At 47.3% G+C, this 121896-nt stretch overlaps 3 protein-coding genes across 3 annotated transcripts; all 3 read right to left on the bottom strand.

The window, feature by feature from the left end:
* Positions 1 to 405: 405 nt before the first annotated feature.
* On the bottom strand, positions 406 to 26264 carry DYNC1LI2 (dynein cytoplasmic 1 light intermediate chain 2). Its single transcript, XM_064723185.1, has 13 exons — positions 26130 to 26264; positions 25417 to 25490; positions 24896 to 25012; positions 18923 to 19153; positions 13435 to 13601; positions 12419 to 12512; positions 11687 to 11822; positions 11259 to 11370; positions 10527 to 10586; positions 9763 to 9804; positions 9232 to 9349; positions 8151 to 8267; positions 406 to 3403 (listed from the first exon to the last, which is right to left on the bottom strand). Exons 1-13 carry the CDS (start codon positions 26222 to 26224, stop codon positions 3297 to 3299), a joined length of 1470 nt encoding a protein of 489 aa, XP_064579255.1. The 5' UTR covers positions 26225 to 26264; the 3' UTR covers positions 406 to 3296.
* Positions 26265 to 28501: 2237 nt separating this feature from the next.
* Positions 28502 to 48981, bottom strand: TERB1 (telomere repeat binding bouquet formation protein 1). The gene is made up of 15 exons (XM_064722961.1): positions 48970 to 48981; positions 46656 to 46842; positions 43875 to 44003; positions 43320 to 43451; positions 42825 to 42885; positions 42616 to 42731; positions 42331 to 42453; positions 41649 to 41801; positions 34119 to 34211; positions 32529 to 32699; positions 31401 to 31481; positions 30336 to 30452; positions 29836 to 29948; positions 29101 to 29310; positions 28502 to 28813 (listed from the first exon to the last, which is right to left on the bottom strand). Exons 1-15 carry the CDS (start codon positions 48979 to 48981, stop codon positions 28784 to 28786), a joined length of 1728 nt encoding a protein of 575 aa, XP_064579031.1. The 3' UTR covers positions 28502 to 28783.
* A 238-nt stretch (positions 48982 to 49219) lies between these two features.
* Positions 49220 to 113341, bottom strand: LOC135452647 (hydrocephalus-inducing protein-like). The gene is made up of 64 exons (XM_064722959.1): positions 113273 to 113341; positions 111360 to 111494; positions 109719 to 109918; positions 106115 to 106233; positions 104662 to 104866; positions 101678 to 101864; positions 100573 to 100672; positions 99308 to 99426; positions 97955 to 98178; positions 95982 to 96049; positions 93924 to 94156; positions 93010 to 93110; positions 91576 to 91711; positions 90962 to 91126; positions 89924 to 90076; positions 87976 to 88214; positions 87134 to 87386; positions 86364 to 86507; positions 84959 to 85099; positions 84141 to 84457; positions 82413 to 82578; positions 81834 to 81917; positions 80933 to 81142; positions 79945 to 80073; positions 77295 to 77472; positions 76612 to 76805; positions 75712 to 75845; positions 74622 to 74758; positions 73861 to 73982; positions 73591 to 73773; positions 73070 to 73222; positions 71776 to 72012; positions 71412 to 71523; positions 70787 to 70954; positions 70311 to 70463; positions 69089 to 69213; positions 68512 to 68640; positions 68006 to 68210; positions 67434 to 67518; positions 65838 to 66495; positions 65265 to 65345; positions 64580 to 64776; positions 64240 to 64422; positions 63900 to 64019; positions 62507 to 62666; positions 62230 to 62402; positions 61875 to 62073; positions 61082 to 61181; positions 60442 to 60541; positions 59801 to 59969; positions 59352 to 59590; positions 58962 to 59034; positions 58140 to 58344; positions 57519 to 57745; positions 56782 to 56933; positions 55624 to 55816; positions 54961 to 55069; positions 54165 to 54413; positions 53678 to 53820; positions 53103 to 53324; positions 51786 to 51946; positions 51185 to 51276; positions 50251 to 50602; positions 49220 to 49488 (listed from the first exon to the last, which is right to left on the bottom strand). Exons 1-64 carry the CDS (start codon positions 113339 to 113341, stop codon positions 49350 to 49352), a joined length of 10908 nt encoding a protein of 3635 aa, XP_064579029.1. The 3' UTR covers positions 49220 to 49349.
* Positions 113342 to 121896: the final 8555 nt, after the last annotated feature.

Below are 121896 nucleotides of genomic sequence, written 5' to 3'. Positions count from 1 at the left end.
TTGACTATTGGCAGAGAAGAGGGATTTTCAACACTCCAGCAATTCACTCCTTAAACTTCCCACAGCCTGGATTTGAATCCTGCTAATTCAGGATCAGTGCTGTGCTTGGGAACAGTGTTCCACAAAATACATCTGAAGCTGCTGAAGCACACAGCTGTCTCCCCAGCCCAATGAAATACATTCTTTTGGACCAAAGCAGTTTGCTGTGAGCTGTCCCAAGCACAGCCCTGCTCCACTGGCACAGGACACAGCTCCCAGCTGCAGAGGACTGCACTGGCAGCTGTCACTGACCCAGGGACACAGCTCCCAGCCAACCTGCTCCTCCTCTCACAGAGCTCACCCACACCCTGCTCCCACACAAACAGTGCCAGGAGGGCATCTCCCAGACAAAAGCACAGCAGAAAGCAGTCTGGATTCATGTTTATTGAAGCCAGTAATTCAAGACGTCCTCATTTTGCCAGCACTAGAAAGCAAGGTTCCACATGACTGCATACTGCACCTGGTTAAAGCCATACAAGTGGACTAAGGTTTGTTTCATACATTTGCAGTCCTAATTGTAAGTTGGAAGAAAAACCAATAAACTTAGTATACAGGACAGTGAACTTTCATTTACAGCATGTATATTGTTAAGTTCACGATGTACAGAGCAGTCACTTTCAACGTAGTTAAATTAAATAAAATACGAAATTCTGTTCAGTTTAAACAGTTTGTTTTTTTTTTTTTAATGCCAATAAAAAAAAGTGCAAACTTAAAATCAAGCAGCATAACCACAGCATTTTTATGGAGGGCCAATCTTTAAAGTTTTCTATTTGCTTCAAGTTGAATGCTTTCATTTTTTGTTTTCTTAGTTTAAACATGAACAGTAGATGCAGTCACTATAATGCATATAAATATAGGCATATAATAGTTTAAACAGTCTACCATACAAGTGTATCTGCAAATAAAATGAAGTTTCACTTGAAAATGTAAAGGCTGTTTGCATTTGGCCTTTGGTTCCAATGCTTGAAGACACCAGAATAACAACTGTGCAGCTCACCAAAGCCAGCAGACTTTGGCACCCACAGGATGCTACATTACTTACACCTCTCTTCAGTAAACTAGGAGCATTCACTTGCAATTAGAAACTGGAAATCTGTCCCTGTTTTGTCTTTCTTCAAAGCTGGTAAGTTATGACACAGTAACAGTTTTAATCAGTTTTAGTATACTCAACATTTTTATACAGATGGAAAATACTTCCCATTGTAAGTTTTAGCCATATTGCTAGAAAAGTGCTTATCAGGTTAGATGACAAAAAAAGGCAGCTTCAGACTGAGGTTTTCAAACCATGCCATTACAATCACACACTTTAGTTTTCCTGTCCAGTTTTTGATGGTTTAGTCTCCAATCTCACTTCTCAGTGTCAGAAGGACAGTGTGTAATTACCTCTGGTGTGGTAACTTGCAACTGGCACCCATTACACCAGAAAGTGCATCCACGTCACCATCAGCCAGCCACAGTCTTAGTCTAACTGTTATCTAGACAACTGTATAACTTCAGGTCATACCATTTCTTAAAAAAGTAAAAAAAAAAAAACAAAAACAAAAACAAAACAAAAATCGAGTATTTTCAACAAAAAAACTGGCACAAGTAACATACTCATGATAATGTTTGTCAAAGAGGCAAGTAAATACTCTTAGCTTTCTAGATGTCTAGACAGACTCACACGAACAGCTTCTTGCTGTAACATAGGAGTTGAGGTTAACACCCAGCACTGTGTTAGTGGTCAGTCTAATTCTGTATCTTAAAGTAACAATATATATTAGGGAAGTTATATCCAGACATCAGATTTAGTACAACAAGTTCATATTAATAAAAAGTAAACTCTGTATAATTCAAATTGTGGTTTTTCCCTTCAGCATTAAGAGCACAGAATATGCTTGGTATTTTTAATTTCTGGTAGTGTGTCCATGTAAAACAAGCATACTGTGTATAAAATCAAAGTGCCATTTCAGTAACCACTGCAGCTGTGTTCGTTTGTACAGAATGAGGGTTTATGTGACCATGGACAGGGCTCCCTTAGAGCAACGGGGACAACCACAACCCATCTTTTCAAATGAAATGCTACATGAAAGAAAACACAAAACAACTTCTTCAGGATGTCCATCGTGTACACATTCATACTTTTTAGGTTACCTTCAGAATTGGAGTTGGCTGCACCTGCAGCAGATGTGGTTGGAACTAGGGCCTTGAAAGTTTTTTTTAAAAACCTCCATAGGTGTAAGGCAGGAATCCATTTTAGCTTGGTAGCTAATATTTAGTTACAAAAAAGTAAGAAAGAAAAATACTGAGAGTGTTCTGTAGCACATTTCATTATGGGAAAATGATCCGTCACCCACCATTCTTCATAGGCCAGCCTCTTGGCATAAAAAAGGCAGAAGCTATCAGAAAACAGGATTTAAAATTAAATACAAATTGCCAAACTACTGTTTTTCAAATAAAACCAAACAGTGACTGTTTGTACTACAGTGCACAATAAGTTCAAGCACCTTCTAAAGACACATCACATACTGTGCCAGGCACTTGGAGCTAAACAAGTTTAGTTTCTCCCTTTGTCAGCTACACCAGAAAGGGCATCCACACTCTTAAGACTTCTTTAAAAACTAAAACAAGATTTATAACAAGAATAAATTCCCATGGTTCTTAGTGTTTGGCCTGGAATTCTCCAATGTAAAGTAGTCTTTTAAAAACAGTGACTATTTACCCCCTGTGAAACACAGGATTTGACAACATTGCTCCTCTCCAGTCAATCCAACATTCTGGTTTCTCGCTGTCCCAAATCCGTTTCCCCTTTTAGGGCTCCATTCCCCACCTTGGCTTCTTTCCCCCAGTTAATGCTGTTCCACCACCACCACTCCAAGAATATAATGCATTGCAAACATACAAGCAGCCAATTCCAGAAACTCTGAAAGAGGGTTTCAGTTCTCTTCCTTGCCTCGTGTGCAGTCAGTAGTACTTTTAAGAGAATTCTCCATTTTGCTTCTCTGTGTTCTTCACAACAGGAAATGCAGCTGCACCTGCTTTACCTCCAAACCAAAAGAATTGCCCTATATAAACTCTAAATGGTTATCTTATACAGAGGGATTTTATATGCAAACTTCCTGAATGTGCACTTTTTACTGGGACAAGGCAATGATGTAGTAAGCTCATTTCCCCTGCCCCGAGAAAACTGATAGCATCTGCCATAGCAGAAAATTCCTGGTCTTATCAGATCACTATACATAGTTATTTGGTCATTTACATCTGCATTGTTCTGCCCATCAAGCCTCGTTCTCTGTTGGAGGAGAGTTTGTTGTTACCATGGGGTCAGGCTTGCGAGTGATCCTGTCCAGCTCCTCCTGAGCATTTGCCAAAACTGTCTTTTGTCCTGGAGAGAGAAAGAACACAAAGCAATTGAGTTTCAATGAAATGTTTTAACCAAGAAGCACAAGTGGTCAATAAATCACCTTTAGATGGCAATATATTATTTATTTCTCATTATTTTGCCACTTTCCCAAGGCCACAGAGCCTGGCACAATGCAGGGTATTTTTTGTGTTAAGACTGATACTCCAGTTTGATTCACTTTAAAGAGATGAAAAGCTGAACTACACAGCAGGAAAAAGCACAACGCTACCAGTGATATGTTTATAGCAACTAACATTTAAAAATAACTATATTATTTCTTCCATAAAAATCAACCATACACAATTCTACTATTGGCATTGATAGCAAGGACTGTATTTAAACCCAACTTTTAATCACAAGGTATGTAGGACACTTGCTAAAAAAGAAATGCCATTTATTTGGTTGCACTTGTACTGCATTTGAATATGAAATAAGTAACAGGAAGAACTCTGATATCTGCAGCCAACGCTTCCCTTCAAAAGGGGACAGGAATTGCATGCTCATGTAATATCTCCAAGCAGGCATTTCAAAGCACTTCTTCAATTGGAACCAGACACACTGAAGTATTTCATGGGAAGGCATATCTTACATTTCTATATTAGACTCAAAACTTTTTAACAATTCCCTAATTGAACCATCAGCTTACTTCAGTGTTCCTGAAAATTATAAACCCACAGACAAATTCATCACCAAAATTGGAACAATATATCCTAATGCATGGAGCATACAACCATTTAAGATTAAAAAGCTATATTTTTAGACAAAAAGTAGATTATATAACCATGTACAGCTCCCTTACATAGCCAAGGAATTTAACAAGCATCTGTTTTCCAGCTCAAATGTGTGTGAAATATTAGGTGGATTTTTTCCAGGGTACATGCTGAAAACATTAAGAAGGCAAGATTTGACTGGTAGAGATTCAAGTGTTTTTTTTCCAAAGTACAAAGACATAACCAAGTTAAAAGGTTACCTTTAATCACTAGAAAGGTTTTATAAGCCACAGCACTCTACACAGTATCTACTCAAAGTAGGAGTATTTGAGCAAAATTTAGGAGTTAGTACATTAATTAATGCACTGTAACAGAACTTAAAATACAAAACACTTCATGTGTAGACTAATGGCACCTGGGAGTCTAAAAAGCCTAAACCCTAAAACAATAAAGCCACACAAAATCCTCACTTAAACAAGAGCAGATCTAAACAAAAGCCACGACTTTGTTTTTTATACTGGACAAACTGGCTCCTTAGGGCTCCAGCATAACCCCAAGCAGTGTCCTGCAAATACCTCATGTGGACAGGAAAAACTCCCAATGCACAGGAACATACTCCCCTTTCCTACCACAGGGAGCTCCTTCCAAAGGAGGAGAAATACAGGGAGCAGTTTTTAAGAAAATAAGAGTTTCCCCTCAACGATGAATGAGAGTGACACTTGCTTTCAGTTTCCCTATAAATTTCATGGAGTGATGGCCTCATTCAAGGAGATGTGTTCTGGACAATTAAATGCCCCCAGTTCTGTACAATTCCCCTTGCTAGAACAGAGTGAGAGCAGGGAACCTGAGTTCTTTATCCTCTGTACAAGAATAGAGAGGGAAGGCAGCCTTAGAATTTGCAAGAATCTTCTTGTGAATATAAATGAAGTAACTGTGTGGCTATAGAAGTTCACATGTAGAAAAATAAACCACCACAGAAATAACCAATTGAAGTTTTTTGAAATATCACAATCTAGGCATCAAAGAGAGTCCAGAAACAAAGGCAAACAAGCAGCATGGCACAGCAGGAAAAATGGACATGACACTGCCCAGAAGAGAGATTTTTCTCAGGTAAGAACTGTCACAGTAGAAACCAATCCATCAATGAGGCTGACCAGTATTGTTGAGACCCACATTGTCACTCATGCTGGGACAGAATCTCAACATTTCAACCCCAAGCTATTCCTAGCTATGAGAGAAACAGATGGTCTCTTTAAAGCTAAATATTTTTGTCATCAACCTTCTGAAAACGTCAGGCTCTTTAAACAGTTTCGACGTTTGAAATGCTTACAAAGATAATTTTAGCACATTTACTCGCACAGAGGATGCTGCTGGAAATAATGCTTTCCCCAAGATGTTCTGATGTTCTGCTCACCTCTTCCACAAAGGAACAGGTCACCTCTTCTGCTCTCACCAGCACCAGGTACCTCAGAAACCCAACAAGAGGGAGCATGAGGAGCCCTTCCCTTCTCAGCACAGATTAATATTTCACTGGTTCACACAAAGTGTGAGCACAGCAGGTGACAGGAACAGGCACCTTCTCCTGGGAGTGAAAGCCAACTGCTCTGTTCCCAAAGTCAGGAAAGGAAAAGCTCAATGTAGCCAAGAAAAGCCAGCCTTGAGATCAATCAGGAAAAGCACTTCCACCCAAGAAAGAACTGCTGCAGCAGGCACTGCAGCGAGGGAGATCTGCAGAGCTCAGTACAATGTCCTGATACTGATATCCTGACATCCTGATCATTGTGTTCAGGACAAGAATAAGCCAATGATGGGAACTAATGAAGAAACTAGTGGGAAAAACAGAGCTCACCTCTAGCAGGAGACCAGAACTTTTCTACTTTAGTCTATCAAAATCAAAGTTAAGGAAGGATGTATGATTGCTCTGTTTACATGTTTCAGGACAGAAATTATCTATTCCAATTAGAAGTTAATGCTGGCACAAGGAAAAAAAAAACAAACAAAATAAAAACTTGTTATCTTTGAAAGTCCTGGAAGGCATAGAGTGTTCTAGAAGACTCACAGAGTACAGCCCATTACAGACTAGTTGAGCAGTTTTCCCAGAAAATGCAGTTATGTTTTAGGTGCTTAGAATGGCCTATAAGCCCAACAACCAACAGGGTCTGTCCTGACAGGTTCTACCAAGCCACCCACATTTCTGTGAAAGGATAACAGGTCCTGTGCAGAAGGGAGAAGTGGTTGATATCACATCTCCTTCACAGAAATAAACTTTTAAAAAAAAAGCCTTGATATTTCAGAGAAAATTTATGGATTTTAATTCATAAAATTACACATTAATTATCCATAGCACTGGTCAGTACTTTTATTCAGCAATCTACTGTGTCTGGTGTTGAAGAGAGAAGATATGTAGGAAAGTGTGCCTGAAGAGACAACAATCGATTTGGAAAGTCAGGATTGGGGAAAAAGATATTTTCATAAATTACCAAAGCAATGCATGATGATAGAATGGAAAGCAATGATTAAGCAAACACACAAGCTTTTGAGACACTGAATTTGCTACAGACTAGAAACCCTCCTTCCAGGAGGCATAGAATGTATTGAACTGGCTGAATTGTTCTGGCAGCCCACACACAAGTCACAGGCAAAGGGAGCAGCTTTCAAACCCAAACACTGCTGCAAACACAAACACAACTGACTTTGCTTCAGGTAGAAATCATGGATGAAATAACACCTAAAAATAATTCCAGTTCTATTTCTACAAAATTTATTTTGACTTTGTGAGTAAAACATGAGGATGCATTTGATGAAGCATGGGGACATCTTTCAGTGTTTAACTGAAGAGGGCATTCTGGATTATGAAAGAATTAGTTCAGCGTTTTTATAACATGGAATCAATATTATTATGGAAATAATATTTAATACAAATCCCTTTTCTTATCTTCATCATAATTAAATTTAATAAAGACAAAATTACAGGATTCATCATGCTGAAACAAAACCCACAAAAATCACACCTGACTTGCTCTAAGTCCAATCTTAGGCATTTTTGAACTTTTAGAACACGAAATGTCATATATATTAATCTTCCCAGTTATAAAGAAATTTTAAAATACCCAAACTCCAACTGCCTTGGCTGTCTGACTGACAGAACCATCAGTGTGGCTGGGAGCACATATTTCTCATTTCCAGTTCAGAAAGCCTTATCTTCCCCTCTCAGCTGTGGTTTGAGGAACTGTGGGTTTGGCATCACCATTAACACCCAAAAGATTGCACAAGCTTGGGATCTATCCCAAGGAAGGAGTGCATCTATCAATAATTTAATAGTAAAGGAATTCTGGAAGGAAAGCTCCTGAACATTCAGTGTGATGGGAATACCAGTATTGAACAGAAACAGTCAAAGAATCAAAAAAGTAAATTCCATCTGTCAGGTGGACAATGTATTTTGCACCACCAAGGTCTGGGTAGGTACCAACCACTCTGACAGGTTTCTTTCATTTTCACTGAACTGCTGCATTATTTATCAGCAAGGCTCTCCCACAGTGCAGTCACAGCACACACACAGAAGGCACCCATTTGTCAGTGTTACCAGCTGTGCTGGATTGCAATAAAATTCTAAATAATTAATGAGTGAACAACTTCAAGCTGTCACAAGCAGTGATTCATTCCAGCTTGAACTCTGGGGAGATTTCAATAGTTTCACTGCTAACTCCAGCCCAAACCCAAAGAACTGCATCTCCTTTGCGACAGCGAAGCATCAAGAAAAGAAAGGAAGGAATTCTGAAGTTGAAAAATAAATCAGCACTTCCAGTATAGGATCAAGACTCAAATGTCAGTGAAATCCCAGCAGTGCAACTTCACTAAAAATTAACAGAATTTTACAGAAACCCTGGAGTTGTGATGTTTAGTTTAGTTCTTTTAAAAACATTTTGTACTGTCATCTGTCAAGGTCTGTCACTTTCCTGACCAGTGTCAGAGACACACACAGGGACCAAGGAGCCAAATAAACTATTAAAAACAATTACCTGATTTCTTGGCTGTGCTTTGCACTCCTCCAGCACCAGGACTTCCAGGAGAGCCAGTCTTTTTGCTCAGGAGACTGTTAAAGAAACTAGCCAAGACACCTTCACTTGCAGCATTATCTAAAGACAAAAAGCAAATATCAATTACACACAACACCGAGAGCTGGTAAATTATAACCTATTTTCACATAGATACAAATCTCTTGCCAATCAAGCAAATGAACCTCAGCTCTGAGAAAATCTGTCCTTTGTTCAGTTTGAATACCCAAGTCCTTTGCATAGGTAGAGATGGCTGAATGCACATTCTTGATTTTCTGGAATGATGGGGGGTATAATGAAATTTTAATCTAAATATTTGTACATTTTAAAGCTTTTAATAAATGTAAAAGCCAAGAGCAAGATTATTAAGTACAGACATGAAATTCACAGACTAATAAGCCCATTAACAACTTGCACAGATGTTCTAGTACAGCCTTTCATGCCACACTGTTTTAACAAATCAAAACTTGGCAATTCAGCAATGAGACAGGATCCAGAAGGGCATTTCACCCCCTGGAAGTGAGGCATGGCCCTACAGTGCACAACAAAAAACATCACTGGCCCTGCAGACCTTCTGAATGCCCAGAGGGTAAAGAAGCCCCTCAACAGCACGGAGCTGCGTGTCAGGGAAAGATCTCATCTCCAGGTGACTCCATCTGCCACAGCAAATGGCACTGACAAATGACCCAATGGAACAGGGTTTGCTCTGGAGTCCAGAATAAGTGATATGAAGTATAAAACTGGTCATAGTTTAGAGCAGTCTCCACCCTAATAATCCACCTGATTCATAATAAATGTGTCGAGGCAATTTAAGGAAATTAGGATGCACTCGACCTCTGTCTGACTGCTTGGCACTAACAGAACTCTAGTCCAAGTCACACAAATGACCAGAAAAGAAAAAAACAATCCAAAGTTATGTCATAAATGCATTTCTGTTATTAAACTAGCTATACAATTAGTGAATAAGTACCTAAATTTTTTTACAGAAGAGGATTCACGTTAAGGGAAATAACACATGATAGAACAGTAAAATGCTCATTCATACTTTTAATATTTGGATCTGGTTTCTTAACTGATGTGATTGGTGAGGCACTGGGTACATTGGTGGGACCAGCTCTGCCTTGAGTCCTTGGGGATCCTGCCGGGCCTCTTGCAGGAGATTCCTTAAAAAGTCCAAATCACACACATCAGAAAAGAATTTTAAAGTATTAGTTACATTAAGCAAGCTTAACATCACAGACTTTTTCAGCCTTTCTACTGACAATGTAGTGATGCACACTGGAGAAAGAAAACAAACAAGCACCCAAGACATCAGTTATTTTGGGAATGTGCCACTACTACAGGAAAGGCTGAATCATGGCAGGAAATGTTCAGTTCAATAATCCAATGTTTCCACAGTGAATTCATAAGCAACATTTTAAAATATTGCCTCATTATTTATTTCCTTTCTGCAGTTTGCAGAGATTATGTAGGTTACATTTAAATACAAAAAATGGATCTCTGCAGGTTAGAATCATTCTCTTTTTCCCTCCAAGGAAACAAAACACCTCCTACTCTTTTCCTTGGATCTACTTACTGATGCTCTTGTAGGCGTTGCTGGCTGTTTGGCAAGGAATGACTGCAAAAACAACACATTAGCACATTAAATAGATTTCAAAGAATACAGAGGAATAAAATACAGTGAAGCTGAGTAACCATAAGTTTACTTGATCTCTTTCCTGATATTTCCAGGATTCCTCTTTGATATTTCCATATTTCCCCACTGTGCCTCTAGAGGACTGACTGCAAGGAGTAAATAAGCTTTGGGCCTTTGTTTCACACAGCCAGCCTGAACTCAAAGCCAAAATCACAGACACCCCAGTCTGTAACCTCCAGGACATTTATAATCCTGGATAGGGACTTATTGCTATATTTTTTAAACTATAGAGTAATAAAGAAAATAGCAAGTTACAGCATAGCCAAATTTGACACAATAAAGTCTTTCAAACCTCTGGCTGTAAGGAAACTGCAATGCTCAGATGTTAGATTTTAAAAGTATTTCACAGATCAATACAACTGTGTGGTGAAATACAAAGTCTCTTCTTCCTCTTCTCCTTTGACATGTACATTCTTTCTGTTTTCAGCATATCTTCCCTTCAACTTGCCAAGTTAAGTGACCACATTTCCTACTTGCATTTGTTAGAATAAAGTCTTACTTCACAATTACATCTGAATTTGCAAAGCTGAGAAACAGCTACCTGGTGATTTAAATGAGGAATGAAAAACCAAAGGCAGTAACAAGGGAGAAATTAAAGTGAAACCTTACATAGGAAGGACTTATTTTCATTCTTCCATTCTTACCTGCTGCTTCATAAGAAATACTTGCTCATCTTCTGCTGCCAGCTCTTTATCATGGACTAACTGTTGAACAAAACATTTTGTTGTTATAAGTAAAAACTGAAATTACTGTAACTGGTTTTTGTGCTTTGGTGATCAAAAGGGAAGAGAGAGGCAAATCTTTAAGACTACTGTTCACTTTTTTTTAAACTGCTCTTCCACATTTAAAATAATAGTACCATTAAAGAAGTTGCCATTAAAAAATACTGTAAAATAAAAAATATTGGAGTAGATGAACAGTGATGCCAGAACTGTCCTACAGAGATGAGCACTTTTTAAGTTTGGATACTGATCTCATCTGCATCTCTTCAATGAGCTGACATGATCTTGCTTTGCCTTTGCATGGCAACCTCAAAGCCATGTGAGTACAAATGGAAATGTCCTGCAAGAGAATTCTCCATTTTCTGGGTGTGCTTCTGCCCCGTGCATGCAAAAATGGTAAATGTAAAAACAGCTATTCCTGGACTGCCTTTCATTCAATAAGGTGAATGGCTTCTGGGTTTGCTTGCTGTATTTTAAATAACTAGTAAATGAAAGCCAGACATTTCACATAATTAGATTAAAAAAAAAGAGTTACATTTATGTCGTGGTTTCACAATTTATATTTGGAGTTCTTCAATATTAATAGTCCTTAGCAGCCATTCGAGCAAACTCTACTTATTTGTTGGGATACAGAAAGATATGACCCCTTTTTACCTTTCTTACAGGAGGCTTTACAATGAAGTCCTCATATGCATCTTCTGGTTTTACTGTTGTGAAGTTTTCATGTAAAATGGCAATTTTCTTCTCATTGTCCCAACCAGCAGGTCTGTAAAGAGAATAAGAATTTACCTTTTCTGCAACTTCTACAGAGAACATTTATTTACTGCCCTCTACTTAAACAAGGCAATTTTCTTACAGATCAGCTGTATTACTCAGCTGAATTCCAAGGATCCAAAAACAGGAATAGTATAGTCTGAGTCAAGTAATATGCACTAAGTCGCTGTTTAAATTTGGGATTCCACAAGACTTGCATGCTAAGTTTTTGAACAACATACCATTTAATTTACTTTCATATCCATGTTACATGCAGTGCAGTGCTAAATAAACCCCCCTGGCACAATGCTGCTTGTCCAGTGACTCACATAAAAACTGCATCCTTCTCTACCACTAAGGCAGGCGTGGTAAACTGGAAACCGTAGGTTTTATGTACAATGTACTTATACAACAGGTCAAGGTTCTTCTCCTCCTTAACTGATGTATAAATCAAGGCAGCCCCATCTGGGCTTCTGGTTAAGGAAAATTAGGTAATATACAGTTTCTAAATCACAACAAGAATTTCAAAACAGGAATGAATAGATTTATAGCTACTAACTAGGCAAAACTAGAGACTTTTAGTATACAGGAATGAAGGGGATATAACAGGGCAAGGCTTGTGGCACTTTTCAGTAACATATACAGAAATTATCCATCCTCCCATGGAAACTGCATCTTGCTTCACTTGGAAAAAGTCAAAAGCTTAATATACACATGAGATCTCAGGCTTACATGGAAATTGCAATTTCTGAGGGGAAAACCAAGAAAAAACACTTCACAAAATGTAAGGCAAACCCTTTGTAAAAGAACAAAAGGCCAAAGTCCCATGCACAACTTAAAAACTATAAAGTATTTTATACATCTGCCAACATTTTCAAAAAAACAAACTATATACATTACCTAAGGTTAGGTATGTGTAGCATATACCCTAACCAATAACTAAATACCAATAGCAATCTTGCAGAGCAATTTCTTGGACGAATGTTCTGTGCAATTCAACATGAAAACATCTCTTGTTGCCTGCAGATTAGAGGCAATCTCCTCAGCACAGAAAAGGATACACTGTAAGCAGAATCTGCGGATGTGTGACTGAATGAAGTCAAAGTGTTCTTCCCTGTAGTCGTGCTCCTTCTCCAGGACACTCACTGCATCACACTGGCAGAGGCAGGAAAACAAAGCAGAAAAACTCAGGCATTTAACCCCAGCACACCTTCCTTAATCTCACACACTCCCATCACATTTACTTTGAGCCTCTGGTTCTAAAATAGCACTGATAAATCAAACACTAAAGTAATTAACATATAATTGATAAAGTTATTACTATTTCATTGTCCTGGGTTGACATTATGATGTTTGTATCCCCATTCCTCTGTTCTGTGCCTTTAAGACCGGCTCTGAAGAGTGGAAGTTTTGTTTGGGTTTCTCTTATCAGGGACACAGAGAGAGCGTACATCGGGCTGTTTTTTCTCTCTTCTTGCTTAGCTTGCTGCTTGGCTGGCTTGCTTTTCTGCTCTTGCTTCTGCTCTGCTTTGCCTCTGCTTATTAGTTAGTTTAGCTAAACAGTCCACATTGCTTCCTGGACTGTTTCTCCTCTCCTGTTCCTGTGACCATCTCGAACCTGCTCCGGACTGGGACCCGGGAACACCAAGGGTTCGGCTGCAGCGGCTGGCCCAGCGCCGGAGGGACTGAGAACAGAGCAACCACCCCCGAAAGAGACTTTCTGATTTTGCCATCTTTCTCAGAGCGGTGTCATCGGGTATTGTTCATTTTGTGTGCTGGGGGGTGCTGTGTCTGTCAAATAAACAGGTTCTTTCCACCTCTCTCCGAGGAATTCTTCCCGAACCGGTTGGGGGGAGGGGCCGTGTGGGTTTTGCTTTCTGGAGGGGCCCTCCTTTGCAGATTCTTTAACAAATTTGCCCTAAACCAGTACATTCATCCAAATAAAAATTGATGTCAATGGCAGAAGCTCACTTGTAGAACAAATCCTCCACGGTTAATCCAGAATTCCTTCTGCCTGTCTGCAGAAAGCATGCCTTTCACAGAGGAGCAGTGAAAGCCAAGAGAAGCAGAGCCTCACCTTAGTGCACACCACGAGCACGGGAATGCCCAGGTTGTGAGTCAGCACGTTGTCTCCCAGGGGAAGGGACACGTGCTCGTCCTCCTGGCCAGACGAGGGGCCTCTCCTCTGTGGTGATCCTTGGTAACCTTCTTCAGGTTCTACATACTCCTGAAACTCCTTGATAACTATTAAAAGAGAGAGATTCTTAGGCTGCAACAAAGGAACTAGCTCTTTTTAAACCACAATTAATCTACAACTAACTAGAAATCTCAAGGGGTTTTTTAAATTTTTATACTACATGAGAACTGAATGCAAGTTCAGCCTTGTTGCCCTTTCCAACAGCACAATACTCCTTCACCAAAACTTACAGGAAGCTAGATCAAGTAGGATCTGGAGTCATTATGAATAATCACAATTATTTGCAAAAATGCATATTCCTGAACATTTCATTATAGGGCAGTTGACAACAGGAAACAAATGTGGTTTTATAGCAACACAGCCTATACCCTGCAATTTATACCTATTGTGGAAGAAAGCATGGTGAAAATATAAATGTACATAGAAAACACCGACCTGAAACAGCCACTTTTCCTTACAAACAATTACTTCAGTTCCTATTACTCTACATTTCTGTTGCAGGCATCCAGTGCTAGAAATATAAAACCTATCTGCATAAACACAGACTCAAGAGCATCTGCAGACTACCTGAAGAGACTCAGCTGCATTCTGGAAAACTACAGTGGGGCCTAGAGGAAACTCGATGCTTTTTATGTATTAGTAGCTTGATTTTATTGCAACAGTATTTATGGCAATAGTATTAAGGTCATTTTGGAAATGCTCTGTGAACTCACACGTGCCTTATCAAATATGGGCTGCAATCTACACTTGAATGTATTTTATTCAAGACCAAAGCCACAGACCAGCTAAATCTGTGTGCTGGATGTGGCTGCTCCAGGCACTCACTGTCCCGAGGCCCTGGGCTCTCCCCCTCCTCACTCAGCCATAAGGAACCCTCAGGAAAGAGCCAAGCAAACTCCATGATCTGCTCCCACAAGGGCTCCATTTCAGAAACAGTGGGAGCAGAGTGACTGCAGGGGCAGTCAGGAAAACTCCTTAGAAAAGCCACCAATCTCCAGCCCAGCCACACAGGGAGGCTGCTCAGAGCACCCCCTGTACCAGGGAAGGAACTGCAATGAGCCTCCTGAGCTTTAGGAAGTGGTAAAACCTCAGGGAAGCTTCTTATACAAGCCCTGCAAAAAGAAGTCATGGTACCTTTCCAAACAGGAACCTTTTCTGCAATGGCATGGGTGAGTGGAAGGAAGAACAAATCAGAAAACTCTTCTGTTTAAAGCTGCACAATCTACAATGCTTAGCTGAAATATAAAATTGTGTGATTCTTGTGGAAGAAAAGTCCATTCCAGAGAAAAGCCTAAAAACTCCAAACTAAATATAGACCATAAGACTTCCAATCACCAATTCAATATATGCCAGGGTGCAAGGAAACACAAACAAATGAAAATGAAATGCGGTTCCTTTTAACATGGGGAGACAGTGCCTTCTTGTGGAGGAGAAACAGCAGTGCTCCAAAGGATGCTGTCTTCAGGACTGCTTCTTAGTCAAAAATTCCATCACACATTCTGCACATTCCACATGTTTATTATCTCACCAGAAGAGAAGCATTTAAAAACAAAGGGAGTTTTTTGAAGTGCCACTTTCCTTTATTAGCTTTCCCATTACTATTTATTTTTGAGGCCAAGTGTATTAGAGCAGTTCAGATGAGTCTCTCTGACTTAAACAGAAAAGACTATTTGACACTACAGCTCTCAATTTACCACAGCATTATAATCAGACAGTATTCCTTTCCTGGGTTTTGTTCATATCAAAGCAAAATAATCTCTTCTTTACTAAGCATAAACCCCTTCATATTTGGGGAAAAAAGAACTCTCCTAAAAAGAGAAACAGTCAACAACATGAGAAAACACAAGATGCTGTAAAAATTTTAGAAATGTAAGTAAGAGCAAATGCAACATCTTTTGTTTTTCCTTTTTTTCTAATGAGCTATGAATATTAGCTCCTCCCCATAGTTCTAACAGAGGAATCCTCTTCTATATAGTATGGAAAACAACTATTTTCTTTATTAAGAAATAGTGAAAATTACTTTAGTTTAAGGTTTTTCAACAGAAAATACCCCCAAGATGATGCACATAAAATAGGAAGCCAGAAAAACAACAGTTCCTCTGGAAATCTGTAAAATTCTGCCACCCATCACTAAGGTGGAGTACTCAGAATGGCCTGTTTTGTTAATAAAATTCTCACCAGGTGATGATGTGCCATTGAAATCCCACCTCCACTACAGAGTGCTCATTTATGTACCAAACTTGTGGCTCTTTGGAGTTTGGCATTGACACAACAAATGAAAGCAAGGTTCCAGCAAACTTTTGTTGCTGATTTTCACACAAGGCACTGCAAGGTAGCTCCACCAAAAAGTGCTGCATCACCCAGGACATGCATTGACTAGAAGCACCACTGAGACAGCAATCCACAATTATTAGCTTTGGTTGTTCCAGCAACAGTAATCTGCTCAGTGCTCTTAAACTGCAATGTGGAAATGCAGGCAAACACTGCAACTTAATGGATAAATCCCAAAGGCCCTGAACGGCAAAATGAGAAAAAGGAAGAATGTTTTTCTGAGAAAATCATTCCATATTTACACTCTTCAAAGTTTCACAATCACTTTTAGCTTTTTTTGTGCTCTATCTTTACTGATCATTAAAAATTTTAGTCTTGTGAAAAAAAATTCTCGACAAAAGATACCGGGATAAACTATTCTTTAAAAATCTTTTAGCTTAAGAAATCTTTCAGCTCTATGTCAAATCAGAAAAGCAAAAAGGTAGACAATCTAAAACTAATTCAGCTTGAATGGGACAGTACACAATTTGCAAAAACATGTTATTTTGTTTCAATTCTTTAGCTTCAAACAACCCAGAAGTCATTGGTGTAATTGCCATTTTACCAGTACACCTCCTTTCTGCAGTTCTTGATTGCTGACAGCCACCTTAGCTGCTCTGCTGTCTTAAAAAGGGAGGCAACATCCCTGAAATAATTACTCAAAGAATGAATTATCAGAATTGAGCCTGAATTAAATGGACATAGCTGACATTATGTACCTGAGTCCACCTTAGCCAAGGTATTGGCAAGGAGTAGAAGGAGCTCAGAGATGGAGTGAGTGCAGGCAGGCAATGCTCTGGGTGCATTCCTTGGCCTCCATGTGTGTCCTGCTGCCCACTCTGGAAGCTCTTTAACTCCAAAGGGAAGCTTCTCACGAGTCAGAATGTCAACCAGCAAACACAGGAGCAAGGGCTGGGTGCAGAAAGGCCTCCCAGCAGAGACAAGCACCAAAGCCCAACTGCACTGCCAAGGGTGAGCTAACAAAGGCATCTCTGCAAACTCTGAGGACCTGAGCAATGCAGAAGGAACAGCCTGGCAGCACTTGCAGCCAGTGGGGCAGGAGTGGGCAGTGTTTCCCCAGGGTTCCTGGTGCTGAGTGTGACAGCCAGGGAAAGCTCTGGGGACATTCAGCTGGGGATGGAGGAGCAGGAGTAAGGGAATCCTCTGCCAGAGAAGTCAGGGGGTCTTATGCTGCAGGGGGCTTAAATTTAGCACATCCCATCACTCTGCACTCCATTTCTATGTTTCAACTGCCCTCATGTCAACTTCATTATCCTGGTTTTCACATATTTGAGCTGTTGCAAGCCAGTGACTTCATTTTCTACGTGGCAGCCTACCCCAGGAGGCACAGGCAGCAGGATTTCAGCAAGGAGAGCTTTGCTGTGCAGCTTCAGGAGGGGCAGCAGTGCCAAGGCAGTCACCAGGCACGTGTGCAGTACCCTGGCACAGTTACCAGGGCCTTTCCTCAGGAGGGGCTGCTGAGAGAATTACAGGACATGGTGGCCAAGGTTCTGAGCACAGAGCTGGCCCCAGGGACAGTCTACCAGAAGCCAGAGATGTGTCCAGGTGACACAAGGGTCCAGCACAAGGCCTGAGAACAGGAGATGGAAATTTGAAGCCACCAAGGCCCTGTGTGGCACAGCTGAGCCAGGGGATGGCACTGGAGCCAGGCAAGGGGGAACTCAGCCCCTCTCCCATCTCCTCTTCCCTTGGCTCCAGCAGAGCTCAGAACAAACCAGGAGTTTCTAGGACACTTTAGAATTCTCTATCTAACATACCACTATTAGAAAGCCTTCTAAGTTCCTCAGACAGGGCACTCAAGCTGTGCCATAGCTCCTTCACAGAGTGCACTCTGAAGGGAAGGCTGAAAAGCTTCTCTTTCCAAAAGGAAAATTTAAGTGCACAAACTCGCCCTTTATTTGGATTGCCATAACATTTGTAGTGTCTCACAAACGTGCAAATTGGGTTGGATTTTGATACTAGAACTGCCTTTCCATTTCCCATTCCAAAAATCTCTGACACTTTTTTTTCCCCTAAAACCTCTCATATTTTATTTCTTGCTTAAATGTAACCTGATGATCAAACCTGGGTAGTTTCAATCATGAAGTCCAAACTGCAGCTGGTATGCTGTAGGCACAAGGCTTCTGGGAACACAATATTTAACATTCAGAGAGGATTATCAGCTATACAAATACACCTGAGTGGTCACAGGTCACACAGATCACACTGCTCCCTGTGGTAGCTCAGGAGCCTTGCAAGGGTTCCACACTCCAGCAGAGAGAGCCACCAGGAGCAAAAGCAGCAAGCACAAAGGATCAGGCTGAATCTACTTCATCTAAAAGAACTGGAAGTTGCTAAGGTCTTTTCCACTAAAGACATTTATTTTGGAGTAATTCAATATGAAAACAGAAAAAAAAAATCTCAAGAAACATTCAATGCTACTTTAGGAAAGCACTGCAGGATCCAATACTGCAACAATGACTGCCTGCCAGTGCTAGATTCCATCCTGCCATGGATATGCCAGGAAAGAAGGTTAATTTATACAACATTCCTGAAGTCACAGGGTAGGAATGGCTGTAGTGAGACACAATTAGCTGCACCAGGTTCACAGAAACCAGAACCAGTTCTGAGCCACCAGAAGAACAAGGGCAGAGAGACTTTCTGTAAGACAAGCACAGTATGGGAATGGGACGTGGCTGAGATATCACAGCAAAGCAGACAGCTCACTTCGTCACTGAATTTTGTCACCATCTTTTAAAAACTGAATCTGTCATTTTATTGAGTTTTTTTTTTAATTGCCTTTTTTAAAAATTAAATTATCAAAATCTCATTATTGCCCAGGATCTAGACCAATAATTCACCTGATGTTTTGTCAGCACAGCAAAACTGGAAGAGTGGTTTTAAAGCCTAACACAGTATATTGAATTAGTGTTGCAATCACAACTTAGGAGTAATTTTTATCCAACCCATTCTCAAAACACTGGCCCAAAGAAATCCATCAAATGTTGTGAGAGCTAATTAAAAACCAACAGCAATGTATGTATGCACAAAGACTTACACTTCTGCTCCATGTGCCTCATCTCTTCTGGAGGAATTTTCATCTTATCAATGTGTTCTTGCAAGACACTGGCCCATTTCTGTAAAGACTCCATAACAGTCCAAGGTCTAGACATATCTGCAACAAAGACCACGATGGTGTCTTGCAGGGATTCAGCAGAAACAGCAAACTTCAGCAGCCCTTTGTGGTACAAGTCTCCATCCAGGATCCAGACGTTGCAGCGAGTGTGATCTGAAAGGAAAAGGCACAGTTGGAAGGCAGCAGATCCAGGGCTGGGAATGACCAGGTGGGAGCATCAGTGTTCAGCAGAAGGAGCAGACCCAGCTACCAGCACACTCTGCCTGCTTATTTATGACAGGTTGCTGTGTAAATGCCTATGTTAGGCAGAAATGCTTTCATTTCTGGGTTCAGAACATTTTCCTTAAAAAAATAATTTCTGTGCTTGAGCTTTTACTCAGGACAGTTTTTAATTGCTGCACAACATTCCTGCATCAGAAACAAGCCCAGTGAACCCAGAGCACAGGGGATGTGTGTGTAAGGCCCCAGCCCAGCAGGGGATGAACGCTGCCCTTGGTGTCTCCCACACACAAACTGGTTTCACACACTCAAGAAACTTCCCAGCAGAAATAAGCTGCAAACAAGATACCAGCAATAAGCAGCTTAAGTTTCTAGCACAGGAGTGGGAGGAGCAAATAGAGGATGAACTCCCCAGCTCCCCAACAAGGTTGTGCCACCTGCTCTTAACTCACACTGACTTAACACCAGCTCCTTCTGCAGGCTCCTGACCAAATGGGCACTGGGGAAATGAGCTGGTATTGCAGCTTGTGTGTTTCTTCCACAAGTGTTTTTGATAGTGGCAGGATGCTTCCTTGGAATGCAAGGCAGAGTAGAGGGGGATCAGCTGGGTCAGCTGGCATTTTACCCCAAAACTGAGCTCCTGGCAGGAGTATAAGAACTGAAAAAGAAGCTTGCTCCAGAAACGATGTATCAGGTAGCATGAACAACCAACTCTTCCAAATTAAAAAAAAAAAAAGAAAAAAATGAGGGAAGGAAAGAGAGAACATTATCCTCAGAACTTCCTGCTGAAGAGGAACAACTTCATTGTTTCTATCTTCTAGATTCTTCTTAGTACCCCTCCCTAAGTATTCCCCATTTTACTACAGCCATCCAGAGGGATCAGTGAGTCTCTCTTGCACTACATACACAATATGTCACTTCTGAAACACAGAGATCTGCAAACCAGCCACTGCAGAACCCAGATTTTCAAAGCAGCTCCTGAGCTTCATAATTACCCTGCCTCACTGTACTTCTGTGTCCTGAATCTTTCAGCTTCACAAAATAAATCCAGTTACTATGGCTATCAGAACTTTATTCTGGGAAGGAATCCACCCCTCTTGACTGCAGAAAAAGACAAAAGCTGGGTTAAGAAATCTGGAGGAAGAAAAGATGACAGATATATACATCCTACCTGTTTAATCAGGCCTTGGACAAAATTACTGAGCAGCCCAGTTTCAGGCACCTCATCAAGGTGCTGCATGTGGCAGTCTGTGTTTAGCATTTGTTGTAAGTTCTGTTGGGCTGTGCTAAGAAATTCCAACATCAGCCATCACACAAACAGGCAAACAGCCACAATGGGAACTTACAGCTCCTCTCACTGCCAGCTGCACCCCTCCATTCACTCCACAGTGATGGGTAAGCCCTGTGGAGCTCAGAAATGCACAAATGAAATATCTGTGCAGGATTCTCTGCATCCTGGAAACATCCTGTGTACACCCCCAAAGCAGCAGCCTCCCAGTAAATAAAAACCCCGTGAGCTTTCTATGAGCTAACAGTTATTAATAGACAGGGACTGTGTGTATGTACAACTGTCTCCTTGGAGCATGAAGGGAAGTTTTGAAAACCTAATGCAAATCTATCCATACTTTATGCAAGTTTACAGCTTTCTGCAGTGCTGATGGATTCTCCTGTGGGGAATACTCTGCAGAAAAGACTTTCACACCTGGGCAAGTTAGAAAAATTAATAATATCCAAATTCATTGCTTCTAAGTCTTGTTTTAAAGCCAATATCTAAGGTTAAAATTGTTTTGTTTGCTATGCTTCTTTGTTCCCCTTAAGGATTTAATTTTTGCTTAACGTGTGGAATGCAGACTGGAATTAGAATACAGGTGGAACTACCACTCACAGTCAATCTGCTAGGAGGCCTTGCACTCACATTAAAATGTACTCTAGCAAAAAAAAAGTAACATTGTATGTAAAGGAAAGGTTTTGCTCCTTTCTAACAGGACAGAGGAATGTCTTGTGATTCACATTTGCTAAAACATCAAAATACAGCACTGGGTGCTCATAATCTGGCAAGGACCTGGTGGTAAATTCAGCTTTGTCAGCACCACATCAAGCTTGGTCTTAGCCATGAATGTTAACTGGGCCCTTCTCACTGGCCATGACACAACATACAAAAACAGAGCAAACAATTCCCAGGTCCTGTTGGGAAAGCAGGAGCAACTTATCACAGGCTATTACAAAAGCTGCTAAAATCACATCTCTAAATCCTGTCAATATTCCATTGGCCCTTTAGTCCTGAAAAAGATTTTCCAGCTTTGATGAATTTTATTGCACATGGTTGATTCTGTGAACTGCAACTACATCTGCATCTACTCAAAAGATATCAGTGGCAATTACATATCCCTTGCTCAAGCTGTGAAGAGAAGCAAAAAAGGAGAAAACTTTCAAGAAAACTGTTTTAAAAAAAGACTATTTTTCTCATTAGAAACTAGTGCAGCAGCAAGACTTGGCTCAATCTGGAACAACCAGTTCAGCTGGAATATGCATATGATATGGCTGAAGCCAGTCCAAACCTGAGGCAAAACCCAAGACTGCTTTGTTTTGTTACAAGCAAGAATGCAAGCCCAGAATGGCTCCTCTTCCCTGCACACTGGGCACAGCAGCATCTGCAGCCTGGCAGGTGAGAAATGTCCCTGTGGTGCTCCAGCTGACACACAGAGCACAGAGCAGGCCATGCAGTCTGGCTCCCTGCTCTGCTCTACATCCCCACTGCAGCTCTGCCCTGCAGGGGCCTCTGAAAGCTACTCTGGAAACACAGATCCTTTAGGAAAACTGTGCACAGCTTCCCTTCTACCTCCTATGAATTCAGAGTCTCAGCCCTCAAAAGCAGACTAACCAGTAGAGACAAAAACCATCTGTTCATCATAAAGACAGGCAAAAAACTGAAATTTGCCACATTCCCTGAGAAATTCCACTAATGGAGGGCTCTGGGGCCTGAGCTCCAGGATCAGTTAATGTTCAAAGCTGAGGTTGCAGGCAGTGCTATAAATGCTTTCATCCACATGAACCACAGTGCCATGTATGCAGGAGCAGCCATATGCTCTAAGGATAATGCAGCTGGGGATTTAGGAGAATCCTCTCTCTCCCAGGATTGCTTCTCAGGTCTCTCCAAACCTCTTTCTGAGCAAATGCCTTGGCCTAGGCAGCATTTGGGATAGTGATAAAATATAACTTTAAAATGAAAAGGTATCTATCTTTTTAGATACCTCTTTATTTTAAAAGAAAGAGACTTTTCAGACAGAGATTCAGTAGCAGACTTGGAATCTCAGTATCCTGAGCCCTGCATCCTCAGTATCCTCAGTATCCTGGGAAGCAAAGCCCACATGTCACCCTGAGCAGTGCCACCTGGCACAGCTGGAGCAGCTGGACAGAGCACAGTGCCCATGTGCCTCCAGCTGCCAAGAAACCAGCAGGGGACATGGAAATCCACCCAGGCCCTGGGCACCTCTGTGAGCCACAGGGCAGAGATACTTCCTGGACTTTCCTACAAACCAAAAAGAACAATTTAATTGCTGAGCTGATCTTAAGGATGAAAGTAACAGTAAACTAAGATTGCATCCAGCAATCCAGAAATATTCTACTTTAGATGTAGGAGCAGCCAGGTTCAAACATCCCTTGAAGAGGAATGGGGAGGGGAGACCACAGCATAGGAAACAACAAAGATTTTCCCTAAGCTTTCCTAGGGAAAGTGGGAAGTAGATAATGAATGACTCAGCATTATGAGGAAAATATTTCTCCTGGACAGAATAAACTTATCTGAAGTGAAGAAGAATAAGAGAGCAAATAAATCTTCTATCACCTGGGAAAGAAGCTGAGATCATCTCACTCCACTGCAGAGTTTCAGTTACCAGTGTTGACCTGGAACCCCTGGAAATCCTTCTGATCTCATCTTGGCTAGGTTGGAGTCTAACAAAAAGCAGAGACCCTCAGAACCACCCATCTGCTCCTGAGCTCCTGAATGCATACTCTGAGATTCCTTATGGCTCCCGGAACTGTGGGTCAATTATAAAGCCTTTGTTCCCCAATCTGTATATGAGCATACACTCATCTGAAGCACACAGAGTTTAAAAACCAAATCCAAACCTGTCCTAGAGAAGAAAGAGCGTTATCTCTGCCTGCTGGGAGGTCCTGACCCACTTTGCTATTTATTTTGCTTGTGGATGACACTAATGAGACAGAAAGGAAAAAGGCATGTATTATTAGCTCCTAACGCACCCATTAGAGGATGCATGCAGACCTGAATTGGCCAGCTGAGCCTGTAGTCAGTCAAAAAGATCTCTTTTTTCCCTGCTAGTGCTGCCTGAGTTCTTATGACAGGCCTCTCCTAATCACTTCAAATACTTATCACTTTCAGCCACTCAGGAATAGCCCCAAAATACTTCCAGTGTAGGAATACACTTGAGCTTTGATAGATAACACCAGGGAAAATAGCACAGCAAACATTTTTCTGCTTGTAACAGCATCTCCTTTGAAGCTGCAGAGGCCTGATGACACAGGCTGTCCCAGCCCTCCTAATCATAGGGGCTTTTTCCACCCTGAAGTGTTCATGCAGAACTAAAGCAGATTTTGCATGGTGGAAAAGCACTTACAGCCAGAACCTGAAGAAGAACTTAAAATGACAGCCCAAAAGGTTTTTAGGAACTGCAAGGAGGCCCCTGGAAGATATGGCAATGCACTCATCCTTTCATTGTGCCTAACAGTATCCAAAGGGAGCTCCTGCCACGTGAGTGCAGGCCCCATCTCCATAACAACCAGTCACATATGGCACTTAATCACTCCTGCAAGCCTTCAGTGCATCTCCAGTTCCAAAATACCATTACAGGATCTTCCTACTTGTTCCCAGGGACAGGCATGAACCACCACCACTGCTTCCCTCTGCTGAGCTCTGAAGGAAGTCATGAATAGGGAGAATGACATTCCATTCTCCATTTTTAAAGACAATCCAACCCAAGGAGGCCTAGCAGCTTGCCCAAAACGAGATCAGGAGAAGCACATTTAGGAGCAAAGATAAAGAACTCACTCCTCATCTCCTCCTGTCCCCAGCCTCCTCAAAAATATGAGTAATGTGATCACGAGGCCTGCTTTTAAATGGTCCCTTGGCATAATCTCCCTCCATACAGCAGAGAGACAAGAGATCAGCAGCAGCAACCAAAACACAAGGGGCAAAGAGCAAAGAGATCAGCTCCAGCTTGACAAAAGTAAACGCTTATTCTGACTTTAAGTTCTCAGTCAACTCGAGCAAAACATCTGCTAGCTAACCAAAATTCCACACACAGCCCGATGAGAAACACCCTATGCCCAGAAATCCCCGCTGAGCAAGAAGTTCTCAGGGATGTATCCCTCTCCCTCTCTAGTCACACAGTAGCCACAGCAACGCCACAGCAGCTGCTACAAAGTCACCACCAGCCAAGGGATCTCCCCTAGGCCAGCAGGGATCCCCGGAGCTGCCCTGCCCCAGGCAGGCACTGAAAAACCTTTCCCTCCACACAAATGGACACAGCTCCAAAACTCCCAGCACCACCAGCTGAACCAGCCACCGGGGCGTAGCCCAGAACACACTCATCAAAGCACAATTATTAAAACAGCATGGCAGCCACTTCATTAAAGAGATTGCATTTGAAACAAACTTACCATCTCTATCTTCATCGTGAATATTCAAATACAAGTACTCCAGTCCTCTTCCTTTCTTGCCATGCTCTGCTCCCTGTATTTTAGCCATGAGTGTGGTTTTGCCTGAACCGTCATCACCTGCCAGTAAGTTTGTAGAGGAAAAAAAGACACCTTCAGAATTACATTTGACTTCACAGAAAAGATTTTTTCACAACTTGCTTAATTAATGAGAAGCATCCTTGCACACTTCTGAATCACAGTTATCTGCTGTTCTCCTTCAAGTGTTTCAGCTAAATCCAGTGGCATACACCAGAACAATAAGAATGAAGAACCATCTTATTCTCTATTTTTACTTAAAATAGGCTATCTATTTTACAGTGGAAATCAAAGAGAAAGCAGATCCATAAGCACAAGACAAGACCACAAATCAAATTACATAACCCAACTGTAACGACCCCATGTGCCAGTTTGCAATAATCGGTGTTTCAAACACACTTTGTTTCTATAAATAAAAAAAGCAACAAACCAACACCCAAACTTACCAAAAACAAGGATATTCTTGCCCGATGGCAATTTAGATCTGGAGCGTGTGGAGACTTCGCTGAGGATGGAGGACCTGGGGAAGCAGCAGCAGAGCGGCGGCGTTAGCGCGGCCCGGAGCGGTGACAGCACCGTGAGCTCAGCACATCCGCACCCACCGCCGGCACATGCGGGCTGGGCACGGCGGGGCTGTCACAGCCACAGCTGCGCTCTGCAGCACCGCAAGTGTGCCACCTTCCACACAAGAGCTTCTGTGATTTCTAAACCACGGGCAGGGACATTTAAAGTTCTCCTCCCTTGCAAGAGGCCGCAATAGTGCAGAACATTACTTTCCAACTAACTCTCATCGCAATCGATTGCTGTATTCGATATACGGCCTTCTGCCACGATAGGTATTTTTGTAAGCGTTCTTTAGAAATAAAAGCCGAAAACACACGAGATCGCCTTGGCCGGAGGCGGCCCCGCGGACGTCCCGCAGAGCCGCGGTCCCGGGCCCCGCTGCCCCGCTCTGCGTCATCCCCGTACTCCCGTCCCTGCGCCCGCGGCGTTCCCGTCACGCACGCCCGGGCCCCCCGGCGCTGTCCCCGGGCCCCGCCGCCGCCGCCCGCGGGACCCAAGCGCGGCCCCGACCGGCCGAGAGCCCGCGCTCCGCTTCAGCCCAGCGGAGCCCGGGCTCACCCGGCCGTGCAGGCCCCGGGCGGCCGCGGGCGCTCACCAGAGGTTCTGCCCCTCGTCCTCCTCGCCGGGCAGCTCGGCCCCGCCGGGCCCGTCCGGCCCCAGCAGCTTCTTCTCCGCCAGCACCGGCGCCATCTTGGAGCCGCCACAAAGAGTGACTTCACCGGGCCGCGAGGACCCCGCCCCGCCCCGCCCGCCCGCGCGCGCCGCCGGCCCCGCCGGCCCCCGCGCCCCGCGGCCGCCCCGCCGGCCCCGCGCGCGCCGCGCCCGCCCCGCGATCAGGCGGTGCCCGGGCAGCCCCGGCCGCGGCCCGCCCTGCGCGCGCCGTCCTGGGGCCGCCAGCGCCCCCTGCTGCCCGCGGAGCGGCACCGCTCGGGAACCGCTCGGGAACCGCCTCCCGCACCCGGCACCGCTCGGGAACCGCTCGGGAACCGCCTCCCGCACCCGGCCCCGCTTGGGAACCGCTCCAGAACCGCCTCCCGCACCCGGCACCGCTCGGAAACCGCTCCGGAACCGCTCCAGAACCTCCTCCCGCACCCGGCACCGCTCGGGAACCGCTCCGGAACCGCTCCAGAACCTCCTCCCGCACCCCGGCACCTCTCCGGAGCCTCGTCCCGTACCACGACACCGCTCCCCAACCTCCTCCCGCACCCAGCACCGCTCGGGAGCCTCCTCCTGTACCCCGGTACCTTCCCTGGCACTTGCTCAGGTACCTTCTCCTGATCTTCGGTTCCTGCCCTGGCACCTCTCCACAGCCACGGTCCCCACCCCGCCGTGCCCCGCCAGTGCAGCCGCGGTGCCGGCAGTGCCGGGGCAGATCTGGATGTGCACACCGTGTCAATTGTTGCTGATTGATCAAGCTGTAATTACCACCCCATCCTCACACCCCGAACACCCTCTGTTAGACCGACAGAACCAGGAGAGCATGTCAGGGTGTTTACAAACGGACTTTCCTCGATGGTTTGTCAGTCATTCTAGCTTTTCAAAGTGCTGGAATACTGCCCTGGGTGGCCCAATCGGCCTAAAAGTGACATCAACTATTCTCATGCAATTTTGGTTTTGTGGAGCCTGTTACATGTGGATTTCAAAGCACTTGTGCAGGAAAATTAAACTGATCAAAACTGTGCAGTCAGTCCAAAGGAGAGCAAAAGACTGACTTGCACAAATTCACCTCAGGTTTTCGCCTGTTCCTGGTCCATGACTTCCCTTTCAGATCCCACCAGAATGTTCCAGTGATGTGGCTCCAGCCCCTGCCTTCTGAGAGGAGGTGAAGCATGAGCAGCAGCTGTCCAAAAAGACAGCAGGAATTCCTTCCTTGAAAAGCCTCAGAACTTCACAAAGCACTGAACAACTTGAATAACTTTGACCTCAGTCCTGCTCCAAAGAGGAGACCAAAGGCTCCACAGGGCCTTTCCAACCTGAACTTTACCTAAGGTGAGGTAAATGGTCAGTACTGCAACATTCTCACCTTGTGGCAAGTAAAGATTCACACCTTACATATTTTAGCCACTTGAGACATATTTCAGATCTTGACAATGTGGATACTGATACACACTCAGTCAGAGGATGAAGTAACAGATTGTCTGGACTGGGCTGGTGTCCCAGGAAAACAGCTGGAGTGTGTGAGGGACCCCAGTGTCCTCCTGGGGGACACTCTGCCCACAGTTCCACTGATACTCAACCCTGCTATGGCAACAGCTCCACTCAGAGACATCTTTTATACATGTTTCAATATTTTAATAATGAAACCCCCAAACTACAACAGCTGAAAATATTGGAAGGCATATTTATTGCATCATTGGCATCATCTTTATTGCAAGTCTCTCAGGTTTTGGTTACCTTGCCTGTGTTCAAGCATTTAAGCCACATCATAGTGAAAACCTAGGATTAATACAATAACTAAACCTTTTCCATAATAAAATAACTGTTGATTCATCCTTCCTTTATCAGAACAAGTAAAAAATACAACTGAAATACTAAGGCTATCACTGAAAAAGCGAGTTACCAAGGCTTTCAGTAAAGCTTCCCATAAAAAATGTGTAATTAGCAGTGTAATTGGTTCTGCTCACTTATTTGAAAAATACACCAGAAAACTGTCCAATTATAAACAGAAGCCAAATTCTACCAGTACCTGCTCAGTTCAACAGTGAGTACAGAATTTCTGCAGCAGTGAAAGATTTGCCTCCTCTGTGCAGCAGTGTTTAACCACAAATTCAGTGTTTTCTGTCAGACATTTTCCTGCGCATGCAGCATATTCAACACGTGACAAAATATTCCACCTGCTTTAAACATGTCACTAATTAAGAGGAAACAGATTCAGACACAACAACATTAACAGCACTTCCAGACATAAAGTATTCATTTCAGCAATATATCCTTTTCTTACAAATAGCATAGAGCAAGCGACAAAAAGTTAACTCAAAAATTGCACAATCAAATGCTCAAGAAGCTTAAGTTCCAAATTAATGTAATTTTTACCAACAGAGATTTTGTTGTCTAGGATGGCATTACTTAAATAAACTGTCAAGTTATGGTAAATTAAAATTACAATGCATAACAATTCTGTCAGTTGTCACTGAAAAACAGGAGTCCAAGCCAACCTAAATTCTCCAAGGGCTTGAGTTGTTCTGGTAATACCTCAGTGTTACAAAGGCTGTTCTTGAACATTCTGCAACAAAGCACTCGCAGATGATGCTACTGATGTCCTTTGTGGGCTTTTTTCATCTATCAAATGGAGATAAAAGAGAAAATATCAAGATAAATGTTGCCCCAAACCACGGCACAATTACAGACCAGCTATCCATAGACAAAGGCTTGTCACTTAATTGCTCCCATGGTCTCCAAAGCACAGGAGCAATGCTCCCTGTGTGAGGGATGCATGGATTTATCACTGGGAAACTGCTGCACAGGCTCTCACACACCAGCATCACAACACAGGCTGGGCAGAGAGGAGACCAATTTCCTGATAATTGGAAGCATTTGCCATCAGTAGAAAATTCAGTGCTCAGTACCTGCACCTGTAACCTGTAGTATTTCTTGGAAAGGTCAACGCTTGTCCGGCCTTTCTGGAAAGGGTAAGACCACAAAATCAAATTCCAGTGGTTGCCCATTTTTTGGACGCCTTTCAAAAGGCAGTTGATTTCTTCAGTTGTGAAATCTTTCCGGACTCTTCTCTTGTTCAAAGGTCTTGTGTTCATGGCCAGAGAATACATTTTATTGCCCTGCAAATAATTATTTTGGTGTTATTGAGAATGATGTAAATGTACATGCTATTTTGCACGTGGGAGTAACATATTACTGGCAATTCAACATTTAATAGTTGTACAGAAATGGTCCCACTGGCAAGGAAACAATGCTTCTCCAAGGTTTCTTCATTCCCTACTTACTAAAATACAGTTTTTTTCTGTGATCTTCATTTCTGTTGTGCCTACAGAGTTTATTCTTTTAGCAGGTTTATTCCTTTAGGTTTCTGTTACTTCCATACTGTGTAAATCTTCATCAATACAGGAAAAATCAGACCTTCAGATCCACCATTCTGAAAATATGTCAGCTGAAAAATGCTGAACTCAATTCAAGGCTAAATCAGTGTGACTGGAGTAGAATCAACACAGGAATATTATTTTAATAAGGTTCATTTTGCTACTAGGCTACTGTTAAAGGTGACTAAAAAAGAAACTACGCAATTCCTACTTTTATTTGGCCATTTATAAACATGTCAGTGCATGATTAGGCTGTGCATAACTAACCTCATCTTTGTCAAGTGAATGTGTGCAATTTTCTTTTAAATGCTGACATTTCTGGCTGCACATCTCTTTGACTCTCTGTCTCTTCTGGTTAGCATCCTGGGATTTCTGTAAAGCTACAAAATTGTGAACAAGGAGGCCACTTAGTCACGTTAAGCTAACTAAAATCTACTGAAAAACTGGATATAAAACTGTAAAGGAGCATTTATTCTAATTAATCTGAATATGTAAACGTTGCTTTGTTAATACTATCTCATTCTCCTTAGATCTTTTTCTCATAATCCACATTAAGACATAGGAACTATTGATGAACCAGAAGCAAATAATAATGTTATTGATGTTCAAGTTGATTTCTGTGAGAGAAAGTGTAACAGTTTATTTAAATTCATAGCCATTTCTCTCCAATAGCAAGGACAGGTACTTCTCTCAATGCCCTGACTTAAACCCAAATACTGATCTTTCAGATGTGCATATCAGAGAATTCGCTTTCTGATAATACTCACAGTTTTCATAAGCAGGTGTCAAGTTATAGTTGCTAGTCCACCTAGTAGTATTTCTACTATATTCATCTCTCTTTGAAGTATTAGATTTGTCTTTTCTATTTGGAGTCAAAAGAATGCCTTAAAAAAATAAACAACAAAACATTACACACCTTTATGAGAAAAAACCCAAATCATAAAACAGAGGTTATGTTTTAGGAATTAAAATTTAAGCAAGAGTTATTTTTTGAGCCATACCACTAATCTGGTCTTGGAAGAAAGACTGGAAAATTCAGTTTACTTCAGCTTACAGGAAATGTGTACTTGCTAAAGATAATATACTGTTCTAATGGGCTTTTAAGATGAAATACAGTTGCTTTGGTTGGTTTTTTTATATTTTAAAATTCCTTTGTGGTTTTCGTAAGACCAATTACTCAATTACTGAATCTGATGGGGAAAAATAGAAACAAATTTTCAAATCAACCTACTAGCTTTTACTGGGCATAAATTAAATAAAATAACCATGTGAACAAGGCTTTTGAAAATAAGAGTACTAAAAATAATTTTTTGGTGGGAATTTCAAAATTCAAACTTCGATTCTCATTTCAAAGAATTCATTCTAAAGGATTCCCCTTGTAGCTGAGTATCACAAGCCCCAAGTCCTTAGCAGAGCTGCCAGCAGGAACAGGAATGAATCTAGTGGAATAACATGTTTGGAACTGCATAAGGAGTGGTGCTGAATCCAGGTTCAGGCAGCTAAGCTCTGCTCTGAGCCTGACAAAACCTGTCCATTTTAGAAAACAATGCCACAAGAAACTGAGGAATAGCAAATGCCATGGAAGTAACCCTGACAGGATTCAAAACAGGATCAATACAGCAAGCGCCACATAACTTTGCAGGGAAATAATGTGCATTCACAATTTCATTATTATAGAGTATGCATTTTCTGGCTTAATAATATACAGATTGTTCTCAGAATCTAGAGGGAAAAAAAAAATTTTCTATTCACAGTCTCCCATGATAAAGTTCTGCAAAAGAATTAATAGACAATAAGGGCTTTTCACACCAGTTTCTGAACCAAGCCCTTACTTTGGAAACGATCCTTCTTGCTCCTAAAAGTTGATATTTCTTTATGCAGCCTGTCTTTCTCCACTGAGGCCGGCAGCATTTCTGGAAAATATAAGATGAACACCAGTACAAATGCCAATAAGTAATAACTGTTTAATTTTCAGAATTCATTCTTTAAAGCAGAAAAAATATAGGATGTGCTACTATTTAATTCATTAAGATCTCTAAGTATCCTAGACTCATAAGTGCATCAGGAATGGTGTGGCCAGCAGGAGCAGGGAGATCATCCTTCCCTGTGCTCAGCACTGCTGAGGCCACACCTCCAGTGCTGTGTCCAGTCTGGCCCCTCAGGCTGGGAAGGACCTTGGGACACTCGAGAGCATCCAGAGGGGGCAACGAGGCTGGAGAGGGGCTGGGAACACAAACCCTGTGAGGAACCCCTGAGGGAGCTGGGGGTGCTCAGCCTGGAGAAAAGGAGACTCAGGGGTGCCTGTATCACTCTCTACAGATCCCTGAAAGGATAGTTGTGGTCAGGTTGGGTTGGTCTCTGCTCCCAGGCAACAGCTGACCAAACCAGAGGACACGGTCTCAAGCTGCACCAAGGGAAATTTAGGTTGGATATTAAGGAAAGTTTTTCACAGAATGAATGATAAAGTTCTGGAATGGTCTACCTGGGGAGGTGGTGAGTCACCATCCCTGGATGCATTTAAAACAAGGCTGGATGTGGCACTCAGTGCCAGGGTTTAGTTGAGGTGTTGGGGCATGGGTTGGACTCGATGACCTTAAAGATCTCTTCCAACCCAGTGATTCTGTGAATATTGAATGAAATTACTTTGGTGTGATGTCATACATTTACTCACACATATTTCAACTTAACACATTCCTTTCTCTTAGGACTTGACTAATTCTGGCAAATGTGAGAGTCTTATGAAAGCCTATAATGAGCATCTGTCACCATGGCAAGAAACACACAAAGTCCTTCTAAACAGGAGTGGCCAGTTCTGATCTCATTTAGTACAAATCACAGTAAATCAAATTCAATGAGTGAGTTTCAAACAGCAAGACAATCAGAAGTAAATAAACAAAAGTTCAGAATTGTAAATGCCATTCTAAAGCAATGGTTCCAAGTACTGAACATAAACTCCATACTCTGGTGAGCTGCAGATCTGTTGCTGTTACCAGCAGCCACCCTGCGGAGCTCCCCTCGGTATCTTTCTTCAGCCTCCAGGATAACTCTGTGGTGCTCACACCTATGCAGGCATCTCTGCAACATCTTGGTGAAGGTTTTGCTGTTCAAGGACAGTCCTCCTGCTGTACAACCTGGGAAAAACAGGATATTGCAGAAATAGCAATCACGGCTTCGAAAGGAGCCCCCACAAAGTTCAGGGTTTTATTTTGCTCACTAGGATCAATTTGACTTCAGGTTTTCCATACTCATGGCACTTTTATGTGCCTTCTTGAAATACTTTGTATTTGTTCTCTTAAAAAAAAAATTGTTTTCAACATTTTATGGGACTAAGTTTTACTGCACTTCCACTCCAGAAGTACTGAGTGGGGCACAGATCCTCTACAGAACTACAAATATTGGTGGGATGGGAAGACACAGGCCTCAGTTCCATTTGCACATTTATCCAGGAGCCAAAATATATATATTATGTGCCATATATTTTTTTAAACTTTGTGTTGTAACAGGCATGAATGGTCTCACAGGAAGCCTTGCTGTTCATTTTTGAGGACATTCCCTAGGGTAATTTATGTTTTAAGATATCATGGATGCCCTCATACATCAGCTGAAGGAGAACTTGTGTGAGGAATCACAGGAAGGGCACAAGTCCATATCTGTAACATTGTGCCCTAAGATAAAGCAGTTCTAAAGCTCAGCTTGAATTTAGTTTGACAACTCGGATAAAAACAATGTTCAAACGTGAGTTATGGGCTGCTTTAGGGGTTCTTTTGTTTTCTGTGGGTTTTTGTTCTGTTGAGGGTTTTTAAATAAAGGAACATTGGCTTGATTACAAAATCCACTCACAAATCCAGAGTACCACCAGCATTCTCATGACCTACTGATGGAGCAGGCTGAGGAATCAGAGCCTGGGGTAACAGAGGGCTGTAGCTGTGGATTACCATGAAACTGCAGTGGGGGAGAGAGAGGGGCTGCAGAACACTGAGGAGGTTTAGCAGGCAAAGAAATGAGGGAAATGAGCAGGGCTACGCATTCTTCCTCCCTCTCTGAAGGCACAGAAAGGAGGAAAACACTGCTCAAGTATTCTTCTAATTAATTACAGCTACTCTATGTTCTGTTTGTCAGCAAACCCACATTATTACATGGACCAAAACTGCAATTTGTCAGTTTCATTTCAATATTTATCTTTTATATTGGAGGTAGAAAAAAGGAAGGGAAAGGGAAAGGGAAAGGGGAAGGGGAAAGGGGAAAGGGGAAAGGGGAAAGGGAAAGGGAAAGGGAAAGGGAAAGGGAAAGGGGAAGGGGAAGGGGAAGGGGGAGGGAGGGAGGGAAAGGGAAAGGGAAAGGGGAAGGGAAAGGGGAAAGGGAAGGGGAAAGGGAAGGGGAAGGGGAAGGGGAAGGGGAAGGGGAAGGGAAGGGCTTTGTTATTACGTAACAGGTAATAGAAAAGATGTGTTACAATCTCTGTCAAGACAATCCACTTACTGCACTGCTGTAAGTGGCTTGTTTAAGGCTTTTTATGTACACTGGAAAGAAAGATCTAAGATAATACTTACCTAAACACCTTAAATCTGGAATTTTATGGGATGAAGATATAGCTGAAGTACTTTTGACTCTCTCAGTTTTCTCTGAGCAGAATGAATGTTGACCTAAATGAGGGAGGAAAAAAGTCACTAAGAAATACAATCCATCTTTTGCCATGCATCAGCATAACTACATCCAACTGCATTTTCTATTTGTAGATTATTAAAGTATAATTAATAGAACAGCAGAAATCCAAATGATATTTCTCAAGTTAAATGCCTCTCATTCACATTTCTGTAATTCCAGAATAACCGTGTTCAATTAAATGTTTTTTCATCACTCTCCCAAAGAATATCACCTCAACTTGTAGGTAGCAAATCAGCCCAGTAAACCCATATTCCTTAACCAAGTGCTATAAACTTTATTTTTGTTTGGAATCAAGTGCTGTAAAATGTAATGTATTGGAATAAAACATATTCTCAGTTTAAACAGGTGTAACCTGGAGATCAGCTGGACACCTGTAAAGCTCCCATTCTGGCAAACTCTAATCTAATGATTAGAGTTAACAATTTTATAAATTAACAGGAAAGTAAACAATGAATAAAGATTTGATTGAACTGATCCCAGTTCTGAAATCAATGTATCAGACCAGGATTAATGCAAATCTGGAAAACTTTTCTCTTAAACACATGTTCATCATGTAGGAACAGCATCAGGCAAAAGTCACTCTCACAGGCAGGTTCTATCCCAGCCTTGCAGGCACAGCACCAAACCTCCATTTTCTGTTAGTGCCTTTCACTGGTCAGTACAGATTAAATACTAAACTTAATCTCTGATACATTCATTTGTACAATTAAAATCAGTTTAAAAAAACAAAGCTAAAATAGGTATTAGAAGAAAAGTAGGATAAATGTTCTCCTGCTAAAATTGTGTACAATATAAAATTCCAACACTATGCAAACCCATTGAAGGATATTACACACAAGGCACCTCTGTCATCTAATGATACATAACAAGTGATAAAAAGCAGTGATAAATGTACACAAAACTAATTAAAATCTCATTAAGAACAAAACCAGCTCAGAAAGGAATATGTGTAGCTATTTGTACCTGATGTGCATGTCTGTTTCATATTTCTAACAGTCTCTGCTGGTTGTTTAAATAACTGTTCACTGGGAAGATCAAAATGTAAACAAATTAAAACCAACAAACCAATAAAAACAATGTACATTTACCTGCAAATGAATACACACATTCCAAGGGCACAACAAAAACCCATATTAACTACATAAAAGAGAAAACTCTAAAAGAATTATTCTAATTATGCCAAGTTACTGGACTTATGGCACCCAGCATGAAATCAGTGCATGTTAAAACCTGTTTCCCAGAGATGTGTGCCTGGCATTCTGTGCAGTCTGTTCAGCAGGGAGTGCAGAGCTGTCACTGGTTTCCTGAGGAATTTGCAATTCAGATTCACATAAAGATTACCAAGTGCACATAAAGCTCTCACAGAGTCTTCAGAATACTGTACCCTTCACCATTTGCAGCACTCTAAAAGGCAATTGGTTTTCTTCTTTTCTTAGATTAATTAACTTCTGTGCAACCAACACACTGCCATGATCCCCTGATGGAGCTTTTTTGTGTCCCTGACTCCCTCTGAAAGCCACAGGAGCAAGAAGCTGGATCCATGGTCACCTTCCAGTAACTCCTGTGTTCACACAAACACCTATTCAAAACCAGATTTTTTTTTAAATTCATATTTTAAGAATTTTGTGCATCAGAGCCCAGAACAACAACTAAAGAAGCTGTGAAATTATGCCAACCAGTAGCAAAGCAAAATTTACCTGAACGTACCATGGAAAATATCCAGGCTCTTGGTGATTTCTGTGCTAGTTGCAAAGTAACAATATAATATCAGGAAACTGCACAGAGCAAGGTGCAGTCAGACACACAAAAAAAGCACAAGAAAAATGTGGAACTCAAAAATCCAAAACAAAACATACCCCCCACCAAAAATGTAGTTTTGCTTATACTTTTCCATTGACTGTCTTGAGGAATATTCCAGATATAAACTCAAGAGAATGGAATCTGTATTTATCATTGCAAGTTAGCTATAAATAATTTTGGGTTTATCAATAGGAAAGATAAACACAAGCAGCAAAAGAAAATTAGCATCTGTGTGAGAGCAGTGAGCAAGAGAACAGTTCCAAATAGGGCTGTTCCACCACTGGAGCAGAAGGGGAGAACAGCAGAGGTGCAGAAATTTTTCCCCCTACTTTGCAGACACTCCAGTTTATTATTTTTCCAAGCAGTTCTCTACCTGTTGTTTCCCTAGAAACCATTGTAGCTTTGTCCAAACCAACAGCTGAAATCTTGATCTGTTACACCAGTGAGAATTTCAGGGCAAAAGCCATGGATGATTTTCAGCACTGTGCTGAAGGCATTCAAATGTGCCCTAAAAGAGGCAACACCAGCACTCAGAGAGCAGCAGCTTCACAATGGCTGTAATCTGTGATCTGTGACCTCAGAAACAATCTCTGCTGGGCCACCAAAGGGCTACATCTTGCACTAGGAAAAACACCCATGGTTAGTTACAGATAATTCAAACACCTGTCAATCTGGAATGACTAAAGAAAAGCAACTTAGTATTTCTGCTTAGGTGTAAAATTCTCACCCTGCCTGAAGACCAGAGCGACTTTTTCCACAAGCAGTTTTCCCATTTATACTGTGACTCTGAGGCACACTGTCTGTTTGCAGCTCAGTGACTGAACATGGAATGTTCCTCTGTTCAGTCTGTCTGGTAGAAGCTGCATCCATAGTGTTCACTGTTTCATTTTTTTGTGCAGCAGAAGTTAGAGATGGAGCAAGAACCTCATTATTCAACTTTGAGGTCAACTGTGGACAACAGACGACTTTCTGTGCTCCTTCTGTGTGCTTCTTTGGATCAACAGGTTTCACTTCATGGGATTTTAATGCTTCAGAATTGGCTACTGAAGATTCATCTACAAATATTTCTCCTTGCACTCTTTCCTGTATTGAAAAGTACTGATTAGTGACTATGTGAGCTCTATAAAAATGTTAAATAAATCCAGTGCCAGGATTAACTAGATAGTCTAACTCTGACAGTTAAGCAAATTCCAGAAAACCCTCTGACTGAGCTGAGAGCCAGCAAGACACCAATGCCACTGAATGTGTTGAGGGGTACTTCCTAAATGCTAATCTCAGGCTGAAGCAAGGAATTTGCTACTAAGGCACTGCTAGAAAGTATGAGCCATCTAAATAACTCATAAACTTGCTGTTCCAAACCCACAGATACATAGCAGCTTTAAAGCACAAGGAGAAAATGAAACATTCTCCTTTATCATCTATCCCACCACAGCCATACAACCCTGAGCATTTCATGCATGCAAATATTAAAATTATATGTCTGAATATTCAGCAATTAAAAATTAATTCAACTTCTTTTTCTATCTCATAGAAAATCTGGGGTTACAATAAGCAAGAGTACTTCATACAATACAGATGCCTCCATTCTCTGGACTCCTGTAACTCAGTCTGATCTACAATACTGATAAAAGCTGCAGGTTGTAGTTTCACACAAATCCAACGTTTTTCCTGGGTTTTTTGCTCATATGGAAATTATCTTAAGGATTTACTTTGGCTTTCTCCTTAAACTCTGGAAAGGTGTGATTAGTTTTATACTATTTTGGTAAATAGGCCAACCTCATCGTGCTGTTCTTCAATTGAGTTTATTCTGTGTAAAATTTCTTTTGCTTTTTTCCAGTAGTCTTGCAGACATCTTTTTCTGACTTGCACATCCAGTTCTTCTGCATTGTTCACATTTAATGAGTTATCATATAATTTCAAAGACAACTGTTCAGCTTTATAAAATATAAAACAAGATTAATATTTAAAATTTTATCAAGTAACATTTTAAAAGTATTTATTATATTTTAGTACGCTGAGGGACAGCCCCAATAATTTAATGCAAAATAACAATTTTTATAAAACTTAAATTTATACATAAATATTAACACACTTGAAATATACACTGCAGTTACAAGAGGTGAACTTGCAATTATAGTTCCTTATAAACTGTTTTCACAATGATGCTGTGAAAAAAAAAAAGCTTTTTCATTGAATTAACTCTGGGTTCTTCACCAGTATGAGTCTCTGCTTTTTTAAATAACAGTTCCATATTAAAGGACACTACAAATCTCCACACCTCCTCAATCTTGCACAAATCTCTCAGTTGAGCTTGCAGCACAGAAACGTAGATACCTGTTTGTTTTTTCCTAATTAGCAACTGCACACCCTCCACGCTCTAGAGATTAGAGGACAAGGTCCCTGTTTCATGGGAGGGATTGTACAGATAAGTAATAAAAAAACTGAGAGGGGGGACCTAAAAATACATCCTGGTTTAGAAAAAAAAGAGAACAAGATTTCTTAATATTAGAAATTAATGTAGACACAGTGATTTTGGGCTTGATTATCTCGTGGTTTATTCTCTCCCTCTAGTGGTACATCCCCTGGAAGAGAGTAAATGACAATGTTCGTATTTTCCACACAATTTATAGATGGGAAAGCTTTAAGAACTGGCCCTACATGGAGAGGTTTCACAAATGCATTTTTGCAACACTGTTGGAATTTTTACTTCTCTTTTTTCTGCCTAAGTCAGTTCTTGATGGCAAAAAAGCAACTTTCTGTGCAGAAAACAAACATCTTTTGGAGTCCACAGAATTACAAAGCTGCTGCAGTTATAATTACTGGGGGAATCAGCAGAACACAGAGATGGAAACAACCACTCTCATTTTTAAAGCAGTAACAGCAAGCTTACTCATTTGTTTGCAGTTCTGCAGCACAAAAGTGGCAGCTTTGATGAGTTCCTCGTCCTGAGATTCTGTCAATACCTGAATCATAAGTGGCAGACCATTGTTCTGAAGCAGCTCACACTGGTTCTCTTCTGGAACAGGACATGGGAAAGGAAAGCTTTGGTTTCAGCCCCACACACCTTAACCTTACAGTAATTTTAGGGGCCAATACTGGCAACTCTCTGCAAGTTTCTGTAGAAAGAGAGATTTGCATCCCAGACCCCAGCCTGCTGCAGGGACAGCAGGAATTAACATCCCACAGGATGATTTGACCAGAACTCAGATTTCTGTAAGAAATCTGAAGGATGACTGAGACAAATTATACCATGGAGTTCCAAGCTCATTTCATTGTGGCCTAAAACATTTCAATAATGACTCCTGTATTTCTTCTCTTCCATTACCTGCTCTTGGAGTAGATATGTGACATTTCTGGGAGGCCTGAGATGAGGAAATATCAAAATCTCAAGGTTTATAATGAGCAAAATCAAATTAGTAGTTTAATCCTGGTCTAGTCAATCTCTTCCTCCTCATTTATTATATAATTAGCTGAATTTTTATTGTGATCTCATTCACATATGTATTCATGTAATTGATAACTTTGCTAAACATAGTTCTTTCTCCTTTAAACTCAATTAAAAAAAGAAATAAAAAAATAACACTTTTATTTTGACAGTGTTGACATTTTAAGAAAAACCTTTTTTCTGTTGAAACAATTGTTCAATAATTTTAAAATAATTTTTCTATTCAAAAGACATTTTCCATTAAGTCTTGTTTCACTAATTCTTAATGAAAAAATGTCTGTTAAAATAAATTTATGACCGATTGAGCTAATTATTGAACCTGCCATTGGCACTCAGAGGATGAAAACCAGCCAGGATTTTTGAACATAAGGCCTTTATCTTGTTTATCTAAACACACATGAGAAAAACCAGAAGTACAAACGAATTTCCCTTTCTCTTTGCTTGCACTACCACAAAACACCAACTGAAGTGCTGTATTTGTACCAGATATGCTTGGACAAGCCCTGAGGAACATGACTAAAACATTTCAGGGCTACCTGCTGCTTCTGTGTCTTGAAACCAATGCACTTCCCTGGCTTTTACAAACAGCACTGGCCTTGTAAGCAGTGGACAGAAGCTGTGTGTGCCAAGGACCAGGAAAAAGAGAGCTCAAGGGAACTCATTTGCTGTGTCTGGATTGTAGTAGCTTCCAGCTCTGGATTAATTATTCCCTGTGACACCTAAGCCCAGCTCTGAATTCTTGCATATTTAGTCTACTTTTTTAAAGCTCCTAAAGACACTTGCTGCTTACAAGCTTTAAAATTTAACGATGGAATAATATAGAAAACTTTTTGTCCAAATACTAACACAGTATTATTTAACAGAACTCTCTCTCGTGTCCCAGCCTTGATGAAGTGACACCACTGGGGGAGTCAGGGGATGAGAATTTAGGAGAAGCTGACAGACAGGAAAATAAAAAAGCAAATCTTACCACAAACTTCAGTACAGTGTCCAATTGCTAGAATAATACTGATTTTTTCTCCTGTGCTCAGTGTCTCATTGGACAGCAGCTTCAGCAGCTGTGACACAGTGTGATACTTTGCCAAGACAACACCCATGGCAGCTGTTTGTTAAATTAATTGGAAGGAAAATAAGCGAGATCATGAGTGTACAGGAATTATCCAAGGATAAAATGCTGGTTTTGAGGGAACTCTACAAACCCCTCAGAGCCTTGGGCCTGCTCAGCCCTGCCCTGCTCCAGCTGGAACAGCTCAGATTGCCCCATGCCTCCTGTGCTGCTCCCAAATGCAGCCCTGCCCGTCCTCCCAGCCTGTGCTCCATGGAGGTGAGGCAGAAGATCCGATGAATGAGGGCTTTGCACTGTGCAACTTTTGCAGATCCCTGCTGAGTTTCTCCTTTATCAGCTCCAGCATGGAGCCAAGAGAGCTGAATAAGACAACAGAGTGTCTGCCATGAAAAGAGCAGGGGGCAAGCCCTTCCTGGCACTGGCAACACCCCTGCTGGTCCGTCCACGCTGAGGCCTGGTGCTGTCACACCCAACTGATCTCAAACTACCCTCACAACCTGTGCAGGATGATGCTTTTAAACTTTTGGGAACTTCCATCTGAAGCTCTCATGGCAGAAGTGGGAGATGCACCCACCATGGCCACAGCACAGGTTGAGCAGCACCACAGGTTTCTGCAAACCTTCTGTGGGAAACACAAAACCTCATCAGGAGAGCAGTACCCAGCCAGCAAACCAGGGCAGAGTGTGCTGTGCAGAAACACCACATTGCTTCAGCTCCACCTCTGAATGACTAAAGCTTCCTTAAGATACACAATTTATTATTCAGGCACAGGCCTACCTCCAGGATCCAAACTGACTGGTCAAATCCAGGCCCAGAGCTCAGCTTTACTTACCCAGCACAGGCTGTAGCATCTTATTTTTGATTTTCAGTTGGGTTTAAATTTCACTGTATTTATTTTAGCAACAATGGGACAGTAATCCACCTCAGATGAACTGAATCACTCCCCACTTACACCTCTGAGTTTTAAAAAACACTGCAACATCCACTGGGATGTGTATAACTTAACTGCCTTTAAGCATTCATTTCTGCAACTCTACCACCAGCACAAGACTTTAAAAATTGCATTTTAAAATTACCATAGATAACAAATGTCTTTCCACTCACAGTTATTGGCAATACAGGCATCCAGAGTCTTTGTTACTATCACGGCGAGTTTCATGCTGGAGTGACTCAAACAAGAATCATGCATAAGCTCAAGGAGAACTTTGGCTAATGTATCCAATCCTCCAATAGAAGCAAAATATTTCTGCACATATGCTTAGTGGAAAAAAGAAAAAATGTGATTTAAGCGACAGAGTTTGCAAATTATTTTAGCATTTCACTGAGTAAGTCCATTAGAGTTTTTCTGTGCACGTGTTAGTTATTACATTTCTTATACAACAGAAGCTGGATATACATAAATCTCAAGAAATGCAGTGACTGCACATAAAATAGTTACAGGAAAACATGACCCTAGTATGTGCACACAAAGGGCAGACATCATGCCCGAGTTCTACCAAGTCATTGTTTTCAGTCATGTAATAAGGACTTTAATTTAGACACACTTCTAATCAGAACAGCTCCAAAGAGTTTTACTGAGCCTAGGAAATGTCACCAGACTGTGGCTATCTGTGGACTTGAGCACAGCACAGCGTAAGTAAAGATGTGGAATACAGTGGTCGAAGTTGGAAGAACAGCAAATGACTTTGTTAGAGATAAATTGACAAGAAAGAAAAAACCATTTAGCTCTCAAATTAAACCTCCTTTTATCAAATGCAAAACTGTGTAAAGCTTGAGCTGCACTTACAGTTATTTGCAACGGTGAGACCAAGAAATGAACAAATGGGACGAACTATCCCAGGCTCTGTGCAAGTCTCCAGCCACTCTTTGGCATGGGGAAAAACCGAACAGCAAATCTTTTGATTATCTTCTGCCAAAGTAAAAACAAATTACCCCAAATCAAAACGCAATCATTGAAATCAAAACGCAATCATTGAAATCAAGTTCAGCTGAACAGTAAAAATGAAACCAAAGTGTTACCGTCTGGAGGATATCTCTGAACTTCTTCCACAATTTTCAGAGCAACACGTACCGTTCTGGGGGTTGTTGACACAGGCACAGAGAGCGCTGCACACTGAGCACCAGAGCTGATAGCAGGCATCAGAGTTTTCATCTGACACATTCTTCTCCGACGTGGAGAGAGTTGTTCTGTTCAAGACAATGCAAGCAAGTCCCAAATAGTCAAGGAAACAGCTGCTAACCAGTCCATTATCTGTCTGTCTGAATTGCAACCCTGTTTACCTGAACAACTGCAGCAGCAGGCTGATGCAGCCTGTGTCTCTGACACAGCTTTGCCCGTTTTCTAGAAGAGAACACACACAAGACTCCAGAGACAAATGCAATTGCAGACAAAATCTTAACAGCAAGTTTAATTTACATACATACATTCCCTTCCCCAAGCACATATCCTCCCCAGAAGGAAATACAAAATCATATCAACATGTTGGTAAATAACCTTTCTATGTCTCTCTCTTTCTAGACACTCTCAGAAACTATGGGTTTCCATTTGCAAACTGTATTTTTAGAACTAAACCACGTTCTGCTGTTTAAGAAAATCCCAGTGAACAATGACATACTTTGACAATTCAGGTTCAGTGACATGCAAACATTCATCTTTTTAAATTAACTTCACCAAAACATTGCTTATTGACTGTGCCAAATTTTGGACTGAAGACTGGCAAATAGAAAAGGAGTGTTGTTGTAACACAGAGAAAAAAAACCCATTTTTTTACTTACTATTATTTGACACCAGAGCTAAGATGACATAAACAGACATTCTTTTCAAGTTCACACCAGAATCCTTTTTAATCAAAAATAAAATGAGGTCTTCAAACAATGCAGAAGTACACAAAGTCTGCTGACAATACACTGGAAACAGAAAGTGAAAACCATTAAGTGCTAAAGTAAGCCACTCATCATCCTAAATTATTAAGTCTCAGTTGGGGAGCAGAGACAGGGCAGGACTAGGAAGTGCCTGAGGCCTTCCCCCTGGCAGTGAGCTCTACACCAAGCTTTGGAACAATGCAGGAGCCACTGAACACTTGCTCTGAGGGAGAGGGGAGTGCAGGTGTCTGGAAACTCAGAGACACTCTGTGTGCACCGGGGAGCAAGGCACTGATCCAACCCAGGCATGGACAGGGCAGCTGGGGCACCCTCACTGTCCCTGCTCCAACTGACAAGCTTCTAGTCCCATTTTGGGAGACCAAAAAGAAATGGAGACAAAGCAGGAGCACAAGTAATGACAGGGGGCCATAGCGCACTCAGAAATACAAACAAGATTATTTTTATTACCATTACTCTCTATAATAATCCCCAGGGTAAATAAAGCTGCTTCCTTTACGATGCAATGAGCACTGGACTTGGCAAGGTCATTTATAAACATCAAACCACCAATTTCTCGCAAGTATTCGCTCGCTTCACCTACAAGAGGAAAAAGGAACAGAAACATTTGCTTTTGTTTCTCTGCAAAATGAAAGGCTTCTAAGGTTCTCCAACACCTCAAGCCTGATGTCCTTTAGACATTTTTACAGTGCCCACCAGTTCTTGGCACATTTGGTGATCATAAATGACTGGTTCTAAGGAAAAGCCTTTCTTACTGTTTTGCTGGCAAATTAAATAGATAGTGATCAAAGCCTGCTTCTGAGACAGAGGGCAGTCCATCTGATATTTAAGGCATTCAAGCAGTAAGTTCAAATCTGTTTTCATATCTAGGAGCAAACACAAAAAACTTCATTAAAATTGTTATATTTTCTAGATATTAATCTAGTCTAACCTGTCCAAAATGTAGTATGTACATTCATTTTAAAAAAGGGGAAAAAGTGAGCCAAAATGGAGCCACACCACTTCTATTCAGCCACAAACAACAAACCTAGAAATATTTCTGTCCATAGTTTGTTATTTGAGCATGATTTCCTTTGCAGAGTAACAGCCTCCTCGTAATATTTCTGGCCTTTAATTACTAGTAATTCTTAGTAAGTCTGATGTAAACAACTAAATATTAAATTCACAACTGCAAGGTGCATTAAGTGTAAATAATACAGAGCCATTAAAGTATTCAGAGGGCAAATAAAATTCAGAGTGCAGTTGAAAATCTCTGGAGTAGCAAGGAAAGAGTCCAAGAGCACAAGGCTGCTGTGTGGTACTGAGTTACAGGAGACAGAAACCACGCAGCACAGCAGCACAGCCCTCAGCCAGGTGCTTGGAGATGTAACACAAAATATTCTCTGGCCTCCTACATACAACCCTGGGTGGGTAAACAGCTTGGAAAATCTGCTTCTTAGTCTTTGGGGTATCATTAAAAGACTTACTTGATCATTATTTCTAGCAGTGACAGAGGGTATTGTTTGCTGTAAACCCTTACAAGGTTTGAAGGTTCTTAAAGAAGTTAAAATACAATAAAAATGTGGATAAATATTAGCAAATTTAAAAAAAAAAAGTGACTTTGTGGTGGTGTGTTTTACTCTGTGTGTAGGTTTGGCACTGGATGTACCCTTTGCATATCCAATACAGTGTCCAAAATTTGGCAACTAGGAAAAAGCATGTTTTCCCAGCTGCTCACCACCCCACAACAGGGCTATCACTAAAGTCTGCTAAAACTTTGTAAAATTGATGCAGATTATAATGATAAATTATATTAGATATCTTACCACACTGACTTATCTGCACCTTTTGAGTGTTCATTTTTGTTTTATCTCTGTTCTTGTTCTACAACAGCAAGGAAAAAGTGTTTTCAGTTCTGTTCAGATTAGCAGTGTTTATAATATATGCAGTATAAATGACATCATTTTTCTAAAATGCACTTTTCCCAATTTTCTGCTTTTACTCTGTCATCTCACACACAGTTTAATGTATTCTTGTATGGCAAAGTTTTCCTTTGGAAACACAATATTTTATAATAGCCCTGCATTTGTAACTACCAGGTTATCACCTTTTGAGAGTGGACAAAGGCTCAAAGCAGAATCATTGTCATCTTAACGAAGACAGCCAGCCCTGCTTTCTCTTGGGAGTTACTGATTGTCCCCATTCCTTGGCTGCTTCCCTTAGAGAGCGAGAATTGAGAGACTTCATCTCCCTGCAGCCTTTCAGAAGTGATAACAGACATGCATGTCATTTTCCTACAAATACAACCCTGGCACAACAAGGAAAAGCCTGCCAGCCTTCCTCACCTCGTTTTGTCCTACTGCCACCACCCTGCCAGCCTAAGAAAAAACAAAACCCACCCAAACCAAAGGAAGGCTGCAAAAATGAGTTCACTCTGGAGCTAATTGCTTTTCAGAAGAGTTTAATTTAATACATGTTTATACAATTATACAATGTAGGAAGCACAAGGGGTTTAAAATTGTATGTATACAAGGACACATCTTGACTTTTTCCTGGATCTTTTTTACTTTTGCAACCTACAGAAGGTACACAAAATAGTGTTTATAAGCCAGCCTACATTAATTAGATGCAAACAGCTCACCTCGGTTGTTGCATCACAGAGCAGGGTGGAAAGACAAGCAAATAAAACAAGATTTATCTCAACAAACAGCTGACAAGTGTTGCATATGAAACTCTTCTCCGTCAGTTATGGCAAATAACCCACTTGTAACATTGCTTCAAACCTCAGAAACCACTCCTGGAGAAGCACAGATCTGCCAATGCGTGTGCTCAGGAGCACTAGAGCACATGGCTGGCACGGTCAGCAGAATGCCAGCCTGGGCAGGATTTATCCTTCGAAACCAGGGACCGAGCCCAGAGGGGACAAGTGCGCCTTGTTGGCGTCCTGTGGAAACCAAAGCCCAGAGCAGCAGCGGAGGCCGTGAGGACGCTGCGCTGTGGAACAGCACTTGGGGCTGTCCTGGCCTATTTCAGCTCCCTCAGATGAGCCCTGCGTGATTTACAGCTCATTATCAGAGCTCCATTCTGAAGTCTTAGCAAGCACTCCAGATCAGCCCAAATATAAAAGCGAAAGAACATAAGAAAGGGGGGAGGGGGATGAAAGGCAACAGTCTAATGATGAAACAGCAGCTGCATTCTTCTGTGGGAAGGTTAGGGAGTCTCGAGGGGGGAAATGGGGTACGGCTCGAGTACCTCTGATCCAGTGGTGCGGGTGGCTCCGGGCAAGCCCCGAGGCGAGGCGGGTGCCCGCTGCCGAGCGCAGCCCGGCTGAGGATGGGATCTGCGGGCTGACGGGTGGGATCGCCGGGCTGAAGGGGAGCGGAGGCCCCGCCGGCCTGAGGGCCGCGATCTCGCGGAGCTGAGCGGTGCGTTTGTGCGGCTGAAGGACAGCGGAGGCCCCGCCGGCCTGAGGGCTGCGATCTCGAGGAGCTGAGGGCACAGCCCGGCCCGGCCCCTCAGGCGCCGCCGCAGCCGCAGCGCCGCCCGAGCGCCTCAGGCGCGGCCGCCCCTGGACTCGGGACAGCCCTGAGCCTTCCCCTCAGGCGGGCGGGAAGCGCTTGGAGTTGTAGAACCGGCAGGGGTGAAAGAGATCTTTAAAACCGTCAGTTCAACGTCAGCCCAGCACTGACACTGCAAACACTAAACCACTAAAGCATTTCCCAGTGTCAGATCCAGAGGCCTCTTTAACAGCTCCAGGGATGGCAACTCCATCCCCTCTCTGGCCAACCTATTCCCAGGCCTGAACACCTGAACAGTGGAAAGTTTTTTCTAAAATCTAACCTGAATTTCCTTTCAATGTGAGGCTACTTCCTCTGGTTCTGAGTGCATAGCTAATATCTGAGTTTATTAGAAATGCATTCTTTTATACACCATTCTGATAGAGGTGGACCTGATAGGTCTTCTAATCAACACCTTGTCAAACCATCTGCTAATTATGAAGACACCCTTTGGTAACCATCTTACGAAAAAACAACTCTTCAAAGCACCAGCTGTAATTGCCTGCAATAATTTCTGAGATGTAAGTCATTAGTTTCAGCTCTACCTTCGCAGATTAGGTAACCCAAGTAATATTCCACTGGGAGAAATTCCTATGTCCTTTCTTGGAGCAGTTCTGATCCATAAGAATGCTAATCTGGTTTCAATCATTAATTTGGTAATATGGTTCTTAAGGATAGCATTCATTCTCTCCACACATCCAGAGCTTTGAGGGTGCCACGGGGTATGGAATTTCCAATTTATGTCTAATACAACACATAGAACGTAAAATTTTTGAAGTAAAGTGTGTTCCCTTACCTGAGTCAATTCTTTCAGTTATTCCATATCTGGGAATGATTTGTTCTAATAGCATCTTAGCCACTTTGGAGGTAGTTGCAGTTGAGATAGCAAAGGCTCCCAGTGGGTGAGGTGATCAACTGTTCCAAGAAGATATTTCCATCTCTGTATTTTGGGGAACTCAGTCTAATCTATTTGCATATTTTGAAAGGGTCTAAAGCCTAGGGCTCTTCCCTCACTAGGGTGTTTTCTCATCACTTATTTATCTTTGAAAAACTTCAACATTGTCCAGTCACTATTTGGCTACTGCAGAGACTTCCTCACAGCAATAAGTTCTTCAGAATTGATCATACAGTGCTTGAGCTCTCCAGTGCATTCCTTGGTGTAGCTTAATTAGAATTACTGTAGCAATTGCTTTATTCACTATTTGCCTCCCTTTCCTGCCAGCTGTGACTGGAACTACACTGTGGTAGTGTGTTGTTAAGTTTCTTGTGTTATTCCCCCAATTTATGTATTGTTCTCCCCTATTATGTGTAAAATGGTTTCGTTCCCCCAGTTTTTCCCGCCACTGCTAGCCTGTCAGCTAAGTTGCTATAGTAACCGCTATTCATAGTTGCCGATATGTAATTGCTCCTCCCCTGGTTTCCCTTATAAGTGAAAGTTGTTTCCTCCCTGTCCAGTCAATCACTCCCTTCCTCCTCCCAGGTTTCGAGAACCTTCTCCTCTCTGGAGATGGTGGTTGGCTGGGGTCCCAGGACACCTCCTTTACCTTTTGATTATTGGTCTCCATGGAGTGTCAGTTCTGTGAAGTTCATCCCCTCACCTTTCCCGATTGGTTCCGCCTGTACCCACCCCCCCCTCCTTTATAATCCTGTTTTCACCCCCTATGAAAAAACTTTTTCCCGGTTGGTTTCCCCGCGTTTGGATCCCGCAACACCTTCAATAAACCGATGTTTAACCCCCGGGAAATGGTCAGCTCCGTTCCTCTCCAATATCAGCGGTGAAAGCCAGTCCGCAGCCAGCACAGCCCGAGGCCATCAGACGCCGAAGGGTGCTGGCCAGGAATTGCAGAGGGGCGTCGGCCTTTCGCCCTCAGCTAGTCGGACTCTAAACTTCGGGCCACATATGCCCTCCTCTGCACTACACCAAAGGGAAAGTGCCTGCAGCCAAAGGAAGGCTGTGCTTGGGTATCTGCTTCTGTTTGTTGTTGCTGCCAGCGCTGCTGTTTGTTTGCCTTGATGTACATACTGGCAAAGAACTTCTCCCATATCTTTGCCTGAAAGCCCCTTAATTTCAAAGTTATAATAATTTGGAGAGGAGGAGGTTACATTCTCCATTCCAGACAGGTCCCACAGACACCTGTCTTTCAAACCAAGACAAGCTGACAGTTAACAATTTATTAACAATTGTTTATTAACAATTAATTGTCGAAAATGAATTATTATCAATTTAATAAACAGTTATGTAGGTGATATGTAGGTTGCCTAGAGGTCTTCACTGGAGCTCGGAAGGGTAGCTGCAGAGGTCTCTGGTGAAGGGTGGGAGACCAGCAGCAGCAGAAGGCACGATGTTGCTGCCTCCTGCAGGAGCTCCAGCTGACACAAATGCTGTCCCTCAGGTGCTGCTTTCCAGAGCACCTGATCCTTGGCTCCCTGGCCTTTCTCCGTCGGCCCTACCAAGAATCTTCTGCTCCAAGGCTTTGCCTTTCACAGTCACCTGCCTCATCTTCTCAGTTGGATTCAGGTTAGAAATTCTAGGAAGAAGGGGACTGGTATTAGCCAGACAAACATTCCCAGCCAGTTGCTCTGCAACTCGCAGAGCAAGTTGCACAGTGTTGCATCCTGTCTGTGCAAGCAGCAAGCAGCAAATGAAACAACTGCACTCGCTGTGTGGAGGCTGCAGAGGTGCAAGGGCAGGACCATGACCACTTAAGTGCCTGGGACCAACTCCAGCACACAGGGTTCCATGCAGAGAAGCAGGCCTTGCTTGTCTCAAAAGGAAGCAGAGCTAGGGACTTGCTGGTTCCTGGATCTCCCAGATTTTGCAGCCTTCCAGCAGCGTGATGTTTCATGCATTGTCTTTTCGCAGTGTCTCCCTCCCAAGGCCAGATGATGATCTTTCTGTGCTCCTGTGGGTGTTTGTGCCGCCTCTCTGGGGCTGCCTGACTCCATGCCCACCTCCCCATCCCAGTCAGAGGGACTGAAGGCCGGGTGTTGGGGGATGAACCAGGCTGTGCTTGGTCGTGCTCAGCATTAGGACAAGAGGCAATGGGCAGAACCTGAACAGGAAATTCCAGCTGAACCTGAGGAAGAACTTCTTTCCTGTGCAGGTGCCAGGTTGCCCGGAGAGGGCGTGGAGTGTCCCTCACTGGAATTATTGCAGAGCCCTCTGGACACAACCCTGTGCCAAGTGGGACCAGATGACCTACTGGGGTCCTTTCCACCCCGTTCCACCCTGTGATCACCCAGTGATACTCATCAGAAACATGAGTTGGCAAGGGCTGGATGTTTCTCACCTGCACAGCAGGGTGGTCTGGAACATCCCCGCGCACTTTGGGGAGAACTGCACTTGAAAGGCCTGCTTCTGGCCAGGAGTGATGATGCCGTGGTAGGGCTTGATGGAGAACAGTGGCAGGTCATAGATGGCATCTGGGAAGATTTCCAGGGCGGAACCAACGCGCTTTGAGTTGCGCAGCTTCTTGGGATGGTCCTGCTGCTCGAACTGCTGCAGCTTGGAATCCTGCAGGTGCTTAGCCAGCCGCTGCAGCAGCCGCAGCTCAAAAGCCTGAGTTTCGTGGTCCTGCTGCCACCCAAAACGATGCAGCAGGTTTCTGCAACGCCTTAAAGTTTCAGAGGAGAGGAAATTACCTGCAGAGAGGAGGAGGACCACCTTTCAAAGACAAAATCCTGTGCTCCCAGCAGCTCTGCCTCCTGCTGCAGGTAGGTAGGAAAGAGCTGGGATGCACTTGGAGCATCTCTGGCCAAGTACTTTTAGCAGGAAATAGAGCGTCTGGGAGCAGGGTCTCTGCCTGCAGCACACACTCCTGTGCCAAAGCAGGAGAGTTGCTTTTAGACAGTGACTTTGCATTTGCCCTGGAGCGAGGAACTGCACACAGACAGTGGCTACAGGTCAGCTCACTTGTAACACCATTGTGTTTCCCAGTCTCAGACTTCTCAGAGTCTGAGATGTCCCTGATGTCCCCCTTCCCAGTCCTGACCCAGCACGTGGCTCTCCCCAGAGGCTGGCTCAGCTCCTTTGCAGACCAGAAGTGGCAGAGCAAGAACAGAAGGGGATGAATGGCAGATAGGGGCAAAAACTCTCCAGCTGCAGCTGGGAAGATGCTGATGAAAGTGGATGAGTGGAGAAGGATGAAAAAGCAATCCATGTTTTGGAGTGAAGTGGCAGGGTCTTCTCCCCAGGCTCTCAGCTACCAAGTGAAATGCCCTTACGTGCCAGAGCAGACCTCATCGCTGCTTCACTATCTCCAGCTTCCTCCCAGGAGTATTCCAGGGATATCTTCCCTGTGTTGTATAGCCTGAAACTGAAAAGCAAGAAGGAGGAATAACAAAAAATTTCCAATAAATATAAAGCAATTAGTACAGTAACATTGTCTGATGGCCTCCTGGTACCACTTTCTGCTGAAGAGCACCTTCTTCCCCAGGCAACCCTGCTGCTCAGACTGCTGTCCTGGGTGGCCCAAAACAGTATTTCCAAGTGTAGATGTTTAAGAGGAAAGGGCCAACATGGTGCCCAGGACATTGAAGCCAAGGGGCTTACTCTGGACTTTAGGTCTTGGTTTGACTGCAAACTTATTCCTGAGCAGCTGAGGACAGGTGACATGCAGTGAGAGCAAACCCATGGCTGCTCTCAGCAGAAAGGTCTGGCAGCCATGAGGCTCTCCTGACCACCATCTCCTGCTTGGCCTCGTGTGCACGAAAAGGGGCCTGTGCTGGTTGGGGCTGGGGCAGAGTTCTGGCACGCAGGCACTGGGCCAGCCCTGGGCAAAAGCAGCTCCCGCTCACAGGGCCCTGCCTGGCCTCCAGCACTCACAAGGCTGTCCTTGTCTGGAAGGGCAAGGTATCCTTGAACTCAACCACAGTTGTGCTCAGTTTGAACTGGGCGTGGGCAACAACAGCACTGAGGTACACCTCAGCCTCCTGGCTGCTCTCCTCCACCACAGTGTGAGCTGGTTCCGGGACTGGCTCAACCACCTGCAAACAGAGGAGGGAGAAATCACTGAGCAGAGCCCAGAAGGTCAGGCTGAGAAGGGAATCTTCTGGCCTCCAAGGTCAGCCTCATAGAAGGACTAGAAAGGACCATTGACTTTTACTTCCCTGGAAGGATGACAAAGTTGGGACTGCCCTGCTACGGTAGTTGTTTCTACCCACATATCCACAGCTGTTCATATCCCCATGGAGACTATAGCTGTGTTCCAGTCCCTGTCCTTCAGCCTTGTAGAGGGACCGGCTTTTTTCCTGTCCCCTGTAAATCCAGCAGGTCTCAAAATTAGGGTTAAGTTCTCCTGCTGGAGCTTTGTGGATGGAGAAGCTCAAGACTGAAGAGTTCTAGAAAGCACCTTTTCCTTCTTGTCTTAGGAGAAAGTGCTCTCCAGATGTCATGTCTGGAGCAACAGCCACACTGCTGGGAGCTGATCATGGGCATTTTGGGATGTGAAAGATCTCACTAGGAAAGTCTCCAACTGCAGATGTTCTGATAGAAAAGAGGATGTTTTTTAGAGGCCTTAAAATGTTCCAGAAACTCAGAAAGAACCTTCACCCAAGATGAGTGTGTTTGGCAATAATGACAATAAAAGCAAGAGTCTCTGGAGATGATCCTTCTCTGGACTCCTCCATAGAGTCAAGCAGTGCCTGGGCTACTTCGTGATGAGACACCCCACACAATACAGAGACTATAACCAAATTCTCTGGTATCCATGCAGACAGAACATGGACTTCACCAGCATATGCAGGAGAAGTGGATTTCTCTCCACTTTAAAAGAAGAGACAGAGTGCAGCAGACTTAACTCCTTGCTTCTGAAAAGGCACCAAATGAGATGTTCTAACACCATAAAATGGGATAAAATCATAAAACATTGTCTCCCATTCAACATGGGCTGCAACACTTGTGCTTGTGGCACAGACTGATGGTTTGTGTGTGCCTAAAGGTCTCTTGTCCAAAGGCTTCCCCCTCTTGTGTGAGTGTATCCAGTCACTGTGCATCCACCTCTCCCCTGGAATGCACTGCTGCTGAGCCTCATGGCTGTGCAGTGTCCAGAGGAAGCAGGAGCTGCACAGCCAGCAGTGATGCTGTTATGCTGATTCTTTTAGTAAAAGCTGGGTTGCCTTTTTTTGCCCTTTTGCTTCTTACCTTCTCTTTTTTAGGCCACCTGGCTGCTGGGTCTTTCCACGTGGTATCCTTCCACGTCACAGTGCGCATTTGGTCGTCCCAGTCTAGAACCTTCCTTCGTGGCAGCTCAAAGTTGATCTTGGTCACCTTACATTTCACAAGGTGCCTTCTGAAGGTGACTGGGACATCTGATCGCAAGATCACTGTGATGCCCTTGGCACAGCCAGGATGGAGGTGTCCCACCTAGGGAGAATCAGGGAGACAGTCAAGACTTCCAAACTGGAAGCACTACCAAGGGCAGGACTGACAGCAAAAGCAACTGATGTGGTGAACAGCTGTGCCAGAAATCTGCACCTCAGAGTGGATTTATGTGAAATTTGACAGACAAAAGTAAGAACAAAATATGCCACCTCCCAAAATACGAAGCCTTGTCTGCAAGGCTGGCAGCCTTGGCCCAGCCAGGCCAGGGACTGCATCTCCTCCAAGGCACTGGAACGGGCTATCAGGGGCACGTGAGGACTCCTTGCCCTGCCTGCTTCTGGGAACACCAGGGCAGGGCCTGAGCAATGGGGAGAGGCAGAGCAGTGCACGCTCACCTTGGGGGAGAACTGGAATGGGGCGTCTGCATCCCACTCAAAGCGCATGGCCTGCGTAAGGGTGCGGTTGGTGATGGTGAAGGTCCTGCGGCAGCGCTTCCCGACAGGACAGTGCCCAAACTCGATGTGGTTCACTCTGACAGCTGTAAAGGAGGAGAGCAAGCCATGTCAGCATGCAGGGAGCTCCACCTGCCCCCCTCAGGTGCACAGACACCTGCACGTTCAATGCTTCCTTGCTCCAAGCCTTCCTCCCTCTGGAGGGAGTTCCCCAGGCAGTTCCCCATCCCAGCACTTCCAGAGAAACACCCTGACACATCCTTAAGCCCAGCGACATGCAGCACAGCACACACTGCTCTGCGTGCATGGCTGTCATCCCACAGGCCACCAAGTCCCGTGGGTGACAGCCCAGGCCTGGCTAGAGGGAGGACACACGTGATCAGACATTGTCCTCCTCCTTGCTCCACCTTAGCAGCCTCTCCTCTCTTACCATCAATGATGTCTTTCCTCAGACTGCTCTTAGCATTCCTCTCCTGGGTGTCTTCCTTTAATCCATCAAGGGTGAATTCATCATTGTGGCCTTCACCCACCAGCTCAACCAGGGTCATGCAGATGTCCCCCACTAACAGAGCAATCTTCCCTTCCACACGTTGAGCCAGAGTGGGTTTGAAAATGACCTTAAACTGTGCCGATTGCCCATGACGCAGAAGGACGAAAGTCTGCTTTGGGGGCTTGGTCTCTGCACAGCAATGAAATCAGAGTTAAGTTATACAGCTGTACAGAGGAAATATTTCCATAGGATAAATGAGGAATAAGAGGTTGAAACCAGCTGCCTTCTAAGCACAGGTTCTACCCACAGTGGTTCCAGACCCTTTTGCTATGTTCACAAGCCTGCCACCTCCAGACACAGCACCACTTAAGCAGCTTAACCTCAGGCTGATGCCCTGGCCTCATTCCACCTTCTTCCAGCCAGCTCCAGCCATATGCAAAGCTCAGCCAAAGAGTGCTTTTGGCTTCTGCTGGCTGCTTGTGTGCTCAAGGGCTGTGTCTGTTCACTGAGGTAGTGACAGTCTCCCACAACTCAACCCACCATGTCTAGAAGAACAGAACAACTTCCTACAACTTCCCAGGAGGAGACCCTGCAAAACGTCCCCAGGAAAAGCCTGGGGGACAGAGAGCCCAAAGAATGAAACCAACATCTGGCTGCTGCTCACAGAAGCCAAGAGCAGGGCTCTTTTTTCGTTTTCCCTCTGTGCATGATCACACTTCATGGTTAATGAATTTACCGTTTCTGACGGAGTCCTCTTCCATATCGCCAGTGAGGACTGTCTTGAATGTGAAGGCCCTGCCTTTCAAGGAGAACACTCCATGCTCATCCTCCAGCTGTAACATAAACTGAGAAAAGAGAAGCCAGAGCACAATGATGCTGGTGTGAGTACAGGGTGGCACAGGGACTGACACCACAGTGCTGCTGGTCCCGTATGGCAGCCCAGCACCTCTCCCACTACAAACAGCACTGAGCACAAAAGTGAAGTCAAACCAGCTGAGAAGAAAGGGCGTTCAGAGGCATCTGGATAGAGCTGACACAGAACCAAACAGGACAGAAAGTAAGGGGCAGAATGTAATTAAACCCCAACTAAGTTTCCCACAAATGTAGTAAACTGGGATCAAATACAATCTAATGGAACTGGGAAACCACACATGTCCATGAGAACAAAAGGTGACCTGAGAGATGGGGGAAAATACTCCACCACCTTTGTTGTGTTCAACTGAAAGAAAAAAGACTGGATGGAAAATTTTCAAAAACTGTCTTTTTGGAGAACAGATGTCAGTCACTTGCTTAAAAAGAATTTCTGACACCTCTTCCCAGGTCTGCCATGTTTTTTGGGACCCTTCCCCTGTGCCACAAGCACTTGTTGCCAAACCTTCCTTGAGCAGGTCCTCCTCACCTTGACAGGTTTGGTGCCACTGTTACGGAGGACCAGGGGGAGCATCTCTGAATGCTCCAGCTGGAGCCTCTTGAAGCGCAGCACGGCCGTTCCCCTCTTGCTGCGAGCATTTGGGCGCACGACTGTCACCGGCAGCTCCTGCCCCTTCCCACTGATGGTGAAGGTCAGGATTTGGGGTTGAACTTCCACAGAGCTGCAGGAGAGGCGCAGAAACAATTTCAGCTGGCAGAAACAATTTCAGCTGGCACTAACCCATTTCTCACCGGGCAAGTGAAGCACCAAGAGCCACCCACAGTGTTTTCCCTGCCTGGTGCTCCTGGTGCTGCTGGGGGGCTCCCACAACACAGCCCCCCACCAGCCTCTTCCCAATCCACTCAGGGCCATTCACTAGAGGAATCTGCTCCAAAGAGCCAGAGCCTTCCACAATAGCAGTTAAAAATAATTTCGCTTAATTGAATCATGCAGTGCAGCAGGTAAATAAGGAGGCGCCAGATGAGATATGGCAAATCCCCTGGCTGCAGTGAGATGAGACTTACGCAACAAGCAAAAGCACAGCACAAAAGCAGTACAAAAGCAACAAGGCAAAAATAAATCATTGTCACAATCAGCAAAGATCGTTCCCAAGAACAGTAAAAGAGCAATTCCTTATTAGCAGTTAGGCTTGTCTTGTTCTGATTCAGCCACTAAATTGCTGAGGAAGGACAGGTCAAAGCCCCAGTTCACAGGTCCCAGGGCAGAGGAACTGTGTTCCTCTTTCATACCAGCTCCAATCACTCACATAAAAAAGCTTAATGAATGCCAGTGAGTCACAGAGGATCACTTACTTGTACAGAAACAAAGAGGAAAATGTGACTACTGACTTACTGGCACAGATACTGCTTCATCTAAAACTTTGTCCATGGAAACGCCCAGGTCAGCTGCAGCACATCTCAGTAACTTCCAATTGACTATCTAGTATTTCCTTGTCTTGATAGTTCTTCATACAGAATAAACTATCAGCCTCATTTTTCTACTCTAAGAGTTACTCCCAGATCATCTCATGCCAAGTACTCTGCCTAAGGCTACTGAAAGCATTAGAGCTAACAAGAGGCCTGTTCCCTCCCAGTGGAGAGGCAGCTGTCAGTGAGGCCTCCCCCAATATTTCATAGGGTCAGTTACCCTTTGGGGATGACAAGGGAAGCCTTGAAGGTGCAGTCGTAGTTCTGCTTGTCTGGCGGGGTGAAGGTCACCGTAGCAATGGCAGAGGATGAGCCACGAATGGACATCTTGATAGGATCCAGATTGAAAATGTTGTTGATAGGGATTTGTTCCTTGGGGGAACCCAGAGAGCAGTGTTAGGAGAAAACACCTTTCAACATGACACAGTTTAGTCATAAATGCATTACTGAGAACAGCCCCAGACGTTGTGTCTTCCTTCCTCCTTCCCTGGGCAGGCTCCCTCCCTCCCAGGGAATGCTGATCTTGTGCTAAAGCACTGTGTGTTTGGAGTGCTGGCAGCTGCCCCAGCCTATATGGGAGGTGGGCACTGCGTGAAAGCCCCTGTAAACAACTTAGAACTGGCCTTCAAAGAGAAGGAAAAGCCAGGGAGCCTGAGGAAATGCTCTGCTTTGAGCCCTGGCATGTCAGCTCATGACAGCCCCTCTCTGCGTGTGCTTCCAGGAGAGGTTCAGAAGGATTCACTTCTCCCACTGAAGACCCAGAGGTGTGAGCCAAAACCTTGCCCGAGACATGCAGAATTCCACACAACTGTTCCCTGGCTCTGCTGCTCTCCCCTGCAGTTTGACCTGCACTGAGCTACACTAGTCTGGGCCACAGGAAGCAATGCATCTGGAGAACAAAAGAGGCTCTCACCCGGCCCTTACAGGGCAACCACCACCTTGGCCTCCTGTTCTTACCTCTCCAGGCAGGATGGAGAGGGCCACGTCACATGGCAGACGGCCTGCATTGCAAATTCTGAAATGAGCTTCTGCCTCCTGCCCAACCAGAACCTTGTTGAAAATGAATCTGTTCTCATCTCTGACGAACAGGCCCATGCCTTCCAGCGACTGCAGCTTGTACTCGAGCTCGGTGCTGCTGCAGATCGGGTAGTCCTTGAAGACTGACGCGACATCCTGAACGAGTGCTGTGGACAGAGCAGAGGGATGAGCACAGAGAAGCCTCCCTGAGCAGAGGGATGAGCACGGAGAGGCCTCCTTATGAATTTGTCTAGACCCTGCTGGCCTCTCAGAAGCCTTGATAAGCCCTTTCTGCCTGGGTGATTGCTAAACCCAGCCTTAGGTGGCTGTGAGGATGGAACTCAGTCAACCTCAGTCTTAGAGAGCATTGGTTTCCTTTTATTCTTCCATGCATCCCTCTCAGCCTGGGAGGGATGAGTGAAGGGGTGGACTTGAAGAGGGCTGGAACCTCTGAGGATTTTAAGGTGGGACACCTGGGCTAGCATGCCTCTCTATCCAAGCAGCAAGTTTAGGTGCTGATCAGCAGCAGGTGTGACCAAGGGCACTGTGGGCAGTAGGTACCTGGGAGGCAGGACTCGACAATCAGGGTGAAGGGAATGCCGAGGGGATTGTCCTTGGGGTCTCTGCCCATGATGTCGATGTAGAGCTGCTGCTCACATGTCCCCTCCTTCCCTGCGAGGCACTCCACTTTGATCACCTGCAGGCCACACGGCCGGATGGAGCCACAGCAGGGGGACACCGTGAACGCGCCAAGATTGAGGTGACTCTGCAGAAAAAGTTCCAGGAGAGGCTGATGGCTGATAGCTGTGCCTTGAGCACCCCAGCAAAGAGTACGTCCTGCCTTAGCCTCCAGCTGGGCCCAAGCACCCAGTCCCAGGGCAGGGAAGGATGACTTCATGGCCCAAAGGCAGCCCCAGGCTGGGAGCAACAAGCCAAGAGGAGCTGCAAGCCTGTCCCAAGTGGCAGAGAGAAAGGAGTTTGAATCTAAAGAATGAAGGTGGTAGCTTTGATCCTTCAACCTCCAGAGGTAACACCAGAGGGCAGAAATAGCTCTGAGAAATGATAGGAGAGAGGTAGGGGACTGGGAAGAACAAAAAGTGATGTTGTCTGAGCTCTGTGGACTGGGAGTTCAGTGGCGGATGGTTTTGCTTCTGAGGTGTTCACAGACCTATGCTGGCTAGCAGCTACCAAACACAGGACCTGCTCCCCTCTGTGACCCCATAACTCCAGGTCAGAGCCAGACTACAGGACTGTCAGTGGGACTGAGCAGATACTGGTCTTGCAGACCACGTCCCACCCTGTGGCAATGAGCCCCAGCCTGGGCACAGCAGCATCTTCTCACATCCCCTGCAGCAGCACTGCTGGGCAGCAGGAGTCACCCACCTGTGTTGAGAAGCTTGATTCCTTTCCTGCCGAGCGCTTTGTAGCTGATGGAATAGATTTCCTTTGCTTTGAACTGAGGGGAGAAAGCAGAGATATCTGTCATGCTGAGCTCCTGTGCCTCAAAGGCCAAAGCTGGCCTTCCTCCTCACAGAGGAAAGCCTTGTGCTCCTTATGGCTCGCAGAGAGCAGCCAGCAGCTCCCGTTGCTGGACTGAGCAGCTCTATCACCAGCTTTGTACTACACATGGGGATCCTGAGGTGTGTTTTTGCTCCCTCTCCCCAAGCCAGGGATGCAAATGGATGATAGCCCAGGTCCCCTGGCTGCCTGCCACATACCAGCCATGGGGCGCTGCCTCCTCAGACAGGAAGGGTGGTGCAAGGCTTCTCATACCTTTTGCTTTCCAACGCACATGCAAGCTGGGGTGTTTGGCGGATGCAGAATTTGAAATCGGCCATGCCTATGTTCTTGAGCACAACACTCCGGGTCTTCCTGGTGCCCACGATCATGGCTCCGAAGTCGGTGGGTGAGGCAGGCACAATGCTGTACTTGCTGTACTCCGCTTCGGCCGACACCCTCACTGGGATGTTGGCAACAGCCGGGCGTCCTCGACCTGGGCTGGCATCTGCCACCTGTGTCCACAGGAAGGGCTTGGTAAACAATAAAGAGGCCAGCCAGATTCTCAGCTCCACTTAAGAAGCCTCGCAAATGGTGTTGAAAGACTTTGTTTGTGTATGTAGGAGAGAGGATTCTCCAGTTAAAGGCCTCCTTCCATTAGACATCTAGCTTGTTTGCACTCCCAAAACACCATGTGATAACACAGCCTGGCCCAGGCAGCTCACCTGGCAGTACAGGATGGGGTTGTTCTTGAGGACCATTTCACTGGTGGGGTGGAAGAGCATCTCAACCTTCTCACCAGGCCGGGAGGCAATCAGCACGCCTGACTGAGGCTCAACAGTGAAGTGGGATGCCAAGTCTTGCATCTTGGGACCTGCACCCTTCAGCGTGAAACTGGGGAGAAAGGGAAGGAATGGAGATCTCTGCAGTTAAAAGTACTGGTGCCACCAGCAGAGCCAGGACTTTGCATAGGACCAGAAAAAAAAGGGAGAGTCCAGCTCTACTCAGGGAATCCTGGATCTTGACAGAGAGCAGACAATCACAAGATTCCTGCAAGAAACCTTGAGACTGAAATTTTTCATTCACTCCTTTACAGAGTCTCAGAAAGAGAAAGGAGGTGACCACCAAAACAAGGCAATGAATCTCAGCATTTCAGTGGCTGAAATTTCTGGGGCTCTCCTTTGGGCTCCAGCTGAGCTGTGAAGAACTGCTGGTTTGTGGCTGAATTCTCTGGTAAAATAATTGAGATCAGAGAGCCCAAGTTTTGTATTTACCATGAGGTAGCCAGCATGGAAGCAGGTTCTAGCCATTGACAGAGGGAGAATGAAGGTCTGGGAAATGCTCACTACCAGGCAGCTGGACTCACCTGTACTCAATGTTGTATACTCCTTTGTTCTGTAGACTCAGGACTTTCTTCACTCTATCCAGGACATTAATGGTTCCAAATTCCAAGCTTCCATCTGCACCTGCAGAAAATCCACAGAGTGAGGACAAACACGGTATTTGTGAGCTGCTGCAGAATACACCAAGTCACAAACAACATGGAGGTCTTGGCACAAAACCCTTTTCAGCAAGATCCCATTCTTGAAAGTCTTTTCCAGCTACTTGTCTGCCCTTTCTCTTCTTACTCAAAATATCTGCAGGCTTAGTAGCTAAAGAGTTAGCCTTCCATTTCCTCGCTCCCAAGCACAAATCCAATTACTTTAAATGCTGTGCTGAGTCTGTGGGCATTGCCAACTGCCTGTTTACATCACTGTTGTTTCAAAGCCCCCAAATCCAATCTGCACATGAAACTGCACACTTCAGTTCAGAGGGGAGAGACTTAAGGCTGTCAGAGTCCTGACAATGCTTTATTCCACGCAGCTTGCAGAGTATGTGCTTTAGGTATCCATGCCTTCCTTGCATGCTGTCCCATCCCATCCCATCCCATCCCAGTGCTTTGGGTGCCCACCTCCCAAGGTAATGCAGTGCACCTGGACTGCTTTGTTTGGGAGGCATCCACTGACCTTCAGGCATGTCAATGCTCAGAGAAACTTCATAGACCTCTGCAGAGATTTTGATGTTTTCAGTCTGAAAATTCCCCAGGATGTTTTCTGTATCTGAAACCTGAGGCAGCAAGAAACAAACACTGTTCAGATTATTCTTTTGGTAGACAGCCTGAAAGTCCTTGTCTCTGCTGGCTGCTTCCCCTATGACCTTCCTGGCTTCACAAGCGTTGGTGGACTCCCAAGCTTTGCTAACCTGTTCCTCTCAGGGGCTGCCCCAGTGGGATTCAGCTGCAGTAAAAAAACCTATCAGCCCAACTCTGCACTCCTGCAGCAGGGAATGCTGCTGCTAAAGCATCCTTGAGAGGCACAGGGTGTAAGAACAACCACAAGAAGTGTGAGGTGTCTCAGAGCAGGTGGCATTGACAACCCTCTCCAATCACCTAGCTCCCTGTCTGAAATGCAGCCCCTAAACCATGGGGAACAAAATCCCAGGGGGAGAGTTTGTTGCACTATGCAAGAGCTTCAAAGTCCAGGAGGAACGTAGAGATCACGCTGCAGTCCGTACCACCAAACAACAACCTTCAACCATTCACAGGGACAGGGTGGTTGTGGTACAGGCTCAGGATGCAGTGTCTGCTTATCTGGGGGGATGTGGATGCACTACATGGTCTGGCAAATGCTGTGCAGAGGCAGAAGTTGGGGACACAGCACCCTTGTCTCTCTCAGGTGCAGTTCTTCCTGACTCTGTCCCTAGGAGCACATGGCTGCTCACTGTGCCCTGCTCTGCCAGGCAGAGCACAGTCCCTCTCACCTCTAGTTCCAGGATCTTCTCAATGCTGCCAATGTGCTCAGCCTTGAAATGCAGCGTCACTTGAAACTCTGAGTGGGGATCAAGGATGCCATTTTCTTGTGACAAGGAGAAGTCCTCAACAAGGCCACCCAGCCCACGGAGCTGCCAGACCATGGGCAGTAGGGTGTTGTTTTTCAGGACCAAGGTCCTGCTGTCAGCCCTGCAGAGACAGGAAGGCACTTGGCATCAGCTGCTGGATGGTCACACCAGCCTCGCCACTGAATGCAACTTGGAGCAGCTCCATCCATGCCCCAGAAACCAGAGTCAAACGTTTTCTCTTTGTCACCAGTCTTAGAGTGCTTGTGAGATGACTGACCTGTGCAGAAGCAGCTTGTCAAAAGACAGCTGCAGGGGGCTGACCTCCAGCTTCATGTCCACCCCATGGCAGCACAGGCTGAAGACCACTGGCTCCGGGTTCTTCCTAATGGTGCAGATGAGCTTGTCTTCCAGGAAGCCAGGGGAGGTGGGGTATGCCCAAATGGTCAGCTCCTGGACACGGCCCCACAGAAGAAATCAAAGGAGCTCTGAGTGTGAGCAGGAGGAGCAGCCCCTGGGCACTTCAGCGGTGCCTGCTCTACCTGCCCTTCTCCTACCTTCCTCTCCTTTGGTTTCAGGGTCATGCGGCGAGGGTCCGCAACGAAGGTCCTTGTTTTCCAATCTTTCTCAAAAGAGAAGTAGACCTCTATGACCATGGGGGAGCTGTTGAAGATGGTTAGCTTCTCTGAGTTGCCGGGACAGTTCTGGACCTCGTACCTGTCCACAAAAGAGGAAAAGGCTGCAGAGGAGACGTTGCCTTTGCCACACACCGAGGAGAGCACCGTGTGCACCCGAGGAAGCAGTGCTGGGAGACCCTGCTCTAACAGACAAGTGAGGGAAATGGATCCCAGTCAGAGGCATGGCAAGGATCCTTGCCGGAGTTTATGCCTAACCCCTGAACTTGGTGCCTCCACCACAGAAGCCTGATGATGCTCAGGCCACTTTGAGAGTTTTTAATACAACATAAATTCAAGCGTGCCTAGAAAAATAACAGTACACCAGGCACATGGGTTCCTTCCCCTTCTTTCTTGGGGTGCCTTCCCTGCAGGGTATGAAGAAAGGCTTTTGGAAAAAGAGTTTAGCTAATCTCTTTCATAAAAGTCATGCAACTGCTTTGGATTTCATGGGTTAGCTCAAAGTCTGAGAAAGAAATATAAAGCATCAGTTCCCAAGAGGAATGCAAAGAGATAACAAATGACCCTTCTCTCGTGTGTGGAAATGACTTTGGAGTGAAAGGGTTAAAGAGGCAAACAGAAATCCCAAACCATCCATCAACCTGGCTAAAGATTGTCTGGTTTTTTAAACTATTTAATTTCATTTCCTTGGGTTGTCAAAACAGACCTAACCCCCCAGAGTTCCTATGGGGACAAGAACTTAAATGCTATTAAAAAAACAAGTGACAGTAAAAGTAGAAATACACAATAGCTTCAATGACCATGTGCTTAGGTAGATTTTATCCAGCAGTGAGCATGCAATGTCATTACAGGAAAATGTAATTCCTGCTGTATGTTCCCCTCAACATCCATTTGCAGGTCAATAATAAAATCTTGTTATAATTACAGATGAATGAAAGTTTTACAAAACCATCTACAGAATAATTGCTTGATCAGGCTACCTGCAGAGCTCAAAGCACTTCAAAAACCACCATAAAGTTCATTTCCTAAGGGCTGAAGCTGAGATGTGGGGGCGGGACAGAAGTTGCCATCTGACACCTTTGGACTGGCGGCAGCACGCGGCTCTGGCCACCAAGGCGGCCACCAAGGCACCCACTGGGTAGGCAGAGCAGCTCCTCCAAGGCTCATTTGCCTCTTATCTGTTCAAGTTCCCATCTGTGGTCCTTCAAGCCCGTGTCTCTCCCAGGACTCTGCCAGGGACTGCCCTGGATTGTGCCATCAGGAGAGCATGTCTCTCCAGGCACGTCCAGAAAAGTACAAGGCAGGGAGAACATACCACTCTCTTGATTTCCCACACAGCAGTGGTCCAAAGTGGAATTGCTTTGTGCTCTCAACATATTCTTTGAAGATGATTTCATCCTCCTCCATGGTCTCCCTCCAGTGTGGAAACACCAGCCTGGGCAGAGAAAGTGGGGAAGGAGGAGCTATGAGATGCTCCAAGTAGGAAATGTCATCAGAAAGCCATAACCCTTCCTGGTGGCTGAGGTACCATCTGCCTTCCCAGCTCCCAGCACAGGAAGAGGGGCTGGGCAGCCTCAGGCAGCACGATCTGCCCAGCCCTGGCTGTGAGTTCAGGGGCAGCTGTGCTGTGGGAGGCTGCCGGGGCCCAGCCTTACCGTGGGTTCTGGATGATGCTGGGGTACAGGCCGGTGACACTGCAGGGCACCTCGTACTGGCGCTTTGACAGCACGATCTCAAACTTCATTGTCTGCTCAAACTTCCCTGGCTTTTTGGTGAAGAAGTTGACCTTCAGTTCCACCTGACCTTGGGCAGGCACTTTCCACCGGTACCGTTTCAGCCTGGCAATTAAAGAGGAGGCTTCAGACACCGCTGAGGAGCAAATGAAGCAAGGAGGGTGCACTCGCCATCCCTCAGCACTGTGGAGCTGGGGACAATGGACTTTGTTTGGCAAGAGGACCAAGAAGCAGAGGCATCACCTCCTCCTTTGTGGCTCACCTGAGGAATGCTGCAGGGGTTGAGGCTCTTTCCAGCACTTTCGAAGGACTTTGGGGTCTTGTTACAGAGGAATCCTGGGAGCTTTCTGTTCTCTGTGTGGAGATCTGTTTCTCCTTTACAGACCTGACACTGCTGACCACTTTACCCCTCTTTGGCTGCCTCTCAGCAAAACTGCCCTTTGCATGTGGGGCCTTGGCCTAAGGGGAGAGAGAAAAGGGAGGGAGAGGTGAGGCCTGAGACATCCCCGTCCTGGAGAGTAAAATGAGGGTTTGTTCACCAATGGAAGACAGAATAAATACATAAGTCCACCTGTCCATGGGCTTGGTTTTCCTTATTGGTGCTTGTTTTGCCTAGGATGCCCCTTCTTATGCAAGACCCTCTCCTCAAAGGAAGTTGATGGTTTTAAGTTATTTTTTTCCTTCTTGTCTTACAGAACTGCTCTGTTTCCAGCAGAGTCCCATCCCTGGCAGAAAGGAGACCTGCAGACATGGGGCCTCCCATCACGTCTTCACAACCTCTCCACAATGATTCCTTTCCATCCAACCTGTCCCCATCCAGCCTGGTCCCTGCCCTGGCACCTTCTTGCCAGCACCACTGGAGCACCCACCAGACTGTCTCCCACGGCAGCACCTCCTGGTGCCACAGTGGTGAAGGGCTCCACACGCTCTGCAGAGCCCAGCCTCACCTCTGGGTACTCCACTATGGAGAGCGCAGCACCAGGGGCAAGGGGAGGGCCGTCAGGATGCAGTCCCAGATGTTTCAGCAGCTAAACAGAAGAGAAAATCCTGTTGATACCTCTGTCACCTTCATCCTCACAACTCCTTCTCTAAAGGCACTCAGCTTTTGGCAATGGGGTTTTTGACTTATAGGAAGTACAAGTGCTTTGCTATGCCCAGTGGGGTGAGCAGGCTCCAGAACAGATGCAAGAGCTACAAGCCGGAGTGGGAGAGAAACCTCTCCTGAGTGACTCAGCTGAAGAAAACCATGGCCATGAGCTGCCCTGTCCTGGGACCGTTTATAATGATTTCTGGGCTGGGAGACTCTGAACAGATGGGATACTTGTACACACAGCACTCCCGCTTCCTGCCCATCTGAGGGATGGTGATAACCTCCCCATTCACATGGATGCTACAGAGGCATTGTGGAACATCATCAGGGGTCTGGACAAGGCTCTGTGACATTACCATCTGGGGGGGACACAATGCTCCAGGGCCCACAACCACGGCAAGCTCAAGATCTGAGCCTTGCAGGGTTTTACCTGTTCCTCCGTTGGCAGCTTCCCATCCATCAGGATCTGCCCAATCATGGCCTTCGGATCTGTGACCTGGATGTCCAAGCACGGCACCCCGACATGCTTGTCTCTGACTGCCCCTTCTGCAACTTTGCTTTGTGTCCTCAGCTGAGATGACTGAAGACTCCTTTGGCCTTCATGTCTTGGTTTAGGCTGCTTCTTCACCTTCTCCTGAGGCTTACTGGTCCTCCAACCTTTGTTTCCAGCTGCAGGCTGGGACTTGTTTCCCTTTTGGATCACGGGTAACTGCACGGTACCCTGAACCCTGTCCCAGTAGGAGAAAACCTGTGCCATGTCCTGCTGTGATGACTCATAGATCTGAAACCTCAGGATCAAGATCTCAGCTGGGTCCTTGGGGACTTTGGTTTTCCCCTTCCCAGAGGCTTTAGTTCCCCTCTTCTGTGGGGCTTTGGTTCCTCTCTTCTGTGGGGCTTTGGGTGCCCCCTTCTCTGGGGCTTTGGTTTCCTTCTTCTCTGGAGCTTTGATTTCCTTTGGTTTTGGAGGCTGCTTCCCGAAGGAGACAACCTTCTTTTCCTTCTTCGGCTTCTCTTCCTCCTTCTGCCTCTCTTTCTCCTCTAAGGCTTTTGCCTCCTCCTCAAGCTTTTGAGCTGACTGCTTCAGCTCCCTTCAGCAAAGAAAATAGAAAACATCACTGAGTCCCCACCAGAAACTTGGGCTCACTTGTCCTGGCTGGCCCTGCACTTCATTCCTTGACCCTGAGGCCATGGCAGAATTCATTTCTGTGGATTTTCCTCAACCCACAGAGGCTGGGAACATCCCAAGTGAGGGCATGGGTGGAAGGGGACCTCCAGGACCAGCCAAAACTAAGCCTTGCCATTGTAAGGCCTCAACTGTACCACCTCCCTCTTAAGGCACAGCCAGACACCTCCAGCCCGGCCAAAGGCTGATCCACCAGCTCTTTGTGCTGATGCCTGAAAAAGCTCTTTGTCTCTTGACTTCCCAGTTTAAAGCAGAGCACAGATTGCTGACATCTGCTTATCTCTCTGACAATTCTCACTCAGCTCATTCAGCACCCCTCAGGGTACAGCCTGCTCCTTAATGAGAATAATCCTATCAGTCAGAAAGCAAAGGCTGCAGGAACTCCTCTCCTGCAAGACAGGCTCTGGTCAGCCAGGTTTCCGGCTGGAACCCAGCTGTGACCAAGCAAACTGTCTGACCAAGTGCTGTCTGCCATGGAAACGATTTGAAGCAGCTTCATCTGTCTCCTCTCCATAAAACCAACTTCAGCCTGGGCTGAAAGGAGTCCTGAGCTTGCTTTAAGCAGCCTCCACACCCAGCTCCACACTTTTCCTGTGTGTCCTGAGCTGGGCTGCCTTGCTGGAGCTGAGCTTCTCCTGTGCTTGCCTCCTGCTGCAGCTGACGGGGAGCCTAAAGGACATGAGCTTTTCTGGGTGCTGTCCCACCATAAGGAGAACCAGGAGCTAAGAGTGTGGCCATCCTTCTGGCCTTTGATATCAAATACTTCTGAGCTCAAAGTCCTTGGAGCAGGGAAACCCTCCAGGGACAAAACTCTGAGCAGTAACCCATGGAAGGCTTACTCACCCCTCCGTCTGTGTTCTCTTCCTTTCCTGTAATGTTTTATCCACTTCTGCTTTCTTCTCCTCAGGGAGGGCATCATACTCATTCACTTGCAAGATGTGCAAGAGAAACAATGAGTGACTGCAAGCAGAGCTGGGTGCTCTATATCAGCTGCAAGGATTCACAGCTTTTCCCCACCCAGCCTATCATCCCAGGAGATATTGGGGAGCTCATATCCCTGCTCCAAACTTCAGACAATCCCCCAAACTATGGCTGAGCAGAGAGTTCCTGGGCTTTGCCTGGCTTAAGTGCACCAAGACTGTGGACAGTTGTTTGTCACTGAGCTACAGCAGCTGGCTCTTGTGCCCAAGATTTAATGTTAGAGATTAACATTAAATCTAACATCTCTAACATCTGAGGTCTTTAAACCTCAGACCTCCTGCAACTCTGAGATGAGTGCTAGTTACACTGAGGCAGAAGGTAAAAAGATTAATAAAAACATTTCTTACAAGCTCTGCTGAAAACCCAGATACACAGGGATAAGGTTGAGGCTCGAGATAAGGTTGAGAGAGAAGATTTGAGAGAAGATATCTCACCTTCCTTCTCTCTTTGAGCTTCCTTCTTCTTTCTTTCAGCTTTGTTCTTGGCTTTCCAAGAAGCATAATCCTGCTGCAGGTTCACCACGTAGATATGATGACAGTTCTTGACAGCTCTGAGTACACAGAGCAAAGAAGATTCCAGGCTGCTTGCAAAGAGGCTCTCCAAGCCATCAAAGACCACTCCCTTGTAGCAGTCTTTTTGCTGCAAATAAAGGAAAGAGTAAGTCAGCCATTGCATGCAGGGGCCTCACAGCTGGACAGTAATCCCAGATGTCCCATGGCACCAGCTATCCTTGTTCCAAGTGCAGTAGCTAAGAGCAGCTGGGACCTGTCCTTAGGCTCTGCCAACTAAGGGCAGCTGCAGCTTCCCCCAGGGTTCCCTGCACACAGTCCAGGATCCTCCAGCAGCAGGTACAGAGCTGCTCCTCCTCCTCCTCTCTGAGTCGTACCTCAGTGCCTTCTCTCCGGAGCAGGAATGTCTCCTTTCCCCCCACCCCACACACCTGCAGCCTCTCACTGAGGATGTCCACCAGCAGCTCCTCGGGCAGCACACAGCTCAAGCAGTTCAGCTCTTCCCCACGACTGCTGCTGATGCTCAGCTGCTGGGGCGCTGGAGCAGTGGAAACTGTGAACTGCAATGGGAACCATTGTAAGGAGAAGAAACCACGGTGGCAAGCCCTGAACAACTCCCACTGCTGGGCTTGGAGCTGGGGTTCCTTACTAATGGAGACTAGAACAGACTAGCAGTGCAGGCTGGGGGCTCCAGGGGATGGTTCTGGAGGGCCCATGCCTTGGCCAGCAGAGACCTGAGCTTGCAAGCCCCAGTGCAGCCTCCCAGCACTTTGCTCACTGCCTGCAGCCACACTAGCCAGGACTGCACTTTGCCAGCAAACCACTGAGAACCAGTGGAGCTGTCTGCCAGAGCACGTTCCCAGCCCAAGTCATGGCACAACGGACCCACGTGCCAGGCCCTGGCTGGCACAGAGCCTCCACTGTAAGCACTCCCTGCTCTTCTCAAAGACAATGTAAAGATCCCAGGCATCAACCAGGGCAGACCATGTTTACCTTGGTGCCCTTTACCTTGGGTTTGTTGGCTGGCTCCTTCTTTTGTGCTGGAAGGTTCGTGCCTTTGGCATACTTCTTGTAGATGTTTTCCTCAGCGGCTTCTTTATTCTTGCTCTGAGCAGTGAGCTGGGGCTTTTTACCTGCCCAGGGGACAGAGTGTTCAGGGGGGCTTTGTAAAGCAAGTAGGCACCTTTGACTGCAATGGGCACAACCTTGGGCCCTGGAAGGAACGTGACACTTGTTCCCCAGTCTGCTGGGCACTGGCAGCACTGTTTCCCAGAAGCAGCTCCTTCCCTGCTTCTCTTACCAGCATGTCATACTTGATTTTAAAGCCAGCACTATGTCCCTCCTAACAACTGTGCATGCAGGTGACGCTGCTCACACAGCAGTTCCCCAGAGGATCAAGCCAAAGATTTGTCCTCCAGGAGCATTGTTTCCACACAATGCACCCATCCTGCATTCTCATGTGGAGACCTGGAGCCTGCCCCACTTGCATCATTTGCCTCCACTGAAGCTAAATCCTCCTTGTGGGAAAAGCCCAGCTGGGACCCAGACTCTTCTTCCTTCCAGCAGCTCCCAACCCAGCCAGGTTCAAAACTGAACAATGCAAAACTTCCCCCTGCACCGAGCCAGGTCTGGCCTCACCCTGCAGAGCTCAGGGCACCAACTGCCCAGGAAGTTTCATAAAAGTCTCCAGTCTCAGAACAGCCCAACGAGCTGTGTAACCTGACAGTGGCCATAGGTAACTCTCTGGAGAAAAGAGCTCATCTGGAGCATGTCTCTCATTGGAAATTCCTCTGGGAGGCTGTCCTTCCCTTCCCCTTGTTTGCGAGGTTACACACATAGTCAGTCCTCTTGTGCCCAATGAGCCACTTCAGAAGGCTTTTTCCTTGTTCAGGTGGGCAGCAGCTCTCCTTGCTGCCCATGAGGAGCAAGCTCAATTCAGCTTTGAGGAAATATAAAATATTTGGGACACAGGCATGCTTCAACACCCCTAGAAAAAATGAACGTGTTCCAAGAATAGCAGAAAAAGGGGCTATAAAAGAACCCCTGACTGAGCCCTTAAAATTGATTTTTTTTTTTTTAAAGAAGCCAGAGATGCACTTCAGCCACGTTCCCTAAGAGACACAAGGACTGAAAAACTGCTGCTCTGAGTAAGCACAAGTGGACAGTCGTGGTGGGTTTCTCAAGCACTGTCTCTAGCATTTTTCCTTACCAGCATCACCTTTGTGTTTACCTTTTTGCTCCATGGCAGCCTGGGTGCAGAGCAGCCGGGCACGGAGCCCCCCTGGGCTCTGGTTGTTGGCCATGGCCTCTTTCACCACGGTGTCGATGGACACGTGAGCAGCGCCGTAATACTGACACAGGCCTGCTGCTATCTCTGTCTTTCCTGAGAGAGAGAGGAGGACTGCTTGGTGACACTGGCACAGGAGGCACTACAGGGACAGGCCCTGGAAAAATCTCCAACAAGATTTAAAGGTTAAAAGGACAGTTAAGGTTAAGATTCAAAGGTTAAAAGGAAAGCAAGTGTGCCTCCAGGGGAGGCCACGGGGGAGGCAGCTGCAGCGTGGGTATGAGCTCTGAATTCCAGAGCCAAGTGGATCATTTCCACCTCCCGTTCAGCTGAGGACTTGCCTTAAGCACCACGGCCCACCAGGATGTGTTCCTCCTGCTTGTCCCTCTGCCTGCAGCCCTGGGCTGCAGCTCACGTACCTGCCCGGGGCGGCCCATGGACGATGACAGCAATCCCTCGGTGGGGCTGCGCCTCGCGCCTCCGTGAGGACAGGGCAGGGCCCGGGTGGCGCAGGACAGCCCGAGAGAAAGGAATCCCAGCCACTTTCGCCACGGACTCAGGATGGAATGTGAGAGCTCTGTGATGTGCTGCAGTGCAAAACCAGGGGGAAAAGTCAGCCTCCTGCCTACCTTTGATCCTCACCATCCTCCCCATCCCCTCAGATCCCAGGAAAGGAGACTTGGTGAAAGCAACATGAGCTTGTTCTTTTGTTGCTAGGAAGGTGCAAATATAAAAGAGACAGTGATATTAGACCTGTCTGAAGAACTCATCCAATCCTAGTCTTTGTGGCTAAGGGACACAAGGGAATATCCTGATTATTTCCCCAGTCTATGGCAGGTGCTTGCTTTGGCTAAACCCAGGATTGGAAGAGGATGCCACAGCCCTTCAGCCAAGAGTTCCTCCAAGCTGGGGAACAGGCAGCTGCTAAAAGCATGGGCTTTCCCTGGAGAGCAAGGTGACAGAGAGTTCAGGGTGTATGGGCTGGACTCTCTGCTGTGACCACAGTCCAAAACAGACACCAACAAACCCTCACTGTTTTCTGACCTGCCACTGCCTTGCCCATGGCCTTGGCCTCAGCCTCAGCCCTGGCCTCGAGCTCTGTCTTCAGCCAGTTCTGTGCTTCATGATCCTCAGACTCCTCTGCCATCCGCAGGATCTGTGCACGTAGGGAAGAGAAACCATCCGCAAGATTCCTTTTCTTGCTTTTCATCACGCAGACTCAACAAACCTATTGTCTGTCTCCTCCCTTCCTCCCAACAACACAAACTATTTAGTTTAGGTCCTCCCACAGCATGTCAGCAGAGCTGGCTTTGCCCTGGGGATTGCCTCCATCTCCCTGGCACAAGCCTGGGAATGCTGGAGTGCTGTGAAGCTCGGGCAGCATGCACATGGGGCCCAGACTTCTCACCTTCTTCTCAAGGTACTGCTCATCAAAATCCAGGGCGTAAAACTCAATGGGGAAGTTGCACGGGTTCTTCACCACCACTGTGGCCTCCACCCCATCACTGTCCACCAGCATCCATCCCATCTCTAGTTCTGGGGGGCTGAACTCCAGCCGTGGCTCCAGACCTTGTCCTGAGAGGTACAGCTTGAAGTGATTGCTGCTCCCAAAAATGTTAAGCTCCAGCTCATTACTGTAAGACCTCTGTAAAGAGAAAAGTGCAGGAAACTCATCCATGAAGTCTCAGATGACAGGACCCCAAATACAATGCTTGCCCCAAGGCTGTGGTGTTATCAGTGTCTCCAAGGTAAATGGAAACCAGATATTTACTTATGCTAGGGACTAGAGCATCTGTAGTAGTCTGGGTCTGAGTAACTGGGATGAATGCTGGTGTGCACTGTAACTGGGTATTTGGGAATCAGATGGATGTACAATGGACTGTCAGACATTTTCACCTAGTCATGCAGGAGTGCAGTGCTCATGGGAAAGGCCCTCAGGGTTACAGTGTCCAGACACAGTCCTGGCACTGCTGCATCAGGCAAACACCAGCTCCAGGACAGGCAAATGAGCTCTTGCTGGCCAGAAATAAGGGTCATCTTCTCTGCTTAGTGTTTGGCTCTGGTCCAAGCCAGACACAAGATGGTTACATTTCTTGAGCAATTAAAAGATCCCTGGGACTGTGTGTGGGCACAGAAGCACTTCTGTCCATGCTGGTTCACACTGTCACTTTCCAAGACCCAGCAGCCACAGGCAAACCACTTTTGGGAATGCTCTATCCTTTAAAAGTTGACTCCCCAGCTGCATGGGAATGTGCAGGCAGGCCAGAGCCCCAGGAACTGCTGGCAGCACCCCACTACAGGTGACTGTCCTGCTGTGCCCAGGAAGGTGGGTGGTGGCTGTTTGGTCTGTCAGTCCTGCGGCAGGATGAGCCATTCCAGGATTATCCTCTGTGAGTGGGCAGCTGCTCTGCACTGAGTGTCACAGCTGCAAATACAGCCAGGCAAGGGGCAGGCTGAGGGGAGTTGGGCACATCCCCCCATGTGCCAAGAGGCAGCCTCAGAGCCCTGGAGCTCTCTGTGCAAGCTCCCTGTGGGCATTTCAAAGCACATCTCACGGGAGTGCTCTGTGGGGTGAACTGAGCCACGCTGAGTACGGGGTTTGCAGAAAGCTCCCTGTGAAGGCAGAGCTCCTAACACACTCTCTGCACCTCATTTCCAGATAGCCCTGACAGGCCTCCTGGGCTGACACCCGCCAATCTCACCTCCTCCTTGGGTGTAAACTTGATTTTCAGATTCTGGCACCTTCCTGGATCAAGGGTTCCTTTGGAGGGCTTCACTTCAAAGGGACAGGGCTCATACTCCAGCGCCTGCTGCTTCTGACGAACGGCTGGTGTCATGTATTTGCAGTGATTGTTCTGGGCACAGAAACCAATAATGTGAGGTCTTCTCATGCTCTGAGACACTGACACGAAGCTGAGAGCACCCACAGCCAGACCAAGTGTGGTCCCCATAGCCTACAGCAGGAGGGAAAACCTCACCCAGGGCAGGCAGATAGGGAACTACTGTCCTCAGAGGAGAAGGAGGAATGGGTGAAGATGGCAGAAAAGCAAAGCATCTGCTAATGGAACAGGTCCAGGCAAACCAGCCTTGATCTAGACCCTCAGAATCTTCCTCAAACATGCTGTAGACCCAAGTGCTCAGGCAGCCACAGGAGCAGAAAGGGCAAGAATCACAAAGAAAACCCAACCAAGGAGTTCCGTGTTCAATGTTGCCTGGGCTTTACCTTCTGAACAGGCTTGATGGACCATTTGCAGGGTACTCGGAACCAGTTGTAGAGGTGGACTGTCTCAACCTTGTACTGCCCAACAACGACAGCAGAGTAGTGCACAATGTTCTTGGAAAGTTCGATTGACAGCTCAGACACAGTGGCATGAAGACGGATGTTATATGTGGGGCCTTTTGCCACCTGCAGAAGGACAGAGAATTCAGCGGAGCATGCAGGTGACATCTGCTGCTGTGCCCAGCCTGCTGCCTGCCCCAAGAGCTGTGGTACCTCTATGGGCAGCACCACATCCACGTCACCCCGTGGCCGCCGGGCACTTTCAAAGCGCACGTCAAATGTCTTGATGTAGCTGTGGGGCAGGCTCTCCACCGTGTCCAGGTCCACGCTGAAACCTTGAAGAGATGAGCACAAAGCAGCTGAGATACACCAGAAATACAAAATGTGCCATAAGCACATTAAGGCCTTACAGGTGTCCTGGCTGAGAGGTGTGGCAAAAGCCCCACGCTGTGCTGTGACCTGGACAAAAACTTCAGAGTGCACCTGAACACCGCTCAGACACAGTGAGCCACTGTGGGATGGAAGGGCAGCCTTGCCTCAAGGCCTCTTTTGGAAACCTCTTTTGATCCACCAGAGGATCTCACAGGCTGCTTCCTCAATAAAGGCTGAATACAAGTCCTGTGACAGTCTGAACTTCAAACAAAGCACTTCAAAAATACAGCAGACCCCACTGGTTGGCAAAGTAAGCCCACAGAGTGCCCAAAGAAACTTGATGCCCATGGGAGCCAAGGGCAGAATATGCTGAGAGGTGACAAGGGTGATGAGCCCATCTGGCCTCCATACAGGAGCACTAGGGCAGTCACAGGCAGGCCAGGTCCCTGGGCATGGCTGGCCAGGAGAGTTCTGCCTCTACAGCTCCCAGCAGGGGCACTGAGAAGAAAAAGCTCAGAAACCTCCCCAAGTCCAATGGCTTAAGCTAATCTGTCTGAGACACCTCCTTCAAGCCCGCAGGAAGTGTCTCCAGCACTGCTTACCTGTGTTCTCCAGGACAGATACATGGATCTGGAAGGACACTGGGATCTGCCCGTGGTTGGTGATCTCCAGAGTGCTTCTCTCAGTGAAACCCTTACGGACAGTGCCCATGTCCAGGACATACTCGGGCAGCTCAACTCTGCAAGGAAGATTAAGGACAGTCCTTCAACCACAGCCTGGCTACACATCCAAGTGGATGGAAGATACAAATACAGTGGCTATTTCTTTATTCACTGCTGTAAAAACTCAGCTCAAGCCCATGAAACCCATGGCCTGACCACCTGGCAATGACTTTGGCAAATCAGGAGGAGTGCAGCTCCTAGGTTTTTTCAGCTACTAATGGCACCTGAAAATAAGTTTAAAATGGACAACTGGCCACAGCTCCTCTGCCATGAAAACCCAGTGTAAGTGAGTATACTAGGTCTCCACTGGTCTCAGTGAAACTGCTTAGCCTGGTGTACAGCCTGAGCCTGAAATTGCTTTGGGGCCTAGTAACAAGATTTGCCCGCACAGGAAATCTTCATTGCTCTGCAACCAGACCACACGATCTGTTCTGCAGAGCATCTTCTTCCTGAATTGAAGCTCCTATGCTTGTGCTGCATCATGATGGTGCAAAGGGATGGACCAAGTCACCTAGATAAGCTCTGCCACCCCACCAGGGTTCAAGCCATCTGATTTTCGGTTTTAAAGGGTTTGCTGACATGTGCAGCTCCCTTCTCCCTTCTCTTTTTGTTTAGTGGCTTTGTTGGTTGGAAGCAAGACCTCAGCTGGGAGTTGTCTCTTTCAGAGCTAGGCAGCAGGGACAGAATCTATGCTGGCTGGAAGGGCTAGAAGGTCTGCACTGGGTCCCCAGCTCTAGGGACAGAACCCCACACCTGTGGGGAGCTGAGCAGTGCAAAGCTCAGCGTGGTGCTGGGGAAGGGAGGACACTCTGCTGCTCACATGCAGCGTGTCACAGCCACCAGGACCAGAGCCTTTCTGGAGTCCAGGCTGTTGCCAGCTCTGCAGACACAGGGAGCTCTCAGGAGAAGGGGACATGGCTGGGTGTTCCCCATGGGGCACCTGGAGATGGGGATGGGAGTCCCTACTCACTTGACAAGGCTCTGGCACAGCTCCTTGTCAGGGAAGCTGCTCGTCGGGGGATGGGACATGAACTGTTCCTGCAGCTCCACAGCAGCCTTCACTACCAGGTTCCTCACCATGTTTAACTGCAGCTGAGTGTTTGTCTGAGGAAAGGGAAGACAGGGGCTGATTAGCAAAAGTTCTTCCCATGGTTTACACCTGAGAAAGGATCCCAGCCCACTCCTGTTGGGAGGGGGTGTGGGGTCCTCCTGTCTGGCTGCTCAGTGCCTGTGACACCTCCTGCTCTCTTAGCCAGGACCTCCTCTCCAGGGAAGTAACTCCAGCATCTTTGCCTGCCCAGACACCGTTAGCAAAGCTGATCTGATCTGGCCAGGCAGACAGACAAGCCAGGAACCTTCCAGAGCTCCAGATACTTGCCTGCCCCCAGCCAGTACCAAGGCAGCTTGGACAGAAGCTCTCTTGAAAAGGGGACCAAGCTGGTGCCTATTGGAGATGAGCACCAATAGGGGAGTGGGACCAAGCTGGTGCCTATTGGAGATGAACCCTGCCAGCACAGCCCCAGGGCACAACCAGGCAGCCACTGTTAAGGTCTGTAAATCTGGCAGGGCTTGGGCTGGGACCAACAAACTCCCCAGCAGTGACCTGCATCTCCTTCAAAGCACCATCAGCTCCATCCCTGGAGCATGGCCTTCAGCATCTCTCCCTGGGTAGCCAGGAAGCTGGGGCAGCCCCAGAGGAGACCATGACCAGAGTGGCAGCCCTAGGGCCAATGCTGAGGTGACACAAGGTTGTCAGTGGGCAGGGAGGTCCCGGGTGCCATCAGGGCACCAGGAAGCTGCTGTGGGCTGCAAGGGGCTCAGGTGACATGGAGAGGTGGCCTGTGCCAAACGGGGCTGCAGCTGCTCTTACTGCAGTGCCAGAGGCAAGCACGCTGGGCTGCAGGTCCTCAGTCTTCGGAATCAGACTCTTTGGAGTCTCAGCTTCTGCGGTCTGAGACTTCAAGGTCTCGGTCTTCAGGCTCTGAGTCTTCTTCCGAGCACCTGATTTATTCCTCTGACTGGGTTTTACGGGCTGTGTCAGAGGCTTCTCATGTGTTTCATCTCCTGAAGGAAGAAAACATCCACAAAGAGAAAGGTGAGCAAAGTGCTAGTCCCACTGAAGCTGGGAAGTCCCTACCTCCCAACACTGGTTTCTTCCAGAAAGAAATCCCTCAAGCCATCTATGGAAAGTGGATGCTGCTGCTCCTCTCTGAATTCTCATGTTCGCTCCCACCCATCACCCTTGCCACTGAGGAACAGCTCATCCCCTGCAATGTCACACAAACCCAACCCTGCCACAAGCCCTGCCAGCCTCTCTTACAGCTTTTCCAAGTCTTTCAGTCTAGCCATCATCCTTCAAGACCCTGCCAGATGAGCTAGGATCCACATGGGATCCTCTGCTCAGGACTCATGAAGCAACCAGGGAGCTTGAGTTGGTCTGGGAGTCCTGCAACCCTCCAGGCTCGGTGGAGGTTGGCATGAGCTGCCCTGTGGGCCTATGGTAGGGAACAAAACCAGAGGGGCCCTTCCTGGGGGCAGACAGGCAGTGCCCACCTTTGATGTTCCAGGGCAGGTTCAAAGTGATCATGGGAAAGGATGCTTCTCCTTTCAGGCGGATGTTTTCTGGTTCCAGGTCACCCACTTTAAGGTGGTAAGTCCTGCTGAAGGCTCCTGGTAATCCTGGCATGTAAGAGAACTCCAGCACTTGCTTCTCACCAGGTGCAATGGAGCCCTGCATGGACAGGAGAGGAGGGAGGGAATGCATCAGAGTGTTTGATGGGGGTGGCTCAGGGGACAGACAGGCTGAGCACACAGGTTCTCATCTAGAAGAAACCATCAGACCACATCACCTTAGTGATAAACATATTACAGCGCTGGCTTTCACAACTGTTAGAGTAAATACTATGTGTTTTATAATGCTGACATTCGTAAAAGAAGTTTTGCTAAAGTTTAGAGTTCTTTTAATGCAAATGTTGTGTTGTGATACCAGTGTTGGTGAAGAGTTGTTGTAGTATTAACACTTAACCAATGAAGAAATGGAAACCTGTTGAATGTGTAAAAAAGTAACAAATGACCAGGACTAGGACAACTGCACATACTCCAAAAAGGTGAGACGGAGGAGGAACTATGTTAACATATCTCAATATGTATAAGCATTTGTAGATATGGCTGATGCAATACCCAGGGTATATCAGGGCTGTTGCTGTGCTGACTGGTCTGTGCCTCTGGCTAAGCACCCAAGCCAAGCACCCAGTGCTGTTACTTCTGCTTTGTTGACTTTGTCCCCTTTGTCTCTTATTAAATTTTCTTTACATTTTAATTGAGGAGTGGCCTTCATTTTTCATACCTTCTACCTTTCTTGTGCCCAGAGTCAAGCCTCTGACCCCGGGTGCTGTGTGTCCTCCCCAGGGCTCATAAGGCTGCAGCCCCAGCACAGCCTGATGTGAGCACAGCTCTGCTGCTGATGGGGTTTGCCCTCTGCCAGCAAGAGCCCGCCTCATCAAAAAAAGGCTCTTCTGCTGTCGCTGTGGAAGGGAAATCCCTGCACTGAGCAGGGCCAGCAGCTCCTCTCATCCCTTGCAGGAGGCAGGCATGAAGCAATGGAAAGCCAATCGGCTTCCTCTTCCCACTGCAAGGAGGGACAAAGGCAGGAGCGCTGCTTCGGCTCAAAGACATCCATCCAGGCAGGACTGAGAAGCTTGGACAGCGGTGGGATGCTGCAGATTTTTCTCCAGCTCTTCCAGCCCCACTGCTCCCTGGCCCCCTCACTGCCCCACAAAGGCGCAGCACAGCAACAAAGCTGGAGGAGTCAGGGAGCAGCAAGCCTATGTAAGGGATGTGTGATCACACAGCCTGGGTAAGGTGACCCTCAGAAACGCTCCCGTGCCAGCACAGCCTGAGATCTCAGCCGTCGGGGTCCCCAGAGTGACTGTGAGCAACCAATTAAATTTTAAGTTATGCCACAACATATGTTATAAATCCACTTTCTGACATGGGGTGAAAAATTACTATAGAGGCTGTAGACGTGCTGGGAGCCTTAACACATCGCACGTGTAAAGGAGATCGTTAGGAGAAAATGCAGACAGGCTCTGTGTCTGGGGGGCTGCAAGAGACCTTCCCCTTGGGGGCAGGCAGACCCCGAAACCCGGGAAAATTTTGCCCGTCTGACCAACAGTCTTCCTAAAAGGGCTGAGTTATGGGAGGAATCTTAGCATATACAAGCAGTTAACACTGCCAGGTTTTCCCTGCCATTTTTGCTTTTTGTTGGGCTTAGAGCACCTGGAGGGTCCGGCTCCCTGCAGAGCCGCTTCTTCCCTGTCTACGCTGCTGTTGCCGCTTCCCCGCTCGCCACGGCAACCCAGTGCTCCGCTGCTTCCCCGAGGGAGCAGCCGCCGTGCCCCGACCAGGACAAACCGCGGCTGCTGAGCCCGGCCCGGCCGCAGCCCTCGGGACAGCCAGCCCTGCTGCCGGCCGATGGAGCCGGGCCCCGCCGCCGGCCGATGGAGCCGGGCCCCGCCGCCAGCCGAAGGAGCCGGGCCCCGCTGCCAGCCCATGGAGCCCGGCCCCGCTGCCGGTAGATCCAGCCAGGCCCCGCTGCCGGCCGATCCAGCCCGGCCCCGGCCCCGCTGCCGGCCGATCCAGCCCCTCACGCCGCGGCGGGCACGCACGCTGGTGCGGCTGGCAGCACTTGCTCCATCTGCTGAGCAGGACCCGACACAGCGCCTCAGGGCTCTAGCAGTGACCCTCTGTCCCCGTCCTCTCTTTGCTCGGTCCGTTTCTCCATTTTCTCTCTCACTTTCTTTTCTGTCCCCTTCTGGTCGGGACCATACCCTTTCTTTACCAAGAAACAGTTTTCAGATATAAGGCTGCGTTTGTGCCTTATTTTCATCTGAGAAATCTATCAAAAAGAATTCTCCTCTGCTCCCCTTACAGCAGGACAGACAGTGACCAACAAACTTGTGCCTCCCACCGGTGTCTGCCTTGTGACAGCAGAGCCACCACCAGCCAAGGCCATTGGGAAGTCTATCAGGTGAGCACTTGTTTGACCTTCTCTGCCCCTGGCAGAAATTGCTTACAGCCCTATCTCTCTCATGGCTGGGTTTGGGGTTTTCCCCTCTGACTTCCCCCGCCCCAGCTTTTTTCCCTTTAAAACTCTCCCGGGCCACCTGACAGAGGGCTGGGCTCAGTCACTTGTGCTACTTACAGTGGTGGGGTTGACCAGAAACACACCAGGCAGACGCTGGTCTGCAGGGCTAGGGTTTAGCACCCAGCTGAATTCCATCTTGCCAGTGTTCTCCAGGGTGACATTGCTGTGATGAATTTCATTAAACAGCTGGAAAGAAGGCACAAGAGAGGGAAGTTGCAGACCTGGGCCTGCTGCTGACAATCTCCTTTCTCCCTCCTGGGTTTGAAAGCAGACACATCATGGGAGCAGGGACCAGGGAGGAGATAGGGGCACTTGGGAACCTGGGGAACCCCCAGGCACAGGGCACCTGCACAGCACCAGGGAGCTCTGGCAGCACACAGAGCTGTGGTAACAACCACGTGAGGGCCAGCAGTAAATGAACCAGGGGACACAGGCCCTCCTCTGCCCTCTGAGGGGTCACCAACAGCCAGGAGAAAGAGAGACAGCACTGAGGCATTCCAGAAGAAAAGGCACCTGCATGCAAGTACTGGCAAGAAACATACATGCAACAAGGGAGTCACCCAGGGCAACCTGGACAGGGCCAGCAGTTGGAAATATCTGTGGGCTTTCAACTGAAAAAGAGTGAAGTGGGGATTATATATTATATATATTTGGACAGTCTCTCCAAATATAGTGACTGGAAGCCTAACTTGATTATTGTGTGGATTAAGCAAGAGCTTTAGACAAGAGCATCTCCTTGGAGGTCAGGCTTTAAGAGTGGACCAGCAGAGGGATGTCTCAGGGACACACCCCTCAGAGCATCCCCACTGGGCCCCTGCCTGCCCCAGGAGGCAGTGTTAGGTACCCTGAAAAAGAGGCATTCCCAGCATTGTGGAGAGGGTTGGAGATGGCCATTTTAAAGCAGCTTGGATGCCAGATGTGTCCCTCAAAGTTGGACTTCCAAGCCCCAGAGCCAACAAAGGGGCTGGGAAGGGCAGGGAGCCCTGGAGCGAGGTGGGCAGGAAGGCAGCAAGGCAAGGAGCTGTGCCAGGGAGGTGTGTGGTACCTGAGAGCCACAGTAGGTCTCCCGGGGGCTCACGGAGTAGCTGATGCATGAGGCCTCCCCAGTGAGCATCACCTCGTAGGTGGGGCCTCCCTCCACGTAGCACAGCGCCGTGACATAGGAGATGGTGTTGAAATGGCTACAGAAGGTGAAGGAGACCTGCTGGCTCTCTCCTGGCTGCAGCACACCTGACAGTGGCAGGATACTGAAAACCTGAAGGACGGGAGAGATTGAGGTGTTGCGCATGGAAATGGATGCAAAGAGCATCTTGGAGCAAAGTGCAGCTGTACCTGGAGGAGCCTATTCCCCAAATACTGCCAGAATCACCCTCACCTCATCCTGCATCTGTGCCACTGACCAGTGGAGGGACCATGGGGAAAATCTTCTCCCATACTCACGGATCAATGCATTAATTAATACACTACATTAAAGTAAATGTCTCCTGGCAGTAGAAATTCTCTCTCATGCACAACTTGCCTTTAAAAAGCCTTTCTTACTGCTTTTAGCAAAGGTGGACACTCAGAGTCAGAGCTCTTGGAGCTCAGGGAGCTCAGAGAAGAACTCCAGCCCAGCTCATCTGACTCCTGAGGCCTTTCCCCTTTCTCTCTGATATATATGGTGCGTTCTCAAGGTGCCTCAGCAAAAGCTCCTGCAAAAATCTCCTATGAGATGAGGTCCAGGGGGAGCAGTGCCCTCCATAGGCGCTGCACAGCATCCTTGGGCAGCCCTACAAGGTGTCCTGCATGGCCTCTCCAACTACCAGTTGCTTCAGCAGCCCTTTGTGATGGGCCTGCAGGGATGGGAGGCCCCTCTGTGGCCAATGCTGAGGGCCCCCAGTGGCACTGGGAGCTGCAGCCCTGCTTGCCACACTGACAATGGGCAAGGGAGACAGATTCCCTCTTACCTCCTCCGTGGCCACGGGAGTGTGCAGTACATCCCTGGGGGGCATGGTTCCCGCCAACTCTAGTTGGCTGTAATACCGTGGCACCTGAAAAACAAGTCATTTTCTATGCTGGGAGGAAGAGACAGCCACTTTGCAAAGTCCCACTTTGTAAGACAGCTTCAGGGCCAGCAGTGCAATAGCAGCTCTCTAGTGAAAGCAGGGACCTGCAAACAGGGAGTCTGGCTGGTTTGGGAAGAGGCTCCATGGAGCTCAGGACGCATCACAGCTTGCTCTGGGAAGCAAGCTGGAGGTCTTCTCATCATGCTGCAGATAAAAGCCTCATCTTACATTGGGAAGGAAACAAGGCAAAAAATCCCACACTCAACACAGATCTGTAGGATCTGAGTCAGCTTCTCCAAGGAAAACTCTCCTATTTCTCCCTCCCCCTCAGCCCATGTCCAGCCACTGGCCCTGCTGCCCGACCAACTCTCAGGGCACAGCACAGCAGGGCAGCAAAAGGAGAGGTCAGCAGCACAAGCGTGACCTGGTGCTGGCAGGCTGGGGAGGCCACACAAGCACTAGGTGTACAAGAAAATCTACCTCTGTTACTGAAGAGTGTGCAGAATCCTGCGATTCTTTCAGGGCTGTGGTTGACTCCTCCACATTTCTAAACCTGAGGCGTCTCCTGAGAGATGACGCGGAATGCAAACTGGTTCTCCTCTCCTTGGGTGGTCGGGGTCTGAATTTAGCTGAGCTAAGCTCATATCTGGAATATAACATAACTATGAACAGGGAGCTGTAGTGGGAGGGAGGGACACCTGCACAAGCAGCTCCTGGCCAGGATGCAGCCCCTGGGTGGGTGCTGGCACGTTGGACTGAGAAATGGTTTGATCCAGCCCTTCCCAATCCAGGCTGGGGTGTCTGTTCTAGAGGCAGCCCAGGGATGGCACTGAGGTGCTGCAGCAGCTGCAACTGCTTCCATTGAGCAACTACATAGGACAGGCATTAACACCTGGTGGGGATGCAAACATCACAGAGGGAGAGGAAAAGACAGAGAAGGCAGCAAAAAGGTGAGATTTGAGACACCAAGGGGTAGAGCCGGCCAATGATGAGCCAGCACAGCCCCCACCCCCAGTGCCCAACACCAGAAATTGCAGCTCCACCAGGTATTTATCAGGAATGTTTCCCTGACAGTGTTGGGGGACTTGGTTGACATTTTCCAACACTCCCAGGTGACTCAGGTCACATCCCCCATTTTAAATTGAAGCAGGTGCTCAGGGTAACTCTGCTTGTGTTTCTAACACCTTGTGAGGGACACGGTTGAGCTGTGCCTGCCTGTCACCCTGCTGAGCTGCAGGTGCTCCCCACAGTCAAACATGACCTGGATGCTCCATTCCCAGACAGGCCTGTAATGAGCTGCTCCCCAAAGAATCACTGCCTTCAGCTTTGTAGCTTGTTATCTAAGGCTAGGTTTAATTTCTGGATGAGGTGCTCTCTCATCATAACCCCCAAGAGATCCCTAATCATCTATTCCACTGTCTTTAGTTTTAATGAATGGTTTGAGGCAACTTCCCAGGACCACGGTGCCCAGAGAATGACATTTTTCACTCTAAAGTAGAGTAGAAACTCTCTGGGAGGCAGGGATAGGAGATGATGTGATGAACAGTCCTGCTGCCAAGCACTACAGAACCCATAAGGGACATGTTGCAGTGAGGAGAAATCAAAATGAGTAACAAGTGTCACAAAAAAAGGGAGTGAAGAATCCAAGATGTCCACTGAAAGCTGACCCCTGGGAAAGAAATCATCCTGGCAGTAAAGGAGTTGTCTCAAAAAGAAGGGAAGGGAAGGCTGTTCAGCTGGCTGTTCAGCATCAGCCCAGGCACTAAGTAGCTCTTTGGCTGGTGTTGGGACCTTCTGGGCATCCTCCAGCACAGTGCAAGGGAGGAAGGCAAGGAGCAGAGAGCAGCTCCTGCAGAGAGGACCCATCCCAAAGCAGAGGGACCAGAAAGGCCTCCAGCAGCACTGTGGGAGCTGGGACTGGGAGCCCTTCATCAGGTGGACATGGCCCCAGGCCACAGAGGTCTGAGAAAGCAGCTTTCACCCCAGCTTTCCTTCCCAGGGGAAACCACTCTGGGGGCTATGCAGCATCAAACTGGTGGAAAACCTGTTCCCTGAGCATCCAGCCTGAGCACAGCTGGTCGGTGTTATTTGCACAAGAAAAAGTCAGAAGCAGTCTGTCAGATCCCAGGCAAACAGCTTTGTTCTTTGCCAAGTACAAACAGGACACCAGCAAGAAGAGCTTCAAGGAGAGGGCAAAGGTGCACATACCTCAACCTGTAAACCTGGCTCTTGGAATGGAATGACCAGTGGTACTGGACGGGCAGTGGGCTGCAGTTGGTTATCTTCAGAGAACGCACTTCTTCAGTGCCAGCCACGATGCAGCCAAACTCCAGGGATCTGGACTGCATTTGGAGATTTGGGAAGTACACTTCTCCCCAAAGGATGACACGCTCCACAAGAGGATGGCCCCTGACCATGTCTATCTTCAGAAGCTTCTCTGTTTTCCAGCTCTTATAATCCAGTTCATAAGCTGGGTCAAATGCGATGTAGAGATGGCAGGTGTCTCCTACATCCACTCTCACAGGCTGCAAGGAGATGAGCAGTAATGAATCGCCTGTGGGATGATGTCCCAAGGTCTGACAGCAGCAAACAGTAAATGTTTTGAAAACATTTACAAAGTGACCCCAGCATGGGCTCCTCAGTTCATGGTTCATCTCTCTACAGCAGGGATCTGACTGCAGGCACCACAGTCCAGTCCAGGATCCCTCAGGCTCCCGTTTCTGTGCTCAGCCCCAATCCAAGGGGTGGCTGCTGGAGAGCTGGCATGCTTTCCAGGAGACACCTTTACTGCAGGGCTTGCCCAGACCCAGCTGCCTGCTCCCTTCTCCCTGTGCCTTATTAAAGCCAAGATGGATCTTCTCAATTCAGATACTATTTTGATTCTTTCAGCAGCTTTGCTGATGCAGCTCAGGCCAGCCCACTGCTGATGCTACAGAATAAACTTCTTGAATCAAGGAGCTCCCAACAGAAAGGCACCACCACATCCCTCCTTTCAGACCCCACTGGAGGAGTCCAGGGCTGCTCACCTGGCCACCTGGGAGGGGCTGCTTCTTCTTATCACAGACCAGGAACGGCTGCTCCAAGCCCAGCATAAGGTCCAGTGGCAGCAGGCAAGTGTTTTTTATAGCCAAAGGCTGGTAGTGCAGCCTCAGGACATCACTGGGTTTCTATAGAAACAGGAGAAAAGGAAAACCAGCCTCAACTAGCCATAGACGTCCTTCTCCTTCTGCTGCATCTCACATTCTTCAGCCCTTCTTCAGAAGTGCATACATCTCTATTTACCCTTTCTATTTGTTTCTACCCTTCCAGGCAGTTTTTCTTTATAGCAGATGCTTTTCATGTTTAGAAACCACAGCATCATCTGGGGGACAGGGAAACACACCCACGTACAGATGAGGGAATAGGCCCCTGAGAGGAGGTGGCTGCTTGAACAAGATCTAAAGCAGAAAGTGAATCCAGACCATTTGTCTCCAGTTTTGTCTTTCTGTTGGGCAAAACAGCACTAGATGGTCCTCACTCACATGCAGTCATTTCTCACAACCTTATTGGCTCTAGCAGCCTCACAAAAGCCCGGGCTCTTCCTTCCTGTCTGTGCATTGTGCTGGGCTTCCAGCATGGTTCAGAGAAGCCAGAGGCTTTGGGAAGTTAGTTCTGGAGGTACTGGTATCCAACAGGTGCTGTGCCATAGTATGCCATAAATCAGTTTGTGTGTGTGGCATTGAGCAGAACCCAGGCAGAATCAGGGAGAGCTGAAAAGCTCCTAAATAACATCTGAACTGCCTGTTCCAGGGGGGATTTTGTACTTCAGTGGAAGCCTGGGAAACCAGAGGAGAGGCCTGAAACTACAGAAACCAAAGGATGAAAGATTTTCTCTTTTTTATACAACTTGCAGGAGAGGGAAAGGTGATGCTGGAGTTGGGATCCAGAGACTAAAGGGCACCCGCTCTGCCTCAGTGTTATCATCACTGCAGTTGCAGGATGCCTGGGGGTCCTTTGAAGACTTAGGGAAATGCACAGAGCTATACTATATAACTATACCATAAAGCATTCATGCCAATAGCAGAGAAGGCAAAGAGACATAGAGGTGATGGGTTTTTCCTTGTCAGCCTGAGGAATTCACAGGAATCTCCATTTTTCCCAGCTTCCCTACAGCATCAGTGTACAGCCATCACCGTGCCATGGAGCATCCTCCAAAACCTCTCTTTACAGTGAGCAGAGAAATTTGCATTTCTCTGGAAGTGGCCACGATCCCCCTTGGCAGTGCAGCTGTAACTGCAATTTTACTTTGGGGAAATTAAATACCAGTCTCATCCCTAAAAGCATCTTCACTCACTTTACAGAGTGCCTCAGGAAGGGTAAAGAGGGGCTTTAACACAAGCACACACCCCCCTCAGCCATGCTGTTAAATGCCAGCATGCAATCCAGACTTACCTTGGTCACCTGGAAAGAGAAGTGTCTGGCTGACAATTCTATAGAAGGGTGAATAAACTTGCAGGTAATGACTGTCTCCATTATCTTCTCAGTCCTGCTGGTTGCCATACTGACAGCTTCACACATCACATAATCCTGCACCTCCTGTGTGCAAGAGTCACTTGTCACCAGTGGGTGGTGGCAGAGCATCCAGCAAATGCCCTCCACTGGCTCAGCACCCACCACCCACCACAGGCTCTGTAATTGTCACAGAGTTATGGTCACTGCCCCCTTTTCTTCCAGTGATGCAGCTTATTTATTTTGTGCTCAATTGTCTGTAACACTGCACCCCAATACCCACAAAAGGCACTTGTGAGATAACTCCCTCCCTTCACAAGGCTTTTGTTTTACTCCATGCTTACTCCAGATAAAAATCACTTGGCACTTGTTTAATTCCCTTTCTTTATGGGCTTTTAGACTAAGTGTAACTTATTTCTCTGCCCTTCTTTGCTGACTCAGCATGCAGCACTGTTTGCCCAAAAAGAGCAATATTTCCTTCCACTGCTGCTTTGGGATCAGCACTGGGTTTTGGTAGCTGTGGAATCACAATAAAGCCTTAGCTGGTCTGATGGTGGCCAGCAAGGAAAGCAACTGGTGCTGCCACAGAAACGTGTGGTCTTACATCAGCTTCTTGAAGGCCTCTGCTCATTTCCCCAGGGAAATGTCAAGGGACAAGGCCAGGGGAGGGGATCTGATGGTGGCCCAGGCTCAGCCCGCGGTGGGGATCTCACCTGTGCGATGCTGGAGAAGCCTCGCAGCACCATGTCCTCACACCGGCCTGGCTGCAGGTCCATCGACAGCGGCTCCAGCCCAAACAAAGGCTCGGCACGTCTGGGGCTCTGGGAATCATCCTTGGGCCTGCTGAGGGCTGAGACACTCTGGCCCTCCTGCTCAGGTGGGCTGTAGCAGTCCACACTCCAGAAGAGCCGATGGAAATGGTGGCCCCTGTTTGTTACTTTGAACTGACAAATACAGGGCACGAGGCTAGAAAAGAAGCCAGGATGGAAAATAGTATGGGAGTAGCTTTTTCCCTGGTCATCAGATTGCTCCCAGTGAGCAACTTGAGGTGTTAATTGCTTGGAGACTGTCTACATTTCCAGCTCCTAATGTGGACCAGAAATAGTGTCTGATAAGGTGCGCTTTTGACATTATTATTGCAAAGGGAAATATGTTTATAATGGTAATGTAACATTTGCCAGGTGAGGCTAACAGGAGGTGGTGTTTTCCTCCAAGATGTTTGTTCTGGGTTGAATCATACTGTTACTGTCTTTTGTATTAATCTGTCTTTTGTTCTGGGGGAGCCTGTGAGATCATTACTTGGTCAAGTGAGGACATCAGTGTATCAGAACTAAAGACAATTCAATGGCAATTTAGCAACTGGTTTCCCTGTCAGTGGCTTTGGAGGCTGTCTAACAAGTCCCAACTGCCCATCACATGTTTGTAAAGGAATCTCTGCCTTCAGGGAAGGAGTCAGGGCTTTCAACACTGAAGAAGACCTTGCCTGAAGGACTACAGCAAAACTGCTCTTTGTTGAGACAGGAGGAGGAGAGGCGGGAGTGGAGAGATCTCCTACCTGAATTGGTATCCCAGGTTGAGCTCTGGGGCGAATGGTTTGTCTATGACAATTGTGGTGCCAGTGCCCAAAGCCACCAGCCCGAAGGCGGTGCTAAGGCTGCTCCCAATGAACACCCGGACAGGGACAGAAAAAAGCCCCCTGTCATCCAGGGTAGCTGTGACAGTCACAGGCACCTCACCCCCAGCAGGGATCACTCCTTCGCTGGGTTCAATGGTACAGCAGTGGCGTTTGCGAACCTGTAAGACAAGCACAATATGCATTTAGGAAACCACCCTGGTCTCTCGTGGGCTACAAGAGAAGAAAGACTAAAGAGAGGATGATAAAAATCATAAAAGGTTTAAAATCCCTAAAATACAGTATTGGCCAACAGCAGAGTTCATATAACCTGTATTTTCCCCTCCTTCAATGGACTCACCCAATTAACCCAGTTTTGCCCAACCCAAGGGACGCTTATCCTCAGGACAGTGTTCCTTCCCCAGTCTTTCTCTGCAGTGTGGGCCAAGGAAAGCTGCTTTCTCTCTCCTGGCTTCCCACAAAGGCTCAAGGCCACAGGAAGCCAGGACTGCTCAAATCCCACTGCAGAAACCACATGGCTGGAGGACACTGCTGAGAGCCTGAAGAATATATCTCTGCAAAACCAGTTGTGCAAAACCCCAACACCAAACTATTCTCCACCAAGGGGCCATCAGTGCTTCTCAACATCCCCTGAAGGACTGAAGCCCTCACTCCCCACCAATCATCAGCTGTAGAGAGGCGCCCCAGTGCCCTCTGCTTTGGAAAAGTCACCTCTAAATGCTTATAGCAGAGCAGGAAAGCGGGAAGCAGAAAGAAAACTGGATGCATGTGCTCTGTGGGCACGGCCCACTCTTCCCAAGAACTGTTGTCGTCTCGTTTCTCATGGACTTCATGGACTGAGCAAGGGAGCTGGAAGGTGCCCAAAGGAGGGAGGAAAGGCCTTGCACCAGCACAGCTGTACAGACACAGCTCTGCAGGTCCAGCCCTGGTACGAGCACGTGAAACCCAACCTGTACACACCATGAGCACCCAGCCAAGGTGCACTGCTCCCTGCAGAGGCTGAAAGCACAACTCCATTGTGGAAATAGCTGGAAAAGCAGCAAGAGGAAAATTCACACCACTCCTTCTTGGCCCAGGAGGCTGTGGCTGGACTCTCCCACAGGGCCTGATGCTTTATCCACAGACCAAACAAATCCATAGCATCAGGTTTTATCCAGCTCCACAAGTTCAACACACCCAGCATGAAGAAGAACAAACCTCAAGCCCCTCACAGATCTCCCCCTCCAGCAGACATCCCAGCCAGCCCCAGGCCCAGCCTACGAGCCCTTCCTGGCTTCACCAGCCCTGCTCCCCCTGCCAGGGGAGCAGCCCCAGCTCCTTCTGCCCTCTGCAGCCCCCACACATTAAACAGCCTTTCTCTGCAGCTGCTCCCCAAAGATGCTCTTCAACAGCACAGAGATCACAGGCTGGGGGTGCACAACCCCCACACTTGTCTTTGTGTGGACAGCCCAGCTGGATTGACCCACAGGAGCCTCCACATGAGCCGTCTGGCACAAAGCAATTGTAGGTGGACAAGGAAATCATTGGGAAATCCATGCTCTGGGGAGCAAAGGACCACAGGTTTCTCTTGAGCGCAGAGCTCCAAAAATGTGATCACGCAAAGCTAAAGACCTTCCATAAAATTAAGGGAGAACTTGTCAACACAATCCAGATTAATTTCTGCTCCAACATCTCTGCACCTGATTTCACTGAGGGGTGCCCCAGCTAAAACCACTCCAGAGCCAGGTTCCTCTTGCCTTGCTCAGATGGAATATTGGAGCATCTTGCCTCCTCTCACACAGGGCAATATGAAAATCTTGCATATAAAAACCAAGTCATGGCTGCTACTGACCAGTCCATTTCCCTGGAAAACAGCCCCACAGATACTTACAACCTCCATCCTGAAGTCTGCAGGGACAAGACCTTTGTTGAAGAGGGTAAGACTTCGTGAAGTAGGCTGTAGTGCTGGGATCTTGCCAAACTCTATCAGCCTGGGACTTGGGTAGATTTCTGCCAGCTGTCCAGTACTCCGTAATTCTGGTCTCTGTTCCAGGAAGCAGGCAAGAAAGATTTAAAAACAAACCAAAACAAACCATAACAGGGAAACCTAAAAAAGCTTAAACAGCTCAACTGCACTTGAGTTGTTTCTTTAGGGAATGCTTCCACTTTCCAGCTGAAATGCTGGGCTTTTAGAAAAAAAAATAAATTACATATTCACCTCCAAATTAAAAAGGATTAAGGTATGAGAAACTTTCCAACCACAAATTATTGGCCCAAAGGTAAAAGCTTTGCAAGGAATTTCTAGTTAAGACCAGGCTGAGAGTTAAACAATTAGTTATTCTGGTGGGGAGAAACCCTCCTCTTTAAGGGAAGCAGCCTGATAGTAGAAAGCAGCTGTTTTGTCAGACTTCAGCTTGCGCTGCCTGTCTTGGCACAGCTTGCACTGCCTGTCCCTCCTGTTCACTGATTTACATGCAGTGCCACAATGGCCCAGGTTCAGATGTTTGGTGCCACCCAGGGAATTTGGCATCATCATTTCCATCTGTTTTAGTATAAATTTACACCTCTCTCCAACCACTCTTCAAATGCCAGCTTTCCTTTCTTTTACAGAAGGCTCAAGGTTCCCAGAAGTCTTCTGACATCCTCTTTTGTGCTCAGAGAGATGACAAGACATTTTAAAACAGATGTTTCCAAAATGATTAGCATTAAAGATTAATTAACTAAAATAATCCTTGATTCCAGCTTAGATGAACTACCTTCTGTGTCAGACACTGAGGTCACCACCTATGAGGCACGGTCTGTTTGTGCCCCCCATCCCTCCTGCCCTTCTCCCCAGCAGCCTGTGCCTGTTTTCCCCAGCAGAGTCCCTGTCCCTGTGCACCCTGCCAGGAGCAGCTGCACACAGGCTCACATCTCCCCTTGCCCTCACCAGGGGGTTTCTCTCATCCCCGAACACGCCGATGAGAACGTCGGTGCGATGCTTGTCCAGTGTTTGGACTTTGATTATAACGGGGACCTCGGCAAAGCTGTGAGGCTGGACAATCCCACAGGGCTTGGGGCTGGAGTAGAGCACAGGAGAGTCCTCCTCGCGTTCCTGGAAGGGACACAATGAAATGCAGCTTTAGAGGGACCTCTGAAGAAACCTTAAACTCCTGAACATCCACTGCAACAGCAACTTACACACATGTTTAAAAATCCCCAGAACAAAGGTCAAAGGCAGAAACAAGATGCAAGAATTGCAGGCTTAGCATTCTCAGGGAGCCCTGCAAGGAGGGTGCCAGCACAGGCACTGGTGTCTGTGGATGCAGCAGCTTTCAACAACTCTCTAAGATCTCTCACAAGAAAACAGCCTGAAGACTAGACCAGAACATCAGCTGTTTCCTCAGGAGGTTGAACTGCATCCTAAAGTTTACATTCAGGATCCTGTTCTCAGCAGATCTTTAAGACTGAATAGAAACCAGCAAGGCTTTATCCAAACCCTTTTTTCCCCCTAATAATCTCCTCAATAATATTTGAGAGGAGGAAGTGGATGTGATGCCAAACCTGGGGAATAAGCCCGTAGCAGCCAGGAAAGTCGGTGTCATTTGCAATGAGGAACTTCCTCTCGTATGGCACATTCAGGTGGCACTCATCGTACAGCAGGATTTCAGGGTACACTCGCAGCTCAGGAACGAGACATCTGGGCAAAGAGATGACCCCAGGGGAATCAGAGATACTGAGAGAATGGAGAATGCCTAACCCCAAAGATTGTGAAATGGAGCAGAACACATTGGTCACTGTCAAATGCACATTGAAGAGCCCTATAGTCATAAATTGCCTTCTAAGTCTTCCCACTCCAACATGTCTTGTCAAGGAGGGGCAAACCCTGAGAGGCAGCACCCAGAGGCTGCCAAGTGCCCCAGGCAGAGCACTTTGCCCCACAGCTGCCTCAGCCCCTCCTTTGCCCAAGAAGGCTTGCAAGGACTCCTGGAACAGTGCCAGTGACCCACGAGCTCTGGGGGAGCCTTCCCAACAAGGATCAGTGCTCCCTAAGGCTCAAGGAACACACAGCTCCCGTGTCTCAGTAAAAATGACTCAACAAGGATCAGTGCTCCCTAAGGCTCAAGGAACACACAGCTCCAGTGTCTCAGTAAAAATGACTCCCTTCTCTGCCATGGTGCTGTTGCCCTGCCTGAGAACTCAGCTCTTTGCCCCAGCCCTGGAGGGCACGAGACAGCAGCTGCCCCACAGAGGGGCTGATCAGCCCCTGCCAGGCCCTGCAGCTCCCTGGCTCCTTCACTGCACAGCTCCAGGCACTGCCTGGCCCCAGCTCCACCTGCTGTACACAATGGCAGCCCAGGCACTGCCTGGATGGCTCTGCCTGCCACAGGGAACAGCACCAGGGAGCTGCATCCCTCTGGGCATCACACTGACACCCACAGCAGCACAGCACCATGGAATTCTGCTGCAGCAACAACCACTTTTGGTTTAAGTCGGAGAACATTAAAGCTCAAAATAGGAAGCACAGGGAAGAACAAAAACTGGAGCTGACCTGCCCCATCAAGGGCTGCTTTCCCCTCATAAGATCTTGCACTCACCACTCTTTCTGTGAGCCACTTTCCCTTGTCACATGCTGTCATTAACAGAACCAGACCCTGACTCTCAGCAGCTGCCTGGTGTGGCCCAAACCAGTGCACGGTGCTCACAACCAGCACAACCCCACCTCTTGCAGGAAGGAGAGGAGGCCCTTGGGAAATTTGTTCTACCCCAAGGAACAAACCCCAGGCCAATAAAAATATCATTCCTGATTCCTTTAGAAAAAGGCTCAGGACTGTGCTGGGCTTTGAGCTTTTCACCACAGACTGCTGCCCAAGCACTGCTGTTCTCGTGTCCAGCTGGCACAACATGAGGGCATTCAGCAGCACTTCTCCTTGGCAGCTGCAGCCAGCACAGCCTGGGCAAGGCAGTGCCTGGGGGAGGCCAGGCAAGGGCTGGTACCTGGCTGTGATGACCAGTGCTGTCACTCCCTTGCCAAAACCCTCCAGGTCCACCAGCATTCTCCGGTAGAAATCCACCACGCTGTTGGAGCACAGGGTCACCTGGTGCAAGAGAAAAGCAGTCAATTCTTCCTTACAAAAGCTCATTACCCACCTGTAATATCCTCCAGTTCTTGTTTCATGGTAGGGAAAGGGCAGATTTTGCCTTAATTCTTCTGCTGGTCCATGTTAGAGCACAGTCTCAGAGTAACAAAAGCCTTCTGGCAAGACCAGATTTGTTAAACACACCTTGCTATCAGGGCGTAAGTAAACTACATTAAAACATTAGACTAAAGCTTTATGCACTGCTGTATTCAAATTAAGGGGCCAATTTTTCATCTGACTAGGATGACATAAACACAGAGGAAATCTGCTGACTTGAACAGAATGAGTTCAGCTTTACAGTAGGAAGCTGAGGGTAAAGTGTGGCCCAGCAGGTGCTGGGCAGTTCATGGCTGCAGTTTTTTTGTCTCCACTGGAGATCCCTGCAGTGAACACAAATCATCTGCTCCCCAGGAGGGGGGAAATGAAACCAAGAAAAAAAGCTAACTGCTTTATACAATAACATCTCTCTAACAGCCACCTTCTGCCCTCATCCTTGCTCTGCCCACTTGTAATCAAATAAATCGCTCTCGAAAACACAAGAATGGCTTCAAGCCTTGACCATAAGGTCTGTGAGCTCAACATATGATTTTGGAAAGCAAACAGTGCTCCTTGAGGAACATCCCAGGTAACCCAGCTAGCAGAGGCCTCCCAGCAGTGCAGACCTCTCAGTGCCAGGATGCTCCAAGCTGGCACCAGAACTAAAGCCCTCCCGCCCTGCAGTGCAGCTCCAGCCCTGGTGCTGCAGTGGCTGTGGCCGGGCTCTGGCCGTACCTCGATGTCCTGGTGTCCCTGAGGGAGGATGGTGCCTTGGCTGGGATTGATGCTGAACTCCTTGGGCTCCAGATAGAAATGAATTCCGTTCCTCCAGGATGGGTCACCTTCTCTGCGTATTTGATCCAGGCTGTCCACAGCCGGCTGCGTGCCATCGTCCGACATGCGGAGCTGGAACGTCACGGGCACTGGGGAGCTGTTGGTGAGGCGGCAGCACTGCGTGTGGGGAAAGCCTGGGCAAGGACACAAATATCCATTCAGGCACCCAGCAGGGCATAATCCTGGGGGAATATCCTGGCAGGATCAAAGTGGGATTGGAGTTGAGCTCTTTATTATCTGAACTACAGCTCACCCAGAAGCTGCGTGAGGAATTAATCGTCACTTAGTTCCCTTTGACACAGATTCCAGACTGCAGCCTTGAAAATGCCCACTCCTAGCCCTGCTGAACACTGCAAGCTTCTCTCTTTGTGATGGGGACGAGCTCCCTCACCTGCCCCAAACCAGCACCAGGTCTCTCTCAGTGATGAGTGTGCACCCAGACCCAGCATTTACTCTGAGAATTCAAGCTGTAAAATTCCCTGTCAAGTCTGCCAACACTCTCAGTTTCCAAGATAAATAAACAGTGAGTTGTCATTGAGAAGAAGCTACAGCAAAAGAAAGTGAGGATGGAATCAGGAAGTAGAACATGATGCACTTAATGCAGCTTCTTGCTGCAGGACCCTTAAGGCATCTCTTGCTTTGGGCCAAACAGACTGAGCACGTGACAGCTCAGAGCCCACTCAACTGGGGCACAGCCAAGCCTTGCTTTGAGATTAGCAATTAGGAACCAGGTCCCACCTCACCCAACAAACAGGGACATCACAGCCATGCTGCTCACTGAGAGTGCTGTCTGCAAGGGCTCACCCCACTTTGGCTCTGAGATTTGCTTTCCATCCTGCAAAGCCAGAGATACAGCCACTCATGGTGGGGATGTCCTGCAGAGCCCGCAGAGCAGCCACAGCCTGCTCTGCACTGCACATCTGGCTGGGCTGGCCAGCTCTGTGGGGAGGAGACTTCTCCCCAGGCCTGCTCACCAAGAGCATCTGGGACACAGATGGGGAGAAAAAACAACTGCAGGTGCAGCCCAGAGCTCCTCTGTGCCCATCCAAGTGACCACTGCCAGCTCCAGCAGGGAGGCAAGAGAGGCACAAAAAGGACAAACCCAGATGTCAGAACCTCCAATGAGACTGAGGTCAGCGCATGCAGACAACAATCAACAGTTGAAAAGAAGCAAAGATAAAACAGCTGCCTTCAGCTGAAGAGACTTCAGGAATGAAATCAGATTAAGTAGGGTGAATCTCCTGTTTCAGAACCATATTTCCATCTGTTGCCTTTCTTCTTCCATTTATTCAAAAGGCAACTTAACAAGTGCCTCAGTGGTGATGCAGGGTGGGGAAGAAGCAGCTCAGGAAAGGCAATTAGTTTTCTTAAAAAGTTCATGAACTTCATTAATATGGGTTTAGGCTTCATAGTGAATATTCCCCTTGGTCTGGGAAGAGGGACAGGAGTTTTGGGGGGTTTTGGCCCTGGGGGTGGGCTTTTCTGAGATCCCCACAGCTCCTCCTGCCTTTGAACACAACTACGCCAAAGGGGAAAAACACTACTTGGTGGGTTGGAAACTTCTGTTATTGTGTTCTTGTTTGTGCTGCCTTGATATATTCTAGTAAAGAACTGTTATTCCTTTTCCCATATTTTTTTTGCCTGGAAGCCCTGTAGTTTCAAAAGTATAATAATTTGAAGGGAGGGGGTTCTCTTTCCATTCTAGGAAGATTCCCCTTCCTTGGCAGACATCTGTCTTTTAAAGCAGGACAGAGACACCAGAAAATACTGACTTTCCATTCCTTGCTTCTACTGGATCTCACAATGGCAAAAGACTACCTGAGGCACCAGCAGCCCCGGAGGTCACAGCCTGAAGAGGCTGCTGTGGCAGAACACGAGTGACAGATGCTTTTATGCCCAAGTGCTCCATTTTGGAAGGCACAGATCCCTGACGCTGTGTCCAGCCCAGGGAACACTCACCAAAGGAGATCTCACCGAAGTTGATCTCATCGACATCGAACTCTAAACTCGGCACAGTGACGCTGCCCCTGGAGGACAGAGCAGGCAATGGCTCGGTTAAAGGCATTGCAAAGGTCCGGCTGTCGTGGCTCGGGGGCACAAAACCCGGGCTCAGGGCACCCTGGGCTTCCAACCAACACAGCCCCGTGTGCTCAGCACAGGGCCCTGGGCACAGGAGGCAGCTCAAGCCAAGGGGCAGCAGCCAACAGCCCCTGATGGGCTCTGGGCACAGGGCAGGCAGGAGAAGCCCCCGGGTTGCTGGGGGTGCCATGAAGGACCCTGAACACACACCCAGACATGGCTCCGTGCCTCAGTTTCCCCATCTGCAATGGCATGGACATCAAGGTGTCCCCACAAACTTCTGTAAGCAGCCCTTCCAGCCACAGCTTCCCTGCTTTGCTCCTTCTGAGCTGCAACTGCTGTTCCCATGGAGGAGCTTTCTCAGGAGAGTTTGACCCACACAATCATTACAGACACAGTTCTGAGACACGAATCCAGGGCATTCCCAAACATCCTCTGAAAAGAGCAGCAACAGTTCTACCCAGGGCACAGATGAATCCTAAAGGAAAGGACCAGCTTGTCAGCAGTGCACCAGCTGGCACAGCCAAGAGCAAGAGCTTCAACAACCAAACTTGGCTGTCCTGAATCTAGCACAGCACCTCACCTGTCCTTGAACTCAGCAGACACACTCCAAAAGCCACCAACATCCACTGAAATCAGCACTTGAAGCTGCACAACACTCATGAGTTGATTTCATGGTCAATGCCCATCAATGCCCACTCTGCCTTTGGTTCAAAATCAAGAACCAGTGAACTGTGTCCTCTATTGTATTCACAGGACTGCCCCTGGCTCTGCTCTGCACATCTCGACAAGAGACACCTGTCCTTGCTCAAGGAGAAAGCTGCTTATGCAGAAACACCCCATGGCCACTTTGGGAGAGGGACAGAGGAGAATCAATTATTTGATGGTGAAAGGTTCCCTCTTGATTTCCAAACGAAAAAAAGCAGCACTTTTCCTCCAAAAACAAAGCCAGCATCATTGTTTCTCCACTATGGGCAGACTTACTCACCACTTTTCTCTTGCTAAGTAATAACTTTCTTGTTCTTTTTAATCCATTTCCCTTATCTCATTGGTATAATCCAGTTTTCATTTCTTGACTGCCTTGAGCCAGTGCTGCCCAAGAGCAGCAGCCCAGCTCCAAAGCTGCAGAGCAGGCAGCACCAGTTCTCCTGCTTCCACTGCATTATCCTGCAGCACATGGCTCAGGCTGGCAGGGACAAGGCCTCACACTGCTGTGGTGCTGAGCACTGAGCTCTGCCTCCCCTATGCAGATCAGCCCTTCTCCCTTTGGCTGGGCCAGGATTGTCTCCTGCCATGGCACCAGCCCAGGGGATGGTGCCCCAGTCCTTGGCACAGCTCCTGCTGCACAGTTCCTGACTCCCACATCAGCCCTTTGCTGGCTGTGCAAAGGAGGCACCAGAGCCCTCTGTGCACAGGAGCTGGGAGCACAGCTTGTGCCCCACAGCATGGCCATGAGAGGTGAGCTGAGGCTGCTGCTGCCCATCTGGCATGGAGTATTCACACAAGGCTTTACAAACACTGCTGCTGCTGCAGGATCAGCCAGGCTGGCCCATCTGCAAAGCCCTGGGGGCCTTGCTGGGTGTTCAGGTGGGACATCCCAGAGCAGCTGCTGCCCAAAGCTGATCCATCCCACTGCCTGCCATGGCCCAAGGCACAGGGAGATCCCTGCAGGGAGGAGTCGTTCCAGCTCCCAGGCACCACACAGGGCAGGAGGCAGCCTCACACTAAAGCAATGCCAGCAGCAGAGCAGAGATTCACACCTCAGGAAACACCTTTTTTCTCCGTTCCACCCCAAAAGGGGGATGTCCCAGAGACAGCCACAGATGTGCCCACCCAGCTCCCAGGGTCCTTACTTGATGGTCAGGATGGCAGGCATGGGAGATCCAGCCACACTGAACTGGACCTCCTCCTCAAAGCTCCCCAGCACGGTGGCACTGAAGGAGATGTGAATAGTCTGGCTCCCACCTGCTGGAATGGTGCCCTCCTCGGGCTCAAACTGGAAGCAGGAGCCCACATCGGTGATTGAAGGGATATAGATGAAGGGAGCATCAAGAGCTCCTTGGTTTATCAGTTTCACCTGCAGAAGCAAGAAGGCAAAGTGGAAATCCATGTGGAACCTTCCTTTCTTGTGAGTTATTGTCTAATGATGCAATGAACACCCAGAAAAGGCAGAGGATGCTTTGTGGTGCTGAATGGCAGAAGTCCAAAGATACAACAGGACAAGTTCTGCCTTTGGGTTTTTATGCAGAGCAGTGGCAACTCCACAGAACTGCAGTCACCCTGGCTTATCCCATGGACACAGAGCAGTGCTCCTCTGCTCAGCAGCACCAAGCTCATTGAGAGCTGGCGCTGAGAGCAACGTGGGCTGATTGCAGCTGTGTAGGGAATCACCCCAGAGCTGCTGCTGCCCCAGTGAGCACAGCTCCAACAGCATCACCTGCTCATTCACCTTTTCCCAGACCATGAAAATACATTGATTACAAGGCATCAGCATCAAAATGTACAGACAGCACCATCTTCAGGTAAGAAAACTCAGGGTGTCTTTCCCTCCCACAGCCAAGCTTTTGAAAGTGTCTGGCATGATGTAGAGCCTCATTTTCTACATCTTTCAGTTGCTCTCCCTTGATTTATTTTTTTTTTTTCTAGAGGGAGAGGCAAATAGGTAGGAAACTCCTTTGCTTTATTCCCAGGAGCACTTTTCTCTTTCTCGGGTCAGAGATGCACCAAGGCCAAAGTGTAGTGAGGGACTGGTCAGCAAGGGAAAGAACCCCCAGGAGGCTGGATGGCTTTCCTGTGACTTCCAGGAATAAGCAGGAGACACTTGACTGGGAGCTTTTGGCAGTGGGCTGAAGCCCAAGGCAGCCAGTTTGTTGCAGCTGCTTCTGCAGAGCCCAGTGCAAAGGTGCCTTGTGTCTGGCACTGCCACAAAAGCCTCTGAACATGCAGATTTTGGAGCCAGTGATGGTTTCATGGACCAAGGGGTTGTTTTGCAGGAAGCCTCCCAGCTGATCCCTAAGGAAGGCTGCCCAAAAGCAGGGACTGGGGCTTCAGGAACAACAGACACACCTTTCTGACCCCCCAGGTTTGACCAGTATGTCAAATATTTCCTGCTCACAAGTGCCCAGGTTGCCAGGAATTCCACAGCTGCACCAGGCTTGCTGCTGCCTCAGGAGCCATCAGGATCCATCCCAAGCCCTGCTGCTCACCTCATGGATGTGGGAAGAGTTGACAAAAACATTCCCAATGTTCAGTGTATGAGAGCTGAATTCAACCAAGGGTCCTTGGCCTTCCCCTCTGAGGCGCAGCGGCAGCCTCATCTCACGGCCTGGGGAGAGATGTCCATTGCAGTACAGTCATTCCCTCTGTTCCACTGCGTTTTCCAGGCTGGATGCAACCAGCTCCTGATGCTGCAGGAGAAGATATAGACCCTTCTCTTCCCCCAGGAGATATCCCTTGGGGCTGCTTTCCAATTTTTAACCCATTCCTCGGGCTGCTTTCCAATTTTAAAAAGCAGTCTGCTGAGTTTAAAACATCTCTGATGTCCTGTAGTGACAGGCCAAGGAGTAATGGGTAGAAACTGAAAGAAATTTAGGTTAGATATTAGGGAAGAAATTTTTTACTATGGGGGTGGTGAGACACTGGGGCAGATTCCCCAAGGGTGAGGCTCCAGCCCTGAAAATGTTCAAAGCCAGGCTGGATGGGGCTTGGAGATACCTGATCAAGTGGGAAGGGACTAGACAATCTTTAAGGTCCATTCCATCCTGAACATGCTAGAATTCTGTGGTTTCTTTCCCATGCACTTAGAGGAGCTTTGAAATTCATTCAGGGAAGGCACAAAGTTCATCAAGAGCAAATTGCCAGGCAGCAATTGCCAAACTACCTGGCCCAGTAGCACACAACTTTGTTGCCAAAGTCCTCAATTTCTGACACTTGGTGTTGTGTTCTATTTCCACAGACTGTGAGCTGCAAGGTGACAATTCCCACACAGGGACAGAAGCAGGTGCTGGCCAAGGGTGCTCCTTCTACAACCACCCTGGGCTCAGTGGGGCTCAGCCATCTCTGGGCACTGGGAGGTGATCCAGGCTCAGGGAGCACATTTATAATTCAGCTCCTGCTGCCTGATGATGAATCCATGTCAAATGGAGCCATCCTGGAGGTGTCTAGAGGGGCTGAGTGCTTGTTCACTAAAGCTGCTCTGCTCTGTAGCTCTTTGGCCTTTGAGGAAATGCTGGCAAAGCCATGGCATGAAAACTTCTCCCTGCACTGCCTGGGTTGTTCTGGGATTGGTAACCCAGACATGGCTGTTCTGAGCCCTGGCCCAGCACGGGAGACTCCCTGGAAGCTGCAGGGCCAGTGGGGATATGCCAGCACTGTCCTGCTGACCAGGGATTCTTCCCAGCAGTTCCATGGGAGCCCAGGCTTGCACCATGGCTTCACTGTGGGTGAGAGAAGCAGAGGGAAGGAGCTGTACCTGAGATGCTGAGGTAAGCCATACTTTGGTACCCCAGTACGTCCAGGGGTTTAAAGGTCACCCTGATTGCGGCCGAACAATTGGGCCCGATTTCTCCCTCCTACAACAGAAAGACAGCAAAACATTGCTCTTCAAACTTCGTGTTTCTTATTTCAACCACAGTCCTGTAAGCCTTGATTTAGAGCATCAATGATGAATGAACAACACAAGGAGCCCAAGGAAACACTCCAAACCCAGCTTAACATGGTGCTGGAAGCTCTCAATGCTCAGCTGATCAGCTCCCACTCTCCACAATATTCCTGCTGCTCTGACACAAGCTCTTGGGCACATCATGCTGCTGTCAGCTACAGTGGGATGCAACTGCCACTGTGCACTTGGCCTCAGATGGGCCATAGCAGTAACCAAGAAGAGATGATGATCCCCTTCCTTGGAAATAAAAATATTAGTTTAATCTGTTTTGAAAGAAAGCAGAGGTTGGCATTATTCTAGGGTTTATTCCAAGATAAGAAGAGATTTTGCACTGTGCAGACACCAGACATTCATCATCTCTCCCAATGCCAGTACTCAGAATCAGGGCTCTGGTTGATGGGAGCATGTGGCAGTTTGCTTGCATCACCAGAAAAGGAAAAGGTTTTCTGTCCCTGTGTGCAGGACAACTCCAAAGGCCCATTTCAACCTTCCACCCTTGTGTCCAGGCTCACAGATGGCACTGGAAGGGACATTCAGAAATAGTGTAAGGCGTGCTTACAGGAGAGGATTGGCATTTCTGTCATTAACCTTGGGCTGAATTTGGCCTCCTTTTGCCAGGGAACCATTGCAAGCTCCAGGTCAGTGTGTGAGCTGGCAGTGCTCCAACAGCCTCTGCTGAGCCCCACGTGTGGGGGGAGCCCCTGCCTACAGGAACTGCTCCCTGGGACACTGCAAGGACACGCAGGCAGGGCCTTGAGCTCCAGCCTGGCAGCAGAGCCGGGCTTTGTCAGGCTCCCAGCCCTGCCTGGAGCCTGCAGGGCACAAATGCTTTGAGCAGGGAGCTCTGCAGCCTCACCAGAAAGGAGGAGGAGGAGCAGGGAGGAGGAGGAAAATGGGGTTCTCACCTATCACTTACCATTGGCTCAATGAAAAAAACGTCATCGGAGAACATAATGGGGTCTTCTTGCACCTCTGCCATCTTCTCCTCGGCCATGCTGGTCAGGAGGGCAGCGCCATCTTCATCTTTCTCCTCCTCTCTTTTTTTCTCCTCTGTGAAATTTTCCAGCCTCACCTGGCTCAGTGAGTGCAGCAAACTGCTCCGCCTGCAGCCCCAGGGAGAGACAAGGCCAGCAGATGGTTTCATGAGCCACAGATTTGCAGAGAGAAGTGGGAGTGCAGGAGAGAAAACACCTGGGGAGGAGCAGCAGCAGCTCCCCAGCAAAGGCTGAGCCCAAGCCACGAGGGTCCCACATGGATCAGAGGATAACTTGTTCACTGGCAGAAGGTAGTTTTACTCCACACTTGCAAGCTCAGGAGAGCTTCCCAAAGCCAGAAGCCCTCAAGAGAACCTCCTGGCTCAAAGCCTCTGCCAAAACTGAGGGAGAATCCACCGACCACCTCAGCTGGCTTTTCCTACCACTGAGCTACTTGGGGAAAGCAGATAAAAGATCATGGAGCAGGACTTCCCTGGGAAGGGGACATGAAGCTGGGTTGCAGCTATGTGTTAGCAGCATCACTCTTTATTTCTTCCATTTTGGACCTGCCCCGTTCCCTACTCTGCCTTTCACAAGAGCATCCCAGAGCACCTCCAAAGGAAATTGATGAATTCAGGCACCACATCCATTCAGTGACATTCAAGGCTTTATATGCATGAAAGCAGAGGCTCTGAGAGGGGAAGGGACTTTGTTGTGCAGGAGGAAGACAGCAAACTCCTGGAGTTTCATGATCCAGAGCTTTTTGGGTCCCATCCCAGTGCATGGTAGTAGAATGTCCTGAAAGGGAAAGGATCCTGCACTATCTCCTCTCATAAAAAGTCCTCTTTGCTCTGAGATCTCAAAAGCTTCTCTGACAGCAGGACAGTGGCCTTGGAGCTAAAACTATTCCTGTGACTGGAAGTAAGGAAGAACAACATGTCCTGGTGATAGTCTGGGACACAAACTGGCATAAAACCAGATGTAATTGGAAGAAACCCCACAAAAGCAAAACCAAGTTGAAGTTTACTTTGGGGAAACGTAGTTGCTTCTGAGGGGAAAGTGGATCACCTGGGGTCCAGGCTGAGGCAGGCAAGTGGGAAAAATTGGAAATAAACAGCCCAGGGAAGTAGCCAGAGAAGGTCATGGGATTTTCTTTTACCACACAGAGCTTGTATGGAAGTCAAACATAGTGTAACTATGATAGAGAACAGTGGCAAACCAAGAAGCCCAGGGCACTAAAGGACCCTCTCACCAGCCATTCAAGTGGGCCAGGGTCGATCTCCTGCTCCTTTGCAGGCAATTTAAAATGGCTCTGGGGAGTGCGAGTGACCTGGCCCACAGCAAACAGGGGCTTGCCACTGCAGTTTTGGCCCAGCAGTTTTGGCCCAGCAGTTTTTCAGTTTTTGCTTGGCTGAGCAGAAAGGGTGCAGTGACTCACTCTCCTTGTGTAGCGGGTTGTGTCTATTTGCTGGTTGTGAGGTGCACGCCTTTTTTTTTCTTTCTTTCTTGTTTCTGCTTTTTTTATTTCCCTAGCAATGTTTTACAAAAAGCCATTGCTGCTGCTGTTGCCAGCAGGAGTGCACTAACTCAAACAGGACCCCCAGAAAGGACGCAGCTGCCCAGGCCCCTGGCTGCAGGGAGGGTCTGAGCCTGGTGCTAAGATCAGAGGTTAGTGCAAAAGACACCTGTGTGTGGAGTGAGCTGGTGAATGATCTGCTCTGTCCCGTAGCAGAGCTTAAGGAAGAAGTGGAAAGGCTGAGGAGCATTAGGGAGAGCAAAACATAAATAAACTGGTGGAGTTACACCTGTCCAACCCTGAGAGAAGCTCAGCAGGAACCAGAGGAGCCCTGCCCATCTTGTGAGCAGGCAGAAGGAGGAGACCTAAGAGACAGTGGGGAATGAAAATGGGTCTCTACTGGAGAGGTAATACAATTCTGTCCTGACCCCCATCACCTGCCCAGGTGCCCTGATAGAACAGCTATGAGGCCCTGGCTCCAGAGGGTCAGGCAGATGACACTAAGGAGCAAATTCTGTCTGGAAAGTCTCCCAGTTGCACTTGGGCTGTCAGACAGATCACAGCCTCAAGTATTAACAAGAAGGGTGGTGGTAGTAGGTGACTCCCTTCTAAGGGGAACTGAGGGCCCTGTACATTGACCAGCTCCATTCCACAGGGAAGTGTGCTACCTCCCTGGAGTCCAGGTACTGGATATCACCTGGAGAACCCCTAATGGCAAATTAGGGAATTTAGTTCCCTAAATGAACTTGATCTGTTCACCACTGTCTGGGGTACAGTGACCGTGAAATAATCGAGTTCTCAATATTTGGTGAAACAAGGAGGGCCATCAACAAAACTTCCACTCTGGACTTCTGGAGGGCAGACTTTGGCCTGTTCAAGAGACTGATTTGGAGAGTGCCTTGGGAAACGGCCCTTAAATACAAAGGGGTCCAGGAAGAATGGAGATACTTCAAGAAAGAAGTCTTCAAGACACAGGAACAAACTGTCCCTGTGTGCTGAAAGACAAGCTGATGGAGAAGACAACCAGCCTGGATGGGCAAGGAGCTCTTGAAGGAACTAAAGGAAAAAAAGAGGGTGTATCACCTTTGGAAAGAGGGGCTAGCAACTCAGGAACTGTTTAAGGTTGTTGGTCATGTAGGAAGAAGATTAGAGAGGCAAAAGCCCAATTAGAACTTGAGGAAATCCAGTCATTGCAGCCAACCTTTCCTTCCCAAAATGCCATTCCTGGTTGGAGTATAAATGGAACTGGAATGCTGAGTGCTGAGCTCCTGAAGCCCAGGGTGACACACCCCAGTTCCGGGCATGGTTTACTTGGCCCAAACCATTCAAAAGCACCAACACCCCCTGAGGCCACACATCAGTTTCAGTCCTGGGCCATATATCTCACTGAAACGCATCTTTCAAACCAACCTCCTCTTCACTTCATTCTCACGTTCCTCAGTAGGAAAAGCCTTCCACTGGAAGTGGGCTGTGATGTTACTCCTGTTTTCAATGAACACGGTTCTGTGGGTAGATGTGGTGATGTAGGTGGTGTCAACATGCACGGAATTTGTGCTCAGCCCAACGTTGACATCTACAGCTTCTCCATGGAGCTTTGTGTGGATTTTTTCTTTACCTGGAACAAAGCAAAGGAGAGTCTTTGCTCAGCTCACTGGCTCATGGAAGCACAAGGAACAGAGCAAACCACAGGTCCCAGAAGAAGGTGTCACAGCTTTGATCTGAATGAGCAGTTCTTTGGATCAGTCCATTTGTCACATCCTTACAGCTCTGTGTGTAGAGCCTGGGAATGCCCTGGGCAGCTCCTTAAACACCTTATTTCCGAGTGTGTTTGTGGAGATTTGGCCCCAAGGTGACAGGATGGGCATTGAGATTTGTCAGATGTGCTCTGGTGACCCACTCAGAGCAGCCCTGCTCAGTCCTGCCTTGCCCAGGCTCTCCCCGGGCATCCCACGAGACTCCTGTCTCTCCTGATCCCTTGCATCCCTTCTTGCTGGCCAGCAAATATGCCTGGGGGCAGGTGGGCAGCAAAAGGAGGCCCAGAAGAACAAGTGAAGTGACAGCCCACAGCAGGAGGGGACACAGGTGAGGAAACACAGCCAGCCTGGCTCTGCAATGTGACAAACCACTACAGAATGAGCACCGTGAAAATCATGTCCCTGTCCAAACCCACAGCCACATCAGTCTTTAAATATTTTACACTGCTGTGATTTCAAAAACCAAGCTGGAGTGTTTAAAATTAAATAAAAAAGGGACAGAGGAAAGATTAATAAGTACAGAGCAGCTTCTTTATGAAGACTGAATGGGATTCCTCAGTCTAGAAGTGATATGGGAGATAGATGTGAGAGGTCTGCAACAGCATGAACAACCTGGGAAATGGGGATGAGGAAAACTTTGTCTTGACTTGTCACCAACCAGGAACTCAAGGGCCTGAAAATGTTGTTAGACAGAAACTACATTTATGTGTAGAGGGCAACATAGAAAAAGGGTCTGTGACAAGCCAATGGAGAAGCAGCATATGGGAGAGAGGTGTGCAAGAAATCCATTGCATTGGAGAGAGTCTGATGGAAACCTCACACCTCTCATACAGCATTGCCCAGGAATAAAATAAAACTTCACCCAGGCATAGCCCCATGGTAGTGGAGAATTAGGGTTCCTCCTCCCTCCACTCAGCAACTCCCAGCAAAACAGGAGTCCAAAAATCCTGTTTGAGGGGGTTTTATCAAGTCCCTAAACACCAAGGAGTTCTCAGTTTTCTTTGGGGTAAATCTGGAACAGGGAGGCACCTCTAGAGGGAATGCAGGGGATGGGACAACAGGGAGCCATGTGCAGAACTGTCCTGTGCCCTGCAGGGCCCAGCACTCACCTGAGCTGCAGCTCAGGAGGCTGCAATGGTCACCCTTGGTCAGCGGGTGAAATGTCACTGTCACCTTCAGGGTTTCACCAGCGCCCAGAGTTCCTGTGGCCGGCACCACGGAGAAAGGGCTGCAACACAGAGAGAGGGGTCAGGCCTGGGGACACCTGGCCATGAGATTCCTTCTGCACTGCAGCTCCCTTGGGCAAGCAGGGAGCAAACCAACCACAGCCAGCAGAAGACAGGACAGGATCACAAACAGCCACTGAGCCACTGCGAGGAGATCCAGCCCTCACAAGATCCTGGGGGTAAAATGACCTCAGCTCCCCATACTCTGCATCCAGCTCTCTGCAATGAGCCTCAAGGCTCCCACTGCCAGCAATCCCATCAGAGAATGGTTTGTGAAGAGCACAGAGAGGGTTCAGAGCTATCTGCATGCACAACTTGACACTTACTGCCTCAGGAATTCCTCTTTTCCTGCTGCCTATAAACCACATCTCAAGAGATGCAAATGTTAGGGCACTACCTATCCTGTGAGATTGCAACCTAGGAATCAGACAGGGAGAAGGAACTTTTCCTTGAAGACCAAGGAATAATTACTGTTGAATTTGTAGTGTAGTTCTTTGGTTTATTTTACCTTGAAAACATGCTGATTTAGCCTAAAACGGGCACATTTTATCAGCATTTCAATGAAAGCTGCTCTAAGAAAAGGAGCAGTCAAAACTCTAAAAGAGTGCAAATAGAGTGCAGATTGTGGGAGGATGGATTGTAAAGGAACAGAGATAGTGCAGGAGGAAATCTCACCCCTGCGGATTTGCAGCTGTGCTGATTACCAAAGAGTAAGAACAGCCTTGCCCTTAATAGGTCACTGCTGTGTCCAGTAAGGATGGCGCAATAAGGATGGGTGTTATAAAAGAGTGGATTAGCTGGTGGAGGGGAGAGTTGGAGTTTTTCAGCTGTGCTGTGAAGAGTAAGGGTCAGGTGGTCGTGCTAGGGACAGCAAGGGTTAGTATGTGCTGTGAGGGACAGGAAGGAGGAGGAAAGGAGTCAGTGTTGCGAGGAGCTGCCTGTGAGAACTCACAGAGAGAAGGTAGGAAAGTTTTACAGTGGGATGATAGACTGACAGTGAGAGTCAGTTCCCATCCACCATCGACTGGTGCCAAGCACCAACACCACCAGCAGATTAGAGCAATACAGTGGCATGGAAACAAGACCCAAAAGGAGGATGTCATTTACAGTCTGAAGGATCCCATCCCAGCTAAATGAAGCACCAATAGCAGGAGCACATCAAGGAAGCAGAACAGGAGGTTTCTTTGTATTTAGCAGCAATGCAGTCTGGGACTCTGGGCTGTCATGCAGACTGGTAACTGTTTGCTTGGCCCAGAAGAGAAACTCTGTGCAATGTGTTGGAAATAATGATGCAGATGTGTTGGTGCAGTTTGGATTTAACAGGAGCAATCAGGATTGGTCACCAGGTAAACAGCTCTTGCCTGACAAACACAAGACTCTGTGCATTGATGCTCAGGGACAGCTCAGGGGAAATGTGCTCCTGCCCAGCAGCTGCTGGGCTTTGTGCACTTCTACAGCCGTGGCCTTGGTGCTTTGCCAGTGGTCAATCTGTCACTTAAAAGTGTGTTCTGGGGACTTTGGTGATGAATGCATCACACCCAACAATAAAGAGAACATCTGGCAAGCTCAACTTTATTCATGTCAGTAGTGACAGCTGATGAACTTGCTTCAGGTTCAGCTCATTAAGGACCTCTTGCTGTAATTATGGGCTGACCTGTTCCCATTGCCACTGGTGAGAACATCACTGCTGGCTGATGGAGAAGCCTTGGGCCAGCAATGTTCATGTTCTGGACGTGAGACTTTGGAGGGAGGGAAGACAAGGCCCCAGCAGCCCCAGAGCCAGATCAGTGCTCGTGCTCCTGCATCTGCCCCGGGGCTGATGCCAGCACTGCTGCAGCTCTGCTGGGGCTGGGGGGATCAGGGCCTGCTGGGGGCAAGGCACAGCATTCTGTTCTTAGGCTTTGGCCAGAAATTTCACCGCAATAGAGAAGCTGCCAGTTAGGGGAATCCCTGGCCGGGCTTCAGCACTACCTTCCATTCCATTCCCTTCTCACTCCTGCCCCATGTTACATGCTCCTGCCTTCAGGTGGCAGGATGGGAATAACATTCCAGGGGTGACTTCAGGGCTTGCCTGAGAAAGAAGGTGTCTTCTTATTTTCAAATTATCAGGAGAAGAGGATCCAGCCAAGTTCAGGACTCAGCTGTCAGGATTGAAAAACTGAGTGCAAATCAGCCCCTGCATCTCCTCCATCCCTGGGCTGTACCCACCAGACTCCTCTGTTCCTGCTGGAGCACTCATCTCTCACACACACCTGGCTCCCCAAGACCCAAGGACACAAGCTCCACAGCTAAACTTAACTCCTCTGAATTTCAGCCAACATCACTAAACTGTTCCCTGAGCCCACAGCTAGAAGAGCTGTGAAGGAGACATCCCTGACACTGCAATAACCAAATGAAAATCACTGCCAAGAGATAGGCCTGGAAAGCTAAATTTTGGGCTTTTCTCTGTTGATTGTGAGCTGCTCCTTAGGACACTTCTCATTCTCTTAGATCCATCCTCTCAATGAATCACTACTGCACCTGACAGGCAGAAAAGATAAGGTATGGACGGGGTTTTAATAGGTTGTTTTCACCTGCTTTTTAACTAGGTCCATTGACATGTTTGTTTTCTTGTGTGGCAGCTAAACACAGGTCCACGTCTCCCAATGGCACCTTGCAATCCCCAGACACTGCTCTTGCTTTGAGCAGTGTGTTTGCTCAGATGATTTCCAGAGGTCCCCTCCAGCAAAAGTTCTTCTATACTTTTACCTTCTAAATGAGCCCAATTGCTTTTCACATATTCACTAAATGTCTCCTATTTCCTATAGACCTGTGCATGTCCCTATGGGCATGTGGTATATGGAGAGGCGTTACAGGAGCTCAACCTTCATCAAAGTTCCCAATGAAGAATGCATGATCTTTTGGCAAACATTTAACACAAAACAAAAAGAAAAAACAGCAGAAACACAGGAACTTCAGAGTATCTAAAAAGAAATCCCAATGGAAGGGGCACAACCTTATTCAGAGATTTAAATCATCTGTTTGAAATTTTAAACTGTCTTTCAAAGGTTCATCATGGAACAGAAGAGGTGACTGATGCCCTAGGCTGACAAGGGTAATCAGATCAGCTTTAAGTAACAGGAACTGCACTGGCTGCCTGCAGCACAGCTCATGTTGGGCATCTCATGAGAGGACCACTGGAAAGCCACGTGCTTGTGTCCTCCCAGAGAATGGGTCTATTTGGCTAACAGTGGTGAGTAGGCATTTCAGAAGCTGCTTGTGCTCATCAGGGTGCAAGCCAGCTACTAACATGTTCCAGCACCCTCCAGGAGATTTGGGACAGAGAAAGCCCAAAGGCCACTGAAAGTAAGAGCAGATGCCATCCATGCTGCTCATTTCCAGCCAGGCTGCAGGGCAGCAGCTGCAATGCTCTGGCTCCTTTTGCTGCTCTTTCCCAACTCTGCTCTCACCCAAAGGTGTTTGCACAGGGACAGATGAGCTGCCTCACCTCGGGGTGCTCAGCTGGTACCGAGCTTTCACGTTACCGACATTGCGCACCAGCAGAGTCTGCTGGGTGCTGTGCTTGACTGGACACTTGGAGAATTCCAGCTGGGCAGGGAGGTCCAGCACAGCTCGGGCACCAATGGCCACAATTGGCACAACGATCCTTTCCCTGGCAGTGACGCAGACGAACTCGTGGGAATAATCCTGCAGGAAAAGAAACTGGCTCAGCACAGGACATTTAGTGCCATCCCCATGGCAGAAGAAAAATCATCTCTATAACCCTTCAAGGGCATCAATTTACCTATCCCACCCTAAAATGAACACTAAGTTCTACTAATATGTCACATTTAAAGACACCAGTGCACTTTGCAAACCCTGTCTCTGTGGCATTAAGCTCTTGTGTCACTTGGGTCATACGGAGAACTACCCTAGGCCACCATAATTTTTACTCTAAATTTTAATGATGTTAAATAGTTCCTAAGTCCCTTCTAAGGAACATGGAGCTAGGGAACACAGGCTCGTTGCTCTTTAGGTTTCTATATTCCCACTGTCTGAGAATAGGACAAAGTGTTCAATTAACTCTAAGCAACAAAAGGAAGAGGAGAAAACAGCTGCACCCAAAGACATCCTGCACCTCTGGCCTGGTGCAGAAACATCAGTTGGCTCACAACTCCCCTCTAACTTTGCCTGTCCAACCAAGTCAGGAGAAGAACAGTGCTAAGAGGTAGCAGGATGTTGTTGGAAAAGGCCTCTCTTTGTTTCCCTGCAAGGCTTCCTCCCTTCCATGCTATGTCCTAAACCCTTCTCTATGAACAAGCCTCCAGATCAGAACATGAACCCTCCAGATCCCAGCACTGAGATCAGACTTGCCAGGGCCTCAGCACTGCTGTGCAAACCTCCCCACAAAAGCTCCTTTGGCACGGAATGGGTGCCAGCTGACAGAGCAAGCACAGGGACAGGCATGAAGACAGAGCCCCAGCAGTGTCACTGCCACAGGCTCTGGGCTCACAGCTCTGCCTGCAGCTTGTACCTGCCCTGCACCAGCTCCTTCAGGCAGGTGTCCAAGTGCCCTGCAGCTCAGCAACCTCCTGCTGACCGAGGGCACCCAGAGCCCAGTGTGCCTGTGCCAGGCCGGGCTCACGGGCACAGCACACCCTCTGCCCTGGCCCTGCAGCTGTGCCAGGCTCACTTGTGCTCTGGGACAGCACAGCTGCAAGGCTGCACAACAGAGGGGGTGGAAAAGCGCCGGCTTTGCTCCAGCCCAGGAGCAGGCAGGGAAGCTGTTGGCAGTCCAGGAAGGAGGAAAGCTCTCTGACCTCTTTGTTCCTCTAGTGTTTTCCATAATAATGAAACCCTTTCCACTGGACCTAGAGATGGCCCAACATCTATCAACAGCCCTCTGTCATTTTCATCCTGTTCCCTGTGCATCTTCCCTTGGCAGTGCTCAGGAATGTGCAGGGAGGGGAAGCAGAGCCTGTCAGGCCTGGCTGCAGTGCCTGCCAGCAGTGCCAAGGTGTGACTGGCTGCTGCAGGCTGCCTGCCCAGGCCTGGAGCCCAGCTCACAGCATGCAATGGGCTGGAGCCAGAGTGCAGGCCAAACAATGGCTGTGGAGATCATTGTGTGCTTTGGCCCCTCCAGCCTCACCTTGCTCTCGTCGGGGGTGAAGCGGACGCGCACAGGGGCAGAGGCGCCCGGCAGCACGACACGGTACGCGTTGTTGGAGCTCATGAGCTGGAAGTAAGGTGAGCTCTCCATGGAGACCTTCACCACCTGAGGAAACTGCAGCAAAGACAGGAAATGATGACTTTGCCACTTGTGGAACCAGGACGAGAGGAGACCTGTCCATGCCCTGATGACATCCCTCCTTGGCCCCTTTCCCAAAGCACTTTCAGCTGGGCAGGCACAGGCACATCATTCACAAGGCTGAACTTGAATCCCTTCTCTCTGGCTCCAGCATTTTGGCCAGGGGCAGTTGGGCAGTGCCTGCTGGGAAGGAAAGGCCGAGCAGGTCAGCACCAGCAGGATGGAGACAGAGCACCTGAACCAAGTCACCTGCATATTCAACAAGGCCAAAAAACCTGCTGGCTTCTGCCTGCACACAGCCATGAAGCTGTCATGTTCCAGAGGGGGAATGTGCTACCTAAAAGCAAACCAGCACATTACTGTGGGGGAAGGAAGAAATTCCCTTCTAGCAGATCAGGTTTGGGTAGGGATGTTCTGGGGATACAGGCAGAGCAGCAAGAGAGAAGACCAAACACTGTGGTCTTACTGGGAATAAAAGCAAACCTGAAAAGCAAAAGAAGGAACACAGCAAGAAAATCCCTAAAAAAAAAGGAGATGACAAAGAGAATTTAAATAGGCAGTAAAGCAGCAAGGAGGAATCATAAAACCATGAAAGCAATCAGCTTGCCAAAAGTGACAGAAACACAGGCTGTGCCTATGGACTATGGGCTTCAAAGGCATTTTCTGCCTGGAGAAGCAGGACCAGCACTGACTGACAGTGTGGTTCCAGTATGCAAAGCCAATCTTGGCTCTCCAGGGCTTCCTGCTGCCTGTGCAGGCAAGCTGGGCTGCCGGGCATTCCTGCCTGCAGCCAGCAGGCCAGGTTCTGCCCTCTGGGGTACACATGCACAGCACACATGCATTTTCTAGCACACTGATATCATCAACCCCTGAGCACCAAAATGCTCTCCAAAAGTCTAAACCAGATGATTTGGACTCCCTCCTGTCTCCTCCCACCAGCCCACTCTGGGCACAAGCCTCATTTGAGAAAATGCTTCCCTGACTGAAATTCAAAATGTAAAGAGTTGTCCTCTTTACAGTGGAACACAACTGCTGACCTTTTTCAACTTTTTCCCTCTCGTCTCTCTTGGGAAACTGCAAAACCATCACAATTACTTCACATGAAGGTGCAAACCTCCAGGAGCACATGGCTTTGGATGTGCTGTGGTTCTGCTAAGGGAAAGCAGAGCACCATGTTGCTTTTGGAAAAGCTGAGCAGAGCTGGATGAAGCTGAGCAGGAGCCTCAAGTGGCACCTAAAGGCCTCTCACTGCTTCTGCTCCATCAGTCTGATGGCAGGGCTCTTTCAGAACACGGTTCCTGCAGTGCCAATGCCATTAATGAGAAGAAATTCCAGCATAAAGTGGAGAAGACTCAGCCTCTGAGCTGACTGTGAGCTGCACAAAGGGAGCCAAACTGGCTGAGAGAGGCAGACATTCCTACCAGGAGCCAAGATTAACCAAGGAGATACAGGGTGTGGTAGAGACTCGAGGCAAAGCATGAGAGCAGGTAAGAACTGCACAGTCCTCAACATTCCTATCAATGCAGAGCTTTCCAGAGAAGGAAACTCCTTTGGCATAGATACCATCAACACATGGCCAAAATCAGGGGACAGTTCCCAGCACAAGAAGATTTCCACCATCTTGCAGAACAAAGGTGCTGAGACATTTTCTTCTGCATGTGCTGCAGCAGATAACTTGCTTTGCTGTACACTGGGGGAATGACAGCACTCTCCTCTTCCAGCACAGCGTTAAAGCTCTGGGTGCCAGCACTTACCTTGTCCTTATTCATGAGAGACAGCACCATCTCATAAACCTCATGAGCGACGATGTTCTCAAATACCATCTCTGGTGGGGAAACCTCAAACGCGCTCGGTTTCGGGGCACCTGTTGACGACTGGAGAGGCGAGAGAGAGCAGGGAGAGCTTCAGCTGCTGGGAGGAAGGTTCATCAAGGATCCCTTCCACTGATCCCCAGTGAAGTACAGACTCTGGGGGAGCACGTCTGCCCAGCCCACACTGGGCAAACAGTGGCTCACCCACCTCTGCTCTGAGCTGATCCACAGCTGCTGGGCCACACAGAGCAGGCTCAAGCCAAGCTGCTCTTTTGGCATGGATTTCTCCAGGTTTCTTTCTCCAGAATGCCAGGCAGCACTTTCCTAAAACACAGCCCTGTGCCCATGTGGTCACAGAGCTCTGGGGCACTGACTGAGCACTCATGGAGTAAGTAAAACCCATGAATATACAGGAGACTCTATGGGAAACAATTTTGGGATGTCCTTTACTCTGAGAGAGGAAAACCCAGGCCCACAACCCTGCAAATACCTTTTTTGCTCTAGAACTTAGACATCAGTAAGAAGAGAACAGTACCAGAGGAGGTGTGAGAGATGAGGTGATATTTTGCTGAAGACAAAAGGTTATTAAGGAAAAGAATGGAATTTGCTGGTTCTGTGTGTTGTTTGTGGTTTGGATTTGTTCAGGTTGGTTTGTTGGGTGTCGCAGCGAGAGGGACAGGGTTGAAGACTCGACCGAAAGGAAGGAGGATGAGAGGGGAGGGCACAGAAAAGTTGGTGCTCAGTAGAGAATGGAAGCTCCTGAGTGCCCATCCAATGGCAAAGGGCACAGGGACCGCCTCAGCCGGGTACAAAGGGGATACAAAGATTGCCATTTTCTCGGAGGATGTGTGTGTGCTTGGCTCTCGGGGAGGGAGACACGCCTGGCTCAGCTGAATCGTTACTAATAAACCATTTTCTTTTGCGTCAATGATTTTGTCCCCTTTAATTGTACTTAAAAATTAGTGTGTTTCAAACAGAGGGAAAGGCAAAAATAAAAAGACAAATGAGGTGAATGCTGTGTGAGGATAAGGTTCAGTTGTTTTCTCAGTGACTTGGCTAAAAGTAGAGTTGTTATCTCCTTTTCCCATGTGTTTTAAATGGGCGCTTTCTTGTATTTATTGCTATTTTATTTAATACCATTGTAGAGGCACATCTGGAATGATGAGGCAACAATAGCAAATGCTTCTGGAGCAGAGACATTGCTTTGAGAAAACTCTGCCCTGCTTTGTCTGCCTTCTCCAGCCACACTGCTGTCACTGCAGAGACACAAGCGGGTCTCCTGTGCGACTTCACAGCAGACACATTCTGCTGAAGGGAGTGGCTGCAGCACACTGTCCCTTAGCTGTGCCCTTCCCTGAGGTGTTCCCAAGGCTCCTCTCCAGGACAATCCTTTACCTGGATTGTGTTCCGTGTCTCTTGCTGCCAATTTCCTGCTCAACAGCCCACCTCAGTCACCTACTCGTTTGGACTGTGCTTTCTACTGAGCCAGTCCTGCCAGAAAAGCAGCTTTAAACACACCTCTGAGTAGGCACTGATCCAGATAAAGCACATCCATTCCCCTCTGCCCAGGGCCAGTCTCCTGTACATCTGGCAGCCTGCAAAATCTAATACCCCGTCAGGGTCCAACACATTGTTCCAGCCCAAAGCAGTAATGCAATTTGTTTTGTTAAATCTGAAGTAATTCCTGCAGGTCCTCAGCCTTCAAAGGCCAACGCTGCCACTCTGGAGGGAATTCTGTGACCCCGAGCATTTGGTGGTGACCACACCAAAGCAAGAGGTGGCTCCTTCAGCAGGAGAATGGCAAAGGGCAATTTTGGGCCTCTGTGTCCCCAGCCTCCCTCCCATTGTTTTAGCAATGGCAGCTGCACTCCAGCACACCCCAGCAGCTTCAGCAGAGGGTATTTGTGTTGGCTTAGTGCAGATCAGGACTCCCAGTCCACCACTGCCAGCACTTTGCAATGACAGCAGGACCTGGACACTGAGGATTTTGCTGGAGGCAAGCCTGTCACAAACACACACCCTCTTCAAACTTCACGTTAAACAGAAAGGACAAGAGCAGGAAAAGGCTACCTTTCGACGAATCTCACTCCTGTCTAGAAATGGGCCAATTTTGGGCAGAATACTCTTCCCAGGACTGGCCTCCTTCTTTGTGCTGTGAAACTTCTCCCTCAGGAACTTAGAGGGAAGCAGCTGAAAGGCAAAAATACACCAGCTAGAGCCTCAGAGATGTGCTTGTTCAGAAAGGTTTTTCTTGAACAAGTGGTACTGGTGAATAACTTGTGACCACAGCCACTAGGACGGTCCTGGAAGCCCTGGGAGTCTCCTGCTGAAATACTAAGCATCAGTCAATAAGACAGAGTGCAATACACATATTCCAGCCACATGGCTCTGTCCCATTGGCTTCTCCATGATTGGATGGGACATGGTTGGGGATTTCTGCTCTTTGGGCATTTGTTTCCTCTCACGTTTCATTGGATTGAGGCAGTGACCTTTCCAGAGAATGGGGAGGAGCTCTCAGAACTGCCTGAACTCCATCCCTGCACAACGCTCAGAACTCACAGCAAGGAGATATCACTGCTATCCAAGAGATGCAAGAAAACAAAGCTGTACCAAGAGTGAGGTGCACAGGAATGTCTCCAGGTTTTAGTTGTCCCTGTTGTTTTCTCTGTCTGGGCTGACAGAGCCCTCCACAGAAGAAAACAGAGGCATCTCCTTGGCAGAGGCTCAGCAGTGGGGCATCTTCAGCCAAGTGAGCTGCAGACGGCAAGGGACCTTTGTGGCCCTGGCTCCAGCGCTGCCTGCAGGGCTGCATCTGTGCCCACCCAGGAGCTGGGAGAGAACAGCTGCCTTGGCAGCTCTTCCAGCTGGGACCAGCCGTGGCTCTCGAGGCTTTGGGCAGAGTTTGAGCTTTCCCCCTCACGTGCCTGGGTGCCCAAGGGCAGGATGGTCAGAGCAGCACAGGTGAGTGCCCATCCTGACAGATGGAATGGCTGTGGCAAAGGGGAAGGAAAGAAGCCCATGCTGAGGGCTTCAGCTGTACATTGGTTTCACTTGGCTCTGCTGGCACAGCCAGGCAAGGCGCTGGGCTGTCCCTGACACACCCACAGTGTTCCCTACTGCACCAAGAGAGCCCCAGCAACAGGAGCACGGCACAAAGGGCTGGGGAGGGGCTCTGCAGCTTCAGAGCACTGCTGGACAACAGGGGCAGGGAGAGCAGGGCCAGCAGGGCAGTTTCCAGTGGATACTTACACTAAAAGATTTCAGCGTTTCCCTGGACAAAAGACGAGGTGTTGATGTCTTCTTCGGCAATTCAGATGCCATCTTGAATGGATGATGTCACAGATGAGACAATGCCTCATCAAAACTGGAAGGAGCAAGAATGGAACTCTGAAAATCCAGAACCCAATTCATGGCAGATTCAAGGCATATACTGGTGCTAAAAATTTTGTAATATTTGAAAGTAGTTGAGTGCTTGTTTGGCATAAGTAACTAGTATTTTTAGGCCTCTAGTTGGACTTTATTTCAACTATATGGCTACCTTGTGCAATTCAAAGATGGATCGTACTGAAACCCGGAGCTAAAAAGCTGAACATTAATAATAGTTTGAACAGAGAAAGCTATAGCTTAAATATTACTTAAAAACAGCTAGAGTGGACCTCCTCTTCTTTAGGCTAAACAACCCCTGCTCTCTCAGCTGCTCCTCACAGGACTTGTGAGAGATTGGAATATTATGGCTAATGGGTTAAATATTGTGAGGAAGGACTTTTTGCCCATTCTGACAAAACTGAATAAAGAAGCTGCGACCAATGAAGCCAACCCTTCCCTGAAAATGCCTCCTGACTGAACTTGGGACTGTGAGTTAAGCCACCTAAGGGAACTTGAGGCAAGATCAAGGTGACACTATTGTCTCAGGTCTGGGGAGAAGTAAACAAGGCTACAGGAGAAAAATGTATCCACAACAAAGCCAAACCCAGCAGCTGTCCTGAAAATCAGCTCTCTCTGCCTTCAGGCTGGGGAAGTCATAGCCACAGACTCGTCTGCTGAGGCCAGGTTGGCACACAAACCTCCCATCAACAGAGGGGGAAGGAGGAAATTTTGGGGGTGAGGCACAACCTCTGGTAAGGGGCAGTGGGCACCCATCCTCCCTCAGACAAACTGGCTCAGCTCTAAAAGCCCCCAGCCCCAGAAGGCCACATCCAGGGGACATCCCCATGAGGGGCAGCTGAGGGGGTGTCACAACCCAGCAAAGACCTCCAAAATGCCCCCAGAGCCATCCCTGAGGCCTTGCACCTGACAACTGCATGGCATGCAAAGTAACACAACAGATCTGAAAATCCACAACCCAATTCATGGCAGACTCAAAGGACATACTGGTGCTAAAGATTTTATATTATTTGAAAGTAGCAAGAGAGAGAGTCCAACTTGCCCCATCCCAGGGAGGTACCTGGGCAGTCCCACCTTGCCCAAATCTGCATGAATCTATTGGAGTTTTGCCAGACCTCACCACAGAGAAGACCAGAAGAGGATTTAATGGTATGCCAGTGAGATCCATGCAATGGTGATACTTTCTACTTTCTACCTAATCTGTCACTCTCTATTTCTCTCCTTCTCCCAGACGCCCTTCTCTATTTCTCTCTCTCTCTTCCTCACATTTACTGTTACATAAAATCCAGACTACTAACTTTGGCATATGGTCTCGTTTGCACCTTAATTCAGGGGCATCTCCCTAATAATTTTAATAACTAGATCATAACAACCCACTGAAACTTGAACAGAACTCATTCACTTTTAAGCAGTTTAAGTAATCACTATAGGGAAAAAAGGTATAAACTAGTATATATAGGAAATTCTGCACTTCTTCAGTGGAAAAAAAAAGCACAATCAGTCGACCATATAGTGCATCCATTTGCTGTACATGCCACTGCGTCAGAGGACGGGCATTATCACATCCCTTTGGAATTATCTTTCAGAGCACAGAGACAAAACCAAAAAGTACAACTTCAGTCAATCTTTACCTTCAAACGACATTCAGTACACGCTGCAGAGACCAACGCTCTGCGAGTTCAGGACTCCTTGTTCGCAGAGACGAACGCTCTGCGAGTTCAGGACTCCTTGCTCGCAGAGACCAACGCTCTGCGGGGTCAGGACTCGCTCTCAGAGACAATCTCTGTGAACAAGCCTCTTGGCGAATCGCTAAAGAAGCCGTTTCACGAGCCCCAGGCTGCGAACGAGCAGCCCAGAGCGCGCTCCGCGGCAACTGAGGCGGCGGCGCCGTCAGGGCCGCGGCGGTTCCCCGGCAACAGCGGCCCCCATTGTCGGGGCCGGGCCGGGCCGGTGACGCCGGGCGGGCCTCGGCCCCCCGCGTTCCAGCCCCGGAATCCGCTCCGGGGCCCGGAATGTGACGGTGCGCGGTGGCAGAGCTCGATGTCGCCAGACCCTTGCCCCCAGCGCCGGGCTGCTCCTCCACAACGGGAAAAAGCCAGGAGCTCAACAGTTGTGTTCAGCGCTTAGTGCAAGCGGGAATCAGCGAGCTGCAGGTCCTGGGCAGTAAGATGTAGCTTCTGGTTCTTAGGGACACACAAGGGGCAGAAATAATTTCCTGGTGTCATGGTTTATCACCTAATCAGCAGCCAGGAATTAGTGCTCCGGAAGACTGACATGATCACATCCTGTATTTCTCTTTGGCATTCTCTTTCATGTGAAATACAAAGTTGTGTTTCGTGTCAGGTACAAACAGGCGATGTGTGTGGTTGTGAATGTGAAATGTGTGGACACCGATAATGGGAGAGCTGTGAATTCTAATAATAACTGAGGAGACTAAAGCACGGAAAAAGGCCTTTGAACCTATCTTTTGTTTGCAAATTAACCCTAGATGATTTAGGAGCATTGGAATTAAAGTGTTAAAGATGTTGCTTTTTGCCTGCATTTAATCCATAAAAAGCTCTGCAATAATAACCGTTTGAAGTATAATTTTAGAATATTACTTGTATCCTTGAAACTATAGCTTTGGAATATATATAAAGGAAATGTGCTTATCTCACGCCTCATTGAAGCAGAGAAAAACAGTTTGAGAAAGGAAGATGAACATCACCTCAAAGGTTTATGGTTTCAACCAAAGGGAAGCTGGACATCACTGTTATGAGATTTAGAGTCTCTGCAATTAAAAAGTGGATACACATCTGGGGAGCTGGACCCCACCAGATGGGATTCCTCTTTCTTCTTTTGGAAACTGGACCGTCACCATCTGGGGATACTCCTTTGAGATACATCCTGAGAAATTAAAATCACAATAGTGTATAGAATTGTGATGTAATAATTTGGAATAAAAATTGCTGATGAGTAAAAATTGGAAATAGAAACTGCTGAAAAAACCTGATGGGTACCCCTATAAATACCTGTAACCATCAATTATCGGTGTGCAGCTGGAGGGAAAACTTCCCCCACTGTACCCAGTGCTGTATTGCTCATACTTTACCGTATTAAATAATAAATGGATTGCTGCTTGAATATTGGCCTAGTCAAGCTTCTTATTCATAACATTCAGAACACAGATGTGCTAAAAGGAAAAAAAAAACCTACAATATTTATGAACCTCTATCTTCAAATGAAATGCAAGACTGATTTTCAGTTATATTCCCAGCATTGTAATAAAAAACCACTAGACCCATAATTGTTGCAAGTTTCCTTGCAGTAAACTCGAGATTTTAATATTCTTTCCAAGTTTATCTGTAATATATAGGTTTATATATTCTAAAGAACTTAGGTTTGTTAAATTACTGCATACACCTTCATGCTACTGAGCAATAGCACAGATTGATTGTGTCTTCAGCAGAACTGGTTTGTCTTAGTAGAAAGACTTAGAAATGAAAACCTTTCCGAGTTAACCAGAATTAAGTAAGTACTTTTGAAAACAAAGGAGGGAAAAAAGACCAACCCTATTAATTTATGATGTTTCTAAGTCAACTACTCTGCGCAGCCTAAGGAAGCTGTAATGGAATAAGGGAAGAGAGATCTTACAACCATGTTATCCATACGTGTGTGGAAAACCTTCCCACAGAGTGCCTGCACAGCTGCTTTAAAGACTTGGTGACAGAAGAGCAACATAGGATTGCGCTAAGAAAGACAAATATCCAATTAAAGTCAAATTACAAATTATTTTATTTTCAGATGGGGCCGCAGATTGTATGCTGCTCACCAATCCTGGGGGTTCAGAATGTCCTGCAGCATGGCTGAGCCATGAGACTTGTGGAGTAGAATTATGAATTATGAAAAGGTGAAGCATAAACATTTATTATGCACCTATATTGCATTACCAACTCAATTTAAATCTCTGAAGTAGTCATTAGTGTCAAGAGCATATCCAACCACAAATTTACCTGGAGTTTTGAAGCCTGGATAAGTAAGAAAATACAGTTCTTTTTATACTTCAGTGGTGTGAGTAGCTTTTAAATGCACAGCTGGGACTCAACACATACTTGAGCTGAGAGTAATGGGCATCATCTCTTGCAGGGAGCTTTCTTAAGAATCTGAGCTGTAAATTGATGACAGAGGTTAGAATCTAAACCATTCCCATGGGTCAGTAATGTAATTAAGGAGTTAAGAGAATGATTTTTATTAACAAAATAATTGTTTAAAACCTAGTTATGAGTTATTCCTGGGAGAGGAGACAAGGAGTGAGATTTTACTTGAGTGAAAGTAGATGAACTGTGATTCAGCAGGACTTTTCAGTTTGGAAATAAGACAAGTTTAATAATGTGGAGTCAAAACAAATGCCCTCTAGGGTCAAAGCAATGCCAAACACAGTTAAGGTTTGATCTGGTTTTGCTATCTAAATAGTTAAATTTGTATATCAAATAGCTAAACCTGCACTCAGGCCAACCAGGGGAAAAGAACAAGGTGGTCATGAGGTCTCAGGATAGCATGGCTGCTCATTAGCTTTTTATGGAATTTCTCTCTATTTGTCTTGTCCTTCATGAAACTTATGGGCCAGTTGTCAGATGTGCTGCCTGAAGTGAAATTGCAGGATTGTTTTGGAAAATATAGGAAAAAAACCCCGAGAAAAACATGATACTTACAGTCTGGTCTGTCGCCTGGACTCTGACATGTCCTTTGAACGAGCAGGGTGTAAGGCAGAGCAGAGAAGGTTGGTTTTTAAAATGCCTTGCTCTAAGCTCTGGACTCCCATTCTGCCTCACCTCCCCATAAGCGTCTCAAATGGTGCACTTAAATTAAAACAGTGAGATTATTGCACAGAAAGAAGTGGTGTTCAGCCTTGTAGTGCAGGAGAAGCAAAGGCTCTGGTCTTTATGTCTGAGTGGCTCAACTTTGTATTCAGTTCCCTTCAGTCCTGTGTCTCAGCTCTTTGCCCTTCCATGCAGCAATGGACATGGAATAGCACAGGGGGGAAAGCATGTCCGAGTGGCCGGTAATGATTTGAGTGGGGAGGGAGAAAAGGAAAATTTCTTCTGCAAAATTACATCTGTTCTTGCTTTGCCTGTGCACTTCAGAAGAAACTGAGAACCTCCTGCACAGTCACTAGAAGGATTGTCTACATAACTGATGCTTAA

Source organism: Zonotrichia leucophrys, chromosome 11, assembly GCF_028769735.1.
Source record: "Zonotrichia leucophrys gambelii isolate GWCS_2022_RI chromosome 11, RI_Zleu_2.0, whole genome shotgun sequence".
Lineage (NCBI taxonomy): Eukaryota > Metazoa > Chordata > Aves > Passeriformes > Passerellidae > Zonotrichia > Zonotrichia leucophrys.
The sequence above is the reverse complement of the archived record's forward strand: the minus strand, read 5'-3'. Positions and strand labels throughout refer to the sequence as shown.

Bases quoted from the DNA above. Each gene is read 5' to 3' on its own strand.
- DYNC1LI2 (XM_064723185.1), bottom strand. From the start codon at position 26,224: ATGGCGCCGGTGCTGGCGGAGAAGAAGCTGCTGGGGCCGGACGGGCCC. The intron at 11,823-12,418 runs GTATCCTTTTCT...CCAGAAGCCCAG, and splicing joins CCGCAGATTCTGCTTACAGT to ATGGGGCTGCCTTGATTTAT. The intron at 3,404-8,150 runs GTAATTGTTTTT...TTCTCTCTCCAG, and splicing joins AAGCACAGCCAAGAAATCAG to GACAAAAGACAGTTTTGGCA.
- TERB1 (XM_064722961.1), bottom strand. The intron at 44,004-46,655 runs GTACTCGAGCCG...TTCCTCTTGTAG, and splicing joins CCCGCACCACTGGATCAGAG to GTGAAGCGAGCGAATACTTG. The intron at 41,802-42,330 runs GTAAGTGCAGCT...TTTTCCACTAAG, and splicing joins TCTCACCGTTGCAAATAACT to CATATGTGCAGAAATATTTT.
- LOC135452647 (XM_064722959.1), bottom strand. From the start codon at position 113,341: ATGGTATTTGAGAACATCGTCGCTCATGAGGTTTATGAGATGGTGCTG. The intron at 111,495-113,272 runs GTAAGTGCTGGC...TCTTTGCTGCAG, and splicing joins CTCTCATGAATAAGGACAAG to TTTCCTCAGGTGGTGAAGGT. The intron at 77,473-79,944 runs GTAAGTAGCACA...CTGTCCATGCAG, and splicing joins TTCTGGTCAACCCCACCACT to GGCTCCATTGCACCTGGTGA.